This window comes from Coptis chinensis, chromosome 4 (genome assembly GCF_015680905.1).
Source record: "Coptis chinensis isolate HL-2020 chromosome 4, ASM1568090v1, whole genome shotgun sequence".
In the NCBI taxonomy this organism is placed as follows: Eukaryota; Viridiplantae; Streptophyta; class Magnoliopsida; order Ranunculales; family Ranunculaceae; genus Coptis; species Coptis chinensis.
Window position 1 is genome coordinate 103,797,071 of NC_141459.1, and position 144,179 is coordinate 103,941,249.

General features: G+C 37.6%; 4 protein-coding genes, 1 long non-coding RNA gene and 6 pseudogenes across 8 annotated transcripts; 4 read left to right on the forward strand and 7 right to left on the reverse strand.

Moving 5' to 3' along the window:
• Nucleotides 1–24,283: 24,283 nt before the first annotated feature.
• Nucleotides 24,284–27,700, reverse strand: LOC147506490 (protein neprosin-like). Of its 2 annotated transcripts, none has more exons than XM_086604263.1 (7): nt 27,560–27,700; nt 26,853–26,939; nt 26,270–26,530; nt 25,688–25,750; nt 25,460–25,513; nt 24,831–24,977; nt 24,284–24,757 (listed from the first exon to the last, which is right to left on the reverse strand). In XM_086604263.1, exons 3-7 carry the CDS (start codon nt 26,480–26,482, stop codon nt 24,383–24,385), a joined length of 852 nt encoding a protein of 283 aa, XP_086460389.1. In that variant the 5' UTR covers nt 26,483–26,530; nt 26,853–26,939; nt 27,560–27,700; the 3' UTR covers nt 24,284–24,382. The 2 variants fall into 2 exon arrangements, with proteins under 2 accessions (XP_086460389.1, XP_086460388.1); XM_086604262.1 differs by having other exon boundaries at nt 25,688–25,858.
• A 6,097-nt stretch (nt 27,701–33,797) lies between these two features.
• LOC147506491 (uncharacterized) lies at nt 33,798–44,762 on the reverse strand (annotated as a pseudogene).
• A 3,061-nt stretch (nt 44,763–47,823) lies between these two features.
• LOC147506492 (cysteine--tRNA ligase, chloroplastic/mitochondrial-like) lies at nt 47,824–58,749 on the forward strand (annotated as a pseudogene).
• A 19,325-nt stretch (nt 58,750–78,074) lies between these two features.
• Nucleotides 78,075–78,887, reverse strand: LOC147506493 (uncharacterized; annotated as a pseudogene).
• A 1,010-nt stretch (nt 78,888–79,897) lies between these two features.
• Nucleotides 79,898–81,137, forward strand: LOC147506494 (uncharacterized). Its single transcript, XM_086605778.1, has 2 exons — nt 79,898–80,166; nt 80,717–81,137. Exons 1-2 carry the CDS (start codon nt 80,005–80,007, stop codon nt 80,921–80,923), a joined length of 369 nt encoding a protein of 122 aa, XP_086461904.1. The 5' UTR covers nt 79,898–80,004; the 3' UTR covers nt 80,924–81,137.
• A 5,084-nt stretch (nt 81,138–86,221) lies between these two features.
• Nucleotides 86,222–87,515, reverse strand: LOC147506495 (peroxidase 53-like; annotated as a pseudogene). The gene is made up of 4 exons (XR_015221139.1): nt 87,487–87,515; nt 87,068–87,293; nt 86,826–86,991; nt 86,222–86,721 (listed from the first exon to the last, which is right to left on the reverse strand). The product of XR_015221139.1 is annotated as a peroxidase 53-like (transcript).
• Nucleotides 87,516–98,452: 10,937 nt separating this feature from the next.
• LOC147506496 (protein FAR1-RELATED SEQUENCE 5-like) lies at nt 98,453–99,373 on the reverse strand. The gene has a single exon (XM_086605779.1). The coding sequence runs from the start codon at nt 99,371–99,373 to the stop codon at nt 98,453–98,455; it is 921 nt and encodes a 306-aa protein (XP_086461905.1).
• A 36-nt stretch (nt 99,374–99,409) lies between these two features.
• Nucleotides 99,410–99,778, reverse strand: LOC147506497 (protein FAR1-RELATED SEQUENCE 5 pseudogene; annotated as a pseudogene).
• A 1,950-nt stretch (nt 99,779–101,728) lies between these two features.
• Nucleotides 101,729–104,852, reverse strand: LOC147506498 (uncharacterized). Of its 2 annotated transcripts, XR_015220817.1 has the most exons (5): nt 104,360–104,852; nt 104,185–104,299; nt 103,740–104,070; nt 103,362–103,643; nt 101,729–101,750 (listed from the first exon to the last, which is right to left on the reverse strand). It is a non-coding gene; the product is annotated as an uncharacterized LOC147506498 (long non-coding RNA). The 2 variants fall into 2 exon arrangements; XR_015220816.1 differs by having other exon boundaries at nt 104,185–104,851.
• A 36,002-nt stretch (nt 104,853–140,854) lies between these two features.
• Nucleotides 140,855–143,575, forward strand: LOC147506499 (UPF0481 protein At3g47200-like). The gene is made up of 2 exons (XM_086605780.1): nt 140,855–142,428; nt 142,459–143,575. The coding sequence occupies exons 1-2, from the start codon at nt 141,719–141,721 to the stop codon at nt 142,784–142,786; spliced, it is 1,038 nt and encodes a 345-aa protein (XP_086461906.1). The 5' UTR covers nt 140,855–141,718; the 3' UTR covers nt 142,787–143,575.
• On the forward strand, nt 142,844–143,752 carry LOC147506500 (dolichyl-diphosphooligosaccharide--protein glycosyltransferase subunit STT3B pseudogene; annotated as a pseudogene).
• Nucleotides 143,753–144,179: the final 427 nt, after the last annotated feature.

The following is a 144,179-nucleotide window of genomic DNA, read 5'->3' on the forward strand; positions in this document are numbered from 1 at the left end:
GTCGTAGGAGATGAAAGGATCTTCTGCCAAACTCACTCTCCAAAACACACCAGAAATCAGCAAGGAACAAAAATTCTATTAGTAACTACAGAATGAGGAAACTTACTTTTCTATTGCGGACAAAGCCAGACCTGGTATCAAATGCCTGCACATGTACACATGACTTCAATGAGAAGCTCGAAACAGTGAATTGCAAAACCCAAAATCAACTAATAAAAAAATAACCAAATTGAACGACCATTGTTTTCAATTTCAGAGAAATTGAGAGAGAGAACCAGTATTTAGGGATTGAGGAGTGCGAAAATTAGGGATCGACCATTCTTCTTCTTCTTCTTCTTCTTCTTTCTTTGATTGAGGAGTGCGAAAATTAGGGATCTTGAGATAATGCGGCGGTGAGAGAGAGAGAGAGGAGAGAAAAAAAAATTATGTTTTATATTTCGATATTTTTGGTTCGATATTTTTGGTTTCCATCTGTTCGCAAATTTTTTAAGTTTGTAACACTTCTCCAACGCTTTTTAAGCGTTAGCAATTAATTCCGGAAATTCACCCAAATAAAGCAACGCTTTACAACATTACCAACGCTTATTTATCGTTGAAAACTTACTAACGCTAAATAAGCGTTGCAAATCAAAAAAGGTCCGTGTTGCAAATATCCTATTATGGTGTAGTGGTGCCGCATAAGGATCCACTTCCAGATGGTCCGTTTGCAAACCACTTTCTTCAACCGGCACGCCTTCTGCCGCATCTCTTAATATTTCATTATGCAAGTCTCTCAACTTTTGAGGGATAATGAAACTAGGGATTTGCTAAAAACAGGTTCAAGCATTCTCGCTAGGCGAAAACAACGATTACTCTATTAGAAAGCATAAGCAGTGTTAGTTACAAAGATATTGGGACTTGACACATATGCAAAGTATAAACTATAGGACAAGAAAAACTCACATAAGTAGTTAAGGTTAACTATAAAAGTGCCAAAGTTCAAGCTTTATAAAGATACAAAATCCAATTTTTTTTTTATAAAATCACAAAAGCATGGCATTATGCATTCACAATTGCTACATATATAACCTGATTTATGCCATATTATATGGCATATTGCCTAGGCCCATTGCCTATAATGTGTATGCATGATAAAGTTAATACCATAAATAAAAATTTAAAATTTAAAAAAAATTAAAAATATAAATTGACCCCTCACAACTTAAACCCAGAAGTCATGAATGATCAAGTTTGATTAACTGTAGGTCAGGTCTAAAAGAAATCATGGCATTCAATCAATACAAAATCAATAGACTGTGGCAATAAGGCAAATGAATAAATCATGAGGCATTCAATTTGACGATGAACACAAAGTGCAGAGGTTTTAAGAGATTATTTACTATTGCTCACAAAGGCATATATTTCCACAACATGTACTACTTCTACAAATTTGAACTCAGCAGAACATGCTATGGATATTTTGCACTGACCACAACATTAAGTACTATTAAGCGCCGATTTTGCATAACCAATTAGTTATTGAATAAATTAGTAAAGAAGTACCGGAAGCAAACAAACTCGCAGATTTATAAAAGTATCACCTGTTCGTTTAGTCTATCCTTTAGCAATGACTCGCGACTAGACAATGGTCTGATGTGAGTGACACTATGAATCTCATACCATTCAAGATACGCTGCCTGTGTTGCCGCAGAAAATCTTACTTCCGCCTCGACACAGTCCCACAACCGCCACTGATCCCACTCTGTGCATGCGGCCGTCATATCAGCTCCTTTTGCTTTCCGGTTCCATCTAAGTGGGCTAGGCGGTATGTGTTGTTGTAACCCATACTGCCTTAAACATCTCTCAGGCATAAACCTCTTGAGGATGTCAAAGTGGATGAACCATGTAGACAAGGGTTGCATACAAGAAGAATCCAGGGCTAACTTAGGAGCATCCCCCCATGAATCCCACGGCAGCCAAATTACCTAATGAAATACACGTTAGTTTATATTTAACGTATACATTTATTTCAAATTCAAGAATACCCGACTCATAATCATAAAGGATGGCTTCATGTTAGATATATATAATATGACTGGTATTATTAACTACTTTTTCACATGACCGCTAAAAAGTTGAATTGAGAATCAAACACACAACTAACCTGATCTTCCCGAAGTTTGTCCAACTCCTCACTCAAAAATCCGTATGTGTGCTTGCAAGGTCGGTTTAAGGAGTTGTTCCATCGGCAAGCAGCAGGGAATACAATCGCTGGTTGACGCCTCGGTTGCCATTTGCTAAACCTCTCGTAAAACCACGACTACAACCAAATTTTCATTAGGGAACAACAATTCATCAATACACAGTTAATAATTAAAATGATTAAGTTTGGAACCAAAAATACCTATCGACAACAGAGTAGAAGAGCCACATAGATTCGAAACAATGCAATTACTTCTTCAACCATGCATGTTTGGTTCACGCCAAAGTGACGCCCTCCAAAGTGCGTTGAATAGGAATGCAAGAACAGCACTGCCCCAAGCATACTGACCACACTTGAGCGTATTTGCAAGGAGAGGTAGGTACTTAGTTTGTACATTATGGCCTCCGGGATCTGAAAAAATTGTGCTTCCAATTAGGAAGTGCACATACGCTATTGTGCGTTGTCTTTCGTCAACGTTTAAACCAGCTTGAACTATGGAAAATGTCTGTGTCAACCAACATAGTTTAACACTCTTCCCTCGTACTGCTGTCTTTGGAGGTTATCCACCTAAATATTTTTTACATGCTCGACTTGCAGACAATTTGGATTTCCCGACCACTGCTTTCCTAAACACATTTAAGCCCAGTATATACGCTACATCTTCAAGCGTAATGGTCACCTCGAAAGCAGGAAAATGAAAAGAATTGGTCTCCGGCCTCCAACGATCTACTAAAGCAGATACAAGGTGTTTATCTGCTTGAAAATGCCCAATGTTCCTCAGCTACTTGAAGCCCATATCTTCGATCATCTCCTCTTGGGTCTTCGACAGCTCCCATAGCTTTAGTTTCAAATTGTGGTTGTGTCTGCGCACAATTGGTCTAGGCTGTTAGTCAATTAGAAGAGTTACTGATTCTAAAATAAATTAACAATTTGAAAATACTAAAAAACTAATAATAAGATTAATTAATTGAGGATAGTTACCTCTCCAGCCAAGAGTAAGGAAGAAATGTGGTCATCCTGCATATACAAATGTGATCTATTTATTGGCACTCTATCCATGGAGATTTTACAGCACCTATATCAATAGAGATTACAAAATTTAACAAAGCTTTGTATGTTCAAGCACACACACATATTGTATCCATGGACTACAAATCGGGCATGTAACATGGCTCCTACCACGTACACTGCTTGTCTCATGAACGATCAAGATAGTACCAAGAACTTCACTCATTTATTAGGATCACCAATTATTTCAAGGTCAGGTACATACTACATTCCACATGATAGGTGAGCGATGAGAATCTAAAATACTAACTAAGGTATTATACAAAGAAGATGAACCATCACGAGACTCAAAGAATGGCCGCAAGAACCTTTTGAAGGAAAAGGAGACAAAATACATCAAACATCATTTAAGGCCTTAAGGGTCCCTTAGTTTTGTTTATCTAGTCTCAATGAGGTTAATACTTTAAGGGGACCTAAACATTGTTTGCAACAACTTAGTGTATAAATTTGTATATATTTCATTGAACTGAATTATAAGTTGGACAGAGTATTGTAAGAAAGTAGTGTGCACCAAGAAACTTCAAATGTATCTATAGAAAGCAGAAACATTAATTAACCTTGTAGTAAATTATACAATTAGTCACTTGTAGTAAATTACACAATTAGATGAACCATCACGAGACTCAGCTTAATTGTGTTTGCGCAACACGTAAATTCAAAACATGCTTGTTTTTAACCATATGTTGGAAACTTAATCCATTCAAGTTTTCTTTACCTTTCACATTTGATGACCAACGGATTACTAATTACTGATCCTAGACAAATGACACGTCAGAAATGCTAACAATCAAAATTATCTGTACCCATCATCTCAAATCACCAAAAAAATCTAAAAACTAAAATTTTCACTTTAAAATTGCATATATATCTTGGGGAGTTTCAATCCTGGGGTATTCAACCATTTGAGGAGGAACCTCAGGCTCTTCTTCAACAGAGATGCCTTTATCTAGTGAGACTGAAGAGAAGAGAGTGAGTAAAGTGTGGAGATAAGGTAGTTGTGCTGTCAAAATGCACTTCAACTGTGTGTGCGGATCATTATTGAGGAGAACAAGAAAGAATTGTGGGTTACCTTGGAATAGTTTAGGGAGAGAGTAGTTGAGGGAGGAGTTATTGAAACTTGTAAGTTAGTGAGACTAGGGAGAGAGTAGTTGAGGGAGGAGTTACTGGAAAGTTGAGTCGAGCAAGGGGAATTCTGAGTTTGAGAACGTGGGTTGTAATGCATAGATTTCAAATTTCAATGAAATTTCAAAATTTGTTTCGGGTTATTTGGTGTAGCCGTGTAAGGTTCGGATCGACATTTATCCCAAAACCGAAAACAAAGTCCAAGCCCAGCCCAGAAATGTTTGGCTTTGCCTGGCCCGATGCAAATCCCAAGCAACTATAAGCGGCAATGGACTCCTACCATGTTTACTCATTTACCATCCCAAGTACTCGCTGCTTAGCCGACCCGACTAACAATTTAATTCTCGGTCACAATTGGGCTAAAAAACTCCCTAAGTACTCCGCCGATTAATACGTGCCAATTAGCCGAGTAATTGTATTAACTATTCCCCTGTTAAACATCTAACTCGACATTTTGCCGATCAATCAACACTTCATTCCTCTTTATTTATTTTAGCTGATTGTGTGTTTTGATTGTTTATTGATTGATTAAGTTCTTAATTGGCCTCATTATGATGTTAAAGAAATATAGTGTTTTGAAAAATCGCCCGATTAATGTCGATTAATCCCCGACCAATTACACCTAGTCACTCTTCAAACGAGTAGTGACCAAGTATCGATTTAACTACGCATTCCCAACTTAAGTGCTTATATTTTTCTATATTTATTATTTGTTTGCTCATATTTGTTATCCCATCTATTTTATTTGTGTTATTTGTTTTTGTTTTATTAGTTTAACACAATGTATCACTTACAACACCATCACCATCACATACAAATAGGACACGAAAAAATATTGTTCATTTATGACTGAGTCTATCTGACGATTAAGAATAGTAATCTCATCATCTAAACTAACATGATGTTAATCATTTCATTCCGAGCGAGAGAGACATGAATTAGAGAATTAACCATAGTGACTACTATCCAAACCACCATGTTGCATTGGGCTATTGTATCACAGGTCGTCCAAAAAAAACCAAAAAGTATGTGTGATCATTTTGTGTATCCTAAAAAAGTAAAAAAGCTAAAAAGTGCAATGTGATCATTTTGTGTATCCAATTCAATCAGTCGAACCTTTTTAAAGCGTTTACACAATGAATTGTAAAACCTACACCAATACACATTATGGTCAATATCATCTCTGATGTGTACATATCTCTTATTAATTCATGAAATGCTGGCGAGGGTTGATAGAGCCCTTGTAAGTAGGGCAGGGAATCGGGTAAGGTTTTACCCAAATTGGACCTGACCCGAATCTGAATAATAGTTCGGGTTCGGGTCGATTTTCATATTCGCTTGTTTATTTGGATTCGGGTTTGGATTTGATTTTTGGGCTTTTTTTGAATTTGGAGTGTTATCCGATCGGGTTGCTTTGGGTTTGGGTCAGGTACGGATTGAGAATTTCAGTTTGATTCGGATTCGGGTTCGGATATTGTCAAACTATTCAGGTTCGGATTCGGAAATAGCCATATCCGACCCGAACCCGGCCTGTTCCCTGCCCTACTTGTAAGCATGGTCTTGAGTTTGGGACTTGATCTACTTCAAATTGGCTTGAAACAATATAAGAAATTGCAGATTTGGCTTGTGCTTTTCATAGTTGCACTTTTCGGGTAGAGAAAGATATCGATCGTTAGATGGAAAACTCATTATCTCTATCAACGAACTTTCTACACAATGTAGATGCAAAATCGGGTTTGAAGCTGGTTGGTGGACAACTGGACATGGATGATTACATGAAAACTGTGGGTTAAGATGGTGAAGTTCGGGTCGGACTAATCCTTATTGGTTTTGCAACAATAGCTGAAGTGCTAAACCGCTCGTAAGGTGGCTACCAGATTTTGGGTTTGGCTTGGTAATTTAAGATTATTCTTATAATGTAACTTGTTAGGCTTGTTTAATAGGGGATTAGTAGATTAACTAGTTTGTAATGGTTGCTCCCTCTAATGATCATACTCTTAGAGTGGAATGTAACTTTGGTTATATATGTGGGGGTGCGCTTTAACTTGACTTATTTTGAAAAAATAAATGGTTTTACAACTCCCCCTATTTGACCGGGATTCGAAACTCCCCAAGTTGACTTTTTACTATTGAACCGGGTTGAACGAGTTTTTTGTCGTTTGAACCATAGTACAAAATATCGCAATAAATATCTCATTTAAGCAAAAGATATATAAATACACCCTCATATAAATATCGCGATAAGTTTAGAGATATATACAACTGTAAATATCATCAATATTTTGATGATATTTACGATATTTTAGGATATATTGTGATATTTGGGGATATTTAGTTTAGATAACAATCTTATTTAATATTTACCATCATATTTCAAATAAATATAAATGATATATCATGATATATCAAAAGATATTCACAATATCCACAATATTTGTCGATATAGCCTTTTAGATAGATACTAGATTTTGGATCCGGGCATACCCCGGATTAAATATTTTATGTGTTGAAAAGGCTTTATAAAATATCTCACACAAATTTTCGAATAAGAATATATTTTTATTGAAAATAAACCAAAATACGTTAATGACCAGCGATTATGGTGCATAAGTACTTGGAAACTAATGGATCAAATTGAGATAGCATCATCACTTTGTGGTTTAAGATATTAATCCGTAATTTTCAAATAGAATTATCTTAAACTCGATCTAGCTTGTATAATAGTTTTATTAGATTTATGGTAATTTAGCGGTAAATCATCACCGTCCGGCTTACGTACTAATGTGTACAAATCACTAAAACAGATTGATTGTTTTCATATCCTCAAAGAATACACTACTCCCACTTGAAAAGATTTATCACATGAACGTGTCCTAGGAACGGGTGCCATTATATTAAATTATTCTAAAAAATATTAGCAACTATGCATAGTTATGAGATATAAAAATTATATTAATTACTCATTTAAATTTCTTGCACCGCTCTCTATAAAAAGGAAGCACCAAACCTTGATAAAACTCATTGACTTTTTTTATTGTTAGGTTTAATAATAGAAGTTTGATTGAAGTTTTATGAGAATGCCCAATGTGGCGAAGATAATATTGAAGCTACTTGAATAGCAAAACATTTTAAATCACAATAAAAAAATTATACTAAACACTATTTAAAATGCAAAACTATATTTGTCGAGATATTTATTCCCCCTACATATAATACAAATATGTTTTAGGGTTATTAGTTTAATGCATTTGCATCAAGTTTCTGATTTTCCATTAATTATTATTTGAGGTTAGTTTAATGTAGTACGTTGCATCCAGTTTCTAATTTCTCATTAATTATTCTTTGAGGTTAGTTCAATGTAGTTGCATAAGTTTTCGATTTCCCGTTAATGATTATTTGAGGTTAGTTCAGTTCAATTGCATCCACTTTATGATTTCCCGTTAGTTATTCATTAAGGTTAATTCAGTACAGTTACATCCAATTTTTGATGCTTCGTTAATTAGTCTTTAAGATTAGTTCATTGCATTTGCATCCAGGTTCTAATCTCCCATTAATTACTCTTTGAGGTTAGTTCAATATATCTGCATCCAGTTTCCGATTTCCCATTAATTGTTTTTCTAGGTTAGTTCGATAGTTTACAATTTCTATACAGTTTGCATACATGTAAGAGTCTGTTTTTATAAACTCACTTTCATTTTGGGTTCCTAATTACTCATGTGAGAAGGCTAAAAAGGTGGACATTTATGCTTTGAGGTTAGTGCGATGCAGTTACATCCGACTTCCGATTTCTAGTTAACTATTTTTTGAGGTTATTTCAATGCATTTGCATCCAATTTCTGATTTCCCGTTAGTTAATCTCTGATTTTAGTGTAATACAGTTGCATCCAATTTTTGATTTTTCGTTAATTATTCTTTGAGGTTAGTTCAATGCAGTTGCATTCAATTTCGATTTCCCGTTAATTGTTCTTTGAGGTTAGTTTAATGCATTTGCATCAAGTTTCCGATTTTCCGTTAATTATTTTTTGAGGTTAGTTCAATGTAGTTACATCAAATTTATAATTTCCGTTAATTATTCATTTAGGTTAGTTCAGTGCAGTTTCATCCATTTTTCAATGTTTCGTTAATTAGTTTTGAGATTAGTTCATTGCATTTGGATCAAGTTTCCGATTTCCCGTTAATAACTTTTTAAGGTTAGTTCAATACATCTGTATCTAGTTTCTGATTATTTATGCTTTGAGGTTAGTTCGATACAATTATATCAGATTTCTGATTTCCCGTTAACTATTTTTTGAGGTTATTTAAATGCATTTGCATTTAGTTTCCAATTTCCCACTAATTATTCTATGATGTTAGTTCAATGCAGTTGCATTCGGTTTTTAATTTTCTATTAATTATTTTTTGAGTTAAGTTCAATGCATTTGTATCTAATTTCCGGTTTTCCATTTATTATTATTTGAGGTTTGTTTGATGTATTTGCATACCGTTTCGATTTCCCATTAAATATTTTTCAAGGATTTGCATCCAATTTCTGATTTTCCGTTAGTTATTCTCTGACGTTAGTTTAATGCAATTGCATCCAGTTTCCGATTTCTAGTTAATTACTTTTTTAGTTTAGTTTATTGCATTTGCATAAAGTTTCCGATTTCCCGTTAATTACTCTTTGAGCTCAATTATGTATTTGAATCCAGTTTCCAATTTTCTTATAATTATCCAATGTGGTGTGTAATACCAACTTCTACTAATCCATTTGTAGTGTCCTTGTAAACATGACATAAAAATTAAATTATGCTTAATTTACTATGTGGGATCATCGAAGATTATCAAGTTCCCGATTTTCCGTTAATTATTCTTTAAATTATGCATGGCTCATTATGTGGAATCTTCAAGGATTATCTACGAACGGGTGTTGTTATATTAATTATTCTGAAAAATATTTGCAAATATGTAGAACTATTATATATTAATATTGTATTGATTACTCAACCAAATTTCTTATAACGTGAAAACCTCACTCTCCATTAAAAAAAAAATAACTCACCTTTGGTAAAACCCCTCAACTTCATTTTGTTGTTTAATAATAGAAGTTTGATTGAAGTTTTGTGAGATTACCTAATAAGGCGAAGTTCATATATATTGAAGCTACTTGAATAGCAAGGAGATCCCAATCATACGGAAAGAGATAAGATAAACACTATTTTAAATGCAAAACTATACTTATCGAGATATTCCCACAATATATAACCCAACTATGTTTTGATGTTAGTTCAATGCATTTGCATCCAATTTCTGATTTTCCGTTATTTATATTTTGATGTTAGTTCAATGCAGTTGCATCCAATTTTCAATTCCCGTTATTTATTTTTTGAGATCAGTTCAATGCAATTGCATCAAATTTATGATTTCTCGTTAATTATTCTTTTTGGTTAGTTCAATACATTTGCATCCAATTTTCAATTTCCTGTTAATTGTTCTTCGAGGTCAGTTCAATGCATTTGCATCCAGATAATTATTGTATTAATCCAAATTCAAGAAATGTAAATTATTATTTGAGGTTAGTTATTGTTTGAGGTTAGTTCAATGAATTTGCAACCAGTTTTCGATTTCCCGTTAATTACTTCTTGAGGTTTTGTATTAAGTGTATTTTTTGAGATTAGTTCAGTGCAATTGCATCCGGTTTCCGATTTCTCGTTAATTATTTTCTAATATTAGTTCCACACATTTGCATTATATGTTTCCAATTTATAATTAGTTTTTCTTTGAGGTTAGTTCAATCCAGTTGCAACAAGTTTCCGATTTCCCGTTAATTTAATCTTTGAGGGTTAGCAGTTAGCTCAATGTATTTGCATCCAGTTCTCGATTTTTCAACAATTATTTTTTGATGTTAGTTTGATGTATTTCCATCCAAGTTTTGATTTCCTGTTAATTATTCTTTGAGGTTAGTTTAATGCAGTTGTATCCATATTCCGATTTTATATTAATTACTTTTTAAGATTAGTTTAATGCTTGCATTTGCATCCAGTTTCCAATTTTCCGTTAAATATTATTTGAGGTTAGTTCGATACATTTGCATCCAGTTTTCGATTCCCCATTAATTATTTTTTGACGTTAGTTTTATTTAAAATACATATTTTAAAATATTTGTCATTATTGTTTTGCCGTTATTTTTTATTTTTTCATTTTATATTATATATTTTGTGATGTTATTTTTTGTATAATTGTTTTTAACTATGTTTTGAGGCCATGTTAAGGATATATTCAAAATAAGTCGGTGCTTTATCATAGACACTAAAATTGTATGATTTGTAATAGGGAATTAGTTTCTACAAATCACCTAATTTTTAGTAATTTTTTTTATTTGATCAAATATATAAGAATTAGAACACTAAAAGTATTTGATTCGTAATAGAAAATTACCTTCTACAAATCACCTATTTTTTAGTAATTTTTTTATTTAATCAAATATATAAGAATTGGAAATACACTCAAACTCTCCAAATATAAGAAGGGTTAGTTAGACTTACCCCACCCCGCCATTAATAGTTGCAATTAGTGTTACCTCCCCCCCCCCATTTTCAAAAATATTAGTGATACCCCCTCAATTTCAAGATCCAAGGGCTACGAGATGATTTTTTTTTTTTCAGATAAAGAAATCTGACCGTTGGATCTTACAAATTGGCAACTAGTAATGGGGTAAGTCTATCTAACCCATATAAGAATTGGAAATATAATTGCTTTAGATATATCTACGATATTTGCATATCAAACAATGTAAAATGTCCCCAAAGATGGGGATATATCTACGATACATATCAAGAAATTAAGTATCGATAAACACTCATATCCTGATATTTTGTACTATGGTTTGAACTGCCCGATTCAAATTATGAACCGGTGAACCGGTCAACTTGGTTGTTCAAATTTTAAAAAACGTGTTTAACTTGGGAGTTTTCAATTAACCCGGCCGTGTTGATTCAACCAAATACTTCCTTTAGTAGCCTCAATTATAATTACAGGTCATAATCATATCGCTAAATCTACGGTGTGCGGGCTGTACCAAAACTAATGGCGCGCAATTTTTCTCTAACAAAGATGGATCCTTTTGGAAACCTCAATATCCCCGCTTATATGAGGAAACAAAACCTCCCTTTCTCTCCTCTCTCCCTCATTGCCTCACTAGCTAGTACACACTCTTTTCTCACTGTTGCTGTGCGATATTCTAAACTAGCTAGGGTAAGTAGAATACTCCACTCATCTCTCCATTAATTGTTAACAAATTGTTTTTCATCTCTCTTAATTTATGGTTTTTCGTTTCTGTTGCTTAGATTTTGCTTGCATTGATTCTGCTTTGATTTTCTTGCTTCAAAGGTATGTTTTATGAGGATGTTTTATATTTTGTTAGTTATTGATGTGAATTTAATATATCGATACTGTTCCGGTTTTGCTTGGTTTGAAGATACTTTATTTTTATCTTATTTGTTTGAAATTAGTATCTTCATCTTTATTATAATTTTGGTTGGTTCAAGGGTGTTTACTTCACAATGATTTTATTTCGTTTGAAATTATGGGGGTGTTTCAATTTCCGCATAAACTCTAAAAAATAATAGAGCAAAAAAAAAGTCTTGTTTCTTGAGTAAATTGGACGTACTTTCAAGTGAGCGGAGCGAACGATCCAGGCTGAGGGGGGGTGGGGGTACGTGGGACAAAAGGGAGTTTGGTTGGTTTCTGTCTGTCCTCAATCTCCCTCCTTCCTTCTCAACCAAGCCCAACTCTCTCTCTCCCCACTACAAACCCATCTATTGCTCTCTCTTCTCCGCTCCCGCCCCCACTGCTTGCAGTTATCTAGTTTAGTCTAAACACAATGTTATCCTCCAATGTTATACATATTGTGATGTTGGTGAATAGTGAAGTCCAAGTGGTGCTCGAACATCATCAGGAACTGTCACGTCCCACTTTGGAGCATTGGTACTGGAACAGACCTATTCACTCACAAGAACGAGGCCTCAAGATAGTAGAACCAAATACTTATTCACTATTTCACTTGCAACCCATGGTAAAGAAAATGTATAGCTATATTAAAATGTGTCGGGTATTTAAGTTAGTTAAAATTCACCATCTGACCAAATCATGTCATATACATTCTACATATATGGTACAAAGGTTTAAATTCCATGAAAACTAGATAAATTTGTCCAAAGTATACATAGAAAAAATAAATATGCAACCCGCATAGGGTACTACCAAAAATATCTACAATATTTAGCCAATAATTAAAAATATATATATATATGCAGGACGAGTCCGATGCAGACTAGGACTACTTCACTTGGTCATCTATGTTTGCTTGGTGTGTTTACACTTAGATGTTCATTCTGTGTTCGACCATACTTCTCGTAATTAGAGTAGGACTACATTAAATATTCTGGACGTATATAATTTTGTTGTTGTTCATCATGTATTTTGGACAATTTGTAGTTTCTTTAAGTTTGTTATATATATTAACTTGTGTAAATGGCATCACACGATGAAGCAGTGGTGTTTAGTTTTGTTACAAAGCTTTTCGCGACTTGTGTTATCTTTTTGTGTTGTGGGTGGCAACTTGGCTTGTTTGAAGGACTCGCGATCATCGAAGTCACCACAGTCGTTCTAATAACCAAGTATGCCCCAAAGGGGACCCTGATAACTTTTTCTATATAAATGACGCATAAATTGCTTAGGCTTAAGAGTCATGGAAAATAAATAGATTGTTCCATGTTATGTGATTTCATTGCTACAGCTGACCCAATCCCCATATGTTGACCGGACTGGTACACATCGGTTATGTCATGGTGTTATATCCATGTCAGGATACAATACCACTCTCGCACCAAACATTTTATACTAGGCGCACGGGAAGTGTTGCATTGCATATAGCCACGTCTCATGTTTGTGAAGGTGAGATTAGGTTTGTTTACTTGTCTTGTTAGTGAGTTGTCTCTTTTGAGAGAAAGAAAAGAATGTGGGAGATGAAGCAATTGAGATAGACCTGGGATGGTTGACCCAATTATTATTGGATATAATATCCCCATTTGTTTGAATTGTATCTAAATTTCTTGATTTTGATGTACATTCTCTTTAACTTAAGTTACCTTTTTTCTTTTCTTTTTTAATCCTTGGGTAGTTCCTAGTATCTCATACCCATCATTTGGGATATGTGGCTAACTTACTAGAGTAGCTAGGGTTTCAAACAAACTTAAAAGGTAAATTGATGACATTGGAGGTTAGTGTTTTGGGAACAATGCTAGCTCAGGGCTTTTGCTTGGCATAGCTCTAACTAAAGGCAAGTGATTCTACATTGGTAGAAAATGAGTATTAAAAACAATAAGCTTTAATGCTCTATTGTCATGCGTACTAAACTATCAAATACTAAATATTGCTTATAAATATTATCTTCCATATCGTTCATCTCTTTTTCAATTTGTAATGTATTTGAGTATGCCTGGGGATGAAATTTTGTACTCTACTCTCCTCCATTGAATGAAAGCCTACAGTGTATTGTGGAAAAAGACTGTCTTGGGATACAACTCATTGAATGCAGGTTTGGGTCGCCCTGAACCCCTAACCTTTTCATAACAAAAAAGAACAAAAAAAATTACATTTACTGCATTCACACTTCTTAAACAAGTTTTGTTGGAGCTTCTTTGTGGTGCTTTCGATTTCTTGCAGTTTAGTTAACTACAAGAAAATAAGAGGTCAGATCTCTTAACACTGCATTTGACTAAGCCTTTCTCATTTACCGCTCTCAACGTAATTTAATTGCTTGCACGAGTGTTCTTTGCATCATAGCATTGTACTGATTACCTCCATCTCTATGGAATCAGAAAAACTTGAAATGCTTATTGCTTGCATTACCTTTGTTACGATAATAAGGATATTTAGGTTATTCTGTAAGGGTATTGTAATTAACTGCAGGGGATATATTAAGGGTATGTATATATTTGTATTAGGTTTCTAGGGTTATTGAACAAGTTAATAGAATGTAGCCTTTAGATTTGTAATACCTTAACACTATTGTCTTTGCATCATGTGTAGGTGAGCTCTTACTATTGATTCGAAACATGCACATTTCATATGTTCTTCTAAATGTTGATTCGCTAAACCGTAGACCTACTAGGGCATTAGGTCTAGCTCAAGACTCTTCAGAAGCAGGAATTTCCATGGTTATGATTTCACTTAGTTACCTGGAGTAAAGTATTTTACTTAGTTCATGTTCAAGAATTAATATGTTGCAAAATATTGCAGACTAGTGATCGGTAGAGCAATAAAAAACAGTGAGATAATGATTGTAAACAAAATCGATAAGTAAGATTAACTACTAACCGTTTACTTGGAATCGACTTGCAATAATTAGCTTGGACACTTTATCACTTTATTGGAGTTGTGATGTCCTGTCCATTTGATGAATTTATATTAGTAACGAGACTGACCTTTTGTTGAAACTGTTGAATTTCCATTATGTCTTTTTTGTAGTGAAACTTAGGAATGGTCATTGCTCTATTATTCTCCAGTCTTCATATCAATGGATCTAATTATCCGGCAGAGCAGTGACCACAAAGAGGTTAATTTTGAGGCCCAAAACAATAACGGAAAGAAGTTGGACCAGGGTGTAGAAGATGTACAAGAAGCAGGACGAGTTGTCAGAGTAACTAGAACAAAGATATATATGTTATATGTAAGGGACCTGTAAAGTAGGTCATTAAGATTTGGAAGTTTACAGTTTGCTTTTTGGATGCTTGAATATGTACTTTGCGTCCTTTATGTGAGTTGTGTGATGTAAGTGGTTTTGTATGTGGGATAGACTTGGAACATATCCAGGGGTTCAACAAACAACTAAATTGGTTTTCTAATGCTCTAAAAGTATAGAAAAGTATCATCATTGTTATTGCTCCTCGATTGTTAAATGCAAGAAAAAGGAATGTTGTCACTGCTCACGTGCACCAAAATCTAGTATGTCAATGAGAAAAGCATAAAAATGTCTAATATTACATAATCTCTGTCATAATCGGTGATGCTATAAAAGTAGCATATACCTACTGCATATTCTACATAATTTGTCTGGGCCTTGTACAGCAAAAAGCTTCTGTTCGGCAGTATATAGACTTGGGGAATGATCTGTCTAAGACATATCAATAATTTGTCATTCATCTGTAATTTACACATTTTGTCTTGGGTTGTGCCAATTATCCTCATAAGCTGTGTGATTGTTTTGCGTCAAGACGCCAAAATAATAAGGGGCTTCAAAATTGCGCAAGGCAAATGAAGGCAGAGACAAAAATAATTTGGTGTTTTTTGTTTAAGATTTGGTTGGTTACTCTTAATTTGATATTGTTGAGGTAGAGACAAAGACATGCAACTAGAAATGACATTATGAAAGTATGACATTCATTGTGACATATGCAGTGAGATGTCAACACTGGAGTTTTTACTCGGCCAAAGTATGTCACTTAAAATAACATATCAACCCGTCAGTTTTGTAAACCAATATAGAAGGGATTATCAAGAGAAAAAAATTTGTTTTTCTTTGTGAGAGAATGAGAAATTTTTTTATAAAGTTTCTTTGTGATTTCATTTTTTTAGTTGATTTTGTTGAGTGAATCGATTAATATGATGTTTTTTGTTTAAGATTTGGTTGACTAATTTGATATTGTTAAGGCACAAGCAAATATATGCAACTAGAAATGACATTGTGGAAGCATGCTATTTATTATGCCTCATTTATTATAACATATGCAGTGAGATGTCAACGATTGGAGTTTTAACCTTGCGAAAGTATGTCACTTAAAGTGACATATCGACCCGTCAGTTTTGTAAGAAGTGACATAACATATAAGTATGACAGTTATAGTATCATATCTACTCGTAAATCTTATATACGACAATGTATAAGCTGTAAAACGACACTGTATAAGCTGTTCACGACACTATATAACAAAGAAAGTTTATATACGATAATGTATAAGCTGTCCAACAAGAGTATGAACATTCATTGTTCATAGCTCAATAGGATTATGAACACTGAATGTTCATAGCCCAACAAGAGTATAAACATTCAGTGTTCATAATTCAATGGAATGAACACTGGATATTCATTGTTCATAGTTCAATAGGATTATTGATGTAGAGAAGAGCTTATAAGTTGCAGATTTTCACAACTTACACTAAAGCCTGTTGATTTCTTGTGAAATACCAGGGATTAATGGCTTCAAGGTTTGTTGATTCACACACAAGGAATACCAAACAATGGAAACAAGAGAAGTAACTCTTAATATTATTAACTTTAACCAAAATGGAAAACCCTAATAAAGACTACCAGCCTTTATATAGGCGAAATACCCTAATTACCACAAAACTCGAAATTTTCCAAAAATGGAAAGTTTTGGGATAACCACATATTAAGAAACTACTAATCAAAATAAAACTAACCCAACTGACCAAATCGAAAACGGACTCTCCTATCAAAAGATATAGCAAAAACAAAACTTTCCTAAAATGGCAAAAACGTGATTTTGAAGGCCTAAACGATGGATTTATGGCCCGAAAGAGGGTGGTGCTTCACCGTGGGTTATGCTTATTTTGACGTTTCCAATCAAATATGGCCGCGTCCATGTCTTTCCGACTTTGTTCATTATTGACATATGCATCATATGCCAAGTTCATTAACATATGCATTGGCAAACTGTACTGCATCAACTATGAACACTGAATGTTCATAATCCAACAAAAGTATGAACATTCAGTGTTCATAGTCCACTAGGAGTATGAACACTAAATGTTCATGGGTTAATTTGAGATACCCCCCTGTTTGAGAGTGTGAACATTAAGTATTCATACTTAGTGGAGTATGAACACTTAATGTCCACTATGTAATATGGAGGACAATAGAGTAGCATTGAAGATAAGATAAGGGTATAAAATATATTTCGACCAGTTATAAAATTTTGGCAGAGAACAACAAATTCTAAGAACATTCAACAAGCATGAAAAATGTCATAACTAAATCAAAATGAAAGAGAGATGAACTTACTCTAAGCCTACGATGGTTGGCAATGAAATTTCTAGTGGAGGAGTTGTCAACAATGGGAATTGGTGGCACTTCAGTACATTTTCTTTTTTGGGTTTAGGTGCTTGATCATCCTCGTGTTCGTGGAGGCATGTTTAAAATGACGGTTAGAACATTGATAGTTAGGGTTTAATGATAATTGTAATCTCCATGAAGTCATTGCTACATATGATATCCCAAACTTTATAAAAAATGTTATAAGAGAATGTTTGAAACAAAAGTTTGTGCAAAACGTGATTAAGAAACATTTGTCAGAGATTAAGATGTGTATTGGACTCTGGGTTGCTTGTTCCATTGCCAATTCACTAAATTAATGCAAGTTCAAACAAGTTCCAAAAGTAGCTATAGAAACAGGATTCAGAGTACACTGCAGAGCATCATAAACATACTCTGACTTATGTTTACAAGAGGAAAAAAAAATCTCTTTGCATTTACTGTCTGATAGGAATATCCTTGCTAGTTCGCCAGTCCTGAATTCTTATTACGAATTAAGATAGCTTATCCTAGAACCCATCAGTCCCTCATTCACTTTGTGCTGTAAAGGTAGCTGGTGTTCTTTTGTCACAACACAAGTGATAAAGCTCACCTGAAGCTCGATATGCCTTTGGTTCTTACCTTAAACCGACAAAGCACTTACTATATTCTGACATTTTAATACTATTTACAGAGCACTTAACAAAAACTAGTTAATACCATTTCTGACATATTCTAATTCTAATACATTCTGGAATTTATGACAGTATATACACATACACAAAATAGATATTAAAGCCAAAAAATCTTGTCAGTACAAGGATAGTTACGAAAGGTCTAAATCCATAACATTTTTTGGAACCCTTTTATACCACTTCACGATCCTTAATTCCATTATAATTGCCCAATCCCAAGCTTCTGTCCATGCAAATGACTCCCACCCTGGAGCAAGTGGCGGAATAGGACTATCATCTTCAAGCACAAGTTTCACAAAATGTGTGCCTCCTCCAATGTGGGCTATTGCCGCTATCTGGACACAAGTTGGATCAGGAGTAGTCCACAAAGGAAAGTATGACATACATTCTTTCTCTCTAATGATGACAAGGACACACTGAAAAGTATTAGCGGCTAAAAATCCCATTGAAGGAAGTTCAAACCATTCTTTGGGGTTCATCATATATGGAACTGTACATTGTAGATTTGTTTGATCACTTCTTTTCGTTCTTCTCCACCCATCATTAAAGTATAATCTGCCTCATGGGAAATCAACTTTATCAACATAAGAGCCATCACAGTAATCCATGCATCATCTCCATTAGACCCTAAGCATCGTGCAATCGCGCTAAATCCACAATGTCCATTCGGTTCAACATCTTGCCAATCCACAATGAAGTCTCGTATCAATGGATTTAAGTCACGTAGCCCATCATCCCAATTAGACCCAATTTAAGGAAAATCTACAAACACTTGAATATGAGTTCTTCTTGGTTTTCTTTTGCATTGTACCAACTTCTTGGCTTTACTATTCTTGCTTTCTTGAGTTACAATTTGTTCATCAACTATTTGTGCATACTCGAAAGCTGAAGGCTCTCTCTTTGTGTCCCTTTTATCTTTACAAATCTTCACACCAATTTTTATTCCAGGTGGCCTACCCCTCACATTAGTGTTAACCCGAGGCTCTCGCATGAAAGTTGCCTTTGGATCAACTAGTTCTACACACTTTTTCAGCATCAAAACCTTTTGTTCATCTAAGAGTGACTGAAACTTCTTCTAAATATGTGCAAGCTCGGGCTGAATATCAAAGGACCCATTAGGAAGATCAATCGGAGTGCTACTAAGCTGTCTCCATCTAGGGTGTATCAAAGATAAGTGGATGCTTCCCCTACCAATTAGAACAATTTCACATAACTCATGCGCACAAGGAAGCCCATACATACTCTTGTAAACACAACGACAACGAATTTCATCTGTCCCAACTCTAACAGACCTTATTAGCTCTTTTTCTATCAAATCCAATGCATCTCTAGAAATGTACCCTCTAAGTTGCACATATGTGTTTTGTTTGTAACGATGATCCCAGAGATTCAAGCTCCTATTAAAAGAACTTTCAATTTCTGTCACTTGGTTTGTCAAGAGATTATTAATCAAATTAAAGTTTCGACAGAAGTTACCATTATTGCTAGAACGCAAATGCCTCTTCAAAGAGAAATGCATACTTTCAACTCGGTTACTGCTCGAAGTACCAAAATGCATATGGAGATCTATCCAAGCTGAGACAAACCTTTCTTTGTACTTCGAAAGCCACTGGTCTTCTATGTATTCCACCACATCATAATGATCTCCGTACTCAAGTTTAAAACAACGTAGGTGTTCCAAGTACTCAACTTCATTACGAACTGTTATCACTGTTTCGAACATAAACATAAATTGTTCATACTCAACAAATTTTTCAAATGTTTTTTTGGCCTTTGTCTCTGATAGGGTTATATACTAAAAGTATTACTTTTGTATTAACTCTAATTCTTTATATTTTGAATGAGAATCATGTGGGCAAATGTTATGCATATTATATATGTTATTAGTTATATGCATGTGTACCATATCATCAGTACCTTATAAAGTATAAGTAATCGTTCACAACCTAGATAGATTTGGACAAACCATTGGTATAGTTGTAGTATAATTTGGTATTAGTCTATCTTGACTATAGGATTCCACTAGTACACTTTGTGTGTATTGAACAGGACCAAGTGAGGTTGTTTCTTCTTATACTGACTATATAAGAGAACAAACACCTCTGTTATTATGGATGTTTGTCCTCTTAATCCGGACATAATAACGGGCACTTACATGCATTGTACATTGCTTTAAATCATCAATGAGTACGTGAGATTCATTTGTGAATCAACAAACTCGGTGGATTGGGTAATGACATTGTATGTAAGGTGTGATGTTGATTATAGAAGGAATCCATGACCCGCAGGAAGTCGGGTAGATGATGTCCCCTTGAGGAGCTCATAAGGATTGTCATGTAAACCCTGCAGGTGGATTTAATCCGACATGACAATGAGATTGAGTGGTACTACTCAAGGACATAAGAAGTTGATTAATGTAGTTGTCAGTAACTTGACTTAATCAACGAAAATTCGATATCTTAAATACGGGGAGATCAACGAGCATATAATATGAAGCCCATAAATGCTGACACGTAATTTGGGATTAGGGTGGTAATGCAACAATGGCCTTTAGTGAATATGCCATTTGTTGACGGACTTGGGCCATGTGTTCTGGGCGAACATGGGAAGCCCAAGCCCGTCAGGAGGCCCAACCCTAATTTCTCATCATGGTCCCTGTTGTAGCCTATAAATAGAACCTTTCTCTCTCCTGGCTGAAATCACTATTCACTAGATTAGAAAAAGAGGCAAGGAAAGATAGATCCAAAATTGGATCTAGCTTTGTTAGAAAGAAGGGGGTTAGTAGATCGTTGCCCACACAACGTCCAATCTATTCTAAAGGAATATAATAGAAGATCAATGGGTTGATTGTTGATTCGGATTCATAGCTTGGATTCTCAGAGATTATATCTTAGCCGATTCTAAAAGGTATGTTTTCTATCAAAAACCGTGAACCCCATTAATTCCGCTGCGCGTGGGTTTTCGCGGTTTGTAGAAATTGTATTATGAAATAATGGTTCCTACAGTCTCGATGTTCCTCCTGATGTGAACTCGACACAAGAAGTGTGCAGCATCAGGAAACACTATAGCTATCGCATTCATAAGTGCCAACTCACAATCAGTCGTAATTATCTTTACAGAAGTAGCTTTGTAGTCCAGAATATCACGCAACCACTTCAAAACCCAAAGGTAAGAACCTTCTTTTTCACTCTCCAAATACCCAAAAGCAATACAGAATATCTTCATCGTGGATGTGAACCCAACAACTTCAAACAATGGCATCTTGAACACATTCGTCTTGTACATGCAATCCATGACAATGACCTTGGGAAAACACTTTGCCAAATGAATTGATTGGGGATGTGCAAACAACAAATCTCTACATTCACCTGTTACTGGATTATCCCTATGAAACTCTGTGTAACCAAATTCATCTAAATTTTTTAGAAATTCTTGCATTTGGTTTCTTCCACTCAACCGAACCAACTGATTCTTGTGACGATAATTATAGAAAGTGCTTTTGTTTGACAAATTATTGTCATCTCTCTGTTTCAAGAGGGGTAAAATTTCACGCGGTTTAACACCACTCAAAGACAAATCCTGAACAATCAATTTTTCTTCATCTTTTAACCTTCCGATGAATGATCGACCTATAAGATGCTCCCTAATAGTATGATTATGAGTTCCACACATAACACTCAGTATCCATCCACCTTCGTTTTGTAATTCCCCTTTCAACACAAATGGACAGCCACATTTCTTCGAACTAGATTGCCTATATTCTTTGGTTTTTTTGTTCAATATTTTCAGCTTTACGGATGGTCTAAATTTTCCACTCCTTTTGCAACTCAAGAAAACTTTAGGTCTTCGCCCAAGTCCCGAATTATCAGACCTTGATATCACAACCACAACTCCAACAGTCATACCAACTGTCAAACACCATCGGATCAACGAGTGACGATCTTCGAAGACCTGCGTAAACCCTTGATCTTAGATACTATTGACTAAAATTGTTTTTTGCTAAGTTATTGATAAAATAAATAAAAAATACAAGCTTTCAAATTATTACCTCAATTGTTGTAAATGATTCGGTCATATCGGGATAGCTAATTTCAACATTGTTGTAAAATTCATCATCGGAATAATAATTTGGTTGCAGTAGTGTTAAAGCTGATTCCATGTCACTTGGAGAACCTTGAAAGTTATCATTTTGATTTTGGCGGGAGAATTTATCTTGAATGTTTCTTCCAGCACATGAGTCCATTCTTAAAGTAAAAATTTGGTTGGAATAACAACAATTTTGTGGGAGACTCAAGACTAACCTAAGAGAACAAGAGAGGGAGAGGGAGAAATTTCAGAGAGCATGAGTGGTAGGAGTGTTGGTGGAGTACTAAATACGGTGAAGAGCTTGTTTGAATTACAATGGGGTGTGGAGAGAGTTATTTAAGATTATAATTGTCATATTAACAAAAAATGGGGTGTGGAGAGAGTTATTTAAGGGTATAATGGTCATATTAACAAAAAATGGGGTGTGGAGAGAGCACTAGTTTTTTTTGGAATAAACTTGCCGTGTGTAGAGAGACAATCGGGGTGTGACGAATTTTACTCATAAGAGTAACATACATAGTATAGTATGTTATACAAAATTTCATAGAATACAGAGTACGTGACCTACTTTTTTTTTTTTTGAAAGGCAAGCAGGGTTTTTGAGAGGTCCCTTACCCCTATTTTATTAGAAATAAACATATGTCTTGGTTACGTTCTTACATACTTGTTTGCCCGTGGCATCTTCATAAATAATCTTTTTACATCCTCGGAAAAAGAACTGGGTACTATCTCTATGTAACTAAGCGTGGGAATAGTTCTTTGCTAATGCATCGGCTAGTCTATTTGTCTCTATATATACATGGCAAAACTGAAAAAACATCTAAAAATCCTGGATTTTCGTCCATGGATGCCCGCCATGGTTCTTTGTTCTCTCCTCCTTAAGTATCGACCACGGTGTTTGTTATGGCCCTCTAATTCTAAAGTCTATCGACTTTTGCTCACCTTTTCCATTAGCTGCCGCGATCCGGTCCCAAGTTCGTCCCACGATGGCTGGCTGCCCAACCTCCATGGTTGCCTTGAAGTGTATGCGTCGGTGTTTAAAAGAATACGAAAAGTGACCTATACATAAGATTGTATTGTAAAAACATTGATATATGTTATAAAAAATGTCATATAGGCTGTAGTATATAATTAATAGTTTTATAAACATAAAGTATATCATACTTTATAGGTGGTCCAATGGTACAATGTAAAACAATTGTTTAAGAGGATAGTATGTCAATAAGAGTTTTATACGTTTTGTAGTATGTCATAAGTGCTACAATCACTGATATATATGACTATATATGTCACACTCGAATGTTATATCACTTTTTATAAAATATGTCAATAAGAGTTTTATATGTTGGGTCTCATAAGCGTAGCAATCACAGATAGATAAATGTCATACTTGAATATTATGTTACTTTTTATAATATATGATAGTAAGAGTTTTATACATTTGGTAGTATGTCATAAGCGTTACAATCATTGATATATATGACACTATATATGTCGTCATACTCAAATGTTATGTCATTTTTTATAACATATATCAATAAGAGTTTTATAAGCTAGAATCGCAGATAGATATGACACTATATATGTCATACTCGAATTGTATGTCACCTTTTAATATATGTCAATAAAATACATTGGGTAGTATATCATAAGCTCTAGAATCACTGATAGATATGACACTATATATGTCATACTCGAATGTGATGTCACTTTTTATAATATATGCGACAAGCATTCAATTTATACGTTTGGTAGTATATATTAACGCTAGAATCACTGATAAGTATGACACTAATACACTATATATGTCATACTTGAATGTTATGTCACTTTTTATAACATATGTCAATTAGAGTTTTATACGTTCGGTAGATTTAGCGAAAAAATAATTGTATGATTAATGAGGTAGACAGTTGAAAGACTGGAACATACGTATGGAAGAAATATGGTATGACAAAATCAAGTTTGAAGTAAAAACTGCGAGTTTATGTGTTTTTATAATTACGATGGTCTTGAGATCTTTGATGTGTGAGAATTACCGATGCACAAACCAGCCTCAAAAACATTTAATGGTGAAAGCACCATTATTAGAATATCGATCTTGTCAGATCGAACGAACTAATTACAAGAATTAAATAATTAATCTAACGCTAAATTTAGCTATTGGCACTGTGGATTATACCCAGGGCCCCCAAAATAAAAATGTGTACCCCATCCATCACTATAAAAAGTTTTGATGTTGTAACAATTGGGGTTCGCGGTAACAGTTGAGATGTGCTGGGCTGAGCTGAGGCTGTTATCGGCATCAACAACTTCAAGGTTCCGAAAGAAACTGGACTGCCCAAACCCATCTTGGGCAAAATGGCCAGAACCCATTTGAGTGGATGTGTGTTTGCCATTGGACCGCGAGTTCACCACCTCACCACCCCACTCAACCGAGGTTGCGTGATCTGCTAAATGCGTAAAAAGCTCTGCTGGCCAATATCCAATAACTGTGTCACCGAATGCCAGCCACCAACATCCTTGTTTTGGATCCTGTAATGCATCTAGCGTTTCAAAATTGCTCAAAAAATCTTAGATGCTGCGCATAGAATTAAGATCGACAAACCTTCCAAATGACAATGGTGATATCATATTGATTGCTTGAGACAGATGACACGGGAGATATAGCAGCTCCAATAGCAATCTTGTTGCTGGTCTGTACGAAAGCAGCACAAAGAAGGTTGTAGCAGCCCGTAGCTTGGTATGCATCACGCTGTAATATAACAGAGAATCTTATTAGCTTATTATAACTTAATCGACTAACAAATAACTCTGAACCTAAAAGAAATGCGAGCGGAACATTTTACAGTGCACACTCTCAAAAAGTGCATATTTTGAAAAAGTTCACCCAAAATTCCAGCACGGTTTTCCCTATAGCTAAAAGATGCGTACGTGGGACAATGGTCCCCTTCCCCACCTAGGCCTAAGTAATCCTTTATGAGCAAGAACACCATTAACGTTTGAAACATTCCTCAGTAGTAGTCAAACTTGTTTGCGACACAAAATACTCCATTACTCTGTGCACTTGCATGTCATGTAAGTTTAACTATCTATTATATAATTTCTGGCTTTTATTAGCGTCTGTCTCATATACTGAAAATGCACGAAGTGTTCTGCTGCACGTTGTAACCAGATACTTGGGCAAGGTCACCTGATTCTTCAAAATAAAATATCAAGTAGAGGAAGAGAGCTCACCGTCCAATATGTAAATAATCTGGGTCTACTGTCCCCATAAAGCTGCGGACAGACCTGACCAAGAAGAATCACAGCTTCAAAATATGTTCTTAAAGTGAATCTTTTCACATTTGAAGGTTCATTAATTTTAGTACTTTTCATTAACTTTCAAACATGGGATAATGGGTAATATGTATGTAATAGCTATTGAGGCAAATTAAACGAGATGAAATAGAAGAAGTTAAGAACCTGCCAACCAGCTTCTATGGTGTTGAGACCTGAGTCATCATAAGATCCAGAGAGAATCCAAATCTGTGAAAGACTAAACTCATTCACCACTTCTACTTTTGGATCCCATACATTTATTGTAGCCTTTGCTCCATATATTTCTTGCGATGTTCCCGTGTATGCAAATGCATGCTACTAACACATGCACAATCAAGGGCATAAAGATAGAAAATTAATAAGAAACTCAAAGCTTGATAAAAAGAACAAAGTTTAACAGTTACATCAAGTGAAAACTATACGTAGTGGTGTTCTGACTTCTGAGTTTTATGTAATGGCTCTAGGTCACTAGGTAACTGAGCTAGATATATTCGATTTAACCATCACTACGAATCCACACTGTTGCTTATCTTACATATTATGGATAGCGTCTTTTAGACACACCCCCCAAAATAAAAAATAAAAAATAAAATAAAATAAGAAACTCATATCCAGCTCTTGTGGATATGATTATATGATCAAAGTAATTATATTGTGAGGCCCTTCTTTTGGTTTGTTGTTGAACATACATGTTAGCGTACAAGGAGAACCAGAAATTACATATACCTCATGGCCATCGCCACTGCCCACATCTGGTGCATCAACATGTCTATCAAGATGAAGCCTAGTTGGTTTCTTCCCATAATGATACAAAGATTTTGCTCTCAAAACGTCATGCACTGAGCTTCTTCTTATTGGAACCGTCCCTTTTGGACACTTATCACCACTTTGATGCCACACTTGCCATGCATGTTCACTCCCAGTTAAATTTTTCATCATATTTTCTTCAGCACTCACTTTAAATCTCGGCCTTTCTGGTGGCACCCTCTGATAATCACATAAATCATTTACAATCATAAAAATATAAGTAAACTAGGACTACAGAAAATAGGATTAACGTTGTGTGGCCATTATATTTAAATTCAGCAATGAGGTATATAATAGCGTGGCCGTATGTGATCTTTCACAATGAACTAGCCCCTTCATAATATTGTCAGTGTGACTGGGTGAGCTAGTTTGTTGCGGTGGGAAGGTCAGATAATCTATGTACTTCATACTTTTCTATCATACAAATATTGTTCCTTTTCCTATTTTTAGAGATGAGAGAGACAGACACACACAACAAAGAAAAAGATGAAAGTTCTCTTACCTGGATCCTATGGTTCCTTAGAATAGGGTGATCTAAAGCTGGTTGCTTGTGTCTACGAACACAATCTATTATATCTCCATCTGGGCTCTACACAGATCAATGAAACATAAGAAATAACCACATCCATGAAGAAACACAAGATCGAACCATGTATGATGATACGATCAACCGATCAACCCGAAAATAAAATTCGATCATCAAAAATAAGGACAATATATACCTCAATGGTCTTAATCGCAGGTTTGTTAATTTTGTTCAAGTGTATTTGGATCCTTTCAATTCTCAAGCTACTTACTCTCTTATAATTAGTGTAATTCAAAGCCAACACTACTGAACAACCTTTAAAGAAAACTATGAAAACAATGCACATGACTACAATAACAGAGAAAGAAGAGTCTCTCCTTGTTGTCCATAATGTTGCCATATTATATTCAGTGCGGTTAAGAAAATATGAGATGTCTACAACACCATTACTAGTATATATAAGAACATGACAAAGAGGAGGCGGCCGGAACCAGGATTTTAGGTGAGGGAAGCTGCTACTTTAGGAAATTCTTTCTAAAGAAAGAAATCCATGCCTAGGAAATTTTTGTTTAAATAAAGAAATAAATCTCTCGCATTACTTTCTAAATTAAAGACAGAAATCTATAGTCCATGAAATCCAACAACATTAAATTACACACTCAAGTACTTAAATAGATACTTACAGGGGAACTATAGAATTCGCGAAACCATCAAGAGAAGCTCTTCCTTCGCCAACAATCTTCTCCTCATCCTTAACATCAACATGAATTGAGTTTGAAACAGCAAAGACTGTAACTTGAATTTGAAACACTAGTAACTTTCTGGTTAAGTAAACAGAGGTTGGAACTTGGAGACAAAGTTTTCATGTTCACATGTTGTGGAAGTGATGATTGAGTTTTTGTAAAGAAGAGAACGAGAACTGAGGATGGTGATGAAGGTGAAGATGAAAAGGGTTTGTCAGAGAAGAATCCATGAGTGAATTGAGTGGCAAGTTATGTAAAATTGGACAAGATATGGACTAGAGAAAAAGTGAGTGATCAGTTTGCTTCATATAACTGTCTTGAAAAAAGAAGTTGCGAGAAACGCGGGTAAGTTCTTTGGGCCTGTTTATCAGTGTTTAGAAAACCGGACCGGACCGGTTGTTGAACCGGGGTCCGACCGGAACCGGTAAATTTTCGGTTCGGTTCAGTTAAAACTTGAGTTTATGGTTGGACCTTCCGCCTAAGTTTAAACCGTGGTTGAACCGGAGAACCGGATCACCCTTATATAATTATTTTTTTTTTTTTTTTTTTTTAAAAATTGATAATGTGGGGAGTTGAACCTAACACCTAAACAAGATAATCCAAACTCCAAACCAACATACTACTATGTATTTCTTGTATAAGAAATTTATTTTGATATATAATACCAATTAATATTGAATTAAAACATGTATTTATTCATTTTATTATTATAATTATTAAAAAATTTGCTAAATAAACATCAATCGGTCCGACCGAGTCGAACCATGATTGAACCTAGTTGAACCATTTTAACAAAAAATTATTTGATTATTGGTTCGGTTTTCAAAACATTGATGTATATACAAATATAGTCCACCCAGGCCCACCTACAAATAACTAGAATTACTGCATAGCATAGGGTATGTGAGCGTAGTAAGAGTAGGAGATGAGAAGAAGAGGAATAGGAAGATGAAAAAAAGGGCGGAGAACAAAGAGAATGAGAAGAGAAACACAAGAAGACAGAAGCTATAAGTAGAGGGGGCAAGAATCATTGTACCCCTAAAAAAAAAAAAACTCAAGAACGTTCACATAGGCTCACTTGACTAAGTCACCAGAATACCAGATACACCAACCACAGCGATAGATATATACCTTCATTTACATACGTACTGATATGTGGATACATCGAGATTTTTTAGAATTTTTAGAGAGCTTAAAGGTTTCATTACTGTTCCTGTGTAAATCAATCGGAGTGCACTGGGATATAGACATTAATAGGCACAAGCCTGGCTACCTGGCCATGAAAATTGAAGTTGCAAGTCTCCAACAACAGCCTGACTACTTTTGGGTGGTTTATAATTTATGAGCATATCAGAATCTTACCACAAAATAAGAAGTATCAACACCATCAGCTTCAAATTCTTCAAGAATACCTCTCCCTTGTGCATCATCAGCAACCTAGAGAAAAGAAATTTCTTGTACTGTTAACAAAAGAGTAATGCAATTGGTCATATGAAAAACTTACTCTGGAATATTGGACCAGTGAAACGTACACATATAAAGAATATTATCATACAGGGAAAAAAACAACTTATAGTGAAAAATGTTATAAACCTTAGAAATCAGCCTTGGATTCAAACCCAAACGAGCAGCACATGTTAAAGCATTTCCAGCATTTCCCCCTCCTTGAATCTGCAGTACGCAAGGCATTTGTAAAAAAATTGCGTAGGCACAAAAGCTACAGCCTACAAGTAGACTCCAAGTTTGCTAACTAAGGGCATCCCCAATAAAGCAATTGAGTTGAGACTGGTAACTTAATCTTGTCAGACTAGAGTGAGCAGAAAAGAAGAGGACATACCTTCAAACTAGTGCTCCTAATCTTGTCATCAAAGTTTGAACAAAGGGCACTATTCTTAGCAACCAGGTTCCTACACATCCAAAGGGCGTGGGCGGGTGTTCCTCTTTTCTGTTGATAAGGTTAAATGTACTTAATTGCCAAAAAATTTATTTGTTTAAAGAGAAACAGGTCTCGACTGGCAATTTTTCTTAGAAGCGCCATATGTTTCTGCCTTCCTCAAAGTTCTCCTTCTGCTGATCTTCCTCTGCATAGGCGGTACACCCTTTTAGGCCAGTACTTCACTCTCTTGTATTGGAACTTGGAGAAAAACAGAGAGCATTGCAGTAAACCCTTATATAAATGAAATTAAAATGCTTCTATTGGAGGTAGTGTTTGCAGATGTCATCATATTAATATAAATTAATTTGTGTTGCATGGTATTGCACCTAGGTTGTCTGAACTGAGTTGGATTGATTGCACAGAATGATCACATTCAGGTTTGTGATTCTTCATGCCTATAATTGTGTTGCTTGCTTGTTATCAGGTGTGGTCCATTAAATGGTATCTCGTGCTCTACTTGCAATATGTTCAAGCTCATTGTGTCTTGATATCAGTTGTAGCTGGCGAGGGGCGACGATTATTGGACGTTTGAACTTAGCTGAAGTCTTAAAAGCAAGTCCCAAGCAGCCCAAAATTGTGCTAGCATGATCTGAACCACCACTCGTGTTCTAATTGGAGGATTGACATTATTATACACTTGAATAGATTCCGAGTTTTTCGCTAAGAATTTGTGATTACTTAAATAAACATTGATGCAGTTTTGAATCCATTGTTATTGTCTCTTGTTGTTAAGTTGTTACTTAACTTCGTTCTCGTTCTAAGTTGTAACTACTGATTCACTGCACTGTTACTACACTGTTCTTTCTCAAGCCTCAGCAATTTGTACCATAAGCACATTATGTTTGATAATTGTCGGAGTTGACATTGGAGGATAGTTCTCTAGGAGTAAACCAATCGAGTTCTCTTATTATTCTTTCTTGCAAGTGTTATACGAAATCTTTTATATATATATATATAGCTCTCCTCTCCTCAATTGAGAAAGCGTTGCTAGAGTGTCCACGTGTCCAGACTAATTACGATAAATCAGGATTAAAACTGCGAAAACTAAGAAGAGTTGCACAAACTAAGAAGAGTCGCCCACAAAATTAAAACGAAAACCCAGAACCTCTTTCTTCTCCGCTCACTCATTCAAAACCTCTTACTTCTCCGCTGAGACTAAAGGAAGTCCCCCTTATCTAGAAAAGCTATCTAAAGTCAATCAATGAAGGGGGTCACTCAGTTCTTCAAAGGAATCTTTCGTGTTGATCACTCCAATAGACCCCAGACTAAATCAGAAACTAAAAACTCGCCTTCTTTCTCTGCACACATGGTGTAATTAGCTGCATGCTCAATTCCATGGGATGTTTCAGGCTTCAAGGTATCTACTTATATGCAGCCTGTTCTTCTAGACTATTTGCTTGATTTTTATTTTTTTTTTTTTTTTTCTTTAATTTCGCCTGAGTAATTTCTATAGCCCTTTCTGGTATATGAATATTTTGCCTTATCTCAGAATCATACTCTAACACTGTCTGCTAATGAATCATCCAACAAACAAGACTTCACAGAATCACCCATCTCTTTAACCTCATCTCCATTAAAATACTTATTCAGATCAATGTTGAATATTGGATAGACACATTTAATGAAGAATATGGTCACAAGTAGTAACCATCAATGGAGTAGCTATTTTTTTTTTTTTTTTTTTTTTTTTTGAAAATCTGTATTTCTTGCCCAAGAAGTTCTCTCTTGACATTTATTTGCAAGAACTTGAACCTATAATATTTTCCATACATATTCATCTATTTAATGCTCATTAAGTTATTTTTAGCTCATTCAATTAGTTTTTTCATGAAAAATTACTATACCCATGTAGTTTCTCTATACCCATTAAATTGGTTGAGTAGTCCATATTTGCTTTTATCATTCTTTTAGCTTATGGGTTTTTTTTTTACCCAAATGCCTATCTGTGAGACCTTCTGAGTGTAGAACTTTAAAGAATATTTGACAAGAATAAGTTTGTAGAGTGAGATCACGAATATACAACTCCATTTTAACCTCTTAACCTGTGCAAGCGAAGTTACTCTTAGTATATATTAGTAAGTTATTTGAAAACTTACGACAAGGATTGAAGGCTTAGTTTGTCGTTGTAAAACTTCTAGAAATTGAAGGTCTTCAAGGACACCGAGAATGGCTGGTAATTGTTTTTACTTTGCTTACTAATGCAATTCAAATATTATTAAGATAGTTCGCCTACTTTCTTTTTTGTTCATCTATCCGGTTAACAAATTATAGATTTTTTGTTTTAAAGAAACTAAAGATTACACATTATTATTGCCATTAGAAAGTTTCTTCTATTATGGAGCTTATTCTGTTCATAGCGATTGTAGGACACCAATCTAATTTTGTAAGTTTAAGTTTTGGAAGTTTAGTTTCGTAGGACACCAATCTAATTGTAGAAATTCAGAGTCAGTAGATATGAATAACTAGGTTAATACTTTGAGGCATCGGATATATCTAAAATGATGATTAGTATTATTCTCCCATGAAGGTGGAGGTGATATTTTAACCTCCGTTTGCTTTATTATAGTGAGAGAGATAATGCAAGAGATCACTTGCTTTCTCTGATATCTACCCATGGGAAGGAGATTTGATAGGTGCATTTACCAACCCTATGAACAAAAGCACCATATAAGAACAACTCACCCCAAACAAACAACAACAAAAAGAAGGCATTGACGGGGCATTAACAAACTTAGAAAGCTTCCGAAGACCAAGACATTGCGATACTATCTTCCAGCCACTACCATAATTACATACTTGATTCACAACTGATGCAATGTTGTCTACTAGCCTCTCAGTCCTTGGTTATGACTACATAAACCTAGGTATCATTTTTTGCTTATCAAAAGTTGTTAGGTGCTACTATGTAACTAATCATGTTTAAATTATATTCCAATAGATACTTTGTTCTTGGGTTTGGCAAATTTCTTCCCTTTGAAAAGGCCTATGATTGTACCTCTTTAACTTTGTTGCTATGTAAAGCTTTACAGTGGTCTTTGCATCATTCGCAATCTCTGAATGTTAGGTATGTCAAACTTATTTTTAGGAGTCACAATGCCAATCGATTAGGTGGTATGATCAAGGGACTCTGGCTGAGTGCCCATTCTATATGCATAATGTCGTTTCTTCTCCCCTTGGGTTTGCTACTATTGTGGTCTAGCTTGGGTTGATTGTATGTGTTATTTTCTCCAAGTTGTAACTTCTCTAGAGATTGAGAGATTGCTTGAGTTAGCATGACAGAGGGTGAACGACACCGCAACAAATTGTTTCACACTTTCACCCTAGAGGAAAAGGCGACCTCGAGAGACTAAACAATTGGGCTTTTGGGGTTTAAGCAAACCTGTTGGATGTGGATGGAGCTTTGGGTGTTCAATAAAGTTTTATGTGGCGTTAAATGAAGTCTTATGGTTAGGAAAGAATTATGTTGTTATTAATATGTCATGGTAATGTCAACAGTTTAGTTAATGGATGTGGTTGGCTGTTGGTATAAAATTTTACTCCTGTGGACAATTCTGATATTTTTTGTACAAAGTTTTCAGACATGTTTCTACGATTAAAGATATTAGTTGTTGTTTCATTTGGATAGATCTTTTTTATTGTGGTTGTAACTTTTTCAAATGTTAGTTTCAAGTCTGGCACTTAGGATATAAGTATAATTTATTCATATGGGAGAACTATTGCTGATTTATTATTGATATGATCAGATAAGCTGCTGCAATCACGATCATCAGAGAAGTCATAGTTACAAACATGTTACATTAACAAACTGAAGAAATATGGCACCCACTATGTATGAAAGGCCTTATGTTGTCAACTCCCTTATTCTAATTTGCTATGGCATCTGATAACATAACAATTCTTATCCAAATCCAAATTATATGAAGCCAAAGAGATAAGCTGTTCATGGCGATAAACAATAGAAACAGAAATAGAAACAGTGATCATATATAGAATGGGTAAACCCTGTGACCAACAAGATGATGTCCAGAGAAACCCAGCTATTACAATATTGACCTAACCATTATCAGCTCAGCAGGATGCTGTTATAATGCGATGATACATGAGGCACCCAAACTAGAAAAGAGGCGGCTCCCCCACAGCTTACACAATTGTCTCAAAAGTAACTCGCTTCACCTGAAATGAACACAAATGAACTTCTCAAAGAAATAATTACACATAACTAAAATAACAATTCTAGAGAAATTAACTGCAGTGAACATCAGAAGCATCCGATATCCTTTGTTTTGGAGACAAAGTTGAATTAGCAGCAACATCGACCTCCAGGGTCATGATATTCTTCCTCTTTTGAGTTTCTATCTTAGGCTTATTCTCAGCCACTTCTAGAATAGGACTCAAAGGCTCTGGTTGCCTATGTTCTTTGGGTTATCATTGCTTGAGCTTCAGCAATAACTGAGACATTGCCATCAGTGGCATATAGTATACTCTGGATCACAGCAACCACCTAAAAACAACTAATTAAGCATTAACAACATAGAACCGTGTTAATCACAAAAAAACAACAACCCATACAAAAAACAGTTTGAACATACAGGTAAGTGCTCAATGTCAGGAGTATGGCACAAAATCTCTAGAATCCCTCTCTAAGTGCTCAATGTCAGGAGTTTGAACAAAATCCCGCAACTTGGCAAAGTAAAAATCCCTCTCTTTCTCGAGACTATCAACTGAAAGCTTCAGCTCGGTGATCTGTATTAAGCAACATTAATGTTAGGCTACCAATCAACATGTTGCAGAATTTTCAGTTAAGTTACTGAAGTTACCTATTCATCATAAGCAGGCCCTCTGTTGTTCCTCGATCACAATTAAACCCACTGTTCACCAAACTCCTAGCACTATTCCAACTCTCAACACTATTCTCTCTTTTTCTCTTTCTCGGCCACCCCCTCTCTCCCTTTCCTCCCCTTCTTTTTTCTCTTCTCTTCTCTTTTATACCACCTCTCTCCCTTTCTAGCCCTCCATCTGTCCCCCCATCTTACGTCCCTCTTCATTCCACGTGTAGGGTTTCCATACCGCGAACACGTGCTAAGTGCCATCAGCTGACCTGGGCACATCGCCCGCTGATCTCCTTGGTCCCTTATCCTACCACCACAGATGCCCCCTCTCGAGTCCGCGATCCTCCTGCGATTGGGGGGTCGAGAGTCCGCTCATTCTATCTTTTTGTCGCGGACTTCCACCTCCCTAGCGTCGCTGGATTCACGCGCTTCCCATGTGCCTACTGCCTGCGTCCCTTCAATTCCTGTGCCTCCACGCATCATCCCCTGGCTGGTCCCTTTTGGTGTCTCCTCGATTTCATCTCCTCTCAAGTTACGATTTTACCCTTCCCTCTTATAAAAGCCCGCTCGATTCTTCCTTCTTCCTCATTTTGCCTTCTACTCTCCTCTAGATTTATTTTCGCCACCACTCACTCACCTTCTCTTTTTGGTTACTCCGATCCAGCGCGCGGTCATACCATGTGTGTTTTCTTCCGCTAAAGCTCCTGTATCAGCCACTCTCTCCCTTCCCCAGGTTGGTCTTCTTCTCTCTCTATTTCCTTTCTCTTTTTGTACTGTTCATTACTCTTTTAAACTACGATTCTCTCTTTCCCCCATCTCTGTCCTCTTATGACCATGTGTCTTATTCCTTGAAATGTTCCACTAATGTCAGATTCCAGATCCGACGCCTCTTCCTCCTCCCCTTCTCGCAGTGTTGCCTCTCCCCCTCCTTTTGATCCCATCGAGGCTCCATCCACTTCCGGGCAACCCCTTGCCCTTCTGCCGCCTCCACCCCGTAGCCGTAGACCTAATCTAGAGGCGGTCAAGGCTGCCTATGGTATTCCTGTTGACGTCACCTTAGAACATGTGCCTGACCTAACTTACTTTTCCCATTTGGTCCCTTACAAACTGGGGTGTCTCGTGGCCACGGTAGGGCAAATCGTGGCCGGTCTCCGCTTACCCCTCACCGCCTTGGTGTCGAGGTATGTAATCATTTTAACATCCCCCCTTACCAAGGCATTGAAAACTTCTGGAGGGTCATGTATGCCGCGAACTACTACAACGAATCTGGGATACCCAAAATAACGGTTCGCGATATGACCGCTCATTATTACATAAAAAAGAGCACCAAGGACGTCAGTGTGGGATATCATTCATTCTGCGTCCGCCCTAGAAAACAATCCTTTGTCCTCTGTGTCACCTCTTCAGATAAAGTATGGCATCATTATCCGCTGTACGTCTCAGGAAACTTCCTATCTGCGGATCTTCCTCCTGAACTAACCCTTAATCATCTTGCCTTCCTCCCCGGTGGTGAGTCCCCTTTTTATTTACCATTCAATATGTATGTATTGTGGTTCCCCCTCTGATCTTGTAAATCTTTTCTACAGGTTGGCGACCAGACTCGAAGTCGTGACCTTACGACCATATCTCCTCCACTATTTTCCAGAAGATCCGCGACTTGGGACCCTCCCAATCTGCAGTTCTTGGAATTGATTCCACTACCGCCACTCTGCTACTATCAGACCCCCAACTGAAGACTATTGGAGGGTATAGTGCCCCCTTTTCTGCCCCCTCCACCCAAGGAATGAAAACCTCATAACTCACCGCCTCCCCCAAAAAGATGCCACCCCAAGAAATCCCAACCCCCCTCAACTACCCGCCAATCCCCACCTTATTCCTCTAACTCCCCTTCCCCTTCCGCAGCTCATCCCTCTTACAAATTCCTAACCACTTGGGAAGATCAATATCTATCCCCTCACTCTCCCTCTGCGGCTTCCCCCCACTCCGACATGGGTGCTAACAAGAGGAAGCTATTTGACAGTGACTCGGACGAGGATGTCGTCATCGAGGTTGCCCCCACCACTGTCGCCCGCTCATCTCTTGGCCCGACTTCCAAGTGTCCACGGCATTCTGATGAGTCCCCCGCCAATCTGCATACTTCAATATCTGCTGCCCCCACCCGTCCCGAACAACGGCCTGGTAAGGAAACGGCTTCCAGATCTGGCAAAGAGGCTGCTGACCCTGTCCCTGCTTTCTGCCCTACCTTCAAGGTCCGAAATCGCATCGTAAATGCCAATGATTCGGCCTTGGAGAACCCTGTGGTGGCCTCCTCCCTGTTCTATGGGTCTCACCTTCCTAAAGATCTCGTTTACGCTGAAGGGGCTCATTTGATCATCACAGAACCTCGTTCTACACCGGCTGGGAGAAGGTACTCTTTTCCTCCCAATAGGTAGCTTTCTTCCTCTTTTCTGGATAGCTTGACCCTTGCTAACTCTTTCAGATGAGATTGGATATCTCCTACATGATCCGCGGCCTTTTTGGTGCTAGGTCCAAAGTTGAATTGCTGGAAAAAGAAGTCGCCCGACTTGAACAACTGAAGGAGGCCGCGGAACTGGATAAGCTCAGAGCCCAGGACGAACTCAAGTCCGCTGAGGCCTCCCACTTGGCATATATGGATAAGGTTAATGACCGCCTGAGCCACCAGCGCAAAACCCTACTCTCACAGCATAACGCAGCAACCTCAGCTCTCTCCCAGAAGCACCAAGAGGACACATCGGCCCTTCTCTTAAACAACATGAATCTGACATGGATGACCTTCAGGATCATTTTCGGGCACTGGCCGACAAGAGGGTGACTAAGAAGATCAAGGAGGAGTATGACCGGCTTATCAAGGAAGGCCGGCTCCTTCCAGAAGCCCCTGTACCGGCCCCTGGATCCGAGGTCGCTGTGGTACCCGTGGATCTTGCTTCCTCTACTGCGGTCACCGCTCCTGAGGTAGCGGGGTTGGTGGCTAGGGCCATTGATGTGGCTACGGATGTTGTTATTGAGGAGGCCACTGATGACGTGGTCCGTGAAGATGTTTAGATGCCCTTTTGTTTTGAGCATAGTTTCTGTGTTCCCTGTTGCTCTTATTATCGTTGTCTTTTGCTACACTAGCTACTCTACACTTTTATTCTCTTTTATTCTCTCTAATGATCGTTGATGAGGATTGATTGCCTCCATTTTGATTGTGATTGTGTGTTATTTGTCTTGCAAAATCTGTTTTGTCTACGCTTTGTCTCTTTGTGGGCCCAATACAATGTAATGCACTTCTCGTAATGAAGCTCATGTTCCCACATTTACTCCCCCCTATTGAAAGCAACTCAATTTGCCTTCCCTCTTTTAGCTCAACCACTTGATTTCCCCTGACTGTGCCGGGGAACCTCACCCTCTCCCCCCTCGAGTCGGACATCTTGTCCACGGCATGGGGCAACTCACTTGCCTTGGATCTCATGTCCGCCAGCCGGGTCAACTCACTTTTCCCCGGTTCGGTTGGGACCTCATATCCATGATGGGGCAGCTCATTTTTGCCCCAGTTTAGTTTGGACCTCTCGTTCCGTGAAGGGCTCATCCCCTCCACCGCCTTCACTCTGAAGGGCAAGCAAAAGTTAATGCAACATTGTCCATCCCAAAAGTGTTATGGTTTTATATATTTACAAATAGCTCATCCAGCTGAAGGCCTCTCCTATTACATTTACTCATGAAACCTTTTTAACAATCTCACATTCCAAGGTCTCTTTACCATTTTTCCCTCCATGGTTTGTAACTTGTAACTACCTATCCCTCCAACACCAACCACGGTATAGGGCCCCTCCCAATTGGGCCCCAATTTCCCCTCACTCGCTTTCTTTGTGCTAGGGGTCACTCTGCGAAGCACTAGGTCTCCTACTTTGAATCTCCTTAATCTCACCCTTTTGTTGTATTGCCTTTGGAGGCGGCAATGATACTCTTCCAGCCTTATGCGCACGGTGTCCCTTCTTTCTTCAGCCAAATTCATGTCCCTGGACAAGATGGCCCAGTTTGACCCATCCTCGACAGCTCGGGTTCGGGTGGTAGCCGCCACCATTTATGACGGTATCACGACCTCTTTGCCATATGCCAGTGAGTAAGGAGTCTCCTTAGTGGTTATCCGTGGTGTAGTTTGATAAGCCCACATCACATGGTTTAATTCATCTACCCAAGCCCCTTTTTTATCCTCCAGTTTCCTCTTGAGATTGTTGAGTATAGTTTTGTTAGAAGACTCAGCCTGTCCATTGCCCTCGGGGTTGTATGGGGCCGAGAATCCCTGTTTCACATGATAGGGTTGTAAAAATTTCTTCACTTTAGAGCCAGTGAACTGGGTTCCGTTGTCCGCGATAATAGCATAGGGCAGCCCGCACCGACATATTGTGTTCTCCCACAAGAATTTGACCACTTGCACCTCTTTCATCTGCTGCAATGGCACGACCTCAATCCATTTAGTAAAGTAGTCGGTAGCGGCCAACAAGAATCTCCTCTTACCACTGGCCATGGGCAGCGACCCTACTATATCGAGGGCCCGTATGCATCGCGGAACGCCAAGGACTAGACACATTGTGCAGCGGTTCAGCTGGGGCAAATATCAACTGAGAAAACCTCTGACATTTGTCACATTTTTTGGCAAACTCCACAGCGTCTCTCTTCATATGAGGCCAAAAGTATCCTTGCGTTAACAGTCGGTGGGTCGTTGTCCTGGCCACTAAATGGCTCCACAATCTCCCCCGTGTAACTCCGCAAGCACCTCTTGCGCCAACCCTCGCCCCAAACACTTCAGTAAAGGCTCGTTGAAGTTCTTTCTGTATAATTCCTCTCCCATCAGTGTGTACCTCTGGGACGTCTGTTCCAGTCTTCTTCTCTCTCTTATCAATCACCTCGTACCCAGATAAAAATTGCTTGATGGGCTCCATCCATCCTTCATCCTCTTCCGCGACACTCAGTATCTCTAGAGGTTCCTCGGTACTTGGTATGTCCAATTTTCTTACTTTGATAATCCTCTCCTCTAACCCTGGCATGGCTGCAGCTACATAGGCCAGAGCATCTGCATGGCGGTTCTCCCCATGATTTAAGTGTACGAATCGGATTCATGTGAACCGCCCCATGTATGTAAGACTTCCAAATATTTTGCCATTCGGGGACATCTCGCTGTGAACCCGCCGTTCGCTTGACATACCACCAGATTCGAGTCTGAGTATACGGTAAGTTCCTTCACGCCCAATCCCTCAGCCATCCTCAAGCCTGCAATCACCGCCTCATATTCTGACTTATTATTTGAAGCCGCGAATCCTAACCTCATTGTTTGTTCCAGTCTATTGTTTTCCGGCGTAACCAGTACCACCCCTATTCCGCTGCCTGCATCTGTTGCCGATCCATCTACGAATACCCTCCAACCATTCCTCTCATCCCATGGGTTCAAGTGATCATGTTCCTTTTCTCGTTTGGGCTCTAAGACCATCTCTTCCCCCTACGTGGGATCTTCTGCAGGAAACTCTGCCAAAAACTCCGCCACTGCCTGGGCTTTCTCCGCCTTCCTGATTTGATATTGGATCTCATATGAACTCAGCATCACGGCCTATTTCAGCATTCTTCCTGATTTTTTAGCTCTCAGATCTTGTTTAAGGGGCAAATTCATCACCATGATCACTGTATGAGCTTCGAAATACGGTTTCAAGTTCAGGGCTGAGAATATTAAGGCAATAGCATACTTCTCCACTTGGCTATACCTAGTCTCCGCATCTAACAAAGTCTTACTCTAGAAATACACCGACTTTTCCATTTTATCCACAACGCGAACGAGGACCGAGCTGATCGCATACTCCGTGACCCCCAGGTACAAATACAACTTCTCTCCCATTTCGGGCTGTGACAACAGAGGTGTTTCACCCAGATATCTTTTTAACTCTTGAAACGCTTGCTCACACTCTGCCGTCCATGCAAAATCTGTAGAGTTCAACAACCTATACAGTGGCCTACATTTGTCGGATGATTTTGAAATGAATCTGTTTAGAGCCGCGACTCTCCCTACCAATCACTGCACTTCTTTCACCGTTTGAGGTGACGACATTTCCACCAATGACCTTATCTGTTCGGGGTTAGCCTCTATTCCCCGCTGTGTCACAATATACCCCAGAAATTTTCCAGTGGTGACTCGAATGTGCATTTCTCTGGGTTGAGTTTCAAATTGTGCGCTCGCAGTAACCTGAATGTCTCCCTCAAGCCCTCCAGGTGCTCTTCCTCTGACATGTTTTTCTCCACCATATCGTCTATGTATATCTCAATTCCCTTTCAAATTTTGCTCTCGAACATTTTCTCCCCCAACCGTTGGAAAGTGGCTCCTGCATTTTTTAACCCAAATGGCATTCTCATATAGCAGTAAGTACCCCATTCCACCACGAAGGATGTCTTTTCTTGGTCCGGTCCATACATCGCAACCTGATTGTATCCCATGGATGCATCCATAAATGAAAACATTTTGAACCCCGCAGTTCTGTCCACCAACTCATCTACTCGCGGCATGGGATAATTGTCCTTGGGGCACTCCAAGTTTACGTCCGTGAAGTCAACACACATTCGCACCTTGCCATTTTTCTTTGGGACCGCGACTATATTGGACAGCCAGTCCGTGAACTCCACCTCCCTTATGATTCCCGCTCCTTTCAGCCTGGTAACCTCCTCCCGTATTCCTTCCGCGTACTTAGGTCTCACGCTCCTCATCTTCTGTCTTACTGGTTTCTCATCCTCCCTCATGTGCATTCTGTGACATGCAAAATTAGGGTCCAAACCGATGATATCCTCTATCCCCCACGCAAACACATCCCTGTTCTCCGACAAGCACTGTACCAGCTTACTTTTCCACTCTTTCGACAGATTCGACCCTATTGATGTAAATTTCTCTTCTTCGCCTGCCCCCAAATTCACTACCTCCACCTCGTCTAAAGTCTTTGGACCCATCACGACCTCCTCCTCCCCCTCCACCGCCCCGCACTATAATTGCTATGCCTGCCTTTTCCTGGGGTTCAATGACTCTACTCCTGGTCCGCGGACCATCCTCTTAACGGTATCCTGATGAATGTTCTTCGAAGCCACCTGATCGCCGCGGACTTCATACATTCCCGTCAAAGTGGGGAATCGAATAACTTGGTAATTGGTCGAAGGCACTGCTTTCATTTTGTAGATCCACTTCCTTCCTAAGATTACGTTGTATTGGGAGTTGGAATCAACCACCATAAATCTTGAAAACACAGTCACAGGCCCTGTCGTCACAGGTAGCAAAAGCTTTCCCATAGGCTCCATGACACTTCCATTAAACCCATACAAACTGGACCGCGGCGGCCTTAGTTGCCCCGGATCGATCCTCATTTCATCTAACACTCTCCTAAATAGCAAGTCCACCGTACTGCCACAATCAATAAGTACCCTTTTGACCATGTAATTGCTCATCGCCACCGTAATGACCAACGCATCTTCATGTGGAGTATCGACGGCTCGGAGATCCGCACTGGAAAATATAATCTTATCTTCCCCGTTCATTATCCCTGCACTATATCGTCGGTCCTATGTTCGACTCATTGACCTGCTGAATAATTGTTGTCCTTCTTACCTTATCTCTGTGGGCATTGTGACTCAGAACTTCTCTACTAAAAATAACATTAATGGTTCCCAATATTCTCCCAGGAGCTGGCACCGGCTCCACATTCGGAGCCTCTGCTATAAATTCTCTCATTATTCCCTTCTCTATCAACCTCTGGACCAACCATTTCAACACATAACAATCATTAGTTTCATGATTGGGTACTTGGTGGTACGCACAGTACGGCTTGTTTGGCATTTCGGCAGGGACGGTTCGCGGTCCCTCGTACCCCTGTAGGTTCTTGATCAACGACAATATCTCACTCAGCGGCTTGTTTAAAGGTGTATGTTTTATCTCGCGATATGGCTTCCTTTCCCTTTGTTCCCTTTGCGCTATCTCTCTACTCCTTTCCGGACGCAATGACTATCCACGATATCGTTCATTACCTTTGTCCGCCGACTCTGTCTTTCTGCAATCCCCTTCTTTCTCTATCAATGATACTACCTTTACCACCTTCTTAGAATCCTTCTGCATTGTGTCCTTGTATCAAATATACTTCTCTACCCGTGGATATAACTCGTGCAAGGTCGCGATCTCATTCTTTGCAACGGACTGATGGATCCCTATTCCCGGTCGCAGACCTCTTTCAAACGCTATCACTGCCGTCCTTTCATCCAAATTCTCCACCTTCAAAGTCTCGGCCTTGAAGCGACACAAATATTCTCTGACCGATTCCGCAGACCTCTGTCTTACATTAAACAAGGCAGCGATGTCCACAACCCGCCTTTTTTTATGTATAAAATGATCTATAAACGCCTGCTCCAACTCTTGGAAGTTATTTATACTCTTCGAAGGCAACCAATAATACCAATCCGAAGCTCCCCCTTTCAAGCTGGCCGGGAACATCATGCACTGTAACCCATCATACCGTAGCTCTTGCCAGAGTGGCATCTGTTGCCTAAAATGATGAATGTGATCTGTTGGGTCTCCTGTTCCATCATACCTTTCAAACCTTGGTTGATTGAACCGTTTTGGCACCTCCGAGGTCCATATCGCATCCGCTAGTGGGTTGCGGTTCAATCCAGCCTGTTTGACTCTTCGTCTGTTGAAGATTCGCCTCCCGGTCGTTGTTTATCATCTCTTGGACTTGCTCCATGGTTAGCCCAGCCACTGGGTTTTCCACCAGATTCGGTCCGTGCTCCTCCTCGTCTTCAGCTCTCCGACCCCTCACTTAGCTCTTCCCCAACCCCTTCCTCCACCCTCTCTCTTTCTCTTCTCAGCTCCTCGTTCTCCTCTCTCAGCCTCTCAATCTCTTCTCGCATCAGCCGTGTTTCTTCCACTGCTCGACCCTCCTCTCGTTCTTCCCTTTCCTCAATCATTGCTTCCGGCATCGGTTCCTGAACCCTCACCTTTTTTGGTCTACCCACTACTCTCTTTGGTGCTATTTCTATGCTGCTCGTATCGTCCTCACAGACGGCGCCAAATGTTGTTCCTCGATCATAATTAAACCCACTATTCACCAAACTCCTAGCATTATTCCAACTCTCAGCACTATTCTCTCTTTTTCTCTTTCTCAGCCACCCCCTCTCTCCCTTTCCTCCCCTTCTTTGTTCTCTTCTCTTTTATACCACCTCTCTCCCTTTCTAGCCCTCCATCTGTCCCCCCATCTTACGACCCTTTTCATTCCATGCGTAGGGTTTCTGTACCGCGAACACGTGCCTTTGCTTTAATCCTGTGCACCTCGGCTAAGTGCCATCAGCTGACCTGGGAGTATCCGCCCACTAATCTCCTTGGTCCCTTATCCTACCACCACACCCTCCACTAGACGATGGTCGAGCAACCTTAGCATAAGCATTGTTCACTGGATGAGCATCATTCTTCCGAGAGTTATGTGAGGAATGCGCTTTGGGAGCAACAGTTGAAGACTTGGCTGATGGTTGTGTAGATGCAGCCCTCTTTCCAACTTCCTTTGACCCTTTACATGCCTTTCTTCTTTCTAAAGGATTGTAGCTGAATTCAAACCATATACACTCAAAAACAAAATACCTTGCATATATATTCACCTAACTTACAAAAAGAGAATCCTTTAACTCTCAAGATGCATACAAGTATACAACAACCCCAAAATAGCATAATCCAATTTTAATTCGAAAAATGATATATTTGTGCAAAAGTTTTGCTACTATGTCTTCAGATTCAAAATTATTCATAAATGCCCAAATTTAACATTTAAAAAAGGGAATAATCTAGAGTGCAGAAAATCAAAATTAAGCATACAAATCAGTAGATAAATATATTGTACAAATAAACTGAAGAAGAGTAAATCAAGATCAGTCCCGTATTTTCCGTGATATTACCTTAAAACACTAACCACCCAACTCTTAATGGATTAGTTAATTGATATATGTATTAGTTATTGGATATGGATATGGATATGGAGTTAATGGATCAACAACATAATTCTTATGCTATACAACTGATGTCATATTAAAATATATATAAAGCTATCAATATTCACGAAGCATTAAACAAAAACCTATTGAAAGCATACGCCAATATACAAAAAGAAATCATAAGAAAACACATCAATATTCACGAAGCACACACCATCATTGAAGGTTTACTAATTTCTTCCACTGAAAGTTCATTTTTTTCCTGGACTGAAGGTTTTTCCTTGGTACACCATCCTTGAAAGGACTCCAAATTCTTTCCACTGAAGGTTAATATTTTTTTCCCCTGGTAATAATAAGAAGGAAAAAGTCTCTTTGTGTACATCTTTGTCTGGAATTTTTATTGTTAGTACATATTTTTTGGTACATAAAAAGAATTATTTGTTGCTTCCTACAAAAGCTTTCACCACTCTAACCACCACCATCACTAATACGCACTAGTTCACCAATTCCAGATTTATCCACACGGACACCTCCAATTAGCATCGAGTTTTACAGTGTTCAACTCAAATTTGGTCCAACACAACACATTTGGCTACTTTTGAGTTAATTGACTCCTTTTCTTTCCAGGCTTCCAACAGTATTATATTATACATGATTTCTATTGACGAGAATTTATCCAGCAAAAAGCGATGGACACCAACAACAATCCAACTTGAAAAACTGCATCAAGTATTTGATCAATTCAATGGAAGTCCAAATAAAGAGATGATTAACAATTTGAAAGCTGAACTAAATCAACACGGTAATGTTTTAGAAAAAAAAACATAGTTACTTGGTTTCGCAACATGCATGCTAAGTTGAAAAGAAAAGCACTCATTAACGCAGAGAAAGATTCGGATGAAATTCAAGTAGAGATTCAAATTTCTCCAAAGAAGACCAAGTCTAATAATATGGAAAAACTTATGGTGACATTGTTCTTTCACAAGAAAGTATGTCTTAACTTACAATGATTCTGACAAGTACTTTATATATTCATCATACTAATATTACTCTTAAATTGCAGGTCAGCATCAAGTATCAGTTAGAAGAACAACAACTACAAAGTCTACCCCAGTCAAAAGAAAACAGATGAGGAAAACACAGAAGAGAAGTTATAAATCTAATCGTTTTAGTAGAATGAAACGTAATGGTAAATATTTTCTTCTTATGTATTCACATAAAATTTTTAGTAAAAGCCAATATAATATTCATATCTTATAGCTTCACATAGTAAAAGTTCAATTAAGCGAAGCTGTTGGATGTGGATGGGGCTTTGGGTGTTCAATAAAGTTTTCTGTGGCGTTTAATGAAGTCTTATGGTTAGGAAAAAATTATGTTGTCATTAATAAGTCTCACAGTAATGATAGATGATTGTGACGGAAAGCAAGATTCTTAGATTCATATGCATAAACCTATTGCCCCAATGAAGTATGCAAATACTGTACTAAACTTGGATTGGTCTGGCCTTTACCATACGAAAAACAATTTTATTTTATATAGTTATTCGTTTCTAATTTAGATAAGTAGGATAATGTCTGTAACGAAAAACATTTTTATACTCTTAGTTAGCATAAACCTAATCGCTACTTGCTCTTCAAATGAGTATCGACAAAGTAGCGATTTAACTGCACAACTAGGATGAGATCACTCGCTTTCTCTGATTGCTACCCATGGAAAACCGAATGCAACTACATCGAACTAAACTCATAGAATAATTAGTGGGAAATTAGCAACTAAATGCAAATGCATTGAAATAACCTCAAAGAATAGTTATCGAAAAATAAAAAATCGGATGTAATTGCATCGAACTAACCTCAAAGCATAAATAATCAGAAACTAGATGCAGATGTAGAAAGGGTTTCTAAAATTATAGATAATGTACTTTAGAAGTAAACTAGACTTACAAGAGTAATCATTTCTTCAAGTGCAGCTACTTGAATAGCAAGGAGTTCCCAATCATCATTCTCATATGAGTAATTACGAGTAATTAGAAAACCAAAACGAAAGTGAGTTTATAAAAACATACTCTTACATGTATGCAAACGGTATAGAAATTGTAAACTATCGAACTAACCTAGAAAAACAATTAACGGGAAATCGGAAACAGGATGCAAATGCAATGAACTAATCTCAATGACTAATTAACGAAACATTGAAAAATGAATGAAACTGCACTGAACTAACCTAAATGAATAATTACTAGGAAATTATAAATTTGATGTAACTGCATTGAACTAATCTCAAAAAATAATTAACGGGAAATCGGAAACTTAATGCAAATGCATTGAATTCACCACAAAAACAATTAACATAAAATCATAAATTGGATGTAACTGCATTAAACTGACCTCAAAGAATAATTAACAGAAAATCATAAACTGGATGCAATTGCATTAAACTAAAATAAGAGAGTAACTATTGGGTTTTATCAAGGTCTGGTGCTTCCTTTTTATAGAGAGTAGTGCAAGAAATTTGAATGCGTGATTAATATAATTTTCATATCTCATAGGTATGCATAGTTGCTAATATTTTTTAGAATAATTTAATATAATGGCACCCGTTCGTAGGACGGATTCGAAAACTAGTTACGAACTTATATATACAATAATTGGGGCGAGTAAAATTGAATTGAGTGATTAAAATGGAATTGTTGTTGAGCATTGGGTAAGTGGGTAGCTGGCATGAGGATTTCAATGGGCTAAGATAAAAAAAAAATAATTTTGTGGTTATACAACACATTGAGCGCATAAGCAAGTGTTCAAGCCCAAAACCCCGTAAAAGTCGGCATGTACGTTTGTGGTGTTTCGCTTATGACCTCACCACATTGGTCACGCTTTGTGTCTATGTTTCCTTTGATGTCCTCTTCGTATGTATATTCCAATTGTTAAATTCTCTTCTTGTAGTTGTTTATTGCAAGTGATTTCGCTTCCGACTAACTAAGTGGAGATGTTTTTGCACCTTGTTTGAAAACTAGGTCGCGATACTTGAAGCATTTGGAATATGAAGTTGCCATACATTTTTGTTTGTACATGTCATTAGACTCAAGGCCCAATTTTTGATATTAGGATATATGACAAAAAGGGATATATCGATATAAACGTTTTTGCCCATTTTTGATAATATTCAAAAAATCAAAAAATCGCGATTCATATATAAGATGTTTTTTAGTTTCCATACATTTTGTGTTGGATCGAATACATGTCATTAGTTTAAAAAATATTAAACTTATTTCGGATTTTCGAACGGATTTTCCGATATATATCGGCGATTTTTCGATAAAGATAATTTTGCCTTGATTAGACTTCTGCACTTTTCCATACGTGTAGATAATTGCTAGAGCAAATAAGTTGGGAGAGGATCCTTTGAGTTTAAGCAGACGCTACTTTGATGAATTCCGTTATGATATGTCATATCTTCACTGCATTTCTCCTTCAATTGAACCTCGTGTATCTGATCATATGCCCCAAATCATTGATATGATCAAACAGGTGCTCACCTTGATCTCTATGTACTTGTTTGTAAAACTGACAAGCATGCTTCTTCAGTTTCATAATTTTACAAATGGAACTGTAACTATAAGAACATTTGTTATTCTAGTTTTTATCATATAAGAAGTTGACGCTACTGTCCTCCATGTTGCCATTATCCACTGGTTAAGTTATTTGACCTGCATTTGAAATAATTTTTAGACCATTAGACACTTCTCATGAATTCCATCCAAGTAATATATAGCAGAAACCTTGTTACAGAACCTGGCCTTGTTCTATATATCTTGTCAATGTCAACTAACTGACTAAGTATATCTGTGGTGTTTGAAGCTGTATTTTTGTTTCTTTTCTTGTAAACAAATACACTTTTCGTTTTCCTTTGCAAACTTAAATAGAAACATGACTAGTCAATTTTACATAGAACTTTAACTTTGTTGGCTTGCTTTCTTGACAAATTCTTGATAATGGTTGTGCCTATAGAGTTGATGGCGATGTTTATTTTTCTGTAGACAAATTTCCTGAATATGGATGACTATCTGGACGGAAATTGGAAGATAATAGAGTTGGTGAAAAGGTGATTGTTGATTCGAGGAAGTGGAATCCTGCTGACTTTGCGTTATGGAAAGTGAGTTGATCAACAAAAACTTCTGTATGTATGAGGTTTTGCATTGAAAGTTTGATGCAAACGTTTTTCATGAAGTATGGATATATGTGATAAGGAGTTCATTTCCAGGCTTAACCTGCCAGCCTATCTGAAACTTCTTGCCTTGTCAAAACTCAGTACTGGATTGCACATTGAAATATTTGGTTCATTATTTCACCATGAAATTTCTGTTGCTCAGAACTTTCAAGTAGGTTTCATTTGTGAGGATGATTTCCTTTTTTGGACTGAAACAGAGTTGCAGATCTTAACTTGGAAGTTAGAAGGTTTTAAAATTAGTCAAAGGTTCTCTTATGCTATGATGGTAAAATATTTCGGCCTACAGATGCAATATCCACAGAAATGCCAAACATATTTCACAAGCTAGATAGATAAACAATATATCAGGACGCAAAGCGGTTCCGTTAGTGATATTGTATAGATTTTAATTTCTCAAATTCCTAAGTTTATCTGACAAACTCCATTTACCATCTGCAGTCTGCGAAGGAAAGAGAACCTTTTTGGGAAAGTCCTTGAGGACCTGGAAAACCAGGATGGCATATTGAGTGCAGTGCAATGAGTACAGCTTACTTGGGTTACTCTTTTGATATACATGGTGGAGGGGCGTAATAACAGAGAAGACAAGATAGACTAACAAGTGTTAAAATTTTGTTATAATTAATAACTAAATGATCCTTGTCAGCAGTTAGTTACAACTGTCTCTAAAACTAGTATATATACAACATTGTATTCAGAGAAACATCTTTTTTTATCAAATCATTGTAATAAAGTTTTGCTTTCATTTCAATCTATTATCATGGTATCGGAGCTAAATGCTCGAAAGAGATTTCAGATCGATCCTCAAAACCCAAATTACTAAAATTTTCAATTCAATCATTTTGCTGCTCAATCATTCATCATTCAATTCAATTCTTGATGTAAGCAAGTAATCAAAAGTTTTTCAGTTTTCTTAGATTCAATTTGGTGTAAATCATCAAACCATAACAAATTATCAAGAACTGTTCTTCAAGTTCTTCATTAATGGCAAGAAATAACCAGATTCAAGCACCTTTTACTCAACAAAACAACAATCATAATCAACCTTCTCCTACAAATCAATTTAATAACAATCAAAATCAAGCAAATATTCCAACCAGCAATCAATTCAACAATCTTCAGAATCCATTAATGGCGCCTGCTGATTCATCAACTTCTTAGATGTCGTCATCTTTTTAGAATCCGGTTGTGAGTTCGTTTCAAAACCTTTCTTTTCAGAATATATGCAATCTTATTTCCATTAAATTAGATAGAGAGAATTATATCTTGTGGAAATCTGTGTTTAAGCCAATACTTAGAATCTTGTGACTGGTAGAGAAAGATGTCCTGATCAATTTCTTATTGATCAAAGAGGAAATTTAACAAATCAAGTCATTCCTGATTATATTGATTGGATTAGAAGAGACCAAACATTACTTATTTGGATGAATGCGACATTGTCAATAGATAACTAACTGATCCTTGTTTGTCCAATCCTACTTCATTTTCTCCTACTTCAAATTCAACTTCCAGTTATCCATCAGTGACTAATGATCATACAATGCAGACAAGAGGCAAAAGTGGTATACATAAACCTAAAATATAGACAGCAACCAAACATCCTTTGCCCACTGCTCTATCTACCACTTTACAAAATATGCCTAAAGCTCCTACTACCTTTTCCCAAGCTGTAAAAGATCCACAGTGGAGAGAGGCCATGGCAGCAGAATATAATGCACTTCTTCATAATAAAACTTCGATATTAGTTCCTCCTGCTGATGGTCAAAATGTTGTTGGCTATAAATGGGTGTTCAGAATCAAGCAAAAGGCAGACAGAACTATTGATAAACTCAAGGCTCGACTAGTAGCAAAAGGTTTTCATAAAAAAATTTGGTATAGACTTCACTGAAACCTTTAGTCCTGTTGCTAATCATTCTACCATAAGAATGATTCTATCTATTGCAGTTCAAAGAGATGGTCTATAAAGCAATTGGATGTCTCCAATGCTTTTCTACATGGTCATCTTAAGGAAGAAGTTTATATGGCTCAACCTTAAGGATTTGTTGATTTGGTTAGACTACACTATGTGTGTAAATTACAAAAATCTCTCTATGGGTTGAAACAAGCACCTCGTGCTTGGTATGAGGAGTTAGTCACTGCTCTCAAGTTCCTTGATTTTACTTTGTCAAAAGCTGACCCATCATTATTCATCAGAAGTGACTCTCAAGCAACCACATATATTATTGTTTATGTTGATGATATATTGATTACTGGTAGCTCTTTTACCTTTTGCAACTCTATTATTCAACAGTTAAGCGTCAGATTTGCAATGAAAGATCTCAGTCCTCTACATTATTTCCTGGGAATGGAGATAAAAGATTCTCATAGTTTGTTTCTATCTCAAACAAAGTACACTTGTGATCTTCTGGATAAAACAAAGATGCTTGATGCGAAGCCCTGTTCTACTCCATGCTCTACATCAGTAAAACTCACTCCTCAGGATGGTGAAATACTAAATGATCCTACTGAATATAGGTCAACTGTTGGAGCTCTGCAGTATCTTACTTGGTCACGACCTGACATCTCATTCTCAGTCAATTAACTTGGTCAGTTCTTGCGTGCTCCTACCTGATCACATGGCTGCAGTCAAAAGAGTACTTTGATATCTTAAAGGGACTATTACCAAAGGTATTATGTTCACCAAAAGCTCTTCAAATCAAATAACAGCTTACTCAGATGCAGATTGGGCTGGCTGCCCAACTAATAGAAGATCAACAACAGGATTCTGCATATATTATGGTACTAATCTCATTTCCTGGTGTGCCAAGAAGCAACCAACAGTTGCTAGATCCAAAGATCGAAGTCAGAATATCGAAGCTTAGCCTATACTGCAGCATAACTCTACTGGATAAGCATTCTTCTAAAGGATCTTCAAGTTCCTATGATTCATCCTCCTATTCTCTGGTGTGATAATATAAGCGTAATTTCTTTATCCAGCAATCCTATTTTTCATGCCAAAACCAAACATTTAGAAGTTGGTTATCATTATGTTAGGGAGCTAGTTACAAGTGGATTACTTCTTATCAAGTATGTTTGTACAGCAAACCAGATTGCTGATGTATTCACAAAAGCTCTATCAACTTAGAGGTTTCAATTGCTTATTCACAAGCTATCAGTGTGAGATTCACCCTTCAGCTTGAGGGAGGGTAATAATAGAGAAGACAAGATAGACTGACAAGTGTTAAAATTCTGTTATGATTAATAACTAACTGATTCTTGTCAGCAGTTAGTTATAACTGTCTCTAAACTAGTATATATACAACATTGTATTTAGAGAAACATTTTTTTATCAAATCATTGTAATAAAGTTTTTCTTTCATTTCAATCTATTATCAGGGTAGACCTTGTGTTTCCTCATCATGAAAATGAAATTGCTTTCAGAGCTGTGCTGCTTGTAACAAGAGTAACAGTAGCCATTTTGCCCCGCCCATAGCGGGGATTATTTATTTAATATTGAAAAAACCTGTTTATTATTTGTTTGTTTTATTGGAAGATATTTGGTTACTGAGATTCCAATAACTCATTCTTGTGATAATCGTTACAAACTGTTGAAAATATGAAATAATCCATGTTACAAAATCATAAGAGTTGGAGATCAAAGAATAAGGTCATTCAGCCATTCAGCCATTCAGCCATTGATGCTTCTATGACTTTTATCATCTCGCCTCAACACTTGTTACTCAAACTAATAGCAGCAGCAAGTTTATCTTTTATATCTGCAGCAAGCAAGCTCACTTCTCCCTTTGCTAGTTGTGCAATCAGTTGTCCATTTGGAAGAAGGGTGTTTCTCACCAGGATTTGAAATTTCTTGCAATCAAAGCATTCCCTTCTTGAAACAATTAAATCTGCAACTCGTAGAGATCCTGCAAGGAGAAGTACACATCAACTCTACTCCATTCATATTGTGTTCCAACTCAATTGGTGAAGATCGCTCTCATAGGCGACAAAAATAACTTTGTTTCCAAAGAGCCCTTACATGTTTTCGAGGAGCTCAAACAAATTTGTAGTTGCCGGGTTGTAATGCCCTTGGAAGTATTACGGACACTCACGCCTATGAATGGCTATCATTGCAGCATGAGACTATACAAATGCATTGAAAGTAGTTCTTGTACAGGAAAAGGTTGTTGTGAGCTTATTGTTCCTCATGCAAAAATGTCACTTCACTTTTACACTTACAACTTGGACCAAAATAATGAAACAACTGCTTGTAGTTATGCTTTTGTAGTCGAAAAGGAAAGTTACGTTTTCAAACCATCAATGAAGCTTGAATGGGGGGGTATGAAGGGAGGTGGGCACTGTGGAGATGGCAAGAAGATTATGTGTGGAAACAACATCCAACTGCATATCATCAAGCATAAAGTCCGGCTATTTCTGTAAATGTTTGACAGGCTCTCATGGATGTCAAGGTATTCAATTTAACAACTACCACTTGAACCTGCAACATAGATTTATATATTGTGAGGTTACTAATTCTAACAACGACCCACCAAGTTAAAATATAAAGAGAGGCAAAATACGGCTTTAACGATACCACAACTTTAAGCAACTATAACTTGCATAAACTAATACAGCTCTTAGAATTATTATGTATCGAAAATAGCCCCAATCTCGAACCTACATGGCATAACATGCTTGTGTCAGACGGGTAACCCAGTTACCAATTACTAGTTATGACTATCATCTACATGGCATAACATGCTTGTGTCAAACGGGTATAACATGGTCACCAGCTTTAACTTCAGTTACTCCTTCACCAACACTCTCAATAGTCCTGTGCAAGCAAATATACCACAAATCATCCTCGACATTCAAATAGCATAAATGAATTGTTAGTCAACATAGCAAATAATACTTGCCCTGCAGCCTCGTGACCAAGAATACACGGGAAGAGACCCTCAGGATCCTGCAAAACAAATGAAACTAAATCAATATGCGAAGTACAAAATATATAAATTAAGAGCTATATGATTGAAAACTGGTGATACTATATCGAGTGAATCAGATTTTGTTCTCTAAAGTACATGCTTGTCAATTCCTCCTGTCATGAAAGTTTCCACATAGATCTATGCTTCTTAGGTGTTCTATTCTATTTATGTTTTGCCTATTAGGTTCTCCTTTAGGAATAAGAGTGCATTTGAAAAATGGGGAGTAGTCGTGACTCCCACAATGCCATACTATAAGAAAAAATGAATTGATATAACTTGGCCATGTGCAACTTAAACCAATAATTGCCCCATTTAGAAGTGTACAGAATGATAATGTATGCAATGACCTCTTGACAGCATAGACAATGTTGAACAATTCACCCATTGCACCCACTTATTAACACCAGTTCGCATTCTATAGTTAAACTACTCTGAAAGCAGTGGAAGAGGAACTCAACACAGCCCCTCATTCTCCTACAGCCAAGTTGTTTCTTACTCGAGTTGTTCTCTCGACGGGGTCCAATGTGAATTGAAAATCATCTCCAGATGACTTAATAATCCCTCTTAACTCGTTTATTCATTACAATCGTTTATTCAGTTTCTTACAAAGTATTTCACTAATGTTATCAACAGACAACAAATTAAATCTCCTAAATCATCCATCTTTGATATGGAGCACTCTTGATATTGTGGTGCAGGGTGCAAGACAAAGTGTGTATCCAAATGAGACCCCCCAAAAAAGTCTGCAAGTAGGTTTTCAATAAGTTGTGTACTCGGAATTGGAAATTTTATATCTACAGTTTTCTTAAATCAGCCATCGCTAACTTAGTTTTTCTTGTACATAAACATTTCCCAGATACAATCCGTGATAGTGATTGGACCTGTCCCAATTGTGGAAACGTTAATTTCTCTTTCAGAATTGTTTCCAACATCGCCATTGGGTGGTACACTGTCATCTATCTCAGGAGCATAAGTTGCTGATGAAGCATTTTTATCAATATGTGAACTCTTCTTAGTGTATGTTCCCGAAGTACTTCCGCCTTGAAGTGAATTTTTCCCAAAAAGGAGACATAAGGAGTCACCGTTAAGGAGAATTCTACCTTCAATTAGATCCATGGTTATAGGAATGGGAATTTTACAAATTGCACTGTTGTTCTTATACAATTCTTGTAGCTCCTTAAAAAATTCATGGACAGTGTCAAGTTCAGATGCTCCCAGCATGTAGATGCAGAATTGTGTTTTGTCCAAGCTGACTTGGTGAAATTTGTCCCTTAAACCAGGATGAAGATCTTCTATATTTTTCATAGTGTATTCAATCACCATGTCCATATGTTCTGCTGCCAAATTTGGACCTTGCAGAAGCTTTTGAATGAGTTCAAGGGAGTCCTTTCGCTCATGTTCATCAGATACTGGCCACTTCTCTGTGGTTGCCCATTCCCAGGGATTACTTTTTCTCAATTCAGAGTTCCACTGGGCTTCAACTATAGGCAATGTAGCAGAAATATTTATCGGTGTCCAAGTTCTACCCTTAATCGCCACTTTCCAATATCTATCAAGTGCTAAACTTTGGATGTAACCCCCGTTCATTGACAATACCTCAATGTGATTTTTCTCCATAAGATGCTCAATATGCAATCTATCATTAGCAAATGGCTTGCTACAGCTCACTATTCTATCAATTTCCACAGTTAAAACTTGAAAGGTATCATAATGTTACCATGCCATTAACAAACAGATACCCAAATCTCTAAAAGCCCATCAAATAAAATAGAAATATTTTTAGCAAAATTCTGTAGAGTGTAGGATAGATTCATGATTCATTCATCTAAAGTATAGAAACCTGATTAAGTTTGCCTTGGTTGTTGAACTTTGAAACCATGCAGATGTGGATTTTGTAAGGCCTCTTCAAGCAAAATGGCTCAATCATCCTCCTTGATTGTCTCATTTCCCAATTCAACCAAATTGACATTTGAATGAGTGTTCATCCTCTTCATTGGAGAATTTCGTTCTTATTTAGCAATAGAGCTCCTTCTCCACCTTACATTTAATCATGTGCCACCAAGGCTACGCCGCCTCTGGTTTACATTAGCTATATTCTCCTTTTGAATAGCAAAAAACATGGCATTGATGAACACTATCGTGAATCAGTGAATTGAATAACCAAATTATGTTGGCTAAAATACCTATTTATTTCTTTCCAATATTATATATGCAACAATGTATCATTCGAACCTGTTATCTATAAGGTAGGATTAACTTAAAAATCCCTTTGTATACTCCTCTATTCCAAAACAAATTCACTTGTAAGGTCCATTCAATGTAAAAGGATCTTTAACTACGTCTCTCAAGTGCTAGAATCGGGGCATAACATCGAGGACGGTATAATGATATAATATAGCCATTTAAAACCTCATAAAAGGGACAAAAAGTCAATCAATCATATTTCTTTCTAATTGGTACATATAATAATATATTGCATATCGTACTAACATGTGATATATTAACATGAATGATACACACACATAAAATAAAAAGTAAAAAATGAAGCAAGCAATACCAACAATACTTGCTTGAGTCCCCGTGAAGTCTATCAAAGATTGAGCTCCCTCAAAGTTTGTTTATGCAAGATTATCATTATTATGACAATTTTCAAGATTATCATTATTATGACAATTTTCATAGCAAAACCAATGAAAATATGTAGAAACTTTAAAGATTAGTCAAAATGCACGACATTAAAATTAAAAGAAACCCTGAAAAATAAGTTGTTTAAGTTGCAATCGTGTGTTGAGATAATCGGATCCATGAATCTTGAAGAGGATGCCTTGGCCGAAATTTGCCGAGGTCCGGAAGAAGCATCCAATTGGAATTAGGTATACTGAAAAATAATGCAACTATCCAAAATCCCGACTCACATAACCTTGATTTCTACACCTTTACAGTCAAGTGAACATTAGCAATGTCAGTTCATGCCATTGTTCATACTACATTATAAAAATGAATCGTCTAAATTAGCCATACCTTAACGACTACGTCATTCCATATGCCACGTGCTTGAGTGAATATCAAAATAATTAAAGCAAAGTATTCGCTTTTATTAGTTATGCACTCTAATGAGCTGAAGAACACGTATAGTACTGAATGGAAAAAATCAATTGATTAAAGAATAATGCAATGATAAGGTGAGGTGTATCCCTTTTTTTTCTGGAATTTATTTTTTATTGGTTTTTTTATACTTCATTTTGCACCATAAGTTTTTCATCAACCAACTCGGTAGAAAAAAATAAAAATAATCATAATCATAATATAATGATTAACCTTGTGAAATCTCGGTGAACTTGATTTATAAGTTGCCAATGGGTTTAAATTAAAAAAGAAAAAAGAAAAAAGAGGGTACCTTCAAGGAAGAAGATGCGGGGCGGATTGAAGATGATTAATTTACATGCATATTTTTTAGGAGAGGAGGTGACCCTAAAAGTTTGGGGTTTGGACGATATTTTCAGTTGAAGGTTTTTTGTTTTTTGAGGATTCGTAGTTTGAGGCGTTGGGAACGATTTTCTATTTTAGCTGAAGGTTTTTCATTTTTTGAGGATTCGTAGTGTAGTTTGAGGCGACGGGGTTTTTTTTTTGGAATCATTTTTGCGTTTTAATGTTCCGTAGGTATATCACGAATCATAATTTTGATTGGCGTGTAATTGTTTTCTCGTCATTTTATGGATGTCGAAAACATATAACCAATCTCGAGCAAAGTCTGGTGTAATTTTTAATAGGGACTGACTCGCAAATAATTAAAATACTGTCTTGATTTTTAATTAATTTTGGGTACCTACTTAAAAATTGTGCTGACATGGCCTCCTGAAATTGTAGATGAGCATTTTCGCCCACTATGCAATAATGGTTTTAGATGAGCTATTGGATACACAACGGATTTGTCAATATTGATAATGAGAAGATGTCGAAGTCACTGGGTAATTCCTTCACAATCCCGCATGTAATTGTAATCAAGTACTCTGCTTAGGATATCAATCATTCTGTGCAACTTATGTTTGCTTTCATGTTTGAGCATTTTACAAGAATATAAGATATCTTGATGGATGGTTCCCTACAATTTTGCAGGTTGTAGACCTTTACCATCCACTTGCGGTGAGGCTATTTCTGATGGGAACACACTATTGATCTCCGATTAAGTATTAACTACTCAAATGCGCTTGACTTGAAAGTGCATCTGACCATGTTTTTTACATATATCAGGTACCATTATTTCTTTCAATTCCTCGAGGTGCATTGTTAAGACATACAACTCATACATCTTTTCTCCCAAGCCGAGGCAGTTGGAAGTTGGAACACATTGAAGGCCTTGGCCTATAAGAAGTAGACCTGACATTCTATTAACCCTAAAATTATCGCATCTAGCTGGTTAAATCCAATGGAAGTTTCATCCCTGACATTGTGAAAGATAACTGTAGAGCTTACCAAACACGCAATGAACTGATATGTGCATCTTAAGTTTCTTCCAACTTACATGTATAGGCAAGTGACTCTGGTCAATATATTTTCTATTGTAGACTTCAGTCTCTGAGAGTGTGATTTAAATGCGAGTATGCCTTCATTCAATAAAAAAGTGTATTTGATCTTTTCTGTGAGGTCGTTCACAAAATCGTGTAGATCTGTTCTTTTTTGTGAATGCGACTTTTGATATCATTTATATTGATGTTTAGTCGGAATACTCCTTGTACCTCGTTATAGTTTGGTCTTTGTCCTCTGACAAGCATGGTATTTTACCCCTCATTTTTTTTTGTCTATAAAAAGCCTGCTCTTCTGATAACATAAATGCTGCTAGGATTCTTGGATACCTATCTTCATGAAGATGTTCTCGTGAAATTTGTGCAGACATTACGTGATTGTGAAGAGGTGTTGAGCCAGCATCACGAAGCGAATTGCAAGGACAACATTCCTCCTGCTACTCAAACTTGCATTGATAAATTTCATAATGATTTTGAGATATCTATGCTGGATGATCTCCATACTCCTGTTGTTTTGGCTGCTATGTCTGATACACTAAAGACCATCAACGATCTTTTGCATACTCGTCAGGTACCCTTCTCTAACCTCTACCAATATTTTGCTCAAAACTTTTGGGTTGAGGGGTGTTCGATATTTGTCACCATTCAAATTGAATGATTCTTGCGGGGAAGAAACGGGAACTTCGATTCAATCACTTTCACTCTCGAAGAAGAAATTAAAGTGTTGTTCTCGGTTCTTGGGTGATGCCCACAAGTTATCTTTGAGGTAGGTGATCGACATTGAAAGCTCCTCCCAAAAGATGCCCGGATGTTTGTATAGTTTCTCTTTCTACCACAAATTTCTATTTCATTCTTTCGGGCTCTGCAACAATTAAGAGAAAAGGCATTGAAAAGAGCGGATGCAAGAAGATGAGGTATCACAAAAATTGAACAAGGGCGCCTCGCAACAAAAAATAAGGAATATGAAAGATCGGATGCTATCTAAACGAAGTTAGCTGAAGTTGGCATTGCACTAATGGATGGTCCTAAAGGAACATTTTGGAGACCAACCTTAATATGCCTCTTGCCCTACAAAGAGCACGAGGTCCTCTTTGAATGACATAACTCTAAAAGTGCGACCCGGTTTACGACACGTCACCAAACTGAAATACCTCCTTTGGAGCTTTGAGATGACATTTAACATGGACCAAAATAAGCCGATATATCCGATATATCGCCGATATATATCGATATTTTGGTACACCGATATCGATATTTCCGACATATATCCACCGAATATAGAACCCTTTTTTTCCGATATATTGGATATGAAACTTTATAGATATAATCGATATATATCGGTTGACTTTTTGACCATTTTAAAATATAAAATCCGATATTTCCAATATATTTTCGATATATATCTAATATTTCTGATATTATATTTTCGATATATCCGATATTTCCGATATTTTAAATAGTTTGGACTGGTTATCAAAAAAATAGATATATCCGAAAAATCCGATATATCCGATATATATCGGTTTTTGGGTACACCGATATATTCATCGATATCGATATTTTGGGCCTTGATTTGAAGTACGGGTTAAGTTGTTTTGTTATTCATTCTCAAGTAGCAAAGAAAATAAAGTTGAAATCATAGTCATTTCTTTGCCATCGAGGATCATAAATTTTGCCATTGTAAAATGTGTACTTTGGTAGTTCAAGTAGTATAAAAATATACAGGTGCCATTCTTGACCTCCTATATACAGTTGATAAGCACTCAAAATTGTAATATTAAACCCCGAGAGACATAACATTTTGGTCGATTATGTGTTTAATAATTATGTAATAATTATATTTTCGTACTTTTGCAGGATTCCGCAATTAAAATAAATATAGTGATAAAACATACATCAAAGTACGGGAATATGGGAATAATTGAAGTTTCCCACTCGACCCCCGTGAAGCCCAACAAAGCTTGACTAAAGCCAAAATTTCCAAAAGAACAGAACCAGTGCGGAACGGGTCCACATATAAAGAAGCAGCAAACTTCCGAAGCTCAAATCGGATAAATCTAGATGCCGGCATTGGCTAGTGAAGCGCCAAAATCTGAGAATCTGGGAATATTTGGAATTCCCACTCAATTCCGTGAAGCCCAACAAAGCGACTAGAGCGAAGTTTCCAAAAGAACAAAACCGGTCTGAGCGGGCCCCACATATAAAGAAGCAGGAAACTTCCGAAGCTCAAATCGGATAAATCTAGATGTCAACATTGGCTAGTGAAGCTGCCATAGCAACCCGGGCGACGAACTCTGCGCAAGGACAAATAGTCGTAAAAACGCCAAAATCGGCGCCGCCACTGGACACACTAAGTGGACACACTCTAGGGGCCCGAAGGCATGATGAGTCGAAAGCATAGGCAGGTGGCAAAGGATGGTTTCAAATTGATACCACCTGGCAAGAGAGAAGACACGTACCAATTCAAACCAGGTGGTTTGAATTGACATAAGCTAAAAACAAAACCTTAAATCAGCAAAAGGACAAAAATTAAAACCGTTAAAAATAAAGTTTTGTGTCGAACCATTCAATTAGCATAAAAACAAAATCTAAAACATTCACGGATCACTCCTGTATCAGCTATATATATATAAAGGGTCGTCTTCATTATTACCCTTCAAAGATATTAATGTTTTTCTTAGTTAGATTTTTTCTTACATTTTTACATTTTGCCATTTCCATTTCGGCCAGATTAAAATCGTAAGTTATTTTTACCTTAATAACAGTCATTTCTTTTCTAGTTTAATTCTTGTCTGCATTTATTTACTTAATGTATACTGACAAGTTTTATTATTCCTTATATAACCATGAGCTAATCCCCCTCTGGGGAGAGGGTTATCTTTGCCAGGTGAAAATCCGGATTGACTTCGTTAATATTCTAGAATCACTACTTAGGAATTAGGCATAGAATTGACATCCGGTCCCAAAATGATCGAGGACTGTACAAAGTTGGATTGCGATGCTCGGGGCGATCTCACGCTAGCGAATCCAAAATGTCTCGCCGCGACTCTGCAGTGTCGGATGACTCTCCAATTCGTCCAGCTGATGTGAAATCGAGCCAGGAGCTGAAATAATATACCAGAGATGCGGTATTATTGAAACTCCTTATGCTAGTGAAATGCGACCTAGAGATGTGGGCATGCACTAGGGATCAATACTCGACGTCGTCTCCGAAAACGAAACGAACTAGAGATGTAGTGATTCGGTAATAAAAACTATTGAAAATGATTCTTGCATGAGCATGATTAACTCTCTCCCTGTTTCTCCATCTTTGTTTACCTACATATAATCGCCGTAATAATTTACATTATTTGCATTACCGTTATTTTAATTAAACCAACTAAAAAGAAATCTAAAAATCCTACTCACCAAAAGTTGTAATTCCAGTTGTGAACCTATCCGAGCCCTAAGGTTTGGACGATCCCTTACTCGACCTATCCTACCAAACCCACGTGAGTAAGGTAACTTGACTAAAACGTACGACTATTTGGACGTTGGACTTTGGACTTCGGACTTGGACTGTGGACCTCGGACTTTGAACTGTGGACCTCGGACTTAAGAAAACAAGTAACTGAAAACCAATAAACGTGTATAAAGAGTGTTCTATCAAATGGCGCCGAAGGACTCTGGACTTAACATAATAACTGGAATACATCCATAAAAACCCCCTCCCCTATCTCCTCATCTTTTTAATTTTCATTTCTGTTACAATACTAACTCTTTTCCGTAATTTTTTCTACTAACAAATATCTGTAAACCAAGTTGTTTATTTTCATTAGCACAGTCTAAGTACTCCGTAGGAATTTGAAATCTTGAACGAGACAAAAGAGTCTCGGACGAGGACTGAATTAGAGCACGCGAGACTAACACGGAGTATCAACACTCCGGTTTTCAGTCTGAGCCACTTTCCTTTTAGTACTCTTTTGGGCTCTTTGGTCCTGTTTTGCTAGTAAGTATAAGCTCGGGAGTAGTCGATCGCTATACGAGGAATCGCGGGACGCCAGGTTTCAAACTCTTAAACTCCTCAAACTTTGTCGAGGATATTATTTGCTATAACATGTTTTACCTCGTATATTTGTATGGTGGCATGAGAACTCCGTGCATGTAAAGGTGGTTCGTCATTACATATTCACGTAACACAATTAATATGATTCGAATATATTTTGATATATGCGTAGCGTCAAACCACCTGCTTAGAATATTTTTGTATGTGTATGTTACATCAATTCACGTACACGGTATTCAATTGCATGAGTTCGTTCTCGACATCCCCCTAGCTCACGTATAACTTACACATAGTTGCACGTATAAGTAATATAGATTTGCATGGGTAGACTTTCTGCGTAAACTAGTATATGTTAGTTAGTTTCTATTTTGGCATCTATCGTTTTTAATTGCATATTTCGTAATCACGTCTCCATAATACACTAATTACGTAAATTAAAATAAAAAAAAAAAAAAATAAAAATATAAAATATAAAATATAAAATATAAAATATATAAAAAATATAAAATATAAAATATAAAAAATCATAGTAATTAAAAAAAAAAAATTCATCTAAATCATCTTAATAACACCCCGCATAATACACCATCATAAATTATCATCCTATTCCATCAGGTGACTGTCTTTGGAATATTCACCGATTATCCTAGCTTCCCCGCTTTCGAGTTAGCAGCATTTCGGAAAAGCGTGCTTCAACTCCCCTCCTCCTAACTTCTAAAACCTCCGGTCATTATTCGTTTCCTTATGAGCACTAAATTAAAATTTATATTTGTATGAGACTACGGTCTGGTAAACATAAGGAATTAGAACTTACATATCATCGTCGAAAATACAAGAAACAACTGTTTATGTTATCTCTTAGGCATAGTTTCTCTTCCATAAATCAACCTCGTCAAACATCTCCGTTTCCATTATCTCCTTTAATTATGGCTGAAGAAAATCTCACAGTCGAGAAACCCATTTCGGATTTCTATCTTTCGCCTTTACGGGGAAGGACACGCTTCACGCATTAAACTTCGATCGCGATTGTAGGTGATTTTCAGTATTCCGCCAAACATTTTCGGTTTTGTTACCTGTTTACCATGGTTTAGACCATGAAAAAACCGTACAATCATCTTCGCCGGATGCAACAAGTAGTCACCACTTTCCGCCATCCGACCGTTACCAACGAACAAGTCTTGCTTAGATTGTTTCCCTTAACTTTAGCTGATAAAGCTTCAGTTTGGCTCGCCCGGACAAGCGCCGCCAATCCATTGACACATGGGCTAAACTTGTTCAAGCATTCATGATAAAGTTCTATACTCGAAGAAAACTACAGAAATGCTTCTTCAAAAGATTCAATTCTTTTCGCCAAAGACCCGAGGGAATCCTTTTCGAGGCGTGGAGCAGATTTACCGATCTACTTCTCGAATGTCCCCATCATCAACTTCGACAATCATTGTATGTATTAGTCCGTTCATTCTTTAATGGTCTCGACTATCAAAAGGAAACATTAGATATCATGAGCGGCGGTTGTTTTCATGGACAAGGTATTTCTTGAAGCATACACTTTTCTTGAAAGCAGGCCTCACGATGGCACCCATTGGGGAAACATCGATTCTTCTAGATCTTCTAAAGACACTACTACCAAAGTTACATCTATGTTCGAGGTCAAACCAGATCCGAATTAAAACTCTAATCGAGTCCCTAAACAAAAAAAGGTCGATGCTCTTTCGGTACAAATAAATGAACAAAACCCAAACAAGTCATGGCTACCAACGCTTCCCCATGCCCTCTTTGTTTAAGTCCCCGAGCACGCCCGATTCTTTATTGTCCTTTGGTATACGAGTGTCCTCCCCAACCTTACCAAGAGGCTTGTGCTTTCAACATCCCTAATGCACCTTGGCGACAACATCCGAATTTAGCTTGGGCACCCCCGTCCAACAACAAAATCCTTCGGTGGCAACAACGCGTTCTGTCGACCACCACCGAACTACAATTCCTATCGTCAAGGAAATCTTCCACAATTTCAGCAAGGGCAAAGTAATTTTCCCAACAACGCAAATATGGGGGTACCAAAACAACCGCGAACCTTGTTCCCGCTAACCAAGGATATGGCTACCAAAATCAACCCGTGAATAATAACCGTGAACTAGTTCCTAACGCTCCTTTGGTACAATCCACGGCCGATAAAGCGGCTGAAACTTTCTTGACATACATGAATCAGCAGAATCAAATCCTAGCTTCTATCCAATGGCCTCTTCATTTTCACATTGTTAGCTCGGGACAAAAGTCAAAAAGGCGTGTTCCTGGGCAAAAGCGGTTCCAAACCCTAAGCCTACAAACACCGCCTTTGAACTCAACAATGCACGGGACCTAGTAATCCAAGCCGGGGTGAGGTAAATGCCATTACCACTCTTCGTTACGGCGAACCATCGACAATAATATACATATGCGGACGAGGAATCGGCGGAAGCCACGACTAACGTCCTTCCAACTCTACCTCAAGAACTTATAGCGGACGAAGTTGTACCTTCAAAATTACACCCACGTCCCTAGGAAAAGATACCCGCGATCCTTATATCGCGATTCGCCCAAAAGCTCCGTTCCCGCCCGTTTGGTAAAGAACAAACATGATGAACATTTTGATGAGATCCAGGTGAAACCTTCAAAAATTTGACCATAAACTTACTTTTCCTAGAGGCGCTAAAGCATTTGCGAAGCATGCCAAGTTTTTGAAGGACATGTGCACCACCAAGCGACGTCTGAATGTACCTTAACAAGCGTTCCTCATCGAAAGCGGTTTCCCTCGATTACCACTACCAATGGTGTGGTAAAAGTACATGGACCCGTGTCGAATTAACCGTACCATGCGTTGGGCAACAAGTATACCGCCACTCTTGCACTTTTAGACCTGGGTGCGGTGTTAACCTACTTCCTACTACTTATTTAAGCGGTTAGGTCTTCATGAATTAAAACCTACCAATATGACTCTGCAAACTTCGCGGATCGGCTCCATCAAGTACCTAAAAGGGCATAGTGGAGAGCGTTATAGTTAAGGTCCAAGATTTTTACTACCCGGTTGATTTTGTCATTTTAGATACTGAAGTAGCCTGTGACTCCATCCCTATCATCTTGGGACATCCTTTTCTTGCAATTGCCAACGCTCTCATAAATTGTCGGACGGTTCAATGACATTGTCTTTCGGGAACCTTTCTCATTCGAACTCAGCGTGTTCAAATTAATAAAAGCGTTTCCGATCCTATAATGGAGGGTGAGATTAGCTTGGTTGATAGTGCGGAACATGATTATTTCACAAACTCTTTTCCCCGGACGAGATACACCAATTTCTATCTTTTGATAATCACGGAGTTTGACGATGGCTTCGTACATAAAGGATGTCCATGCATTATTAGAGTAAGTACCACTATTTGACCCTAATCTTTGCGTTTGGCCCGATTCGAAGAACCGGATTCGCTCTTTTCCATTGAAGAGATGATCCCTCACGAATCCTTGATCCCTCACGAATCCTTGATCCCCAATCCTCCAACTCCAGATTTAAAACCTCTACCCCCTGATTTGAAGTACGTGCATCTCGATCTCGATGGTAGTCACCCTATAATAATTTCTGCTCACTTGACTACAGACAAAGAGGCACGTTTGATTCATGTCATTCGTGAACACCGCTCCGCTATCGGATGGTCCTTAGATGATATCAAAGGAATAGACCCTAGCATATGCACACATCGTATACATCTTGATGACGGCACAAAGACATCGCGAGAACCACAACGCCGCCTTTAATCCCCGCCATGAAGGAAGTAGTGAGAGAGGAAGTTTTACGTTTACTCGATGCGGGTATCATATACCCTATCTCAGATAGTGACTGGGTTAGTCCTGTCCACGTTGTTCCCAAAAAGTCCGGCATTCAAGTTGTGCAAAATGAAAATGGTGAGTGCATCTCCACTCGCATTCCTTTGAAATGGAGAATTTGCATTGACTATCGCAAACTTAATGCCAGAACCCATAAAGATCACTTTCCTCTCCCATTCATTGACCAGATGCTAGAACGTTTAGCCGGTCATGCTTACTACTGTTTTCTTGATGGCTATTCCGGATACTTCCAAATTGTCATCGATCCCACCGATCAAGAAAAGATAACTTTCACGTGTCCCTTTGGAACCTTTGCATACAGACGAATGCCTTTTGGTCTTTGTAATGCCCCAGGCACTTTCCAACGCTGCATGCTTCACATTTTTAGTGATATGGTGGAACGTTATATGGAAGTCTTCATGGACGACTTTTCCATTTACGGAAATTTCTTTGGTATTTGTTTATCCAACTTTTCTAAAGTATTAACGCGTTGCAAAGAGAAAAATCTGGTACTCAATTGGGAGAAGTGTCATTTCATGGTTACCAAAGGACTTGTTCTAGGTCATATTATTTCAAAAGACGGGATAGAGGTTGATAAAGCTAAAATTGTTAAAATTTCTCGCTACCCTTCCCACGTACAGTTCGGGATATCCTTGCCTTTTTAGGCCACGCTGGGTTTTACAGGAGATTCATTCAGGATTTTTCTAAAGTTGCTCGACCCTTAACCAATCTCCTGCTTAAGGATGCAGTATTCGACTTCAATTTCAATTGCAAACAACCTTTTGATACTCTAAAAACCGCTCTGACTATCGCTCCTATTATTCAACCCCCTGATTGGTCTCAACCATTCGAACTGATGTGTGACACTAGCGACTTTGCTATTGGTGCCGTGCTAGACCAACGACATGACGACAAACCCATTGTCATTTACTACGCTAGTAAAACCCTTAACGATGCTCAACGTAATTATACCACAACTGAGAAAGAGTTCCTAGCTGTTGTCTATGCTTTGGATAAGTTTTGCCCCTACCTAGTTGGAACATCGACCATCGTATATACTGACCATGCCGCAATTCGGTACTTACTCGCGAAAAAAGACGCAAAACAACGATTGTTCCGCTGGATCCTTCTCTTACAAGAATTCACCCGGAAATCAAAGACAAGAAAGGAAATGTAAAATGTCGAGCCGACCATTTATCAAGGCTAGTTGGTGACATCGATAGTGATTCGGAAGCTATCGGTGATTCCTTCCCTGCATCGAATACTTGTACTCTATTTTCTCATCTCCATGGTACGGCGGATATCGTTAACTACCTAGTTACTAAAAAGTCCCCTCCTTTTTGGTCGCGCCCCGATCATAAAAGTTCTTATCCTTTGTAAAATATTATTTTACGGGATGAACCCTACCTCTTTAAGTATTGTTCCGACCAACTCATTAAATTTGCATTCCCGACCGGGAACACACCAACGTATTATCCTTTTGCCATGAACAATCTTGCGGAGGTCATTTTGAGTGGAAAGAAAACTGCGGCCAAGGTGTTACAATGTGGTTTTCTTGGCCTACTCTTTTTTCGCGATGCACCACGAACATTGCGTAGCTTGCATTCGTTGTCAACACCTAGGTCGAATTACCAAACGAAATATGATACCCCTAAATCCTATCTTAATTGTGGAAATTTTTGATGTTTGGGGCATTGATTTTATTGGACCCTTCCCTATTTCTCAAGGTTTTCTATACATTTTAGTATTTGTAGACTATGTGTCCAAATGGATTGAGGCACTTCGCGCATGTAAGCTCAAATGACCATAAGATCGTCGTGAGATTTGTAAAAGAAAATATTTTCTCGTTTTGGTGTTCCCAAAGCTATCATCGATGATGGGGGTACACATTTTGTAACAAAATTTTGGGTTTTAATGAAGAAATATGGAGTTACTCACAAGGTTGCTACTCCATACCACCCACAAACGAGTGGCCAAGTGGAAGTCTCCAATGAGAGATAAAGTCTATTTCGAGAAAACTGTCAACCCATCAAGAAAGGATGGTCTCTCCGCTTATCGGATGCCTTGTGGGCATACCGAGCAAACATTTAAGACACCTATAGGGATGTCTCCTTACCGCATTGTTTTGGAAAACCTTGTCATCTACCATATGAACTTGAGCATCGTGCCTTTTGGGCCATCAAAAGCCTCAATTACAATATCATCGAGAAAGGGAAAAACCGCAATTAAATTAAAATGAATTTTGGAGGAGATTCGAGTGATGCTTATGATCTCGAAATCCCACAAATCTAATATGAAAAGAGTGCATGACAAGCACATTTTTGCGTAAGGATTTCAAAATTGGCCAAAAGTTTTACTATACAACTCCGGAGTTACACATCTTTCCCCGTAAATTGAAAACACGATGGTCCGGTCCTTTCATTATGTCAGGTCGTGAAACATTATGGGGCAATCTCTTTGCTTAATCCAAAAGATAACAAATAATTTCAAGTCAATGGACAACGCGCCTAAAACATTACCACAAATTACGCTCACGGATGTTGAGCGGACTCTTCTTGAGAATCCAAATTACAATCGACTAGATGTTTTGTTTTGGTGTACTCAATCTTGTTTTCTAGAGGGTACGCCATTTTGGTAGCCGGGCCATCTTCTATCTTATGATCTCAAAAGTTCTTTGAAGTGTGTGGTTGCAAGCGCCGGAACCTTAGTCCACGAAAACTCTTTTGCAGAACTGAGTATAAATGTCTTCTGCAACACGAGCAAACGTACCTTTCGTTAAACGATGGGTACCTAAAATTTCACCTCCTTCCTTCTCTTCCCTTTTCTACTCTCTACCTCGCGAACTTCAGCTAATCATTTGGTGTAAGTCTCACTCATCACGAATAGGGAATGGTCATAGTTTTTTTGCTCGTAAACGACGTGCGTGAAGAATGGGCTGGTGTATGTATTGCCAAACACCCTTTTGTTTAGGCCTGGACTTCCTATCCGATACTAGCCAGTTTAAGGTATACTTTTGTCTAACACTAGCTGCGCAGGATAATCTTCATCGCCGTGCTGTTTCTCCCACAGGTTGGGATTCGTCTTGAGATCTGACGTTAAAAGACTCGACTCGTCTTGAGGATCTGACGTTAAAAGACTCACCTTGTAAATATGTTTATTTTGTTACCTTTTCCCTTTGCATTAAGTTTTGCACATGGGATTCGTGTCAAACCTCAGATGTTGCATACTTGGAACACAAACGGGCAATGGATTCCACCAGACCAACCCTAGAATTGGTTACTTTGAGTCCCTTGGGGCGGTTTGAGGATAGCCGTATGTAAAAAGGATAATTTTATTAGACCAGAAGCGCCAAGACGGTCTAGGATGGTACCGCCCCGCCCCTAACCCCATAATACATAGAGGTGCCCCGCGGTCTGGCTGGATTGGGTTCGCTCTAGAGCCGACATGACAGTTGTCTATGATTTAAGATGGTGACTCCCCTGGACATCTAGTGTTTTTCACGTATATCTCCCTTGTATGTAAATAAAACCTTTACACTCTCCATTTCTAGTCAAAACTAAAAATAAAAAAATAATAATAATAATAATTCTGACTTTCAAGAATGACTCATACAATTGGATAGAATTTTTCGTGCCGATCGTTTCGATATCTCATTCGTCCAATTCAGAGTCCAAACGAGTCATGGGTACGCATTTAGATTTTTAGGTTTAAATCAGGCTTTAGGCTTGATTTAGGCTTCGAGAAAATTTTTGGCCCAACCAAAATATCGATTTCTCGGTCCATTTAAACCCAAAAAACCCGATAACACACGTCACAAATACACGATTCGTTTTCCTAAAACCGGATCTGCCCCCTCTCGAATTAGTCTCGCGACGAGCGGGCTCACACTAAAACCAGGTCTCACGCGAAGACCCTCACACGGCTCTATCAAGATTTCCTTCCGTCGGATCATCCCAATTCTCCCCTCTCATCAAGAATCAATAGCCATCCTCTCTACAACCAAAGAATGGCGGAAACAGTGGATTTGTGTTGAAATTTTTTGGGAATTTGTTTGAAAGCGGGATGTTTGCTCCATTCTTTGATCACGAAATTCACTCTAGAGGATGAGAGAGTTTGTTATATGCCAATGGAGGCTTTATTCCAAGGATTTGGTGATGAAATTCTACGACAATGGAAGTTTTAATGGCGACCATTTTTGGGTCACCGTCGAGGGGCGCGCCTTACGAAGTCACACCGGTGTTGCTCTCGGGATCACGGGCATTCCATCGGTCGACCACGCATCTCGACTTCGGAAGCATCCGTGTACCCACGGACTTACGACCTAATGCTCGACACGCTAATCGAGGGAGAGTACAACATCGACGGGAAATGCGCGTATCAGCGCTCGGTGCGACGGAACCAGCTAGCAGTGACTCAATGGCTGGGACTGAACGTCATTGGCACCTCGAAGCCTTCCGACATCAACAAGACCTTCCTCCATCTTCTCTGGATCCTCCAGGAGCGAAAGGGTAACTTCTGCATCGTTACCTTTCTTTTTGATATTATCACACATGCCACTCTTAGGTCAGCCCCTTTGCCGTTCTAGTAACGCAAGTCATGATTAAATCGGGTTTTAAATGCGCCACCCCACTACTACCCCTATACCACAATATGAGAATATGCTTGTCTTCAAGAAATGCATACGGGACCCTTGGGAACCCACAACACCTAGGGCTGCCGAAAGCACGCTTAGCGTAGGATCCTCTCACCCACCATACTTTGATAAGGCGCCATGAGTAAGATCACCCAACCCATAGAGGCCCTACGTGCAGTGAACAGTGGTCTGAGAGACATGTACACTCGCCAGGTATCGATGAGACGTACCTTGGGCGAGTTAAGGACAGATATGACCACTCGCCACGAGTCGATGACAGACATCATGGGCGAATTCCAGCAAGAAATGAGAGCCTCCATGACTGCATTTCAAGACAATATGCTTACTCGCCATAACCAGTTCCAGTGAATGCTCATGGCGAGCCAGCATCAGTTTCAGGCTCAGGTGATGGATACTCTTGGTGATATCCATGAGCAGTTAGCCTCCACGGGGAGCTCGTCTTGCCGCGACGTCGCGGGACTCACAGTTCTTCTTCCGCGAGCCCCCGAGGATTACGCTCACAAAGACCGAGGATCATCAGTAGCTATATTTATTTTTTCTGGTCTTGTATAATATTTTTATCAGATACTTTATTTACGTGTTTGCATTTTCCAGCTTAATAGTAGATGGTTCCTAAATATTTCTATCTTGATATATTAGCTATATCTAATATTTTAGTATATAGGTAGGAACATATATTGGTAATAATAAATTATATATATAAATATATATTTTAAATGTCATACTTAAACAACAAATTTTAACGTAAACTAAAATGTTCATAAACCGATAATGAAAACGCATCAAAAACGGTCAGAAAACGGTCATGAAACACATCTACAAAACGGTCAGAAAACGGTCATGAACCACATCTAAAAAACGGTCAGAAAATGGAAATTTTCTTTCTATAAATACGTTAAACTCTTCCTCCATATTCACTCATTTCATATTTTTCCCTCTACACTTCTTATTCTAAAAAACATTTTTAGATCACTCCAAGCTCAAGATTATGGATGCACTAGAAAAGTTTGAGCAGCAGCAGATTGAATATGCTACTCAAGTCTTCATGCTCGGTTGTTTTATTATAGTCATGTTGTTAATGTGGCATATAGTTCTATCTAGTATTTAGGTTTGTATTTAATTCCTCGTATCATTATGATATGTCTCCATACCGTTGCACATTCTTACATCTTATTGTGATAGTATATCTACATTTTCCTTGTCCTTCTACTTACGCTATATAAAAAAAAAAAAATAAAAAAAAAAAAAAAAAATGGGGGCACTCCTTGTCACATGCCCCATTCTTCTCATCCACACTACATCCACTTTTGCGCATATCTTAGAAGATACACGTGGTCTAACTACCATGTGACACCTCGAAACGTATCTTTTATATTTTCGGATGGGTGCCTATTTATAACAAGGATAGACACCTCAAAAATTTAACTTCCCTTTTTCCAAAATAATTTTTCACTACTCCATCTTTAATGGCCCTCACTCGAAGTTTCGTGCCTGAGCAAAATTTTATGGAAAATTTCCAAAATGGTCTTTTTCATCCCTTTTTTGACACTGAAATATTACGTCGAGGATGGTACCCTCTTTTACACCATAAGCAAACATTTTATTCCAGAGAATTGGTCTTGTTATTTTATAAAAGCGGTTATTTCCAAAACGAACAATTCTTTGTCCATGCTTAACGGATGCGAGCATGAATTGACTATGGAAATCATCTCTCGAGGTACTTCAAATTCCTATTACAAACCAAGGAGTACACCTTCGGGATTCACCTTTTCGATAATATCCGCATCGATGTTTGCAACTATCCTTCACGGCGAATACAACCGGAAAAACCGTATTGTTTATCAGCGATCTTTGCAAAAGAACCAATTATCTGTGATCCAATGGGTAGCTCATAATGTCATCGACACGTCCAAGACTTCCGAAATAACCAAACCACTCCTCCATTTACTCACGGGTGTTCGCGGACTAACTGCAATGATTTTTGCATTATTAAATTTCTGCGGAATGCGATCGCGCGTGCGGGAAAAAGGCAGCCCTTTACCAACCATTGTGACACTTATCATGATACATTGGGTTTTTCTAGTACTTCTCCTCACACACCTCTTCGAATAGCTAACATTCTTACCATTCACTCAGTATGTAGGAACGGATTTGGAACCCCGACGTTGCAAAGAACCATGTCGGTGCAGGAACCAACGAAGATTGTTCCACCGACAACATCTTTCATGAAAATGCATTATGCAACGTATTTAATCCCATGGAAGGGCTTAAGCTTTTAATTCAACAAGGACTGATGACATTATTCAAAGCGTCGAACATTATTATCACCGGCCTTCTTGAATTTCGGGACTGCGGACAATAAACGAAGAGGAACAAGCACAATTCTTGCACAGCCACAACCAATTCTTGGCAAATCACACTCTCATAATGGAGAACCACGCCGAGATTTACTAGACAGAAAGCAAAATGTTGCAACAGGCTGTTGCACGGATTGATGGCATAGAAAATCTTATAAACGGATCCCTCCCACAAAAGGATCCTCGCCGTTACTTGGGCCAATGAAACCATTTAAATTTTGCAATTTTATATTATTTATCATTTTCTTTTTAGTTTTTAATTTTCATATGGTAATTTGTTTTTACTTAATGATTCTCATCATGCTCTAATATTTGTTTATCCTTGTCTAAACAGGTCACATTTTTTCACACAATGGAAGCTCCAAAGATGATTCTAGAACAATCTTTCCATTCATTGCTGAATTCTCCGGCATATGGACATCTTTTCAGAGACTACATCACTCAAGTTGGTTGGAACTCTCTCATTCTACACCCGGAGCAGACATACTCCCTAGGTTTGGCAACTTATTTTTATGATAACATGGAAGATCTACCAGCTGTCCAGGGTTTCCCTTTGAATGGGTTTACACTATGTATTGTTAACACCCGACACGCTTTTTATGAGCCAACAGTGGCTATGGCTCTAGACCTTCCTCCTCTTCAGCCAGATCTCCCCATTCAATACATGATAGAGAATGACCTTAATGACTATTCTAGGGAAGATTTTTTGCTGCCTGGTATGGCGATGGCCTTGTCCACGTCAAAGAACGTGCGAAGGCGGCCGATGGCGTAATTTACTATTCCACTAGCCAATTATGACCATGAATGTTGAAGCGCCATGTTATTTATTTTTGAACATCATGGGAGATTGGCATTTTTCCACGGCATCAAAGGCGTGTAAGACATTCCATGCATTGGCCCGAAGAACGTACCACCGCCGACATTCTGAACTAGTAATTGAGAATCTTAAGAAGGATCGGTCTTTTCGGCAACACTATATCACCCCCGCCGGTTACAACATGCGGGATAGTGAGGACGATACTTCCACTGAGTTTGCGACCACCTTCGAATTTCGGGTAAAGGTCAACTCTATGTGTCCAACAAACAAGATAATTCGTTCTTTGCGATTTCGGACATGGACACGCCCTGCAAGGTATCTTAAGAAAGTTCGTTCTTTCCCTAACGATGATAAAATGATAGCTCATCTAGACAATGCAAAGAAGAGGAAGTGGAGTGAAGTCTGTAAAGCTATGATAGATTGGCGGGATGCGTAGGAATGACATTTCTACAGGGACGAGGCAAGGAGGGACTATCCCCTAGTTCAAGGTTGGGGCAATGTGAGTTGATGCATGTACATATTGTTTTACATTTTGATGTGAAATAAATAAATAACCTAACGGTGTGCTACTCTAACAGTGTGCTTCTACTTTTATGATGTATAATATATAATGTGTTACAATAAATTTCTGTGGAAGATGTCAGCTATATTTTTGCTCAAAGCCTCTCAGGTAAACTCTTTCTTCCTCTTAACAATTTGAGGACACAGTGTCCGACTGTTTGGGGGTGGTGAGAACCTTTTGCAAAAATTAGGCATGCATAGTTGTATATATAGTTTACTTAATGTCTAAATAAACGTATTTAGTGACAAATTCTCGTTTCTCTTTCTATGTTGAAAAATATTTAGAAATCTCACCCTAGCATCAGAATTAGGACTTGTTCTTAGAAACTTAATTTAATACGTATGCAATATTTTTTACATCTTTTCATGAGCATTCATGCACTGACTATTATTAAATGTACACAGCAGTAAGTTTCTGGGACCCACGGTTAGATAACTTAGTTTCCATATCCTGTAAGAATCTAACCAAAAGCCTCAAAAGGTGTGATATATGAGTAATGACATAGAGGAGTAGTTCTTCCGAATAGAAAAGTTCACACATCTACTTACTTGATCACTACCCAAATCCTAGGCGAGAATTTAGGCCTTCTTTGGATCGATATAGCCAAAAAAAAATTCACACCTGTAAAAAAATTTTACCGCTAGTCGCCACATTGAACCTTTCATTAATCCTTCAAAAAAAAAAAAAAAATCATTACCCATCTATTAACCACAAAAAAAATAAGCCTACCTAGATGATGAGTATGAGAAATAGGATGAAGTGCAGCCAAATGAAAAGAAAAACCTTGTCACAAATCAAAATCAGTTACCTGTGCCAGAAAAAAAAAAAAAAAAAAAAAGAAAAAAAAAAAGAAAAAAAAAAGAAAAGAAAAAGAAAATAGAAATATGTTTCTAAAAATCAAAAGAAATATCAAGGTTAGAATTCCCCCCAAAGATCAAATCAAAAGGGAATACAAAAGCTTGAAAAATCCAAGTATGGAAACCATGTTAGAAGCAGGAAAGAAAAAAAGATTTCTCTAGTATAAATATCTCAAGACCTTATTCTCTCATAACTTACATTTTTTTAATTTTCCATTTCCAGTTTCTTTTACACTACCACCTAAGCCCCATAACACCTAATAAAGACCTCTAGCTCAATTAGGAATATGATAGTATGATAATAAGTAGTAGTTGTGACTTCTCGACCTCGCCCTCCTCCGGATTTGTCATTGAGTATGTGAGGAAACGTGTGCCCACTGCACACTGGAGATAGCAAAGCTTGAGTGGAAAAATAAGAGAGAAATTGTGTTTCGACACATACCTGTGAAAACCTACTTAAGGACGCTATCCAAAGGATCCAGAAACGGCCCTGCTCGTACATTTCATTATTAGATCACTGCATGCATGCTCATACGTAGATGTTTCGATTATTGTATGTATATTAACTTGAATTTCGAAAGAATAAAGTCCTTGTTTCCCCTGCTAGTGAGATGTCTAGATACCTGAGATTAATTAAGGAAACAAACCTTTGTTACTGAGTCGTTGTAGTATAAATGAAGTTTGTGAGTATCTTCTTTGGAAAACTCTCACGAGGCTATAACTCGTCCACTAGGGAATTCCTAGTGGTTCAAGGCCTTGTTGCATACGGTCAATGCAACCGCACTCTGCGAAATGAGATTTAGCTTAGGACAACACATTTTTTTGACCACTTATCGTTTTAATGTCTCTTCTTTGCTTGAGGACAAGCAAAGTGCTGTTTTGGGGTGGTGTGATAAGCACCCAAAACTGTAATATTAAACCCCGAGAGACATAACATTTTGGTCGATTATGTGTTTAATAATCATGTAATAATTATATTTTCGTACTTTTGCAGGATTCCGCAATTAAAATAAATATAGTGATAAAACATGCATCAAAGTACGGGAATACGGGAATACGGGAATAATTGAAGTTTCCCACTCGACCCCGTGAAGCCCAACAAAGCCCCGACTAAAGCGAAGTTTCCAAAAGAAACGAGAACCCGGTCGCTGGAACGGGTCCACATATAAAGAAAGCAAACAAACTTCCGAAGCTCAAATCGGATAAATCTAGATGCAGACGCGTTGGCTAGTGAAGCCAAGTCTGAGAATACGGGAATATTTGGAATTCCCACTCAATTCCGTGAAGCCCAACAAAGCCCCGACTAGAGCGAAGTTTCCAAAAGAACAAAACCGGTCTAAAGCGGACCCACATATAAAGAAGCGGGGAAACTTCAAGCTCAAATCGGATAAATCTAGGTGCCGACGTTGGCTAGTGAAGCTGCCATAGCGACCCGGGCGACGAACTCTGCGCAAGGACAAAAAGTCGTAAAAACGCCAAAATCGGCGCCGCCACTGGACACACTCTGCGGGCCCAGAAGGCATGATGAGTCAGCATAGGCAGGTGGCAAAGGATGGTTTCAAATTGATACCACCTGGCAAGAGAGAAGACACGTACCAATTCAAACCAGGTGGTTTGAATTGACATAAGCTAAAAACAAAACCTTAAATCAGCAAAAGGACAAAAATTAAAACCGTTAAAAACAAAGTTTTGTTTCGAACCATTCAATTAGCATAAAAACAAAATCTAAAACATTCACGGATCACTCCTCAGTATCGCCTATATATATATGAAGGGTCGCCTTCATTATTACCCCTTCAACATATTAATGTTTTAGCTACGCCTAGTTAGATTTTCTTCTTCAAACTTTACATTTTGCCATTTCCATTTCAAAGCAGATTAAATACCGTAAATTATTTTTACCTTAATAACATTCATTTCTTTTCTAGTTTAATTCTTGTCCTGCATTTATTTACTTAATGTATACAGCAAGTTTTATTATTTCTTCTATGACCATGAGCTAATCCCCCCCCCCTCAAGGGGAGGGTTATGCTGCTCGTGTGAAAATCCGGATTGAATCGTTAATATTCTAAAATCACTACTTAGGAATTAGGCATAGAATTGACATCCGGTCCCAAAATGACTTAGACTGTACAAAGTTGGATCAGCGATGCTCCAGGGAGCTTCGGTCGTAGCGATCTAAAATGTCTCAAGGCGTGACACTGCTGGTGTCGATGACTCTCCAATTTGTCCGGTGATGTGAAATCGAGCCAAGAGCTGAAATAATATACCAGAGATGCGGTATTATTGAAACTCCTTATGCTAGTGAAATGCGACCTAGAGATGTGGGCATGCACTAGGGATCAATACTCGAGATGTAGTGATTCGGTAATAAAAACTGTTGAAAATGATTCTTGCATGAGCATGATTAACTCTCTCCCTGTTTCTCCATCTTTGTTTACCTACATATAATCGCCGTAATAATTTACATTATTTGCATTACCGTTATTTTAATTAAACCAACTAAAAAGAAACCTAAAAATCCTACTCACCAAAAGTTGTAATTCCAGTTGTGAACCTATCCGAGCCCTAAGGTTTGGACGATCCCTTACTCGACCTATCCTACCAAACCCACGTGAGTAAGGTAACTTGACTAAAACGTACGACTATACGGACATTGGATTTTGGACTTCGGACTTGGACTGTGGACCTCGGACTTTGAACTGTGGACCTCGGACTTAAGAAAATAAGTAACTGAAAACCAATAAACGTGTATAAAGAATGTTTTATCAACAGTGTAATCAACTGGAAAAACAACACTTGTGGTTGATCAATAAATAACCTGACTCCCAAGTCCTAGCTACAAAGGGCGCGTTACAAATCCCCTATCAACCATCTTTTCTACCAACTCCTCGTGCTTCTTTATCTGCTTTGCCTTTCTCAGATGTAGCAAAACCGACTCATACATTGGCAAAGTTGGTCTTAAGCACTTTTCTTCAAGCATCTCAATTAAGAACTTATGTGCTTGAACCCAATGCCCAATACGACAAAACAACGAGATCAAAACTCGATAAGTGTTCACATTTGGTTCAACCTCATTCTCATCCATTTCCTGCTTCAGCTTGAAAACCATGTCTCACGACTTAAATTCAAAAACATCTTCATCAACACATTATATGTCACTGTGTTGGGCGTGGATTTCATCTCTTTCATCTTAGTATACATTCTATGAGCTGCATTAACATCCTTCAACTTCATTATACGCCTAAAGATTGGATTGAAAGTTGACGCATTCGCACTACACCCTTTCTTAACCATCTAATTCAAGACCTTTGTAGCTTCCTCAAAATTATCATCTCTACAACGACTCTCTATAAGAAAGTTATACATAATAGTATCTGCCGGGCAATCAAGCCTCTTCATCTAGTTATAAACCTGCAAAACTTTCTCAGTCCTCCCCGCCTTAACATGAACTTTCATCAAATTATTAAAAGTAATCGAATTCGGCGAACACCCAACATGAGTAATCTCCGCAAAAACATCATGAGCACGCGATATCTGCCCACACCGACACAAGGCATCAATCACAATACTATAAGTATACACATTAGGCTGTATCCCAACCTCCTTCATTTCCCCGAACACTCTCAGCTTGATCAATATTTCCGGCCATTAACCAAACTAGTATATATAATCACTATAGTAGCATGATGTGCAAAGATTGGACTGATGCAACTCTGGATACCCCAATGGACATTTACAACGTCCGTGTATGCCTTGTCATTGACCGCACTGAGCGCTTATTTGGATCCAAAAGAACATTCAGGGAGCTACACCTTCCTACAGCAGATCAAATGGCGAAGGATTTTACTCGTTTTCTTTTAGGTAACGGTATTCTATTTGTGCGTGTTGTTATCATTTCTTTACTTCTTGTCTTTACTTCTTTGTGTTTGTGTGTGTATGACTTGCTTTTTTATTTCTTGTGTGTGAGTATGACTTGTCTTTAGAAAAGTGCTGATTTTAGGATAAGTGTGACAAGATATGGAATAACCATACTGCAGAGGTTTGGTTATAAATTCGTATTTTGTCTTTGAAACCGAATGAAAAATAAAATGCGCATCAACAATGAACCCGCGTAACTTTTACGAAGTTAACTAAGGACTTAAGGAGTAACGATTTTTCATCCACAAGTTCATTTAATTTCAGTGGATGTAATGACTGGCTGAAAGTGCCCGAGTAAGCAACCTGAAATATAAAGTAGAAGCAATCGGATGAAAAGGACAACAAGAAATAATCCTCGATTTGTTTGAGCTATAAAGTTAGTGACTTTTTCCTGCTATGGCATGGTCCAACACTTCAATATAATTGGAAGTTGGAATATTTGCCAAAGGAAGGATCATGATGTGCGATCGGTCACGAAGTGCTACCTGACCGCCTGCCTGAAGTTGTAACGTCATTTCAAATTCATCCGCTAGAATGAGTGAATGGCATGTCCGTTATATAAGAAAATTTGTAAGTTCATGCACCCATTCTATCCTAAGTCCCTAATACTAACTTACCACTGGTCGCCAATAATTGGCTATTACACGACCGACGCCTGTCGTCGTCTTACAGACAATGTATCAATTCTACTAACAAATACCTCACATTTGGTACTAAACAAAGGTACGCGGTTGTGGGAACTTAGTTTTTTTTTCAAGAAATTAGAGTTTGGGCAGTGAGATTTTTTAGTTTTAAGACTTGGGGTTTGATAAAGTTTGGATATTTATCTGAGAATCAGTGGTAGTGTTATGAGAATATCGAACATTTATGGTCTCGTTCCGGGGGAGGACAGGCTGTTTGCAAATGCGGTTCTTCTTCGTCTTGCAGATGCATTTAAGTCTGGAGACAAACATACCCGGCTATGTATCCTAAAACCTTTTCTTTTAGAGACAAGTCAATGTAAAAAATATGTAGGTCATCTGGCTAAGGAGAGGTTTGCAAATTATGAACAACTTCTTAAAAGAGTGAAGATAGTTTTCGACAGAGGGGATGTTGAATCCAGAGCAATTACTTTATGCTTCCTTGGTTGTTGGTCCGATTTTGCAAAAGAGATCTTTGAAATCGCCACATGGTCTTGTTAAGTTTAGGATCGTGCCATGTTTTGGAGGTATTGTTACTATCTCATGCAAGAGATTTATGGCTTTTAGATTAGCAGACGTTAACACTAAAACAAATCGAATAAAATATGTCGTAAAAGTAAAAAACACCGAAGTTTGCATATTCTCGTTTCAAATATAAGTAAATTACAAGATGCATGATCTTGAGAAATACATCTTTGTGCGCTATTTCGTTCGAATTTGTTGATTCTACTCTTCTGTATTCATCAATGGTATTTACATTAGAGTAATCTACTTTTAGTTGAGCTGAAATTCATTATGGTTATTAGAAGTATTTGACAAGTCCTTGATCACTGCACAATATTGACTAAGAACTTTTCTTAATCTATTTGATGTCTATCAGGTAAAAGCATCAATTTTCACTGTGGGCTGCTTTTCTGAGTTGTCTGTGGATTTTGCATATATCATTTTGGAGGTGCTTATCAACATGGTGTCCTCTTCAAAAACTTCTATAACTGTCAAGCTAGCATGTGTGAAAGCTTTTGCTAAACTGGGAATCTCGTTTACCCTTGCTAAAGTTTGGATAAAGTTTGGAATATCCTCAACTTGAATATGTTATGAGAATCAGTGGTAGTGTTAGTGGGTTGTAAAAGTACTAAAAGAAGCTACGATAGTTTGTTAGTAGGAGCTGAGTAACTTCTTGATGGGAACCTTTATATTAACTGTTGTTATTAGGCTGAGACGCAGAGTAGGCTATAAAATTGTTTCTATTAGCCATTTGATGATGGATGAGGACTGGGCTTTGTCTATTACTGCACACTTCAAAAGGCACAAGTATCACATTTATTCTTGATGTTATTAATGCTCTGAACTGTAGGGGCATTTTTTGGCCCCGATTCAGCCCTTTTAAAAATAAATGAAAAAAAAGACACTTGTCAAGTGTTGTAGAAAAAAAAAATACTGCAAAAAAAACGGGTCACCTTACGACACCCAAAAGTGTTTTTTTTTTTAGAAAAACGACATCCAAAAGTATCTTTTTTCAATAGATATGGTGTAGTGAGGGAGATGCTTTAAGTGTCTTTTATTCCTCTATAATTTGTTTTGCTTCAATTCTAAATGTTGTTCAATGCATTCCTTTACTCCCTTGTATACTGAAAAATGTAGAGAAAGACTTGTTTGTTAACTTGTGAAGTTTTAGGTTGCTAGCTTCAGTTAGAATTGAAAATCCAAAGGGAGAAGTAAGGGCACCCTGTCCTACTTTCAAGTTCATGAAACATTTTGCAGGTTTGTCTAAATTTTCTTACTATTGTTTTTTTAATTAATCGATTGGTGATCTTTCTATCCTGCCTTAAGTGTCATACGGTAATGATAAATTTTCTTGCCAAAATTATGTGTGCCACACCCATTAATTAGTTTTGGCTATTTGATCGTGGAAAAAAAAATTAGTATACAATGTCACAGATGTTTATTCCGGCCAAGGATACTGTGGCATCCATAGTACAAAATATCAGGATATGGGTATTTATCGATACTCAATTTCTGGGTATGTATCGTGGATATATCCCTCTTTTTGGGAATATTTGACATTGTTTCATATGCAAATATCGTGGATATATCCAAAAATCGACAAAATCGTGGATATTGTGGATATTTCTTGATATACCATGATACATTATTTATATTTATTTAAAATATAATGGTAAATATTAAATAAAATTGTTATATATACAAAGTATCGCTAAATATCTCCAAATATCACAAAATATCTCCAAATATCACAAATATCGCAAATATCGTCAAAATATCGCCAATATTTGCAGTCGTATATATCTCTGAAAATATCGTGATATTTATATATCTTTCTCTAAAATCTGGATAGATATCCCTAAATATCGCGATATATCGGGATATTTTGTACTAGGGTGGCATCTACTTCACCTTGGTTAATGGAACTTATTTTCGTTCATTGTTTCCTAACATTTTCCTAACATTCGTGTTGTTAGAGTGGGTTTTTTTTTGATAATATTTGTTTGTGTAGATTATCAGGACATACATGTCTCAGATCTTTTGTTACTATTCTCATGAACTCTCCTGCATGGGTTGTTGTGATTATTTGCAAAATGATGCACATTAATTTGAGATGTACTTTACTCGATTAGTTTAATGCTTATGCAGCTAGAAGGAGAGGCTACATCTAAAGCTATTTGTTTGAATGGTCTGGTGAATACACCTCAGTACGTACTACGTAGTCACTTATGTGCATGTGTGAAAGTGCAGATATAGCGAAGGATTGAAATTTGGTGAGATTCTCTTTTTTTCTTTGATTTTCTGATTTAGTTATGTGATTGTTGCTAAGTGGACATGTGTTTAGATGAAGCATATATCTATTAAGAAACTTTCCGTGTGGTTGTGATATGAGAATTTGGGCACAAACTTCATAGTTGTTGCATATGCTACTTAACTTAGAAAATAAACCTATAAGAGTACGGTTATCTTAAATTATTTGCATGCTTGCCACCTCTTATTTTTGTCTTGTATATATGTTGCCACCTCCTCCGAGTATGAATGAGAATAGATCTGGAAAAGGGGATCCCTTTATGAAGGGCTACGCCATTATATATACTTGGTCTAGGAACAAGGAATAAAAAGCCTATGCTAGTAAATTCATTAATCTTACTAAGGAGGACAGTACACCAAGTCTTTATCTTCCAGAACAAAGCCTTTAACATCTACTCCTTATATTTTCCTTTTTACATCATAATATATATTCTAATATCATGGTATGGCTTTATGTGTTTACTACTATATCGTATTGTTAGTGAAGCATAGATGGTTATGGTTGATTACCCTATTGTATAAGGTTACAATTTGGGAATGAATTTTGGTGTGGAAGTTTAGTCATTGTCTTTTGTGAATATTTTTGTTGAAGATATTGGTTTTGAGATTTTGTATTTGTCCACCAAGGGTTTGTTTGTCCAGGAACATCTCAACTGATTTCATTAATAATATGGTTCTGGTTAGTCTAAGGATTCTCTTGTTCTAATAGATTTTTGGTTTTTAGTTATTTTTCCTTTTTTAGCTTGTTGGGATTTTTATATTTAGCATAAATGTATAGGAAAAATATGAATGTGGCTGTTATTTAGTGTATGCATCCTTATTTCTAATTGACTTTATAATCCCTAATATGATTTTAATCTTCTTGTCATGGGTATGGTAGTTGAACATACTATAGAGTTGATAGTTGATGATTACCCATTCACCTATGATGGCTTTTTTGTTTGTAAACGTCGGTGACTGATTGTGCTATCGTTGCTTTCCGAACACTAAAGTTATTGCATTTGATACATAACTTCAAGGATGGAGGAGAGAGGTTCGAAAGAGGGCTATGAAGACGAGAAAGACGAAACATGGTGGTTGGGGGTCCTTTGAGATGTCTTTTTTGTCATTTTATAAGTCGTTGTCCACTGGTTCTTTGTAAGTGTAGAAACTTATATAATGTAGATGTTAATAATACAATTTTTTAGTGAAATTTCGGATTTGGGACTACACATTAGTTGGTTTACCATTATGTTGTTTGTTGAGAATTGGGAATACAATGTTATATAAAATATTTTTAATACAATTTTTTTTTTTACTTGTGTTATGAAATGGTAATGAGTTGTGGATGAATCTAAAGAATTTTATAGTAGTGATTTGTGAGAACCAGCAGGAAGTTTCAGAATATGCGGCTAGTAGGCTAACACTATTTTTATTTTATTTTTTGAAATATTAATACAGATTAGTCACGCCAAAATGCTATCATAAAGATTTGTGATGCCAAAACGCTGTCACAAATTTGTGACGCCAAAAAATAATAGTGACACCAATGTGCTGTTTCAAATATTTGTGACGCCAAAATATTGTCACAAAATTGTGACGCCAAAATGCCGTCACAAAAAATAGTGACGTCAAAATGCTGTCACAAAAAAATATGACGCCAAATTGTGACACCATATTTGTGACGCCAAATAGGCATCACAAAAAAGCTATTATGGTTTAGTGTATCCTGGTCAGTGATGATTGCAGTTGGCGCACGACCACCCATAGCTGCAAGCCAGACCTTAAACAACCATATGAATGTATATTCTATCTCATGCATCAAGTAACAACGTGCAACCAAACTTAATTGACTGCATATATATGATGGTTGACTTCAATAAAAGGGGCAAAAAGCATAGAGTATGCATTGGTACGATATGTGGTATCAAAAGAGACAACATCTCCGAAATACTCATACTTTACTCGAAACCTCCCATCAACCTAGAAAAAGTTTACTGCAGTCCCATTTTGATCTAAATCAATGGCATAGTAGAATTGGGGATTCTCGGCACTCTTCTGCATAAAATAATTAAGCACGACAGTTGCATCACCTTCTTTAGGCATTTTTCTGGTCGAACCGTAATGATGGTTCTAGCAATCCCTTTTTGTAAACCCAAGTTCTTCCCCATTAAAAACAGCTGCAACTTTATCGACAGCTAAACCATTTTCACTAAAAATCAAATCTCAGTCAACCTCTTCGCCGTTTCAGGCATATTTTTGTTCGATCTCATGCAATTTCTCTTTGCTGGACTAACCAAACCGTGGCTATGGTCATTTTCAGTGCAAGTTACAAAGTATATATCTTCGTGTTTTCTTTTTCTAACACGCATTCTAGCAGGGCAACTACACCTAACAGTGCTAGTATTTCTAGAAACACCCACTTCTCCCACTTCTCTCTAGCTTGTTATGGACCCCTTCACGTGAACAAACTATTAAAGAGCCCCTAGCCAAATCCACACAGCCTTTTTTCTTATCTGTCGACCAAACGCGAGTCTCAAATCCCTCTTGTTGACCATACTGTTTGTAGTAAGTCTTTACGTCGTCAACACTACTAAAAACCATACCTACAAACGGAGCAACTAGTTTATGCATTTATCTATCCAGAGATTTATTCGACGAAGACCCAACAACTACGACTTGGTCGATATTGATTGTTAAATTATCTCCCACTGACTCAATTTCTAAATTTTGGGTTTAAGTTCAAATGCTAGCTAGCAAGGGAAAAGGCAAATCTAGTAGGGGTGATTTGGATTTTCGATTTGAATTCTTGATTTTGGGTTTGAATTTTCGGTGGTTGGAATTTTCGGTGGTTTAAGTTTGGAGGTGATTTGGACAAATTGTATGAATGTCATTTGATTTCGTGTTTACATATGTTTAATTTGTCAACACAAATTGTTTAATTTGGAGCATAAATTAAAGAATTCAAAACCCTCGGTTGAGTTCTCTCGTTGAGTTTATGAGAAATCAAAATTTTAAATTTTGTATTTTGTGAGGTTTCTTTTGAAATTTCATATTTTTTTAGGTCAAATTTTGAAATTTCAATATTTAGATCTTGATCTGGATTTCTTTGGATCCAACAGCCGAAATTTTGATGTCAGTTTGCTGTCAACGAAATTTGATGTCAACCTAACCGGCCCGTGGGTGTATATATATATATATCAGTTTTGCTCTGATGCGGACTGTTAAGTTACATATTTAGAGCGGACTCAAACTCAAAAGGAAACTCACTCTTCTAATTTAGTATTTCATATTCTTTCATTAAATATAACTAAATTGGGTTCCACAAATATATTCACGTGACTCTCTTTCTTAATTCTCTCTCTCCATTTTACCTCCCCAAACAACACACGCTCTCTCTCTCTCTCTAAAAGTAATTTCTCTCTTTTTATTTGACTTTTCTCATGCCCTCTCTCCTCCATTGTCATAGTAGTTAGCCCCCAGCTCTTATTCTTTTGTTCCAGTTGCCAAGTTAGTAGTGTAAGCAGATGAAATAGAAAGAAAAAAAAAACATTTTGTGGTCTCATATCCAAGTTGCATCAATCAAGTTAGTTTATGAAGGGTAATCTTTTGAACAAATAAAATATTCCTCAAGCACGACAGATTTACTTTGATTAAAAGATAACATTGATATATAGTACCCATTAACTCTCTTACAATCAGATCTAATCTCTCCATTGCTTCCCGTCAATGGGCTAATATTGCCCATATTAACCATAGATTGTGCAAAGCTTGCAAAAAATGCGCTTTGATTACTGTTGAAGTTACTAACAATGGGCACAGTGGGAGATCCATTAGTTGAAAACAACTCCTGATCTGATTGAAGTAGGCCTTGATTACTTAAAAGGTTGGTGAAGTAGTTACTGTCAAACATGTCCGGCGTGGTAAGGTCCAAATTGGTTACAACGCTTCCATTCCCATTTTGAGGACATATTTGACGAAGAGTTGGTAGGTACGATGAGTTTAATGTTGGGTCAGGGTTTCCTGTTCCATTGAAATTGTACAAGCGATTAATGAATGTAAAACATTGTGCACGTCCAAACGTGTCAGCTCCTGCAAATAACCAAGAGTTGTGTTAAGCCTACATTGCCGCCATGTGCTCTAACATGTCAGATTTACCATTCGTGGTTTCTAAAACGCACAGAAATAATTCTTACCAGACAATGCTACTAAATCTGTGACACTTAGATTAAGAGCTGCGAACTTCACAGTTATATTGGTTAGCCCTTCAAATGCACTAGGAAGAAACCTATTGGCTCCAACAAAGTTTGCTGTCCTACTATCCCTTCTTCCTAGTAATACGTTCCATGAACGACCTCCTGCCTATAAACATGAATTGGATATTGGTAAAACATAATTATCCAGGGTACTGTGTTGATACATAAAGGCTGAGATATACCAAAGAAACAGAAGCTTCAGCTGCAATTGCAAGAATGTCAGCACAAGAGACGACACCAGGGCAAGCGTTTTCTGCTGCAGTCTTGATGTTATCAACCACGAGAAAACCCCTGACAGAGGCAACATTGAGACCAGCATCTTTCTCGGTCCATATGCTGCTACTGTTGTCTAACAATAGTGATCCCTCGCAACCCTATGAAATAAACAGATACAGATATTCAATAGTACTTTACAGCATGCGAGTCCGTTTGAATCATTGGAAAAACTTGCCGCTTTCTGAAGTTTTTGATTGCATTGGTACTATATAAAAACTTTTTTATACGGAAGGCAATAAAAACCTTTTAAAGGGCAACTTTTTTTGAGGTGAGAGTGATAGTGCTCTTCTACAGAAAGCATTGATTAATTACTTTAAAAGATTACATTTGTTTTATTGTACTTTTCATACGCATTGGTACCGTGTTTGGTAATAGAGCTTATCACCGACTTAAAATTTAGGTTCAAGGAGAGGGAGCGTGTCATGGGAACCTTTGAGAGGGAGTTGCATTTACCTGTTACATGTGTTGATGCAACGGAGCAATTTCTCAGTAAGTTGAAAGGAATCGTAGATCCTGAGGCTAAAAGGAAGATAATTGGTAAGGAGTTCATCTGCATTTTTGATGAATTTGCACATGAGTTGGAGCAGACAATAGGAAGGAAACCAGTCTACCTCAGACATTCACATACTTGGCCTGTAGTGCGGATGATTTCTCATGTTGGTTAGATGAAAATGAATATGTATATATAATATAAGTATGTGGGACTACAATTGTACTTGTGGTTTTTTGTCACACCAATTTGTACTGTCAAAAACTGATGTCAGAAATAGTGGAACAAGACAAACAGAACGTGAACTTCACTTGGTTGGAAACTTGGAATCAAATCATTTAGCAAACATGTACCGTGAACTAGCTAAAGGTACTTCAAATGATAAGTTTAAAAATAACAGAGGAACACCTCAATTCACATACAAAAAAACAACGCTAATTCTAACTACAGACTCCATTTAATTTACCGAATAAAAATGCCACCAGTTCACTATTTTCACACTTGATTCTCTCACAATCATGATCCACTCAAGGCAAATGCTTAACCTGTGTAGAGATCGACGAAGTTACCACCACCATCTCATTTGAACTCGAAAGTGCCAGTTGAACCTGCAAAAGCCAATATTAAACTCAATACAAATTAAAAATAAAAGAGTATGTATTAAATAAAAATAATAAACAATCGAACATTACCAATCAACTTCGGACAGTTTCTTTTGTCATGTGATTACCCGGTAAGTCCACATCCATTACAGCGCCTTGCTTGAACTTGTGCTTGAACCTGTGCCTTCTCTTTTCCCCCTTGCAATCTATGTTTCCCACTCCCCTTGCTTTAGCTAGATTCGGCTCATTCAAAGTCACATGTCGAGGCATTTTTCCTTTCTGAGAAATTCCAACTCCTTTAATAGCCAACACTTCCTTAATCATTTCATGTACCACTTTCAAATGTTGCTCATAGATTTCACTTGCCTCTTCACAAGCTACAACATCATCAAGTACCCTTGAAGTAAGATGAGATAATTTTGTGGGGTTAGTTAGACTTACCCCCCCCCCCCCATTACTAGTTCCAACTAGGGATACCCCCCCATTTTCAAAAATATTAGGGTCACCCCCCCCATTTTAACGTGCCGTCAAAGTCAACAAGTCTTGACTGTTATCTCAAAAGTCAACTGTAGTGAAAAGACCAAACTACCCTTAGCCATGACTTTGAGTCATCACACCAGGTCAAATTAGACACGTGTCACGATCTCCAACAAAAAAATCAAAGGTCATAATTGATCCAAAGAAAAAGACACCAACTACCCCTGATCTTGTAATTACTCTTTTGCCACCGAACTATTTACCAAAGTTTGAATTGTGAAACACGTGTCGCCATCCTGTGAAAGTAATCCAACGGTCATAATAGATTACCAAAGAAATTACTTCTCAGTCAAAGTAGATAGACACGTGGAGTCATCCAGCGCATTCTATCCAACGGATTGAAACTAAAGTAAAACTAGCCGTTGCCTAAAGCCATCAAATTGACTTCATCTTCTCCCTATAAAAAACAGACTTCATCTTCTCCCTAAAGCCATGAATTTGAAGATGGGTGGCGGTCATGAGTCAAACTCCAACTGCATTCCGATTTACAAGGTACTTAATATTGTCTTACTGTTGCTTTCGAAAGGTAAGACATTAGACCTTTTTGGTTTATCGTTAATTTGAACTTTGGGGGGCTATTACTAATTAATGTTTTAACAGTGGGGTGGTATGTCTAAAATATGTTTATAATGTTTCAGGATTGTTCATGCTTATTGTGTGGCCAAAAGACACATAAAACATCTCAATGCCCTTGGATGCACGTAATTTGTAAGAATTGCAACAACGAATGCGACTTGCTTGAAGACAATAACAAAAAAAGGTTTATCAAATGTCATAAATGTGAATCGGCACAATGGATAGATGATTTAATGGGAAATTCAAGTGACAAACCCAACAATCTTGGTAGTCCAGTTGCAGTTGAGAAAGGCACTGGATGCTTTGTATGTAAAGCAGAGGACCATTGGTCATATACTTGTCCTTGGAAGCGGTCTCCGTGCAAGATGTGTACTACTATTAGGGACGTGAGGACTTCAACTCAACTAAGAAGCAAAGGCGAGAAGTTTCTGAAATGCCCAAGGTGTGATCAGTTTGAATGGTTGGAACTTGCAATTGCAGGTTGTAAGAAGGAGAAGTCTGAACCAAAGAAGTTGGTTTCTGAAGAAGAGGCGAAGGAGTCATCGTCTTCGAAGTCCAATTCCAATTTGAAATTGAATATTGAGTTAGTCATAGAAGATTTATCTGAAGCATTTAATGCAAAGATTCTTCTTAAAGGAAAGGAACAGATGAAGCAAATTTAGCATGTTAATTTGCAGGGACTTGATGTATTATTTTGTACTGTTGTCTTGTTAGCTATTAATCAAAATTGTGGTTTGTTGACTGTTATTAATTGGTATTAAGTTTACTATCATAAAAACATGGGTCCCTAAAAACATATAAGTCATTCCCTAATACAATAAGTTTAGGGTTTCCCTAAAACATAAGATAAAACATGACAGAATTAGAAATAGGGTACCCTTAGAAATATATAAGTCATTCATAATATCTTAGGTCCAAAACCAAACATTGTCCAAGTACCATCCACAAAAAAGATCAAAATAACAAAACAAGTCATTACATGCCCAAAATGTAACAGTCTTGCAGAGTTTCCAACCATCCAAAATAACAAAGGTACCCAAATCACAATAACCCTTCCTGCAGAGTTCAGAGTTTCCAATCTGGCCTCACAGTTTGGAACTTCTGCCTTGATCCTGGATTTGGTGGAGGAGCTAGTGGTGGTTTGTTTTGTTTTGTGGCCTTGGCCATTTTTGGTGATGCACCTGAACTGCTGTTTAGTTTCTCTGCTGCACGTGGCGGCATGTAGGTGTCTCTGAGCCTCTTCATAAGGTCAGCAAAAGTATGCCTTTGCTCTGGAGCCTAATCAAATAAACACTAGATCAGCCAATTTACAAAACAGAGTCAATTTGATATAAATCAGTTTAACTTATCAACCCATAAACCTATATTATACTCTACCTGGAATGTATTAGCCTTATGTGGCTTCTGTGGTAATGGCACTCCACCAACTGCCAATGTTTGTAGTTGCTTTGGTGTTGGTGGTTGAAAATTCACAGTAGAAGGCTTTGTAGTGGCCTTTGTTGGTATTGTCACAGTTGAACATGCTGCCTTGGTTTTGGCCCAAGTGTTAGGCTGTGATGATGCTGGCTGACTAACAACTGTTTCCTTAGACTTGTCCCTAGTGCTGGGCTGTGATGAAGCTGCTTCCTTGGTTTTGTCCCTAGTGTTGGGCAGTGATGAAGCTGCTTCCTTGGTTTTGGCCCTAGTGCTGGGCTGTGATGAAGCTGCTTCCTTGGTTTTGGCCCTAGTGCTGGGCATTGATGAAGCTGCTTCCTTGGTTTTGGCCCTAGTGCTGGGCTGTGATGAAGCTGCTTCCTTGGTTTTGGCCCTAGTGTTGGGCTGTGATGAAGCTGCTTCCCTGGTTTTGGCCCTAGTGCTGGGCTGTGATGAAGCTGCTTCCTTGGTTTTAGCCTTAGTGCTAGGCTGTGATGAAGCTACTTCTTTGGTTTTGTCCCTAGTGCTGGGCTGTGATGAAGTAGTTTCCTTGGACTTGCCCCTAGTGATGGGCTGTGATGATGCTGGCTGACTAACAACTATTTCCTTGGACTTGCCCCTAGTGATGGGCTGTGATGATGCTGGCTGACTAACAACTATTTCCTTGGACTTGTCCCTAGTGCTGGGCTGTGATGATGGTGAAGGTGGTACTTGACTTGAACTTGCGGCTTTGGACTTGCTCCTAGTCTTTGGGTTTGTGATGATGGTGAAGTTGGCACTTGATTTGAACTTGCACAAATGGACTTCCTTCTAGCGCTGGGTTGTGAAGGTGAAGCTGGTGGTTGACTTTCAGTGGCAACTTTAGAGTTGTTTCTAGTGCTGGGTACTTGACTTGGTTGTGATGAAGGTGAAGCTGGTGGTGGTTGACTTTCAGTAACAACTTTGGACTTGCTTCTAGTGCTAGGTACTTGACTTGGCTGTGATGAAGGAGAAGCTAGTGGTGGTTGACTTGAACTTGCAACTCTGGACTTGCTTCTAGTGCTGGGTTGTGAAGGTGAAGCTGGCAATGGACTTTCAGTGGCAACTTTGGACTTGCTTCTAGTGTTGGGTTGTGAAGGTGAAGCTGGCATTGGACCATTTGATGCTTGTGAAGATTCTACATCTTTGGCCTTAGATTTACCTATTATCCCAAACAAATGAGAATTCCTAACATGTAAGTAATTCCTGACATGTCATATGTAACCACATAGTGATGAGTGTCCTTACCTTTTGGCTGTGCAGGGAGGCATTTGCATGTCTTGGAATTATGCCCCTCTGTCCTACACAACCTACACTTCCTTCTCTTCTTGTTTGGTGTTTCCTCATCTTCATCTCTCCTTCTATTCTTTCTTGGCCGCCCAGTACCCCTGGTGTGTGGAGGTGGATGGTATAGCTGTTCTGGTGTCTACATGCACACAAACACATAAATTAATAACTAAAGAACAATATTATACCTGTACAGATAAATACTTAACACACCTTCAAAACCTAAAAACATATGCCAAATTCAATTCCACTAAAACCAGAAAATCCTCAAATCCAACCAAGTAATATGCACACAGAAAACCCACAGAAAACCATCCAACACAAGAAACCAGACAAATGTTTCATTGATGGTGCTATTCTTGTTAGCACTCAATTTACATTTCAGCTTGAATCACCAAGGTTACAGCTTACAACCATACTACTATGCACTTTAACTTGTTAAACTACCAACCATACACAAAAATTCAACCAAAGAAACATACTCCATGATCCCCCAACTATAGCTCAGCACTTGAGTTATAAGTCATTAGTTATAACTATAGCTCAAATCCAACCAAAGAAACAATCTTAGCCAAAAGTCAATAATCTAGATGAAAAAAAGCACAACTGAAAGATAAATGGACTACTCACCAGCTAATAGTGGATCCAATATAAGTCAAGGTGGTGGTTGCATGATTAAACTTGGAGGTAATTTAAATACTTGTACAACAACAACAACAAAAACTTATGGACACTAATTAAAAAACATGTGATAGATGTTGTCTTCCACTTTCTAGTCTTTTTCAGATAAGATTAACAACTAAAAGTGAAAAAGATGCAAATGAAAATTCTCCCAAGTAAGCTAACAACAATTAAAATTTCAATAAAAACCATAACACTATTATTACATCTAGAGTGACAGTAATCACACATTTTAACATTCTAATTATTTTTGTTTTCTTAAAACTCATTAGTATAACCAACTAATACACAATATACATCAAAATGTAATAATAAAGAATGCCCATTTCTAAACAAACCCTATATTTAAATACTGAATACAAATTCTAATGAACAATAAATAAAGTAAGGAATTTAAATAAACTAAACAAGTATTGAAATGTAAACAATGAGAAAGAGAGAGAGAGAGAGAGAGAGAGAGAGAGAGAGAGAGGCTTACACGATGTAAACTTTGGTTGCCATTAGTGAAATGAAGATTAATCTCTCTTCTGTTTTCTTTCTTTGTGTTTTGAGTGAAAGTTTGTTTTGAAGAAAAACAAACTTTATAAACTTCGAGCACATATATTCAAAGGTGTACTCTTAACAAGCCATTCTGACTTTCTTAACTTGTCATAATAATTTGGCAGAGTGATTTGAAACTTCTATCAATCTACTACTATAGAGTGATTTCAAATAGACTTCTATCAACCAAAAAGGATACTACTAGCTATATGATCCTCATTATTGTCTGATGACCTTCTATAAGAAAATTAAATTATATTCCATAACAAAGACTTGTGTCCATCTTCTGATTGATTTGAAGAAATATATGGAGTGGTAATGAAGCTGGATACATGTGGAAAAAAAGACCAACTCAACACCAATTTTTTTTTTATATATAATTTAAGAAATACAAGTGTTTGTTTGGTGTGAAGCTGGATACAAGTTTGGAATCAACACTTGCTTGTTACTTGCAAATTAATGCAACAACACGAAACAGAACAACTACAGTGTTACCTACTACAGAACAACACTACTACAGAAGAACTACTACTACAAAGAACTACAGAGCAACACTACTACAGAAGAACAAATTAATGCAACAACACAGAACAAATTAATGCAACAACACAAATTAATGCAAGAACACAAAACAGAACAACACTACTACAGAAGAACTACTACTACTATTACTACTGCCCATTTTCCTTCTTTGTTTTTTCTTTCATTTATTATTAGGGACCCTTCTTATTATTATTGTGAAAATAAATTAGTCAGTTCAACAGCTCAACACCAGTATCAATGAAAAAGAGTTTAGGGTAACTTACAGGCTTGGGCCAGTCTCTTGGATCTTCCATTGGCTTGATGTGTCCCTTGTAAGCCATTCGATATGTAGACACCCAGAAGTAGGAACTGCAATACTCTCTCCAATCAGCTCTCATTTTGTATAAAATAACTACTGCATGCACACAAACAATCCCAGAGAGCTGCCATCTCCTACAACTGCACTCTTGATCTACTATGTTCACAGTGTATCTATAATCAGACTTGACATCCCTGATACAATACAGACTGCTATTACTTGCTTCCAAATCCCAGTTAGGAATGTCTTCTATCATCTTCTCTATTTTCTTCACAACTGCAGGAACTAACCCATTTATATCCCATTCTTTTGCCTTCTCTCTCCTTTTATACAAAAAGGACATCAATAATGTATGATACTTATCTAAGAAAGGAACAATGGGCATATCCCTCAAGTCCAAAATCCAGTTGTTAAATGATTCAGAAAAATTGTTTGTGATGTGATCACATTTTGTACAATCATCAAAGTGTGCCCTTGCCCAACTCTCCACTTTCTCTCTCATAAGCCAGGCCCTAGCTTCTGGACATTCAACTTCTAGTTGAGCCATACACCTATCAAAATCAGTTATCTTATAACATTTTGCAGCACCCCAGACTAGCAACTCCAAATGTTTTGCCTTGAAAACTTTCTTAAAGTTTTTGTACATATGCCTAAAGCAAAACCTGTGGGGATTGTTAGGGAACACACTTGACACAGCTTCAATTAATCCCTTTTGTCTATCAGACACAAATGTCAACTTGTACATATGACAATCTAATCCATTCCTTTTCATTGTTTGTAAAAAATTAGTCCAACTCTCTTTCCCCTCAGATCTTGTGATATAGACTGCTATAGGAAACAAACCATTGTTCCCATCCAATGCTACCATGCTTAGACATTGTCCTCCATACTTACCCTTCAGAAAACACCCATCTAATCCAATAATGGGTCTACAAGCAGTCAAGAATCCTGACAAAGAAGCAGTAAAACACACACATACATCTTCAAACTGCAAGGTTTGATCTTTTCTAGAACAAAAGCAATTGATACGGATTACTTCTCATTATCGATAAAAATGGAGTACACACAATATATAAGTAACAATAACAATATATAAGTAAGAATAACAATGCATAAGTAACACACAAATAGATAACAAACAATATATAAACACAGAAGCAACATTTAGGGTTTACCTGATCACATAACACAGGTACTAGTTTGTAACTCTCTACAAAATCTCCATGAATCTGTTGCAAGCATCTAATTCTTGCACTCCATGCAGTCCAGTAAGAGATTGCCACATGCTGCTTCTGCCTAATGTCATCAATGATGTTTTGTGGAGTACAAGTCTTGTGATGTACCTTCATATGTTCCAACATAACAGTGGCCACCCAAACTGCATCAGCCATTCTATTCTTGTGGTCTGTATCAGCAGCACATCTATGTTCATTGTTAAAGGTGCTCAGTCTCATTGTAAAACCATCACTCTTCTTCTTCCTCCAGTAAGCCCTCCAGGGACACCCACTAGCCTCACAGATAGCTAGAATTCTGTATGACTCATTCACAACCATCCTACCCACAAATCTATTCTTAATGCAGTAATCCTTAATCTCCTGCCTCAATATTTTGATATTAGGCCACTCCATACCTATTTCCCACTCATCTTCAACAATGTGGCCTAACATCATTGGCCTCCAGTTATACACATCTACGATTATCACCTTCATAGTTATAGTACTCTGTAGAACTTGGAATCATATACTCCAATTCATCTTCAGATGAGTGTGCACTGTGATACTCCTCTTCAGGTTCCAATTCTTCAACATTTGGAGGTGGAGACTTTGTTGCTACTTTTCTCACAACAGGAACTTCAATACCTTCATCATCATCTAGCTCATCTTCAGACAGGACATTGTATGTGTTGACATCAAAGGTCCCCACATTAGACCAAAACGGGTCATCTTCATCAACAATGACACCCTTTCCTTTGACTTTTCTCCCACCCTTTCTCTTTCGGTTGTCTCTCCGGACTTGGCATACTTAGTTGGTTTCTCTCTTTGTGGGTGGATTTGCTTCCCTTTTTCCTTTCCTACCAACTTCTTTTTGCACAACTTCTTTTCCTTTTGCATTCAAAGCTTCAACTGTGGGGTCTTCAACTTCTACTTCAGGTATGGCTTCAGTCATGTCATAAACTTTATTTTCAACATAAACATCACAGTACCCATCCAGATTGCTAACCAACTGTCTCCACATCTCCAATAAATCAGCATCAGTCACTACATGAACTACTTTACCACCAACAATGTAAGCCAGCTTGACCTCTTCCATGTTGACATCCAACAATAAATCTTTCAAGTCTGATTGCATGTCCAACATATTTAGTTTATCACCATCTACATTCATCATCCAAACTTCCTTTTTACCAGTGAAATCTTTTTTTGACAGTGTTAACCTTCTACGAGGTGTCTTAAAGAAACCCCCATAGTGAATCAACAGGTTTCTCACTTCATCATCAGCCATGACTGTACAGAATGAAGAAGAAAATCACTGTTAAACAACTATTTTAGAAGCAATCAAGTCTAAAAGCATTAATAAATCATGAATTTCAGTTGATTACCTTCGGATCTAAGACAAAGATGATGCCTTGCAGTTGATAACACCTTCAAGTTGATGAGGCTTGCACAGTTCTACTGAATAATGTATATAACTACATCACCTTTGACAAATTAAAATGCCTACAACTTTAAACATACAGTTCTATCAAAATAATTAAGTGTTGTTGTGATGTTCTAACAAGCACGCTCAAACACTAGATCAGTGATAACTCAAGCATGCTCAAACACTAGATCAGTGATAAATCCTCACAACAATGGAGACAACAATGGAGTTTCTTCCCGCTTAAAAAAATAGACTTGGCTCTTTATACAAGGTGATTGGACGTAAAACTGCAGTTTAGTTTCAATCCGTTGGATAGAATGCGCTGGATGACTCCACGTGTCTATCTACTTTGACTGAGAAGTAATTTCTTTGGTAATCTATTATGACCGTTGGATTACTTTCACAGGATGGCGACACGTGTTTCACAGTTCAAACTTTGGTAAATAGTTCGGTGGCAAAAGAGTAATTACAAGATCAGGGGTAGTTGGTGTCTTTTTCTTTGGATCAATTCTGACCTTTGATTTTTTTGTTGGAGATCGTGACACGTGTCTAATTTGACCTGGTGTGATGACTCAAAGTCATGGCTAAGGGTAGTTTGGTCTTTTCACTACAGTTGACTTTTGAGATAACAGTCAAGACTTGTTGACTTGGACGGCACGTTAAAATGGGGGGGTGACCCTAATATTTTTGAAAATGGGGGGGTATCCCTAATTGGAACTAGTAATGGGGGGGGGGGGGGGTAAGTCTAACTAACCCTAATTTTGTGTGCCTTAACTAGGGGTGTAATACGGGGCGGGCCGGGTCAAATAGTGATGGGTCGGGTTGGGGCGGGTCTAGGGGATACAAACCCAGTGGTCACCAACGGGGCGGGGCGGGGCGAGTTGAAGTGTCATGTCTTAGTACCATCACCCGACCTGTTGGGTCAGCTTACGGGGCGGGTTTTGGACGGGTCATCTCGGTCCGGTGAAAATTATCATTTTAACCCAATTTCACCAAAAAAAAAACTTTCTAATTCTGCAAGTAATATATTTCCAATTCACAACATAGAGAAAAATATATATATAATCAATCAATTAAAAATAAAAAAAAAAAAAAAAAACTTGAACTAAAACCCAAAACCATATCTGTAAATTTGAAACTTTTTTTTCGTGATTTATTATTTGTAAATTGATTATTTTCCATAGCATGATAAAATGAAGATGGGAGCGAGGATCTATGGTACAAAACAATAAAATATAAACTAAAAGAATTCAAAATTAATACAAAGATGAATGATTAATTTTCTCCAAAATTCAAAAGTTGAATTTAAACTTTTGATATTTGCCCAATGTTCAAACTTGAATATTTGAAATTGATGTTGAACTCATAAGTTTGTGTTCATATCTCCCAAATTCCTACAAAAGTTAAAAGAAACTATAAACAAAATACAAAAATATTAGAGTTAGAGTCTTGAAATTGTGCAGGTTAACGGGGTTGGCTCAACGGTTTTTGACACGGTGTGGGTCGGGCGGCTTGACGGGTCGGGTTTGAACATAGAACCTACACCCATAGCCCGACCGCATAAAAATGGTGGCAGGGTGGGGTGGGTCTGTTTTCGGGTCGGTGCGGGTTTGGGTGGCGGGTGAAGACCGGATACCCTACCGAATGATGGGTCAACGGTTTTTTTTTACACTCCTAGCCTTAACAACATAAAGTCGTTACTACTTTCTTTCACCTCTTTCCCACCATCTACTATTATTTCTTCCAATTTTGTATTTTTCCTCCATCTACTCAATATATAAGCATCCGACAAGTAAACAATTTGACTAATTTTCAAGTAAGCCAAAATGTGTCTACAAGGAATTTCTTCAAATTCAAATTTTTTGCAACTACAAGTAGCAAAATTTAGAGCCTTATCATATACAACTTTCCGCGGTCTAGAATCTTTTTCACTTGGCCTTTTCACCATGTAGACAATTTGTTTTTCATCATCTACTGAACTTTCAATCAAGTACTCCAAACTCTCCCACAACTCATTCTGAAATTTAAAAAAAATAGACAAGGCATATATATCTGCCATCTGCTTCTCCATAGAAATTGGGGTTTTCATCCGAGGCGGCTCATTGCTATCAACATGATCAGCTTGCAATTCTTTATGACGTTGGTATTCAAGTGCACGATTAAATCGCGTAACAAATTCATTTAAAGAAATTTCTCTAGAGACGTACCTCTTGAAAAATGCATGTGAACTTTCCGCTCTTTGACTACTTGACATGCCGGCAGCGAAAATGTGTTTCACAAATGACGAAACCCACCTAGAACGCATACCATACAATGCAGCTAACCAAGTGTTATCTTTTAGTTCACTTTTCCCTATTGTATCTTGCCACATTGCCTCAAACTCTTCACCAGACTCGGTATTCCAAATGCATTTTTGAAAAACATTATAGTAATCTCTATAAATGATAGCATCCAATTTTTCAGAAAACTTGTTCAGAATATGCCAAATGCAATATCGGTGATATGTATTAGGAAGAGCTTGAGCAATAGCTTTTGACATAGCGGGGTCTTGATCAGTGATAATCATTTTAGGATGGCCAACTGACATTACTTCCATCCATTGTTGGAGTATCCAAATGAATGATTATGTCGTCTCGTCACACAGGAATGCACAGCCAAATATTACAGTCTGACGATGTTTATTTACCCCTGCAAATGGTGCAAATATCATACCATATTTATTAATGTTGTAGGTTGTATCAAATACTACTACATCACCATAAAGTTTGTACGCTCTTATTGCCTTTACATCAGCCCAAAAACAATGAGTCAACCTATTTTCGTCGTCTGTCTCAATTCTGAAAGAAAATGAAGAATTTTTTTCTTGCTCTGACAAAAAGTATTCCATCAATATCTCTGCATCATGCACATCTACCAAGTTCTTTGCATCCCTAACAAAATTCCTAAGGTCTTTTTCTGTAGAGCCAATATTTTCTATTCCACCTGCTTCCATTGAAAGAATACTTATTTGCTGGTTTATAGGTATTGGCCGAAGAAAAAAGTTAAGTCAATGACTTTTTTGTTTCAGATATGCCGCGGTGGGATCTCAACAGATGTACTTTATGAGGGGTTGAAAGAGAATGGTTGTGACCCTTGATAAACTGGCTAACAATGTAACCCGATCTCTTCAAAACTGATAATTTTGCCTTGCAACCCTCACGAACAATCCCCCAACGCCTTTTTTTTTTCTTTATCATTTTTCTGTTTAGGTTTCCCCTCTTTGAAACAACAATACTCCTTCCTAGTTATTTCATTATCTTTCTTAGTAGAACTATTTCGTATACTAAACCAAGCCACTTTTGCATAATTGTTGTAAAATTCATAAGTTTTATCCAAAGACTGAAATCCTTGTCCTATTTTCGGTTTGCAATCTTCTTTTACATCAGGCATATAAACCATATCAGATTGTTCTTCTTCATCTGAGTTCAATTGTTCAAACTCCATATTCATTCAATAGATACTACACATAAATAAAATTATAATTAATTAACATTTAATAAGAATTACTGAAAAATTAAATTGTAAATAAATTGAACATAACACTACGAGACCCTAAATAGGTAGTATACGTAATAACCATTTAATAAATAAAAAAACTGAGCAAAAAAAACTGAACATACCGGCACGGGGACGCTAAAAAATGACTTCAGCTATATTATTTTGTTCCACGTTGGAACAGTCCAAAAGTAAAGAAAAAAAAAACTGAGGTAGTGAGATTAAGGTGAGAGACTATGTGTGTGGGGTTGAAAATTGTGTGGGGACGGAAATAGAGAAGAGGGTAGAAGAGGGTCGGAAATATATAAGAGTGCGTGGATAGAGAGATAGGTAGGAGAGAGGGCGTGATGTTGTTTGGACGTTGGAGAGAGAGTGAGAAAAGTCAAATAAAGAGCGAAAAACGACTAAAAAGGGTATCAAATTTTACACCTTTTGACAATATGGGGACCAAACTTTTTTTCGTGACAGTTTGGGGACCAAACTATTTGATTTTTACAATGTAGGAACTTCTGTTAAATTTCTCTAACACCGTTTCTAATTTGTATTAATTTTTATTTTATTTTTCAACATTGCAAATTAGAAAATTTATATTAATTTTTTTCAACATTACAAATTAATTTATATTAATTTTTTTTCAACATTACAAATTAATTTTCATTTGTATTAATTTATAAAATGAAAATTAATACAAATTATAAACGGTGTTAGAGAAATTTGACGGAAGATCCTACATTGCAAAAATCAAATAGTTTGGTCCCCAAACTGTCAAGAAAAAAAGTTTGCACTACACCATATCTGTTGAAAAAAGACACTTTTGGATGTCGTTTTTCTAAAAAAAAAAGACACTTTTGGGTGTCGTAAGGTGACCCGTTTTTTTTGCAGTCTTTTTTTTTCTACAACACTTGACAAGTGTCTTTTTTTTTTCATTTATTTTTTAAAAAAGGCTGAATCAGGGCCAAAAAATGCCCCTACAGTTCTGTAGCATTAATAACATCAGTAATAAATAGATACTTGTGCCTTTTGAAGTGTGCAGTAATAAACAAAGCCCAGTCCTCATCCATCATCAAATGGCTAATAGAAACAATTTTATAGCCTACTCAGCATCTCAGCCTAATAACAACAGTTAATATAAAGGTTCCCATCAAGAAGTTACTCAGCTCCTACTAACAAACCATCGTAGCTTCTTTTAGTACTTTTACAACCCACTAACACTACCACTGATTCTCATAACATATTCAAGTTAAGGATATTCCAAACTTTAGCAAGGGTAAACGAGATTCCCAATTTAGCAAAAGCTTTCACACATGCTAGCTTGACAGTTATAGAAGTTTTTGAAGAGGACACCATGTTGATAAGCACCTCCAAAAAGATATATGCAAAATCCACGACAACTTCAGAAAAAAAAGCCCAGTGAAAATTGATGCTTTTACCTAATAGACATCAAATAGATTAAGAAAAGTTCTTAGTCAATATTGTGCAAATGATCAAGGACTTGTCAAATACTTCTAATAACCATAATGAATTTCAACTCAACTAAAAGTAGATTACTCTAATGTAGATACCATTGATGAATCTGAGAAGAGTAGAATCAACAAATTCAAACGAAATAAGCACCAAGATGTATTTCTCGAAGATCATATGCATCTTGTAATTTACTTATATTTGAAGCGAAATATGCAAACTCACCGTTTTTTTTACTTTACGACATATTTTATTCTCTTGTTTCGTTTAGTTAACGTCTGCTACTCTAAAAGCCATAAATCTCTTGCATGAGATAGTAACAATACCTCCAAAACATGGCACGATCCTAAACTTGACAAGACCATGTGGCGTATTTCAGCACTGTCTTTTGCAAAATCAGACCAACAACCAAGGAAGCATAAAGTAATTGCTCTGGATTCAACATCCCCTCTGTCGAAAACTACCTTCACTCTTTTAAGAAGTTGTTCATAATTTGGAATCCTCTCCTTAGCCAGAAGACCTACATATTTCTTACGTTGCCTTGTCTCTAAAAGAAAAGGTTTTAGGATACATAGCCGGGTATGTTTGTCTCCAGACTTAAATGCATCTGCAAGACGAAGAAGAACCACATTTGCAAACAGCCTGTCCTCCCCCAGAACGAGACCATAAATGTTCGATATTCTCATAACACTACCACTGATTCTCAGATAAATATCCAAACTTTATCAAACCCCAAGTCTTAAAACTAAAAAATCTCACTGCCCAAACTCTAATTTCTTGAAAAAACAAAGTTCCCACAATACCTGTAATCGTTTAGTACCAAATGTGAGGTATTTGTTAGTAGAATTGATACATTGTCTACAGAAGACGACACGGGCGTATCAGTGCGTGTAATAGCCAATTATTGGTGACCAGTGGTAAGTTAGTATTAGGGACTTAGGATAGAATGGGTGCATGAACTTACAAATTTTCTTATATAATGAGACATGCCATTCACTCATTCTAACGGATGAATTTGAAATGCGTTACAACTTCAGGCAGGAGGCGGCAAGCAAAGAGCACTTTCGTGACCGATCACACATCATGATCCTTCCTTTGGCAAATATTCCAACTTCCAATTATATTGAAGTGTTGGACCATGCCACAGCGAGGAAAAGTGCGAACTTTATAGCTCAAACAACATCGAGGATTATTTCTTGTTGTCCTTTTCATCCGATTGCTTCTACTTTATATTTCAAGGTTGCTTACTCGGGCACTTTCGGCAGTCATTACATCCACTGAAATTAAGCGAACTTGTGGATGAAAAATGCGTTACTCCTTAAGTCCTTAGTTAACTTTCGTAAAAGTTACGCCAGTCCATTGTCGATGCGCATTTTATTTTTCATTCGGTTTCAGCCCAAATACGGAATTTATAACCAAACCTCTGTAGGTATGGTTATTCCATATCTTGTCACACTTATCCTAAAATCAGCACTTTTCTAAAGACAAGTCATACTCACACACAAGAAATAAAGCCAAGTCATACACACACAAACACAAGAAGTAAAGAAATGATAACACAGACAAATATAATACCGTACCTAAAGAAAACGAGTAAAATCCTTTGGCCATTTGACTGCTGTAGGAAGGTGTAGCTCCCCGAATGTTCTTTTGGATCCGAATAAGCGCTCAGTGCGGTCAATGACAAGGCATACATGGACGTTGTAAATGTCCATTGGGGTATCCAGAGTTGCATCAAGAATGATATTTGCCCTTGTTGCCCTTCCCTTGGCAACAACTTCTCGATGCATGTTAATCAATTCACATAATTCCATCTCTCTAGAAGAATCACCATGTGATTGTGAGCGTGTTGGATCCCTCGCCTACAAGCAATAAGTTAACAAAGACAAAACCACGATTTAGTTATCTCATAAATTAGCTTAAGCCCCTAGGCACAATGTCTCACATTCAAATCATACATTTGACGTTGCTGATGAATCTGCAACGATCCTTCTATGTGATTGCTGACCTGCCACTTCTTCTCTTGTCTCTAGCAAGATCTTGGTGAGGGTGACCATTTGTCGCTCCAAACTTCCAAACCGCTCTTCGAGCATTGAGTGTTGTTGCTTTTGTTGGCAAAGCTGCTCTTTAGCGAGAGGTGATGATGCAAGGGCTGTCTTTGATATGCCAACACTCATACCCAAAGACTCGACCAAATTTATCAGGGCCACACACTTGAGCAACTGGATCATGGTCTAGGTCCAAGTTTACGCTAGCAGGGTCATCCTCAATTATAGCCTTGATTCTTTCCTATCATGACAACATATTAGACATTTAATAAATTTCAGAAGCGATATATAAAGAGAAACAGAAAATAGGCGGTGGTCAGATTCATCATTCATGAAAATAGGCAGTCAAACTCACCATCCTTTCTGGCGCAATAAAAGAGCCATCCTTGTGAGTATGGATAGCCATATATGAATCCGTTCTAGTCACTTTAACATTCGGATTTTTCGATTTTTACAAAACATTACCAACTCTGTTAGAAGTAAATATGGTGTTACGAATAAAATTAACAATTGAAAAGGTAGATTAGTACCATATCATGGACTGTCCTTGCTGCTCCCCTTCTACCTGATGTATGTAAAGCCTTCACAGCTTCTCTAGCCACCTTGCCCTTTGTCCGCATGAGTTTTCTCAAAGGTTTAGATTCATTATCCACGAATTTTTCCCATTCTTCCAATTTCACTCCTGTTGGGCAATTCCTTTTCCTATCGACGTCATTGTCATACTTGTCATAGTACTTCACGCGGAGACGATGCTTAAACTCCCTAAAGCTTTTGGTGACCTTCTTCAGATTTATCTTTTTGTATGCATCATCCACATTGTATTCTTTCTGTATAAGAATCTAATATTAATAAAAGACAATCCACAGTACATAATACTAAACAGAATATTTCACAATTGATAAAATGAGAATTTATATCAATTGCATTAGATCAGGTCTGCAACCAATTCAAATGAATGCTCAAACATAACCTAATATGGATATTTTAATCTCTTAAAGAGTTATTAAGTGTTAGTTCATTATAAAATATGACTAACAATGAATATGGACGAGAGACCAGAGGCAGAGTTAGTACACAATCGCACCTGACCTTAAATATTCAGTGGAATGTGGATATTTAGTGGAATGTGGATCATACATGGTGTACAAATATTTTGGGTAACAGTGGGTCTTAAATAGACATCGATACTACACCTAAAAGGCTAAAATGATACATACAGAGTATGCAATTGCACAAGAAACCAGTGAACTTCGTGCCAAAAATCATGGAAAACGGCTTCTAGGTGTCTTGCGTAGTTTGCATAACTACATAAGCTACTCAAAGTTTTAGGCCCTTTAAAAAGCAGGCGCAATGTGCAATATCAATTGCTAAAAACCCAAAAAAACTCAGCATCAAACTTGCACACTTGGGTCGTCAACAGTTCAACACAATTATACTTACGTTCATACATCATGAATTGTATCCAAAGACTACACTAGATATCCGTGGTCTTTCAAGCCATGCATGACTCATACTAAAAAAAGAGAGAAAGAACCATAATGGATAAGAGCATAAGACTAACCCTTATTTGCTCCAGATTATGTTTTTGTTGGACTAGGCACATTTTTGAAACTCTCATAAGAGATAGGACAATGTGTCTTTGTTGTCCCACCAAGCAAACTAGAAAATCCTTCTGAACCGTCTCCAAACGGTGTCTTTGTTGTCCCACCAAGCAAACTAGAAAATCCTTCTGAACAGTCTCCAACAGGCTGTCCTTCAGAGTCAAATTCAACTTTCTTCTTTCCCTTGGAAGAGACTATAAAATAAAAATAAATAATAAAATTACTGAAAAGGCAAAAATATGTCACGTGGGAATATATAAAAGAATAACTATCAACAAATAAAATTACTGAACAAATACTATATGTACCACAAGAACCTCCACCTCCAGAAACTTGGGAATCAAGAAAAGTTATGATATTAGGTACAAGTGCAATACATTTAATAGATTATAATGTTTTTCTTATTTGTGTTGCAAGGAAATCCCTACCCCCAAGATGCTAAAAAAAACGGGATACTAAGGAAGGCCTCGAGTCTGCAAGTATAAAAGGACTAGAGAACTTAGTATTGAGTAAATAGAGTGCCTATAATTGCCAACCCTTCATTACATTTAAACTTTGTACCTGAATCAGAAATATGTATGCCACCATTGAGATCTCTAGCCATCACAGCCTCACGTGATAACATTGTCTTCCTAGCCCTCTTTTCCACTTGCTTTGAGCTCTTAATAGGATAAAAGATAGACTGTTAGGCAGAAACCATCTACGTACTTGTTCGTATTGCACATTACTCAATCTATATACGCCTTTCTTATTGAGAGGTTTCTCATTTGTCAGCTCTCCTGTGTCATCCATGAATCTCTCTTTACCTCGCTTGTAGCTTCCCTTTGAACCATCAGGCATATGCTCCATACAATACATTATTGATTCCTTGACAACGTAACGCTCAACAATACAACCTTCAGGATGTGTTGGATTCTTTACATACCTCTTGTAGTCTCTCATCATCCTAGTACAAATTAACAACATATATTACTCATATCAAATAACAAAAATATAGATAGCTCACTCATAAAACTTACCGTTCGAAAACATACATCATCCCGACACCAAACAGGTCCAGAAAGTTCTACCTCTTCCGCCAAATGCACAACAAGGTGCATCATGATGACAAAGAATGAAGGAGGAAAATACTTCTCAAAAACGCACAACGCTTCAACCACTCTTTGTCTAGCAGCTTCAAGCTCATCGAGGTATATTTCTTTGGAGCAAAGGATGTTGAAAAATGTTGACAATTGTCGGATTGCTACTCGCAATTGCTTATGTTCTTTAAAGCAATGCATGAGTAATAACGGCAAAAGTTGTTGCATCATTACATGATAATCATGCGACTTCAAGCCTTTTAATTGAAAATCTTCCTTGCTCACCCATTGCTTCCAATTGGAACTATATCCTATAGGTACCTTTAATGTGGCTAAGGTTTCAAAGAACAATTTTTTTTTCAGATTGGGATAAAGTAAAATCAGCCTTTGGTAGCAACAACTTATTTCCCTCTTCTTTTGGCCACAAGTGTTGCTTTATATTCATCTCCTTCAAGTCTAAGCGTGCTTGCAAACCATCCTTGCTCTTGTCCATTTGTCGCAATAAGGTTCTCGGCTACGTTTTTCTCCACATGCATTACATCCACATTGTGAGGACTAAACAAGAACTGTTAATCACGAAAACACACAAATTACAATGATGTATAATGATGTACGACAAACCAAATTAAGAAATGGAAAATTAAGTTACCTCCCAATACGGCAAGTCAAAGAGTTTTGATCTTTTCGACCATGCAGTCACGCCCTTATCATCAACATTTTTTTTCCCTTTCTTTCGTGCTACCTTTCCATAAACCGTTTCAAAACTTTCCACTTTGCTTTTTACCTCGGAACCACTCAATCTTCTTGGAGCTTCCCCATGTTCTTCCTTCCCATCAAATGGTCTTTTTTGTCACCTAAAAGGATGATCCTCTGGAAGAAATCTCATAGTGCCCATATATGCATTCTTATTCCCATGTTTTAACCTAATTGAATATATCTTTTTGCCGCATGGAGGACAACCATAATTTCCACCAGTCTTACAACCCGATATCATGCCAAACGCAGGGAAATCATGTATGGCCCACAACAAAACTGCTTTCATAGTAAATGTGGTGTTACTATGAGAGTCGTATGTTTTGGTGCCTGTAGACCACAACTCATTCAACTCGGAGATTAGGGGTTGCAAATAGACATCAATGTCTTTCCCGGACTACTTTTCCCGGTATCAACATGGACAACATAATAAAACTGTTTAACCATACAAAGAGATGGCGGGGAGATTATATGGAACAATCATAACAGGCCAACACGAATAAGAACTATTAGAATGAGAAAGCGGATTAAATCCATCCATGCGCGAAGTCCAGGCCGGACATTGCGTGGCTCGAGAAAATTTTGCCACTTTGCATCAATCAGTGCTCCAATTGAGAGAGTCAACCGGATGTCTCACTCTATTTTCGTCAACCACGGCCCTCGAATGCCATGTCATGTTCTCTCCCAATCCATGGAACACTAAAAAAATATATATACATATATTTCATTAAAACTGATTTATTCAAAGGGTAAGAAGTAAATGCGATAACATTACAAGTATTGAAGCCAAAGCCTTACCTATACAATCTTTGTAACCTAGGTATTAATGGGAAGTATCTCAAGACTTTTGCTGGTACAGGTTTAGCCTTTTTCTTGTCTGTAAGATCAACAGCTTCAACATTCTTCCATCTGCTCACACCACATTTAGGACACTCTTGAAGAGCTTCAAGTGTTTTCCAATACAAAATGCAATTATTGGGACATGCATCGATTGTTTCATAGTCCATACCTAAAGATTTAATCAGCCCTTTAGCCTCATATACAGACAGAGGCAATGTATTATCTTCAGGAAGAATATCTCTTAGCGTATCCAATAATTCTGTGAAGCTATTATCGGACCACTGATGTTTTGTCTTGAGGTTCATCAACTCAACTGTTACTGATAACTTAGTCTTTTCTTGTCTGCATGAGGAATATATTGGTCTCTTCACATCCTCCCACAAATTATTGAACTTCATCTCCTTTTTAAATTAACTGGATTTTGGTTACATTGTTCATTATGGCAATCGACATCCACATTTTCATCGAACTAATCTCATCCGAACTTATCTCATCCGCATTGAAATCTTCATCCGAACTAATCTTATCTACGATTCATCCAAATCATCAAGTTGGACAGTCTAAGCTCTTCATTCACAAAGTTAATTTCTTGAGGATGGGTATCTTGGAAAGTTATGAGGATGAACCAAAAGGTTCAAAATTCCCAACATTGTTTACAAATGACTCCCCATGAAAATACCATGTAGTGTAAGACTCATCAAATCCATAACGAACCAAATGAACAAAAATGGTTTTGGATCAACCATTCCAATTTAACATTGCAACAACACTTGGCACGGACAAGAAGACCAAGTTCCTTTTCCTAAACTATCCCTCATGAATTCAAGGAATGATTCGATTCCATCTAGATATGCATCACTCCCCCCGATTCCTTCATCCATCCTCTCATGCGACGTGACAAACTCATCCCTACTTAATGCAATATGTAGATAAGTACATATTATTTCACAACATTATGAACAATCAATAACTAAAACAAAATAATAAGTCTTCATTATCCATTTAAACTCACAAAAACTCATGAAATTTTCGTGATGCTCATTCAAAAATCCTCGTTAAGTGCATGGAAACTAATAAAACATGTCAAAACATCAAAATAAAGTAAACCCAAGTCGGCTAAACAGCATATGCCATTACCTATTCTGAAAATACACGACAAACAAAATAGTTACACTAACAATTTTTTGCTAGCAGCAAAATCTGAACCCTGACTTTGATATAAACAAGTAAACAACAATAAAGAAATGGAAATGTATAATAAGATCACTATGTGTGCCGTACAACGTGACAACTGAATCTCATTGTTGGTCAAATATGTTTGGCTAAGAAGTCCAAGTTGGGTGTTGCACTGTCAATAGTAAGCAGCATGGCATGGTCTAGTTTTCCACTTTTACATGCCTTGCAAACTTGCATTTCCTCATGATTTCTACCCGGTAGTTTTTTAGTCAACATCTACGAACTTTACTTTACGGTAAGGTAGAGCTGACATTATCAGCAAGTTATCATTTTCCTTTTCTTCACAAATTGTATCTATTCCAGACAGAGTGAGTACTAGAGAACATAACTTAGACAACTGACCTAGAAAAACACGACTCAAACCCGCCAAGTCTCGTGTCATTGAGACTTGATTATGGTGGAAATCTTTACTGGTAAAGGATAAGGATTTTCATTCATTTTTCATTAACCCGATCAATTTTCATTCGTTTTCCAGCAAAGATATCTAATGGCCTCTTCATTAGGAAAGAAGACTAAGCTACAGAAATAGTAATTTCTTGAAAGTTCTCCTAGTCTGTCACAAATGAGGAAATGGTGCTCCATGGATTACGAATTTGTGACAAATCAAGCACCCTTTTTATAATTACCTTAGTCCATGTCCTGTCAGAGCTAAGAATGCCTAAATAATGAAAGCTCTTTAATAACTTCGCCACTCTCCGCTAATATCACATTTCATTCTCATGCAAATTCTTTGAACCCAGGTACTTTACATTGTGAGTTTTACATGGATCCGGTTGAAGAGTTCCATTTCTAGTTCGGCCAAATCTTTGGCAGAAAAATGAAAAACAAATCCAAGTTGTTCATGACCTCCTAAGATCCAAGTTGTACGTGAATTAGTTCAATATGCAAGATTTAGATATTTAACCAAGAACAGTAACAAAACCAATTTTACGCAACAATTTTCAGCCAATTAAAGAAGCTATGTAGGCGCGCCGACTGGCCAGATCATACATAAGAACAATACAAATAAGAACATAAATCAGTTGTTCATTTCATCGAACATCATTGAAATCAATGACACCAATAATGGCTTCAGGAATTAGTATATCATGCCATATGGTACCATACTTATTCCATGTAATGAAAGTTATAGTAGAATATATATAGAGTAAAATTCCTCAGTCAATGTCTTGTCAAAGGCAAGAGTTTCAAGATTAGGGAAGCTCTCTAACAACTTAGTTGTTGCACCAATATCGCCTTTTGTTTTCTTACCCCATTTGCTCAACTTCAGGTACTTTACATTGTCAAAATTAATTTCATTTCGATTCCAAATGTCCGATAACAATCGCCGCCAAAATTTTTCTTTGGGAAAAAAAAACAATCAAAATGAACACTATTTGTTTGAGAATGCAAAAAAAATAAAGTACTTTATAACAATTATGAAATAAAATGAAATTTGGTAAACCTACATTAATGGTTGTAGATTACAATTTGTTTTTTAGTAAATATGATATATAAAAAGGGCTTTGACCTCGTAAAGTTGCAAGTTTAGTAATTACTACATGGATTCTTGGAGTAACCGGACAAGATCGAAACATTCACAAAGACCGCAATTCACAGATCGCGACGATGGACACAAGCTTCCTTCCCATCGTTTCGTCGTGATGGATGTGGGGCCAAACCTATCACAATGTCGACCCCCTTTTCTAATATCGAATTCTTGAAAAAAAGCTGAGAAAAACCAGATGTGCGCAACTGCTTCACTGGCTTCTCTCTTGTATGTAACACATTTTTAGGTAGTTTATGGTTTTGAACCCGCAGCGATCCTGGGTGAAACCCTATACCCACTTCTTCCCCACCATCCATTATTATTGGCTCCTTATTTTTGGAAACAGTAGTATCTCCACATGAATTCATATTTCCAGATCCACCTGATATATTGTATATATTTTGCCACCTATGCTTCCAACCATCAACTCCTTCCGTTCTATTTTAACTACCAACAACAATTGATGCTGCCTTTGACTTTTCATAATTGTCAATCTTTAGCTCTCTCACCAAATCACTTGTATAAACCTTTATAGTGTTCTCTGGACAAATGCTTGTCGATATTTCCATAATGTCACAATTCTCCAGCCTCGTTAAACAGAATATGAATCACTAATTAAAGCACTAATTTCGAACCTGATTACAATACTACTCTGTTTAACTAATTTCGAATCTGATTACATGTTTAAAGATTATATGAATTAATCTTTAAAAAAACGGTAAAATCTAAACGAAATCGCTTAGATCTGATAAAGAGATTGTAGATTTGATAAAGAAATAATTGAAATTACCTAAAGAGATTGTAGATTTGTTGAAGATAGCGATTTGAGGATCGATCAAATATTATGAAGATTTTGAGAGTGGTTTTTGAGAGTGATTTTTCTTATTTTGAGAGTGAAAAATAGGATGAAGAGTAGAAAATAGGTTAGAGAGAACGAAACAAGTTTTTTCTTATTTTGGTGAGAGAGAACGAAACAGATTATTTTCTATGGGTTGTGATAATGTGATCCAACGCTTAGGGGAGTTCAACGACACGTGGTGGGCGTATTCACAAAAAAACAAAACAAAAGTGTCGGTAGCTTTGTCTTTTCTTTTTAAATCTGGTGTAGTGTTGGTCCCCATATTGTCAAAAAGTATAAAGTTTGATACCTTTTTTAGTCATTTTTTCAATAAAGAGAGAGAAATTACTTTTAGAGAGAGAGTGAGGAGAGAGAGCGTGTGTTATTTGGGGAGATAAAATGGAGAGAGAGAATTAAGAAAGAGAGTCACGTGAATATATTTGTGGGACCCAATTTAGTTATATTTAATGAAAGAATATGAAATACTAAATTAGAAGAGTGAGTTTCCTTTTGAGTTTGAGTCCGCTCCAAGTATGTAACTTAACAGTCCGCATGAGAGCAAAATTGTGTGTGTATATATATATATATATATATATATATATATATATATATATATATATATATATATATATATATATATATTACTCTCCAGAATGATTTTTTATTTGAAAAAAAAAAAAAAAAATTTGTTGATTGAAAAGCACTCTAAAAAAAAACCAGAGCCTTGACTGGGATTACGCGGCATTATGTAGCCCCACACCCCCAGCAACGTCACCCTACTCCTTACCACAAGAAGCACGGCTAGTCGGACCTACTATTGTGACTCAACTCTGGGGTTTTTAATCAAGAGTCGTGATAAGGAGAGATCATTCTCTCTAAATTTTGGAGAGATCAAGGCAAATAGCCGTTGGATGGAGAAATTCCTTCTCGAGATCGAGGTTGTTGCATGGCCCACAACTGACAAACCACACCAAACCGTATGATCGTGTCATCCAACGGCCGATATGAAGTGCGCACTAAATTTAGAGAGAATGATCTCTCTTTATCAGTTGCCTTTAATCAATTATTAAGTTAGCATATTGGTTAAACAACCATATGAGCAACTATTTTCGAGAAAAGTCACCTAAAAGCGTATGATGACTACCAGGAACTTTCTAGACTGAAAAACTATATAAGGTTAACCAATATTACCCCCCACTAGAAGAGCCAATTAGGATTTCCCCCTACTAGATGGGAAATAAATTAGGATTTTCCCCCTAAATACACAAAAAAAAGTTAAATTGGGTTAACCGAATTTTTTTTGTGTGTATTGGGGGGGGAGGGGAAACCCTAATTTCCCATCTTGGGGGGGAGGGGGAATCCTAAGTGGCTCATCTACTAGGGGGTAACACTAGTTCACCCAACTATATAAACAACCATATGCTAGCTTAATCTTCAAATCCAAGGAAAAAGTTTAAAGTTCGTCGGTGATATCTCAAGCTTCGACTAAATATATGTCCGGTGCTGGTAGCACAAGTAAGCGCGTCAACAATCGAAGCCGGTGCACGCAGCGGACGCTTTTGAGTATACTTGCAGGCTAGGAGACAAGGTTCCGCAGCTCAAGTGTACACAACCATTATGTAAGAATCATGCTATGACCATAACATATGTTGAAACAGCCTACTGATCGCATGTTGTTACTAGCGCTTCCGTTAATGCGACATGGGTCGTTAAGTTTCTAGCAACAAAATGTGGACAAGTGTAACAATAATGTTTTGAACCGTCACCACGTTATCAATGCGGCAATGGCCGTGAGTGATTGAGTGTATTACTATCGCACTTGTTCGATCCTCGAACTAGAACAGATCAATAAAGGTCGCTTCGATTGGATTCGGCTATCCAAGGCTCTTGCTTTTGTGTTGATTTTCGTTTCATTTTGCTTTATCATTGTAATTTAAATTTTCTTTTGCACTCTTGTATTCCGCCTTTGTCAAGATTATATTTGGTTTTATCTATTTTATAGCACTTATCAAACATAAGGAAACACTATCCTACTAACTGTCTTCAATGAAAGAAGCATAAGAATAATTCCATGAAGAGAAAATGAATTCCAAAACCCATCACTATATTTTGCAAACACGAAAGTTGTAACGAATCAATGATGGGGAATTGCGGATAAATTCTGTTTAAAATCATTAATCCTAGCGACAAGGACAGGCCTAGTAAACCCGACATTCTAACGGATCATTGTTGATTTATATCAAGATATGCACCCGTATGTAATTCAATGCGGCTGTGGCGTTTGTGGAGAGTTAGAAATAATCTGATTTTTTAAGTAACAAACCTACAACGTTGGGGAAGATTATAACATCTATATAAAGGCATGCATATGGTATTGGGGTTCTAACACTTTCGAGAGAAGCCGTAGAAGATTTGAGGAGCTTATAACTAACTGGCTACTTGTTATCGGAGACAACACAACATAAAAGCTAAGTTACGTGTATTTGGTGGATGAGAGGACCTCTCCTTTTTGATCTAGCAACAATATGTAACCATCTTTGATTGATTTTAATAAAATTCTTTATCAATAAAAAAAAAAAAAGTGTATCGCAATAGTATCCAAATCAGAAAAGTAAGTTGACTACTACAGAAAACTATAGGCAAATGCCCTTGATCTTTGGCGTGTGTATATAGGTTTACGACAAGGTAACGTTGTTGTTTTATTTTTTTTATTTGTTCATTTTTTTTTAAATAAAGGAAGTAGTTGTTGACTTTTTGGGTATGACTTGGTGTTTTTGGAATATACTACGATGATATATGATTTAAGATACAATATTTTTAGGAATATGATCTACTAATTATAAAATTCTATTAATTTGGAAACTTCTAATCTAGTTAAAAATCGTTGCCAATTTGGGTATGCCGTTTTTGGATGTGTAAGGTCGAAATTTTATTTATTTATTTATTTTATTTATTTATTATTATTATTAAGGGTTTTTTTTTCCAGTGACTCGGACAATTTTAATATTTTCGGATGGCAAAAGAACATGTGAAATCGTGTATTTTTTTTTAATGTCAAATGAACTTGGCATCGAGAAATTCTCACACGACTGTTTTTTAAATGGGTAAATTCTTGAATCGGACATTGACTTAAAGAGTAGGACAAAATAGCCCGTTGAATGTGTCAGAGAAGATTTATTCCATTTCCGGACGTGGACCCCACTTGATGATAGTATGAAATACCCTAATACCCTTCCACAATATTTATATAAGAAGACATTGTATCTCATATGTACGAAATTAGGTAGTATTGTAACATTCGTATTGGATAACCTGAAAATACACGTTTAACTGAACTAAATATGAGTATAGTAAGACATTGTAGCTCAACATGACGACATATGATATCGTGTAGTCTTTATTAAATTCAGATTTAGATAACCCGAAAATACACGCTTAATATGATTTTCATCCCTATTGCCACACTACTCTTCGCGAGGATCTCTTTCCAATAATTTAGTCTTTCATTAAATGTTTCAGAATCGTGATTTTTTAAATACATATTTTTCATTTATTATTTATTTATTTATTTATTTTCAAAATTGGATTGGACTGACGGGATCGTGGGAGTGGTTTGGGCGATGCGTGTTGAACTTTGGGTTTTGGACCCAAGATATAAACACATTTTTCTGAAAATAGGGTTCCGGAGAATAGAATAATTAAAAATGGAGGTAGAGAAGTTCTGGTTTCTTTGAAATACGGAAATGACGAATCTACCCGGGGAGGAGAGGATTTCGTCGAAAGTTGTTCATCAGGTGAGTAAATTTTTGCTATTTCACCGGAATACAGAAACCGTTTTATTGTCCTATGTTTTCACTAATTTTACTGTTCATTACTCGGCGTCTTGTAGCATTGTTAAAACCTGTTGTATTGGATTTCGTGTCTTTGTATTATTTAACTTTATTAAATTTCGTTTTTTGTAATTAAAATGATTGAACTGTTGAAAACTTTGAATTACTGTAATGGCGTCTTCACGTGTTGGTGGAGGGTGAGTGATCGATGGTTAAACTGTCGAGATTGAAATCGATGGTGAAACTGTCGGGGTGGATGGGTGAAGTGTGTTGTTTAAACTGTGATTGGGTCGTCTGAAGGAGGGGGGTGCTGAACCTTGGAAGTTGTTAATGGCGGCTCGCCCTAAACACTCCGGTAAAGAGGTGTTAACTGTTTTTCGGTTGTGTGTGTGGTTGTGGGATGGAATACGGTGGTCGGGTATGGATTGGGAGCTTGGAGAAAGCTTGAGGTGCGTTAATGGCGTTACTGCCATACGGGGGTGGGGGCGATTTTGTTTGTGTTTGAACTGTTTTGTTGTTGTGGATGAATGGGTTGATGTTTGGTTGTGAGGGGGTGTGTTTGAGGTTGGTGTGAGGGCTGTTGGAAGCTTGGGGGAAGCCATTAATGGCGGTCACGATTTCAGATCTAGTTTGGAGAAGATGGTGGGTTAGGAGTTGGGGTTTTAGCCTTTATTAAAGTTGTAGGGGTTGTTGATATGAGTAAAACCGATTGGTTGAAAGGGGTGGTTGTGTGGAGGTTTGTGGTGGCCGGTTTTTTGGTGGTGGTGAGAAACTGTTGAAGGAGATGATGAACAGTGATTTCGGTTTGGGCCTTGGGCTTGGGCCGAGTTCAGTCTTTGGGCCCTGGTTGTTTTGGGTTGGACCCGGATTCTATTTTAGTGGTTGGGCCAAAATCTAACTAGTTTTCTTGGGCCAGTTTGATTAGTGTGTTGGGCCAGTTTTGTTTTAAGTCTTTGGGCCAGAACTTAGTTTGATTTGTGGACCAGTTTCAGTTAAATTTTCGGGCCGAACTCAGTTGTGTTTTTTGGGCCAGTTCAGTCTAAAGTTTTTGGACAAGTTTAATTAAGTTTTGTTTGGGCCAGTTCTAGATTAAGTTATGGGCGGATTTCATTTTGTTTTCGTATGGACCGAGTCCATTGGACTTTAAAATAGATCTAAGTGGATTTTTAAATGTTCGAGACTTCGGGTTAGGTTTAGCTCAGCGTTGGTCCGAATCCATTACCTTTGGTCGTGAGCCCATGAGCTACACCTTTGGACCTTAGTGAGCGAACCATTTATATGACTGAACCCTTGTCGAACACGGAAAGCGGCGGTTTGACTTTTTGATAACGGTTTGACTTCGACTACGGCGTGTTGATTTTGGCGTTGATTAATTGATGTGTTGACTTTGACCATGATGGGTTGACTTTGATTTTTGACCATGATGTGTTGACTTGACCGTGGTGGGTTGACTTTGATTTTGACCATGATGGGTTGACTTTGACCGTTGACATTGACTTTGACTTTGACCATGATGGGTTGACCTTGGCTTTGACCATGATGTGTTGACTTTGACCATGATGGGTTGACTTTGATTTTGACCATGATGTGTTGACTTTTGACCATGATGTGTTGACTTTGACTTTGACCCATGATGTGTTGACTTTGACTTTTTGGTCGATTTGTTGACTTTGACATTTGACCGTTTTGACTTTGGCCAGATTGGTGAATGTTGACTTTTTAGTTTTTCACATATGGATTATATGGATAAATATAGAAATAAAATGTTATCGATATTATATAACTTGGTTTTGTTATTATCTAATTTAGATTTGGCGGTGAGTAGAAGTGTGTAAAACATATATATATATATATATTGGGCTTTGATTGTGGATGGAATTTGTTTATTTTGTCTTACGTTTTGTGATATTATATTATATGGACACATAAAGTAATAAAATCTTGTTCTCAGATATTTGGTTGTCATTATCCCAAGAAAAGATTTGACATTGATGTTACAGATTTTTTGACGCCGACGATATTGAGATGTTAGGAGACATTATATTCCTAATGTCGTTATAATAAAAATGTATGTGACATCGTTGAAGATTGTGACATGAGATAATATCTTTGGGATATTTATATTAATCAATATCTTGGGAAATGTATATCATTTCTATTATTTTATATGTGAGATCTAATATATAGTATTGGTGAATATTTTGCGGGGAGTGTGGTGTAGTCGAATAATATATTGGCGTGAAAGAACGAAAGTGACTATGAGATATAATTGAGATGTTTTAGATATTATGGCTTTAGTCTGATAAGGTAATTGACCTGCGACGTGAAATAGTAGAAATGTTTATGAGTCATTAATGTATGACACGAATAAATTACATAACGAAAATCCAGAACCCCGACTACCACAACTCGTGTGATTGGCCTTCCGTTTGATTAATCTGAATGGCCTTCCTTCCGGCGTTCGGTTTAATTTGCGCTTGGCGCTTGAGGCCACCCTCTGGCCGAAATTTAATAGTTGATTGATTATTCCGTTCATGAAAATAGACGATGACGCATAATATTTTTATGCCGAATAGTGGCGGTCTTACATAGATTTGGCTTCGCGTGTGAGGATTTACACGGTGTCGCATCCATTTCGGTGGTTACGCGGAGTGGCTCATTATGTAAAGGGGAGGCATGTGGATGTACATGTTGGCGTTGGGGGTTGCGATTATTGGTAGTGAAGGGAAAGGTAGGGCACATAGATCTGACGTGAATTTTAGGGACGAAAGAAAGCCGAAATAATCTAATTATGGTAATATGTTTAGTTGGTTCTTGTTTAGTTAAAACCTAAAGCGCGCTCGATGGAGGAACACATGCCTTATTTATGATGCGTATGGTATGTTGTATTAGTTGTTGGAAGTTAAAGGCTACCGATTGGAGGAACTACACCAGATTATTGAACTTAAGGATGTTATATTAGTCGTTGAAAGTTAAAGGCCTCGGTGGAGAAACTAAGCGCCTTATGGATGTGTATATATTTGTATAATTATATGTTGTATTTTAGGGCTACTCACACGGCATTGTTTATAATCTTGACCGATATCGTGTTTGCTTATCGGGTGTGTTCATCCAATGAACATAGTTGATAAGTTTTATTGAGGTTTAGTGTTGAAGAAGAGTAGGCCGCTTGCTTGTGGTTTGCATTAGCGTTACATCTCCGGATCACGTTTTGTTTTTCCCTCGAGGTGATATAGCTTTTTCGGTCTGAAACAATGTTTTTGTATTCTCATTTGCATATTTTAATTAAAGAGTTATTGAAAAGAGATTTGTAACCTAATCTTAATGGGAATTTTTGTAATGAAGAAGACTTTTGTATAATTGAAATTTTTATTGGTTTTAATTATCCGCAAGATATTTTAAACCTGTTTATGGGTTTTGGAAGTGGAAGTCGTCACACCTCTCGGAGATCGAAGCGGTCGGGGACAAATAATGTTTTTCAGATTCTCGCCGAAATCGGTGTGACAGCTTCATCATCTACATGACTTTTCCACTAAAAGTTGGCTTTCATTCTCGAATAATTCATTATTTGGATAACCCGAAAATACATGTTTAATCTGAACTAAATATGATCATAATAAGACATCAGATCTCACATATGCGACATTATGTCGTCTTTGTTAAATACATGTTTAATTGAACTAAATATGATCATAGTAAGACATTGTATCTCACTTAGCTTGTACAACATTATGTGTGTGGTGCTGTTAAATTCGACTCATCTAGCTATTTGAGAGCTCATTTTCCTTAGCCTTTTTAATATTCATTACTGTTGTAGAAATTTATTCTGAAAATGAACATAGAAACAACATAACAAAGAATTAAGACATTATATTGAATAATAGTGTATAGGTGGAGGAATACCTCACCGAAGCACATAAGTACTTGTCATCACGCCAAACACAAATATTAAATGACAAATAATCTACAAATCAAGGTCATAGTAACCAATCTCATCTAAATTGCGATTTTTAGTAACCAATCTCATCAACTTCACATAATTGTTAGTGGGTTACGATTTTTTAATTGGCAGAATACATCTTGAATGAGATAGCTAAGAAAAGGGGAAGCCGATATCTTGAAATCTACCTTGTAGGCTACAATCTCCTATTAGTTCAAACTATTATATAGTGGTCACCACAATCACCTTAGCGATGGAAATAAGCAGTCTGTTTTTGGAAGAGGATACCAACGTTTTCTTATGACAACATATGTTTTTTTTTAATGGTATGACAACATATGTAGAACCTTCTTAGTGGGTTAGAAGAAAACACAAGCCTTTGGAAAGTGTTAAACTAAGATAGACAGAGAAAGCGGTGAGAAAGAGAGTTCGTGAGAGAAAATAAGGAGAGAGAGGACGAAGAGTATAAACGTAACTGTATTTTTGTCAAAACTATTTTTTGTGTGGAGACCACGTCCAAAATGGGATTAAAACATCTCTGCCACTTTCAACGGGCTAGAATGGAATGATATTTTATTCAACGTCCAATCCAACAATTCACCGTTTTTAAATTTTGAACGCAGTTATGAGAATGAGATCTATTTGGAATGGGGACCTCAAGTGAATATATATATTAGTAGAATACACCATATTAACTTGAACATTTAAATTGGACTAGCCTTTTTGTACCACTAAATACCCTTGATAAAATATTTAAACAAATTATTCAATGTCTTTAAAAGGACTACTGCCGTCATTACAAATTTTACTCTTGTTATACCCTTAATATGATATAATACCCTTAAGGACGTTTGTGTAAATTTAAGTCAAATATCAAATACACGACTATTTCAATTGTTAGCCGGATAAACTTTACCATTAATACAAACTTTATTACCATTAATATCGACTTTATTGCAGGGAAACCATCGTTTCGCCTTCTTCTCCCTTTCTCTCTCTCAAATCTCCCCTCACAATTAAAACATTCTTCAAAAAAAATTAAAAGCGTCTGGATAAGAAAACCATCATATTCTTCTCTAGATCAGGTATGGTTGTTTAATTAGTCTCTAAATCATTCTCAATTTCAAATCTCTAAAAATTAAAAGGCTTGAGATTTTCAATACCATTTCGTTTGACAGTGAACGTTAGTTCTTTAGAGGAAGTGTTTCTTGATATTCTTCACAACAACTCCAAATTGGAAGCATTATATGCACTAAGTCATCTTTCCTACTCACCAGCTACTTGATTATTTTAAATTTGCAATTGCATGTCTGAAGTTGTGCACATGTCGTCTCTTAGTTGAATAACTCATTATCATATTGAATATACGATCTAAAAATTGTATGCTACCCCAGCCACCAAGATTGGAAAATATTTTGTGTGCTATATCAATTTTCCCCCTAATCAATTTTATATGCAATGATAGTTTTCGGGTAATGCCTAATGGTTACTAGAGCTTTTTCACGCAGACAGTTGCATTTGGATTTCATTGAGGATATTTTAGAATTGTCGTCGACAAGTACATTAAGTGCATCTTTTGGGGATTTAAAGCCCCAATTGTTTTGGTTGTGAGTTTGCCAATTAACTCTGTTGAGAACTCAAGAAGATCAAAATGTAACCATAAAGATTGGTGACCTAGGTTTGATACCCTCTATGTGCTGCACTCTTGAAGTGTTTAGTGTTATCCCGATAAGTGACATTATCATAATTTATTAAGATTTTATTTGCATGAATTGAAGGAATGGTGCTACTTTGGTTTTCTTCTTGTAGCAAAAAATAATTGAAATTTTGCTAGTCTGCTAATCTAAATCATGTTGGTGATTTTTTTTTTTCCGTGGGCTATTCATAATGAGATCAAAATCAGCTATAATAATTGTTTACATCATTCACTAGGTGGTTAATCTCAATTGTGGAAACTGTTTTGTTCCCCTCGATAATGACCATAGATGTCTTGTTTAGGCGTTAGCCGACGCAAGATCCACCTGTATCAACACAAATTGACGACTCCTTTCCTAGCTAGAGCAAAGTGAAGAGGCTACATGCTTCTAATGTATCCCTAGTATATATATAGCCGGGCTCTTAAGCGGACTCAATATTTACAGACTTAAAGCGGATTTGCCAAGAAAAGTGGGTTTCTTGTAAATTTTTCTTAAAAAGTGGCGATCTATTTATTCTTTATGACGAAACCTCTCTTATTTCTCTCTCCTCACATGTGTTTCTTTCTCTCCTCTGGTCGTCTCTCTCTCTGAACTAGCAAGGATAAATAAACTATGAACCATTCTTTCTTGCTCACCAAAACAAGTTATTTTTTGGTGTCGATGCGTAATAAAATAAGCTAGGTGTTCCTAATTTCCCACAAAGTACTTCTCCACACAAATTCATCTCATTGATTCGATTTGTACACCCAAATTAAATAAATCTCCACAATTGTGTCTCGAATTGTTGATTTCAGATTTGAAGAAAGAAAGAGGTGCCTTAGAGAAACCAACACCACTCTTGTTTATGAAATAGTGAATTCGAGAATTTTGCAACTTATGCATAGATTCACTTCTGAGTTTTTAACGATATAAGATGCAAAATTTGTATGCTATAAGATTTGCAATACCAAATTTATGATGTTTTGAAGTTTAAGCTCGCAAGTTGCAACTCATAAAAGAATAATTTGGGATTTCTAGTGAATATAATTTTCCTTTAGATTCTGACCAAATCCTCTAAAGAAAAAGAAGAGACCCATTTTAGAAGAACATAAATAGTGTTATGGGATCAAATGAATAAATTCAAAATCTAAATGCTCTTTGTGCGTTCATTTTAACACATCGAGTTCTTCGCCAAGTTTGTACACTATGAACGGGAGTTCACGAAGAGTAAGGGGCCATTTGTTTTTGCCTCTTATAAGACCTTGAGGTCTTATAACCTCTTATAAGATGTGGCCCAGTGATTTTTGACATTTTTTTGGTTTGTTTTTTGCCTCTTATAAGAGGCATTCTACTAGAAATGTCTTATAAGAGGCTTCAATTCTATAAGTACCAAAATTAGATCTACTTCAATTCTATAAGTCTTATAACTTGAAAAATGACTCAAACACCCCCGTCCATATACCTCTAATCCCATTTATCTCTTCTTTCCTTTTCATTATCTTCTTCTCCAAATAACTCCATTGCCCTATCCACCACCGGTTACCACCACCACAACCACCAAACTATTAAAACCACCACCACCACTGCTGCCACTACCACTACCACCACCACCACCACCACTGCCGCCACTACCACTACCATCATCACCTCCACCACCACTATCACCGTACTATTAAGACTATCACCACCACCACCACCGTGCTATTAAAACCACCACCACCATCACTACCACCGTGCTATTAAGACCAATATCATCACCTCCACTACCACTACCATCACCACCACTACCACCGTACTATTAAGACTATCACCACCACCACCACCACCACCGTGCTATTAAGATATCTACCACTTCTACTACTACTACTACCACTACCACCACCGTGTTATTAAGACCAATATCATCACTTCCACTACCACCACCACCGTGCTATTAAGACCACTACCACCACTGCCAATTAAAGTAGTTTCCTAAAATCGATATTATAATTATCAAAATTGATTTGAAATCGAAAATCAAACTATATATTTGTTTCAAATTAATCTATTCATGTTAAATGTGATGTAAAGTAGGGTTATATTTGTCAAATAACCATCTATAAGATGTTATGTATTTGTTTTTTCTATTTTTACAAGTGCTTATAAGAGGAACTTAAAATGAAAAACAAACCATTTTATAAGACCATCTTATAAGACCCTCTTATAACACATGGTCTTATAAGACCCTCTTATAATTTAACCCAAAAAAACAAATAGCCCCTAATAGGTGTTTAGTTTCCTGGTTATAAGAGAGAGACTAAAAAGACGAGAAAGAAAAATAGGAAAGAAAATAATACGTGGGTCCTACTTCCTACCCTTCGTGAGAGAATAACTTGACAATTCTATTTTTTTCACTTAAGTCCGTTTAAGGACATCTTGCCGGGATATATATATATATATATATATATATATATATATATATATACAGAAATGCTCTTATGTGGACTTCCCGTACCAAATAAAATCCAGACCTAAAAGACTCTCAATTCTATATCTAAATTCTAAACAAAAAACCGGACCCACCTTTATTTTTCCTTTTCTCATGCTCTCTCTCCACATAGTAATACGAGTCTAATAATACCTCTCTCCTCTTTTTTTGCTGCCCACTCTTCCTAACTTCCAACCCCACACACTCTCTCTCTCACCTGAGTCTCAATCACTTTTTCCATTTCTTTTTTAATCTCCTAATCACTTATCGACATAACAAAAGATTACCCAATTTATAGTCTTGCAATGGGGGTAGTTTAGAAACACTTTCAACTCCTGTCAACCAAAACAAGCACCTGGATCTAGTGAGGCTTTACTGCAAACACATCCTAGATTGAAATACCAACTGAAGTGATAGAATTTGAGATTCACGAGGAGGAAATGGTCATTGATGATTGATGATTTGAAGCATCATAGTCTTGAATCTGAGAAAAGCGATGTTACCCACGCTTTATTTGTTCTTCTGTATTGACTGAAGGAAGTGTGTGCGAAGTCACAGACAAAAAATGATGCATCTATTTGGTTATTGGAAGTGAAGTTTTTTTTTGTTAGTGAGTTCTCCATACGCTTCCTTCAATAAGTCCAGAAATCGGTCTTCAGATGCTCAGTTTTCCATTGCCATTATAAGCACCCCTGGACTATCTCATGGTGGAAAAAAATGGACTTTAATATCTTTAATTTGAGCACTCATCTTATCACCATTTTTTTTTTTTTGAAAGTAATTAACAAGTTTTTCACTAATCTTTTTCTGATTTTCCATCAGAGAGCGAAGCAAATACATTTTTCTCTCTGTAAACATCGTGAAGCTGAAAAAGGGTGAAAAACTAGTAAACCCGACAATAGGAAAGTCACGTAAAAACAAAATGGAGGAAAATATTGAACCCATTCCTCCATTTCTCCTTTTCTTAGTAGCTAGCTATATCTCCGAAAATCTAAATGACATTTTTCTTTTTTTCTCGAATATGTGACAAGATCTTCAAAGCCAAAGAGCACCGGCTTCCTTTAGTAAAGGAACCAAAGTGCCATTAATATGAGAAGCCATAACTCTATCCATGGAACCAACAAGTTTACCACCAATAAAACCACAGAACAACTGGAGAAGTACCCAAAAGCAAGCATTAATGTCTTCTTAATCTCTTTCCCTCTTGGGTTTTGATCAAGCTCATAAACATTTGGGTTCACATCCATTCCACAAAATAGCTTCTTGATAGCATGACACATGCAACAACCGCTTATATCGAAAACCACTACAAAGACTCTCGATGCTACTCTTTGAATCATCGCGGTGGATACTCTTCATTAACAGTGCTGATTGTCTTCTTGTATGAACCCCAAGCCATTTTCCTACTTCAAAAATATTCTCAAAGAAAGAAAGTTGACTAGTAGAGTGAAGTGGTCAAGATATGATGGTGTGTTTTCATATTGTCACCACTTAGTTTTCATATTGTCATATGTTTTGTTTTTTGTCATTGCACTTATGCGTTGATGGAATCCGTTGAATCTTAGTTCTATAGCTGTAACTCTGAACTACTGATTACTATATGGAATGGGAAAAAAAATATATTATAGCGAGAGAGAGAGCGTAAGAAAAAAAAGAAAACAAAGATGGGTCCGGTTTTTGTTTAGAATTTAGATATGGAATTGAGATTTTTAAGTCCGGATTTTATTTGGTACGGGAAGTCCAGATAAGAGCATTTCTGATATATATATATATATATATATATATATATATATATATATATATATATATATATATAGCCCTCCTCCTAAAAGGACCTTAAATAGTACCAAATCTAAAACACCACAACTTCACCTACAAAATGATTTAAACCCTAATCTTTTTTTGTGCATATGATCTGCTAACTATAAAGAACATCTCTACAAAAATTCAACTCGTTTGACAATTTTTAACAGCGGCAAAAGATGAATGCAAAAACTAGACATTTACGGACCTTTTATATATATATTCAAAAGTGGAAAACAATTTTATCTAAGTTAGAGGATGTCAAACGAGTTGAATTTTTGTAGAGATGTTCTTTATGATTAGTAGATCATATGCACAAAAATATTAGGGTTTAAATCATTTTGTAGGTGAAGTTGTGGGTGTTTTAGATTTGGTACTTATTTAAGGTCCTTTTAGAGTCGGGCTATATATATATATATATATATATATATATATATATATATATATATATATATATATATATATCATTTGCCATCACAATAATAGAAACATAAGTATAAAACTAAGCCCATGAATAGTATCTACACATAACTGTACTAAGCCTATATTCACTTAGGTTATCGTAATACACTGTGGGGGCATATAGGAAGGGCGCCTATCTCATGGAGGGAGGTTGCACCAGGTATTTGGAAAGACACCTAGATAACATGTGAGGTGAGGGTTGCACCAAGTTTGGATTCTAGCACCTAGGAAACTATTCGAGATTTAAGACATAAGTAATTATCTGCTAAATCCTGACGTCGAGCTGAGGCATTTTCCAAATCATTTTGCTAAAGGTTTTGTGAAAACTTCGCAGTTAAGCATGCTTCAGCAGGAGTAGTCCAAGGATGGGTGACCTCCTAGGAAGCTATTGTCTGGAGTCAAAAGCCCACACTGCCAGCGGCTAAGTGGGGACAATATCTGCATTGCAAGATGAGGCAGATCATTACAGTCATGTTATTTGAATGTAGTTATTATGTGATAAGCCTTTGGGCTAGAGACAATGTGTTGCTATGATAGGTGGATCAAGGAGTGAAAACAAGTCTTCATAGATAAGATGGAGGCGGCTGGGTCTACTCAAAATAGCGCATCCACGAGAGCCTTCGGGTTAGGTTCCCTTCGGGGTTGATGAGCTTTCATGCAATGTGAGCCTTCGGGCAATGTAAGCCTTCGGACTAGGGGCCCTTCAATGTAACCAGTGTGGATCTTCCTTAACCCCATCTAAATATTTCATATATATATATATATATATATATATATATATATATAGCCCCGGCTCCTAAAAGGACCTTAAATAAGTACCAAATCTAAAACACCCACAATTTCACCTACAAAATGATTTATAACCTAATCTTTTGTGCATATGATCTACTAACCATAAAGAACATCTCTACAAAAATTCAACTCGTTTGATATCCTCTAACTTAGATAAAATTGTTTTCCACTTTTAAAAATATATATAAAGGTCCAGAAATGTCTAGTTTTTGCAATCATCTTTTACCAATGTTAAAAATTGTCAAACAAGTTGAATTTTTGTAGGGATGTTCTTTATGGTTAGTAGATCATATGCACAAATGATTAGGTTATAAATCATTTTGTAGGTGAAGTTGTGGGTGTTTTAGATTTGGTACTTATTTAAGGTCCTTTTAGGAGCCGGGCTATATATCAGCCCGGCTCCTAAAAGGATATGACCTATGTCATTTTTACTGCTAACGGTTTTGAAGAAAATTACCAATGCACATAGGTGGAACCGCGGGGTGCATGTGAGTGCGTTCGCACCCCCAAAGATTTGGAAAACTTACAAGATAATGTAATAGTAATTTGCTAGAAAAAGGGCTAGACTATAAGGATTCGCAACCCCAAGATTTTTACAGGATCTCCACTACCGCACCCCCTAGTTCAATTACATACTGGGTTGCATATACTCTTGCATCCCTCAGACATTGAATACTAATTTCGTCCCTGCCCAATGCATAATGTGTATTCATCCATTAAAATGCACTAATTTTCAATATACTACGTAGTTTTGCATTTATCTATCATTTTTCAAGAAGAATTGGCATTCAAAAAAAAAAGATCATATGGTTTGCAAAAATAGAATAAGTTTGTGGACATGCAACTGCTTTTCTTTGTCCACAAGACCTTAACCGATTGGTGGAGTGGCTGCCAAAAAAATTGTGTTACTGCCCAAAAAAACTGTTAAACTGGCCGAAAATGGGTTTAACTAATAGAAATATGTTGTTTGTGGACAAGTCTGTCCACAAATTCGGACTCTTGCAAAAACTTATTAATCGATAGAAACTTATCATCTTTCTTCTATAACTAGAACTCCTAACATAATAATGTTTTTTGGTTCAACTGGTTTTTTTATTCCAATTTTGCCCCTATTGTTTTCAGGTTATTTCAATTATTATTCAAACAAAATAACGTAATAAATGGTGTAAATCGATGGGTGCATTGGAAACTTAATTTAGATTAAACATATCTACTATATCTCATCTCTTTACTATTTCTCATCATTATCTCAATTCTCTTTATGGTTTTTTTTTTATCTCTTTAATATCTCATCTATCTCTTATGTTCACTCTGAATTTTTCCTCAATGTCTCGTATCTCTTTCTCTCTCCTTAATATCTCATCTCGATCATCTCTTCATACTTTATCCTCAATATCTCATCTCTTTTTCTCTCTCTCATGTAAATTTTCTACAGTTCTAACTGACATTCCAGTTGAATTTCAATATATTTTAAAATTCGGAATTTATATTTTTTAACTAGACAAATTTAACATATTTACTTTTAAATCGACTACTATACAAATAAATTCCCAGTGGGACATCTTTACATCTAGACAGTAAATCAGGTTGGGTATTTAAATTTTGGATTCAAGGTACTTTTATTAGGTCACGGTATTGACACCCCACTTTATGGAATTAGCACCTCTTTGACTAATTCAAAGGTACTGGCACTCTCTATTAATCACATAAAAAACACTCACGGCAAGAAGTTGCTGCGAGATTGCACAATCCACGGCATCGGGTTGCCGCGAGATCCTATATCCCATGGAAGGTGGTTGCCGTGGGTTTTTTTCTTTTAAATTGTTTTTAATAGCCACCGTAAAAAAAGTTAGTTGCGGCGAGATATATGGTTGTGTTCACTAAAATGGAGCCTTTGCTTGTGTTAATTATCAAAACTCTTCTTCATTAATTAGATCACAAATTTTTCTTATAACATTTGAAAATATTTGCCACGAGATAGCAAAATGCAACCCGATTGTATATTTTTTTTGTAATGGTTTTGGTGTTGTTCTTGAAGTGTATAAAGAAATTTTAAAGAAGAAAATGAGGTATCCATATGTCATGTGTGTTTAATACGCAAAATTTGAAGTGAAAAAAACCAAAAAACACAAAAATATTTCATGGAATCGACCGCAGTGGGATCTTAAGGCAAACCGATGTCGTGGTGGATTGTCGCGATCGCTTTTGCAAGAATCTGCCGTGACCCGTGGGATATGGGATCTCATAGCAATCGGATGCCGTAGAACTATCGAGCATGTGGAGTGTAAAAAGACATATAAAGAATAACCATTATTGTTTTACTTTTTGCGAAATAGGTGTAAATTCTATAAAGCAGGGATGCAAATACCGCACCCCTTTTTATTAACCGGATTAGTTTCAGGTTGGGATATATTAGGTAGAATAAAATGTGCCAAAGAAACAGACCGCCACATCACGCGTGCCAGAAGATTAGTAATAGTTAAAGAATACAAAATTTAACTATAAAATGTTGGTGATGGAACTCAGATGTGACTTTGTCTTCTAACTATAAAATGTTATATCAATGTCCAAACGACTTAAAAGTCAATAGGAGTTGCTGTACAACTCTAGTATGATAATATGTATGGGAGAGAGAGATATCTTCACCTTGAACTGAAGATAGAACTAAGATTGAAATGTCTAAATGTATGGTCCAAAATCTAAGCTAGATATTCGCATTGGAGAGTAGAGAAAAGATGAAAAAACGTGGTTGGCAGCTTCAGTTGTATTTGAGATTAGCTTCATATTTGAATCGTTTTATATGTCAACTTCTTCTCTCTTTAGAGGGTACGTCTCAATCTTTATATGAATTTCTTCATCTCAATGGGTGATCCATCGATCATCCAACACTAGTTTTACCATTGCATGATCAAAGATCTAATATGTTTCAAAACTTTAATGAATTTAATTTGAACATTTGTTCTTCTAATATGTTTCAAGCAAAAGTTTGAGGTATTTGAACATTTGTGTTACACTGCACGTCAGTTCTATCACCAGCCTTCTCTCGATATACATAATAATCTGCCCCCTATACAAGAACGTACGGGCGATGTGACTTAACATAAGAAAAGATTTTATGAAAGTTTGTGAACATTGCGTGATTGATTTATTTTTTTGCAGGTTGGTTCATGTGAGTGAATTTCGTCACCTGAATAACCATACTAGTTGAAAGGAGAGCTCGTACAATTAAGAATTATAATGGGAGAATTGGCAGAAGGAATTAGAACTCAGCTGCAAAACATGGAACAAGGCAAAGATCATACTTTAATTGATATTATAATAGATGATGAGTTGGTTTCTTCTATCATAGAAAACCTAGAGATAGTAGCTGGATATTACCCTCGGAATGTTGTATCTATAGAGTTCACGATAATCTTCGTGCATTGAATGAAAAGGCTTATGTCCCTCATTTAGTGTCATTTGGTCCGTACTGTTGGAATTTCCAAAAGTATTTCAAAATACTTGTGTGTGTGCAAAGTGGAGGAGATGAACTATGTGTGTTCTCTCCACTTTAGTGCATTGTGTTTAGTCCCACATTGGTGAACCACCACTAGCAAGTGAGGTATATGAAGCAATCCTCTACCATAAGGGCACGCCCTTATGGTACAAAGGCTTTTGTGTTAGGAGGGAGGACTCACCCAAAGCCACATGCCCGTACCGAGCCGAGTCGTGTTGGGTCAGGGTCGGGCTTGGGCTTGGGCTTTCTGTCTAGTGGGTAGTGGCTTACCAATTGCCTAATGTCAGCCGCCAGCCGCCAGAGAGACAGAACTCGTGCGTGTGTTAATGTCAGCCGCCAGAGAGACAGAACTCGTGCGTGTATACCAGACGAGGAAGACGCCATTGTTGCCTTTCTGCACCATTGGAAGGGGCGAAATCTTTCTTTAAGGACAGCCTAATCCGCGCCTTGGTTATTACCTATTATTCTGTCCTTGTCTTATATTGTTTTCTTTATCCGCATACAACAATCTTAAGGAAAGATCAAGATGTCTACACTGTTGACACCACCCGATCAAAGAAACCAATTCTGGAGTCATGGAAGTTACTTCGACTATGCGAGATGCTACACCTCTACTTGAATGCGCGCGAACTTACCCAATGTGTCAAAGATTGAATCCTTCAACGGTTCACACTTCAAGCGATGGAGAGAAAGGGTGTTCACAGCCTAGATGTACTCAACTATGCAAAGTATCTCATCGAAAAGACCGTGGAGGGTCCTAATGATTTCGAAAAGAAATCAAGGCGCTTGGCTCAATGGGAATAAGGTATGTCGACATGCTATTCTCGAAGTACCTTGTCGATGAAATTTTTATATTTATTGTTCAAATAAGAATGCACATGATATATGGGAGAGTTTGAACAAGAAATACATAATAGAGAGGATCCGGTACTTTCGAAATATGCTATTGGGACTTTTCTAAAGTTCCGGATGAGAGGATAGAGATGTAACGCCTCAAATCCATGATTATCATGTCTTTGATTAATGATTTGGCGAGGGTATTAATTTACCCGAAACCTTTATTCTTTGGATGTTTGATTGAGAAACTCCCCGAGTCTTGGAAACACTATAAGAATAGTATGAAACATAAACGAAAGCAGATGACTCTTGAGGATGTGATCATTCACATTCACATAGAGGAAAAAAAACAAGACTCGAGATGATGTGTTGTCTAAGGAATTCCATTATAAAGCCAATATCATTAAAGGTAATCCCAGCAAATCTAACAAAACTTTTAAAAAGCAGAAGTACAACAAAAATAAGAATTTCAAGGTCAAAGGCACTTCTTTTAAAAAGGAGTGGTAATCGCAATGGAAATTGTTATGTTTGTGGTAAACCCGACATAGGGCTTTTCGGTCTGCGAGCACAAAGAAAGACACCGATGATCCTCCCAATGCTAATATAGTTAAGGGAGATGATATTATTGCTGCTGTGGTGTCACAAGTGTTCATGGCCACTGGGAAGAAGAACTGGGTACTAGATTCTGGTGCCACCCGCCACGTCTGTGGTGATGTTGAAGCCTTCTCAAACTACATACTAGTGAAAGATGAAAAGGTCTATATGGGTGACTCTAGGTCTATTCCTGTGGAGGGAACAGGCAAGATTCTTCTGAAGTTAACTTCAAGGAAAACCTTTTCACTTAGTAATGTTCTTCATGTTCCTGAGATTCATCAGAATCTGATTTCTGTGTCCTTACTGGGAAAAGCTGGCGTCAAGGTGACTTTTGAAAGTGACAAGTTCGTTCTGACAAAGAATGAGGGTTTTGTTGGTAAAGGTTATTGTAATAACAGTGGTCTTTTCATGTTGAATGTACTTGACAACATTATTATTAATAAGAATGATTCTACTTACGCTTACTTGCTTGACTTTTTAATATATGGCATGGTAGACTAGGATATGTGAATGTTGGTATATGAAAAGAATGAAAGCATGTGGTTTATTGTCGATATTTCGGATTTTTCTAATGATAAATGTAGAGATATGTCTTTGAGACTAAAAAGCCACAAAGAAACCCCGCAGAACTGTTTCTAGAGATAAAACTAGATTACTAACTCTTTATTCATAATGGTTTGGGTGAATTCGTATTACCATGTCTGAGGGGAAGTTTTATTATATTACATTCATAGATGACTTCTCTAGGTACACCATGGTATATTTACTTAGAAACAAGCATGAGGCAGGTGAGATGTTTCTCAAGTACAAAGTTGAAGTTGAAAACTAGCTTAAGCTGAAGATCAAAAGACTTGGTCCGATAGGGTGGAGAATATGAGTCTAACCCCTTCCGGGACTTTTGTGACAAGAATGGCATTATTCATGAGACTACTCCACCATACTCTCACGAGTCCCAATGGAGTAGCCGAGCGAAAAGAATATAACACTAAAAGAGATGATGAATCTTGTGCTTGTAAGTTTGGAGCTTCCCGAACTTGTGGGGAAGCAATCCTATCTGCTTGCCATATCTGAGAATAGGATACCCAACAAGAAAAACAGGGCATAAGACACCATATGAAGTTATGGAAAGGTCATGTACCTAACCCCGACATACTTCAAAATGTGGGGGTGTCTTGCAAAGGTTCTAGTGAACGAACCTAAAAAGAGAAAATTGGGACCTAGAACTGTTGATTGTATGTTAATTGGTTATGCTCATAATAGTGCTGCATATATATTTTTAGTCGTAAAATCTGATAATAACCTTGTTGATGCTAACACTATTATAGAGAGTAAAAATGCTGATTTCTTTGAGAATGTGTTTCCTTTGAAAATTGGCATTAAGAAGTTGGTTGCTCCTAGTGAACAACAATCAATAGATCCTGAAATTTCTGAACAAGAAATTCGGAAGAGTAAAAGAGACAGAAAATCCACCAATTTTGGTGATGACTTTTACACGTTTCTTCTTGATGATGATCCTGTGACGTATAATGAGGTAATCAGTTCTCGAGATGCACCTTTCTGGAAGGATGCTATACACTCAGAACTCGATTCGATTATAGCTAATCATGCATGGGAGATAGTAGATCTACCTCTTGGGGCAAAACATATACGTTACAAGTGGATCTTCAAAAAGAAACTGAAGCTCGATGGTTCCATTGAGAAATACAAGGCTAGACTAGTAGTCAAGGGATTCTCCCAGAAAAAAGGCATTGACTATTTTGATACTTATGCTCCTGTAACTAGGATTTCTTCTATAAGAGTTCTAATGGCTCTCGCTACTATTCATAATTTATTTATTCATCAAATGGATGTAAAAACTACATTTTTGAATGGTGATCTTGATGAAGAAATATATATGATGCAGCCTGAGGGTACGATAGTACCAGGGAATGAGCAAAAAGTATACAAATTGGTTAAGTCTTTATATGGGTTGAAACAAGCGCCAAAACAATGGCATGAAAAGTTTGACAGTGTCATGATGTCTAATGGATATCACATAAATGATGCTGATAAATGTATTTACTTAAATCTTTTGATGTAAATACATATGTGATTATATGTCTATATGTGGATGACATGTTAATCATGAGTCCTAGCCTTGATGTTGTGGGAAACACCAAGATGTTCTTATTCTCCCAATTTGAAATGAAGGATTTGGGAAAAGCTTATGTGATTCTTGGAATCAAAATCATCAGAAACAGTGATGGCTATACGCTTTCACAAGAGCATTATGTTGAGAAGTTTTTGAAGAAGTTTAACTTTTATGATAGTAAGCCTGTGTCGACACCTTATGAGGCAAATAGTGAACTTCAGAAAAATGCTCAACATGGTGTCCTTCAGACTAGATATGCCCAAATTATTGGTAGTCTCATGTACTAGATGAATTGCACTAGACCTGACATTGCTTATGCAGTTAGCAGGTTAAGCATATACACTCATTGTCCTAGTCAGGAACATTAAAGTGCTTTAGAGAGATTAGCCAAGTACTTGAGAGGAACAATGAATTATGGCATACGGTTTAGACAAACTCCACCTGTGATAGAGGGTTATTGTGATGCAAACTGGATATCTGATTCTCATGATATCAAGTTCACTAGTGGTTATATTTTCACCCTAGGTGGAGGTGCAGTCGCTTGGAAATCTTCTAAGCAGACCTTGATAGCTCGTTCAACCATGGAGTCCGAGCTTATTGCTTTAGATAAAGCAAGTCTTCGAGGTCGAGTGACTTAGAAACCTCTTTGGCAGATCTTCCTATTGGTACAAAACCGCTTCCAACCGCATTCTATGCATTGCGGATTTGTCGCCACGATAGCAAAGGCAAAGAGCAAATTATATAATGGGAAAAGCAGGCATATTAGATGCGAGAATACTGATCTATAAAAAGTACCGCTAGAATCTAGAGTTGTGGCTCTCAATTATGTGAGGTCAGAGTTAAATTTGGACGATCCTCTGACAAAACCGCTTAACAGGAGACAAGTGGTTGAAACGTCGAGGGGGATGGGACTTTTGCCTTAGATAGAGGGCGACACTGACGGCAACCCCACCTATGTGATTGGAAATCCCATGAAGTAGTTTCAAAGGGAAAAACAAGTCACCTCATCACTCTGGTATGCTATTGTCTTTCTTTGAGACGTCCCACCCTATGACTAAATAGCATTTTTGTATACTTTGTATAACTTGAATTGCAATGAGAAAGGATGAGTTATTTTACTCTTATTGAGATCCATAGTCCATTATTTTTTATGAGATAGTGTATTTTAACTGCAATGTACACTTGATGGATATCCACCTACGTGAATGTAGAACTGGGTCGGTTCTTATGAGTATTCAGGCAAGTACTCTAGAGCATTCATGGAACACAGGCAACGCAAGGGCCAAAAAGCGCAACACCGCAAAACAGGCATATAATGAAATAGCAATGTGGGTGCATGTTCTCTATTTTACTACAAAAGAATGTTGGTTCAAAGATTTTTTAATCCACCACTTTCACGTATTATAAAACATGTTATCCTATGACTGGTTCAAGCTCGAAAAGCACCAGTATCTTATGCATTGTGTTTTCGATTCTCTCTGGCATTTCGTTAACTCATTTCTTTTGTAATATCCTATTCCAAAATAGTGGGGGACTATTAGTATTTTGAAATAATGGGGGATTGTTGGAATCTCCAAGAATATTTCAAAATACTTGTGTGTGTGTTCAAAGTGGAGGAGATGAACTATGTGTGTTCTCTCCACTTTAGTGCATTGTGTTTAGTCCCACATTGGTGAACCACCACTAGTAAGTGAGGTATATGAGGAATTCTGCTACCATAAGGGCGTGCCCTTAGGGTACAAAGGCTTTTGTGTTAGGAGGGAGGACTCACCCAAAGCCACACACACGCGCGCGCGCGCCCGCACCGCACCGAGCTGAGTCGCGTCGTGTCAGGCTTGGGCTTGGGCTTTTTGTCTAGTGGGTAGTGGCTTACCAATTGCCTAAACTTTGAGGAATCCTTCTCCCATCTGGTAACCGGCTGCTTCCTCTATATAAACACTGCTGTGTGCATCCATAGAGGGGTATCCATTACAAACGTAGAGAGAGAGAGAGAGAAAACTCGTGTGTGTATACTAGACCTTCACCCCACCCTACAGAGAAACAAAACCCCATCTTATTCTTCTTCTTTTCTTCCTGTCAGCCGCCAGAGAGAGTTATATTGTTGTTCTAGAGGGTAGTCTGTTCTAGTGCAAAAGTCAAGCTGCTGTTAACCATTGAATCCTGTGAGGAAGATGCCACTGTGCCTTTCTGCACCATTGGAAGGGGCGAAATCTTTCCTTAAGGACAGCCTAATCCGCGCCTTGGTTATTACCTATTATTCTGTCTTTGTCTTATATTGTTTTCTTTATCTGCATACAACACGTACCACCATGGCAAAGGAAATCTGAAATCTATGGAGAAGTATAAGTGGAATTACTTGAAGTCTTTTCTTGGTCCGAAACTGTTGGGGATTATACCAATACCAATCGGTTCCCCCACTACACAGATAACTTGTATTTGAACACAATTCAACTCCAGACAAATTCTAAATATCAACTACAACCTATACTAACATGCCCAACTCGCTAAACAACTATTAACAATAGATAATAATGTAAAGCAGTAAAAGCAAACCACAAAACAAAGATTTACCGTGGTTCGGCCAATGATGCCTACTTCCACAAGAGCCAATTCTTTTTAAAGTGGGAAGGAAGATTACAATCTCTCCTTCAAATTTCACCTTACTAGATCTAGATCACTCTTATTTCTTTTGAGGGTTGTATCTCTCAGAAATGTTATCTCTCAATCTTGATAGCTTTTAAGATGGGTTTCTCTCTCTTTGTTTTAGTCCGATTCCAATCCTTCCGACTTGGTGGTTCTCTCTGGTTAGGTTTTCCAAAACCTTGATTTTTGGTTTTATACCCAAAAACCAAATTTCGCGGATATCAGAGCGAAGCCCCCAAAATTAGACTTTGGGGCCGGGCGCCTTTCGAAGCGCTGGTCGCCTAAACATCGGATTAACCGAGCTGGCGCTCGACCATCGACACCGAGAGTCGCAGTTCGCTGGCGAGCTGGACATCTCTCAACGCCTCCAATCAGCTCCGTTTCTCTCCTCATGTGAGGGATAACTCCAACAATCTCCCCCTCCCGAACAGTGAGGGGGGCTTCCTCCATGCAATTTCCAAATCAACAGGAGGAGTGTGCTGCCATTCCGGCAATAGCACAACAAACATCAAACTTACCTTTCGGTAAGACTTTGGTCATCATATCCGACCCGTTCTTGTTGGTATGGATCTTCTCGATACACAAATGCTTGTCCTCGAGTACTTCTCTAATCCAATGATAACGCACGTGTATGTGCTTGGATCTAGAATGAAAACTCGGATTCTTGCTCAAGTGGATGGCGCTCTGAATGTCACATAGAACTACAAATTGTTTCTGCTTTAGCCCTAGTTCGTCGAAGAACCTCTTCATCCATAGCAACTCTTTGCAACACTTAGTGGCTGCAATATACTCGGCTTCTGTAGTGGAGAGGGCAACACACTTTTGCAACTTAGATTGCCAAGAAACTGCTCCCCCGAAAAGTAACCGGATAACCGGAGGTGGACTTCATCGAAGTCAACATCACCGCCATGTCCATCGATTAGCCTTCAAGTAAGGGCTTACTTCCACCAAAAACACAAACACGATTTGGAAGTGCCTTTGAGATATCTCAATATCCACTTAACACCTTCCCAATGCTCTTTACCCGATTTGATGTAAATCGCTTTACAACCCCAACTAAAAGTAATATCCGGTCTAGTACACACCATGGCATACATCAAACCGCCCATCGCTGGATGCATAAGGAATCTTTTCCATCCGACTCGCTCATGCTCACCCTTTGGACACATCTCTTTGGTCATGCTGGAACCGCCACCAAGCGGATTAACCGACCGCTTTCGCTTGATCCATGTTGAATCTCTTCAACACCTTTCAATGTAGCTTTCTTGAGAAAGCCACAACTTCCCACTCTTTTCTATCACGAGTGATCCGCGATCCCAAGTATCCGCTTTTTGCTTGACCCAAATCCTTCATCTCAAAGGACTTACTCAAGTCTTTTTCTTCAGCTTGGATATCTTGTTGATGTTTGGGCCAAATATCAACATATCATCCACATACAAAGAATAGCACTATGAAATCCCCATCCGGAAATCTCGAACAAACACACAATGATCGGAAGCGGACTTCTTGTATCCTTGCTTCGCCATAAAGGAATCAAACTTTATGTACCAATCGTCTCGGTGCTTGCTTCAACCCATACAAGCTCTTTTATCACCTTGCATACTAGGTGCTCCTTGCCTTTGACCTCAAACCCCCTCGGCTGGTCCATGTAGACATCTTCTTTCAAGGTCTCCATGAAAAAAAGTTGTCTTTAACATCTAGTCGCTCAACCTCTAGGTTCATACTTGCGGTCATACCCAATACCACCCGGATAGAAGTCATCTTCACTACTAGAGAGAAAAATCTCATCAAAATCAATTCCTTTCCTTTGACCGAATCCCTTCACAACAAGCGAAGCTTTGTGCCTTGGGTGAAGATTGTTCTCCCTCATGCTTGACTTTGTATATCCACTTATTCTTGAGAACTTTTCTCCCCGTGGGTTTCTCAACTAACTCATAAGTGTGATTCTTATGCAAAGAATCCATCTCGCCATGCATGGCCTTCAACCACTTTTCCTTTTGTCCGTACCTTCAAGTGCCTCTTGATAGTACATAGGTTCTCCACCATCCGATAGTAGCACGCATTATGTGGTGGATACCGGTTGAAGCTAGTCTCCCTCTGTCGGACCTCCTTGCCCCATCCGGCCGGTGCCTCGGGGAGGATGCACTTCTTCTTGCTCGGTGGTGGTTCATGCATCTCATCCGTGATCTTCTATACCAATAGGTTCTATCCCATCATGAGTAATAGATTCTCATCATGAGCTTCAAACTCATGGTTCTCTGCATTCTCAATGCCTTTCAGACGTTCCACAAGTAGGGAACTTCGGTTCGAATCAACAAGATCATTGGTGAAAGCCCAGTAGCTTCTCACCTTCCTCAAAGTCTGCTATGGTTTGGTCTTCTAAGAACACAACATCTCGACTTCGGAATTACCTTCTTGTTAATCGGATCATAGAGTTTGTAACCAAACTTTTCATCTCCATAACCCAGAAAAATGCACTACTTGGCTTTGTCATCAAGCTTGGATCTCTCATCCTTCGAATATGCACAAATGCCCCGCACCCAAAAATACCCTCAAATATCCATAATCAATATCTCACCGACCATACTCTCTCCGGATAATCACTATTCGGAGGCTTTGCCGGCGATAGGTTGATCACATGCACGGCAGACGATTGCTTCTACCCAAGAGTAGCTTCTAGGTAGCTTAGAGTGAGATAGCATGCATCTCATCCTCTCTACAATGGTGCGGTTCATTCTCTCGCTATTCCATTCTGTTGCGGTGTCTTGGGAACGGCCCGCGCTTCATGACGAATCCCATGACTCGACAATACTCTTCAAATGGCCCAATGTACTCACCCCCATTATCCGAAATAATACACTTCAACAACTTCCAAGTCTCTCTTTCCACCATGTGGAATTTTCAAACACGCCAAGTATTTCATCCTTGGTCTTCGGACTATATGCCCATATCTTTCTTTGACGATCATCAATGAATGTCAAGAAGTAATGAAGCTCCCGGTGGGACTTCACTCTCATAGGACCACATAAGTCGTCAGGTGCACTAGTTCAAGGACGTTGTCCTTTCGTGAGACGGAAATCTTTGGAAAGACACCCTGTTGCTTTCCTACCAAACAAAAGTGAGTACATGTATCTAAATGTGTACCTTTAATGTCCGGCACGCCCTTTTTGCTTAGCAAGAACTTCCATCCCTTTTATGCCCTATGTGATACGTCTCTTGTGCCACGATTCGGATGAAGCTTCTTCTTCGGCCGCAGATTAAACTTCGGGTTTACACAAACTAGCCTGTGTTTTGTAAAGAGAGCAAGTTTTCTTTCCTCTGGCTGCTACAATGGAACCTCTGCTTAGTTTCCATACCCCATTACCAAACGAGTTTACAAAGCCATCGTCATCTAATTTCCCAGCCGAAATTAGGCTTATTAACCGTATGTCAGGGGCATGTCTTACATCCTTGAGTGTCAAGGTGTAGCCGACATTGGTTTCTATATGAACATCTCCAATGCCTATAATCTTCGAGACTCCAATCGTTACCCATCCTTATTTCACCATATTCACCACGCCCGTAGGTAGTGAAAATCCCCTCGGCGGTGTGACGTGATAGGATGCTCCTCAGATCTATCACCCACTCAGTATCCCCGACATGATGTACTAAGACAAAGACACACCACAACCGACACAATTCCCACTAGGTCGCCGACTAGTCGCGGTAGTATATCTCTGCGTGTTTCCGTTCCTCTACACCATGTCTTCATGTACACGTTATTCTTCTCATCCCTCTTCTTGTTCTCGCGACTCATATCCGAAGTGGCCTTTGGTGGCACAATAGTAACATTGCCCTCTCCGCCTTTAGGAGTTCTAGCTTCACCCCTAGATTTATTTCGCCATCACCTCTAGAACGAGATGGTTTTCGTTTCGACGACCTCTCCCCGTTTCTCGTGAAAAGGACCTCTCGAGTGAGGAGCCGCTTCTTGCACTCCTTCTAGTCTCTTCATTCAACAAAGACATGGTAGCCATCTCCATGGTAACAATTCCATCCTTGGTCGCTCCATGTAGAGAACCGCTAATGTCTCCCAACTTTCGGGTAGAGAGCCTAATAGAAACAAAGCCTCAACTTCGTCTCCCAAATTGATCTTCATCAAATGCATCCGATTGATGATATTTCAGACTTCATTAAGATGCTCGGACATATCAAGAACCGTCTTGGTACTTCGTGGTTCCGCAAACTTCTTAACGACTAGCACTTTGTTTCCACCCTACTTCTCTCTCATATAGGCATTCGAGTTTCTTCCACAGATGAAGGTTGTAGTCTCGGGGACACATGGTGAAAGACACTATCGTCAATCCACCGGTCGAATGTATCCAATCACTTTTACGTCAAGTTTTTCCTTTCGGCAAATTTCATCCTTCTTTTTCGGTTTTACTCCCTCATTCTCAATGGGAAGTGTCAAGTCCTTGCAGTATAGCAAGTCTTCCATCTTGGCTTTCCAGATGGTGTAGTTCTTTCTATTCAAACTCATCATGCGAGTGTTCACGGAATGGTCCATCTCTACAAGTTATTTAACCTCAAATCTTCTCTCAGGAATTTCGGCAAACACCTTCTGACCAAGATTCGGATAACACCCTAGGCTATTCTAACCAAGGCTCTGATACCACTTGTTGGGGATTATACCAATACCAATCGGTTCCCCCACTACACATATAACTTGTATTTGAACACAATTCAACTCCAGACAAATTCTAAATATAAACTACAACCTATACTAACATGCCCAACTCGCTAAACAACTATTAATAACAGATAATAATGTAAAGCAGTAAAAGCAAACCACAAAACAAAGATTTACCGTGGTTCAGCCAATGATGCCTACTTCAATAAGAGCCAATTCTTTTTAAAGTGGGAAGGAAGATTACAATATTTCCTTTCAGTCTCTCACCTTACTAGATTATTCTTATCTCTTTACAGGGTTGTATTTCTGTAAAGGTTATCTCTCAATCTTGATAGCTTTAAAGATTGGGTTTCTCTCTCTTTGTTTTAGTCTGGATTCCAATCCTTCTGACTTGGTTCTCTCTGGTTAGGTTTTCCAAAACCTTGATTTTTGGTTTTATACCCAAAAACCAAATTTTGCGGTTACTATAGCGAAGCCCGCAAAATTAGACTGGGCTGGCGGCTTCTCTTCGAAAGCGCGCCTTTCGACTGAGCGCTGGTCGCGCTCTTTGGCGCTGTGGCGCTCGACATCGACACCGAGCTGGTCGCTTTTGCTGGCTGGGCCGCTTTGACATCTCCAACGCCGAATCAGCTCCGTTTCTCTCCTCATGTGAGGGATAACTCCAATAGAAACCACTGATGTTAGTAGAGAACTATGTACAAGTCTTCAGGGACTTTGAACAAGATGCGCGTAGATGTTATGCAGAAACTTTTAGTAGTCTGAGCAGCAATGAATTTGTTAAAATGTTGCTACTCGATGGCTGTTTCATTATTAAGCTCTTTTTGAGGTATAGGCTGAATGATCGGAGACAAAAAGACGACCCTATTTTTAATACATCTTGGATGCTCTCGTCCATAAACCGCGATCTAATGTTGCTAGAAAACCAACTCCCTTTCTTTGTTCTCGTATACTTGCTTACCTTTAACCCAGTCGATCCTCATGCAAACCCTTCCAACTACCTCAGTGAGAGTGCACGCAGTTTCTTTTGGGGGATGATGCCAATTCCGCTGCAAATGAATGCTATAGTCCGAAGCCATAAGCATCTGCTTGATGTAATAAGAAATGCGCTTCTTCCCCCTGTTGAAGAGAGGAGTTCACAGAACATTCAGAAACTTAAGCTTGTACCTTGCGCAATGAAGCTACAACAATTTGGGATCAAGTTCAAGAAGGGTGAAGATTTCAACCTTCTAGGCATACAGTTTAGTAATGGAGTGCTCGAAATTCCACCTTTGAAGATTCAAGATGTGACTGAACCTTTATTACCAAACCTTATCGCCTATGAACAATGCCATATTGGATGTACGAATGAATTCACATCTTACGCTTTTCTTATGGATAGCCTCATTAGGCATTAGCAACAAAATGGACGTCACCATGGAATACTTGATAGCTGGTTGGGCAGTGACGAAGACGTAATGGGTTTCCTTAACAAACTCTGCGTGGAGGTTAATCTTGATTACGATTTCTACTTCTCTGAGCTTTGTGAGCACGTGAATAAATATTGCAAAAAGAGGTGGCACAGGTATTGCGCAGATCTGAGACGTGACTATTTCTACAACCCGTGGGCTTGGATTTCAGTTGTTGCGGTAGGTTTTATTATAATCTTCACCTTCTTGCAGACTCTTTTTTCCATAATTACATATTTTAAAACGTACCCGACTGTTTATGATTGTGTGGGTTCTGCAATTTTTGATAATGTCTTGTAGTTTCTCAAATTACATAATACCCCTTTCTTAAGCATATGGACTGAGGCTGATGGACATATGGTTCCTGTTTCAGATTGAGTTCATTAGAGAGGCCATCGATTACACACCAACACAGGGGAATGAGTGAATAAACCAAGAAATGGGGCTCAGTCCTTGGTTTGAATCCGGATGAGTGTAAACCCCTTCCTATCGACCCATATCACATAATCTCCCTATTTATCGCCCTTATATCACAAAAACTCCCTGCTTTCTAATATCAGTGAAATTCCAGTCTGATTTCTATTTCCTATTTTATTTTATTACCCGTTTTACTCTTTTTTCCATATTCATTGTAATTTCGACCATGAAGAACCAAGAAATTGGGCTCAGCCTTTTTTTGAAGAAGAAGTGAAAAACGAGAAATCCCCACTTTCTGAGTTTCTTGAATCACATTCAGAGGCAATTGATGCATTGTAGTCTTTACTAGAACGTAAACTAGAAGACGGAGAAGACGAAGAAGCGTTGCAGATTTTTTTCGGTAAAGAGTTGTGGGATTCTGGTGCTGGGTTAGTAGCTGCTGCATTGATTGCGATTTGTCCTGGGTATATATCGAGGTCGGTGGCTGGTTCGTATGATAATGAGGGGGTTGCGATTTTCGCTTTGTTGTTGACTTTTTATTTGTTTGTTAAAGCTGTTAACACTGGTTCACTTGCTTGGAGTTTGGCTTCCACGTTTGGGTATTTTTATATGGTTTCGGCTTGTGGTGGTTATGTTTTTATTATTAATTTGATTCCGTTGTATGTTTTGGTTCTTTTGATTACTGGGAGGTATTCAATGCGGTTGTACGTGGCGTATAATTGTATGTATGTGTTGGGAATGCTGCTTGCTATGCAAATTCAGTTTGTTGGGTTTCAGCATGTTCAGTCTGGAGAGCATATGGCGGCAATGGGAGTGTTTTTCTTATTGCAGGTTTTTTCTTTTGTCTAAATATTTAGCTTTGACTCCTCATTGATATGCATATCACGTCTCCTCATATAGTGATATGCAAGAACGTTTTCAATATGCAACAAACTATTTGGTTCAGTAACATAGGCATACAATCCTTCCATTCCACACAGTTTTTTATAAGATGCCTAGGCGAGACGTGGTGTCATGGAATGCAATGTTAGCGTGTTACGCACAGAGTGGTAAATCAAATGAGGTTATGGAATTGTTTAATGAGATGCGGGATTTGGGTGTCAAACCGACTGAGGCTACTGTCGTTAGCCTGTCATCGGCTTGTGGGCATTTAGGTGCACTAGATCAAGGAGCTAGTTTACATGCTTATATCATAGTCACAAAATTCGTCGATTTTTTCAAAAAATCGTAATATATCGCCGAATAGGGTAGTCACCGAATTTGGATACGAATAATC

Coding starts and splice junctions, on each gene's coding strand:
- LOC147506490 (XM_086604262.1), bottom strand. CDS start 26,482: ATGATGAAAAATTTAACTGGGAGTGAACATGCATGGCAAGTGTGGCAT. Junction 25,859..26,269: donor GCAGTGGCGATGGCCATGAG/GTATATGTAATT, acceptor ATGTGTTAGTAG/CATGCATTTGCATACACGGG. Junction 24,758..24,830: donor TCACCATTGTCATTTGGAAG/GTTTGTCGATCT, acceptor GATGCATTACAG/GATCCAAAACAAGGATGTTG.
- LOC147506494 (XM_086605778.1), top strand. CDS start 80,005: ATGAGAATATCGAACATTTATGGTCTCGTTCCGGGGGAGGACAGGCTG. Junction 80,167..80,716: donor CAAGTCAATGTAAAAAATAT/GTAGGTCATCTG, acceptor GATGTCTATCAG/GTAAAAGCATCAATTTTCAC.
- LOC147506496 (XM_086605779.1), bottom strand. CDS start 99,373: ATGTCAGTTGGCCATCCTAAAATGATTATCACTGATCAAGACCCCGCT.
- LOC147506499 (XM_086605780.1), top strand. CDS start 141,719: ATGTTAGTAGAGAACTATGTACAAGTCTTCAGGGACTTTGAACAAGAT. Junction 142,429..142,458: donor CTTATGGATAGCCTCATTAG/GCATTAGCAACA, acceptor ACGTCACCATGG/AATACTTGATAGCTGGTTGG.